The sequence below is a fragment of the Lutra lutra genome, chromosome 9, assembly GCF_902655055.1.
Source record: "Lutra lutra chromosome 9, mLutLut1.2, whole genome shotgun sequence".
Taxonomy (NCBI): Eukaryota; Metazoa; Chordata; class Mammalia; order Carnivora; family Mustelidae; genus Lutra; species Lutra lutra.
In genome coordinates, this window is record NC_062286.1 from 12,258,054 (window position 1) to 12,385,660 (window position 127,607).

The following is a 127,607-nucleotide window of genomic DNA, read 5'->3' on the forward strand; positions in this document are numbered from 1 at the left end:
CTGCTATCTTGGAAAGCAGTGGTGCGACCCAGTCCCTCACTTGCATTGATAGCAGGTGATTTGTCATCGAGCCTGGCTTACTGAAGGACAATGTAACCTTTAAGCCTTTGTACATATTAGCTGTACAGACATTCAATGCATGACCTCTGTTTCCAGCCTCAGTTTATACCCCTGGGTGTATGAAATGGGCCCTGAGGCGATGGCTCTCATAATGTCATCTTCACATTATCTATCTTCTTGTCTATAGAGGGTTAGAACCTCAGAGTTCCTGTGAAGGTCCCAGAACATCTGCACCGGTAGTTTCTAAAATGTGCAGTTCAATATCTTTGGTCTTCCATGTTCGAGGATATTGGGCAGTGAGAAAGTAGGCATCTAGACCTATTCCTCCTACCACTTCAGCCGGCTCTGCTTGTCTGTGTTTCACCTGCTGGCATTCCAGGCAAGCTTTTGCTTAAGCAAAGGGATTTTTGGGGGGGGGGGCAAACATGTTTAAAACTGTTACCTACCAGCAGCTGTTGTTGTGAAGAGTAACCGGAGGAAGCCAGTCTCAGCGGTTAACACATGGCCTACTCGTGTGAAGCGCCCGTGAGACCCCACCTTGCTAAGTGAAACACAGCGATTGAGAACGTGAGTTCTGGAGCTTCTGGTTTAGAGTTCTCTATCTGCAATTGCAGCTCTGAGAGCTTGGAGCATTTACTTAATATCTTTGTGCCTCAGTTTTCTTTTCTGTAAATAGGGAGCTTTAAAATAGTAGGGATCCCCCAGAAAGGTTAAGACGTGTAATTCACCTTCTGGGCTTACCTCCTGGTCAGTGCGATATGTTAGCATCCACACTTATTTGTATCCTCATTACTAATTGCTGGTCTGTCTCCAGTTCCCTCTCTTCAGTCCATAGTTTTCAAGTCTTCCTTCCATAGAGCCATCAAAACAATCTCTGGAAGGCATAAACTCAGCCAGGTCACGTCTCAGTGTAAAATCTTTCCATATCTTCCTATTGCCCTCACATGTTTCTGCCTTCTTGTCCAGCCTCACCTCCCATCGGACTCTCAACATTTATACCCCAGAAGAGAAAAGCTATATGCTCCAGCCACACGAAGTCCCTGATTGCATCATGCTCTCCGGCCATAAGCTGTTACTTCTGTCTGATACAGTCACCCTCGTGTCCTTGTCCCTTTGGAGGTTTCCCTCTAGTCCTCAAAGCTCAGCTAGCTGCCGTCATCAGGATGGCCTCTTTGATGTCCCCCCAAGCTGACTAGGCTACAGGCTACACTAGATTTCCCATGTTCTTCTGATGACATGATTTTGTATTTATTTCTACTATAGTAATAATCAAATAGAATCATGTTGCTTATGCTTCCCCTCATCAGAATGTGAATTATCTGTCTTCCATAATCATATTTTTGGCAATTAGCACATGGTCTTATACTCAGTAGAAGTAATTTGGTAAGTGAGAAATGGACCAAAAAATCCATCATGAGTTCAGAGAAGAGATGAAAAATGTCGTCACCAGAATTTCCTCCCTTTATCCCTGGGTCAGTGATCTTCCCTTATCACCTCAGGAATTCGGAGATGCTAATCTGACAACCTTTTGAAAAAATCGGGTAAGGGAAATTATAATTTTATAGGTACAGTCTAGCTATCTTGAGGCTACAAGATGAGTTAATAACGGGTAGTTTAAGTCAATATGCCATGCATGGCTGCTTCTCAAACAATCCAACTCAGTCTAAGGCTAGAATGGGACATTTATTAAAAACACTGGCAAAGTCTGTCAGAGTGAGACCTTTCATATCTGTAATTCCTACCATCTGTAACATCTTATGTTACATAAGATCCCCAATTACCAGTAGCAGTGTTAATCCATCATCTGTCCTAAATATTTTTAGCTGTTCTTTATATACCCTACTTAGCTCTTCTTTCTGTTTTTGTAAGTATCTGTTCTTTACTTGCCACAATTAATTTTATGCTGACTTTATCATATTATGGGACTAGCCAAAATCCTTTGGGAGTGATTTTTCAGAAGCATTACAGGGTGCAATAACAACTTCTATTGAAACCATAGAAAAAAATCACAAGTCTCTTAGTTAAGGAGAGGCAATCAAGTTTTCCTCTCCTTTAAAATAATATTATAAATATGACTTCTTATGGGTTTGTTATTCTTAACCTAATTAAAAGTCACGCTATAAGGTCTGTGTTACTATTTATAATAATAAGAAAAAAACATATTTTCAGGAAATTACTAACACTAATGATTTTAGAATGTATCTATTCTATCTATTCTTAATGAATACTAGAGTTATTTACTCTTCAAGTTCCAGCTTAACATAAAGAAAATCTTCATCAAATACATGTGAGCAATTATTTACCATTTGTTAAGTGAGAAAATGATACAGAGCTGTATCTCTATTTCTTTTGGGATCTTGATACTCTCATATATCCCTAAATAGTACTGTCTGCCTTGTGAAGTATCGAACGTCTTCTCTATGCAAATTTAGAAGCCAAGACTGGAAATCATACCTCAAAATATACTCCTATTGTTAGCACACTTTACAAGTGGAGACGATTTTGTGAGTAATATACAGTATGGGTCCCCACACCTGACCCTGTAGGTCAACCCCATGATGTCAGAGGCAGCTGACTGTGCTAAGTGGGCAGTTCTCATGCACGTTGCCAGTGGTCTGCTCAGGGTCTGACCTCACTCTCTCCTCGTGTTTTTGTTTCTCACTTTCTCTGAAGTCAAGGAAGCTTGCTCAACTCATGTACAGGCACAGCCCAGGGAAAAACTCAACTAATAGAGTCAGGGAAACTGTGGATGAATGCTCCAGCATCCAGCCCTGCGGTAAGAAACACGTAGGAATTTCCTGTGCAGTTTCTTAGAGGGTTTTGAGAGGACTGGGCCCCGGTTGCCACATAATGCACTTTGTTCAACGAGGTGTCAGCTGTTAAGTGCTCCTCTGTTCCTGTTTCCTTCTTTGTTCCCTTGCTCCTCCTGCCTGGTTCATCTCCTTAGTGACTACCTGTGACTGAGTCCTGGTATCGGGCTGTGTTTTGGTGGGGTGGGGGTTTGAACCAGGATTAGGCTACAGAGACACCGTTGATGAATTCCAAAATGGTAGCAGTAGCAGAGATTACACATTCTGATCATGATACAGTAATACTAATATTAATGATAAAATTAGAGTACTAAATCTTCAACTACTTATATACTCTAGATATACTTATATCTAGAGTATAAAACAGCTTAGTAAAAATGGTAATGAGATGCAACTAAGGTGTTGCCATAGAAAAATCCATTTCCTGAGTTTTTCCATGCACAAACAAAAAAAACCACTAAGTATTTCACATGAGACATTATAAAATAGAAATTAAACATTTCATAAATGAAAAAAACTTTTACCATGAAAACAGAAAATAATGAAGATAAAAATTACTGCAGTAGACATTAATAGTTGTAATTAACAATTAACAATCTGTTACCATATGCAAGGCCTTTGGTTGCTTTTTAATAATTAGCATCATTTTGCAGATGGTAAAACTGAGGTACAAAGTTGCCCAAGATTACACATTTAGTAAGTCATGGGACCTGAATGGAGACCCAGGTTGCTGTTTGAATAAAATGATTCATTCCATTCCATTCGCCTCCCTCTTTTAAGCCATGCACTGCCACTCGATAGCTAGTTCTTATAGCACAGACACATGCATACATGCACACACACACACACGAAACAATAAAGCACGTGTCTGTCTAATCAAGATAAAAAAGGAAGAAACACAGACTCAAAAATACGAGTTCCAAGGAAGTGCATGTAACTACAGATAAAGAGAAAATAGTGAAACAATGAACAATGTATAAAAGTTTTTGTTAAGTAATTTTAAATACTAATAAAATATGTCACTTTCTGTGAAAACATAAACTACTAAAATCAAAAGAAATGTAAATAGTGCACGAACAAGTCTCCCAAATATGGAAGAAACTGGTAATACTGACCGAGAGTGCCTCCTTATAAATATCAGTTGAAATAGTCTCTTAAGTAATTTGTTTCAGGCCTTCAAACAACACGTTAAGTCTTTACATGTTTTTTTTTAATTCTAGAGTTGATAGAAAAAATAAGTAAATCTGATTCTTTAAAGAAGCTAGCATAGATTCTATAATAAGTCTCGTGTATCTGCATACTTACCTATGTACACATGCAAGGCTAACATCACTATGAATATTGAGAAAAAAAACTAAATAAAACTAAACCAAAGAGAATGCATCTATATATGATACTACTATATAAAAAAGTATACAATATGACTATGTAGAATTTACTCCAGGATTTAAGGATGGTACAATATTAAGAAATTTGTCAATATTATTCTTGATAACATTTTATCTCACAGGAAAAATTATAATCTTATTAGATACTTAAATGGGCATTTGGTTAAAAAATTAACTTACTTCACAAGGAAGTTGTCTAGGTCTACTATGGACTATGTATTACTAGGCAATTGTGATAGAATGGTGAGCAAGATGGAGAAGGGTTTTGTCTTATAGCTGGCCAAAAAATAATGGTAAAAAGCAATTATAAGTATAATATATGCTATGAAAGAGGAAATATGGTGGGTTATGGCAACATATACCTAGAAAAGATGAAAAAAATCTAAGGATTGGAGATGGGGCTTCAAAAGAAAGTGATCTTTAAACTAACACAAGAAGATTGGGAAAGAATTAGGTAGGTCGAGGAGTTTAGTGAAGGGTGAATTCTGTCCAAATTCTTCCAAAAATTGAAGAGGAGAAAAGACTTTCTTATTATATTCTATGAGGCCAGAATTATTCTGATACTAAAGACAGGCAAAATCATTACAAGAAAAGTAAATTAAAAGCTAAGAAACCTCATGAACATAGGTGCAAAGATTCTCAACAAATTTTTAAAAAGTCAAATACAAAAATGTGTAAAAAGGACAAAAAATCATAAGTAGAGTTTACCTCAGCAATGCAAATTTGGTTTAACGTTCAAAAACATTCTTAAATATGATTCCATATTAATAGTGTAAGAAGTTAAAAAAGAAGATGTGATTATCTTAATAGATTCGGAGAAAGCATTTGTCAAAATCCAACATGTATTCTTTTTTAACTCCTTAAACATATTAATAATAGATTTTTAAAGTTTTTGTCCGCTGGGCACCTCGGTGGCTCAGTCATGAAGTGTCTGCCTTGGGCTCAGGTCATGATCCCAGGGTCCTGGGATTGAATCCTACATCAGGCTCTTTGCTCCATGGGAAGCCTGCTTCTCACTCCCCCTGCTTGTGTTTCCTCTCTCACGGTATCTCTCTCTGTCAGATAAATAAATACAATCTTTTAAAAAAAAGTTTTTGCTAATTTTATCATCTCTGATATTTATGGATGTGTCTCTGTTGTGCTGATAAATGTTCTCTGATTCTCTGCATATCAACTAAATTTACTATATATTATATATTGTAATATTATATTTTTAGAGTCTAGTGCTTTTATTGTGTGATTTATTAATGATTGATTTAATTTCCAGTATAGTTAACATACAATGTTATATTAGTTTCTGGTGTACAGTATAGTGATTCAACAATTCCACACATCATCTGGGGCTCATCACTACAGGTGCACTCCTTAAGCCCCATCTATTTCACCCATCCCCCTATCAGCCTCCCCTCTTGTAACCACCAGTTTGTTCTCTATAGTTAAGAGTCTGTTTCTTGGTTTATCTCTCTTTGCCTTTGCTTGTTTTGTTTCTTAAATTGCACATAAGTCTGGAATCATATGGTATTTGCCTTTCTTGGACTGACTTGTTTTGTTTAGAATTGCATTTTCTAGCTCCATCTAGGTCACTGAAAATGGCAAGATTTAATCATTTTAATGGCTGAATACTATTCCATTGTATATATACATATATACCACATCTTATTTATCCATTCATCAATTAATGGGCATGAAGTGCTTCCATAATTTGGCTATTGTAAATAATGCTGGTATGAACATAGGGTGCACATATCCTTTTGAATTAGTGTTTTTGTCCAATATGTATTATTTTTTTTAAAAGATTTTATTTATTTGTCAGAGAGAGAGAGAGTGAGCACAGGCAGAGAAAATGGCAGGCAGAGGCAGAGGGAGAAGCAGGCTCCCTGCTGAGCAAGGAGCCTGATGTGGGACTCGCGATCCCAGGACGGCGGGATCATGACTCGAGCCGAAGGCAGCCGCTTAACCAACTGAGCCACCCAGATGCCCCTCCAATATGTATTCTTGATAAAAGTTCTCAGCAAGAAAAAAAGAAATTCTCAATCTGGTAAAGGACATCTACATATAGCCTACTACTAACAACACTCACAATGATGAAAGACTAGATGTTTCCCTTTAAGACCAGGAACTAGGTAGGAATGTTCATTCTTACCACTTTTATTTAACATTGTGCTGGAGATTGGTTGGTCTTATAGGGCAAGGAGAAGAAATAAAAGGGATTCATATTGAGAAAGAAAAAGTAAAGCTACCTTTACTCACAGATAGTTTATGTAAAACATCTTACAAAATCAAAGAGGTCCTAAACAAATGGGGGAGATTCACTATATTTACAGATCAGAAGACTCAATATTTTTAAGATGTCCATTCTTCTCAAATTGATGTGTAGATTCAATGAAATCTTAATAACATTCCAGCAAACTAATGTGTGTGTGTGTGTGTGTGTATAGAAATCCACAAGCTGATTCTCATGCAGAATACGCTCTACCTTCCCATGGAGATTTACAATGAATAAAAAAATCTGGTAGTAAAAAAAAAGTAAGAAAATACTGCATTTGACCTTGTTTCACAAGTACTTGAAAACTGAAAAAAAAAAAAAAGCTTTTTTTTAAAAAAAATAGAACATAAATTAACATCTCTGGGAACACTTTTCAGGAAACTTGCTAAAGGCAATCATATGACACAGGCATGCTCAGATATATGTCACAGGAAGATGAGTGTTGGCTGCATAGAAAATGGGCAGGGGGGAGTGTAAGGACTGGATGATCTTCTAAGGAAAAGATGGTGAAGCATAGAGGAAATAAAGCAAAATGAACTGAGAGAAGTTGATTTTGAGACTTTTTAGAAAAGATATTTGTGGGGCGCCTGGGTGGCTCAGTGGGTTAAGCCGCTGCCTTCGGCTCAGGTCATGATCCCAGGGTCCTGGGATCGAGCCCCGCATTGGGCTGTCTGCACAGCAGGAAGTCTGCTTCCCTTCCTCTCTCTCTGCCTGCCTCTCTGCCTACTTGTGATCTTTCTGTCAAATAAATAAATAAAATCTTAAAAAAAAAAAAGAAAAGATATTTGTTAGGACTTAATGATCAGCTGAAGGAATTAGGGTAAAGAAGAAATAAGAGTCATTCCTATGAGTTTGGCTTGAATCTAAAACTATGAATATGAAAACCCAAGGTGATACTTGTGCCTTTCCAAAACTATTTTCTTTTCTTTTTTTAAATTTAATTTTATTATTTAAGTGTTCCAAGATTCATTGTTAATGCATCACACCCAGTGCTCCATGTAATAAATGCCCTCCTTTAATAGCCACCACAAGGCTCACCCATCTCCCCACTTACACTCTTGGTGGGAATGCAAGTTGGTGCAGCCATTTTGGAAAACATTTGGAGATGCCTTAAGAAATTAAAAATAGAGCTAACCTATGACCCTTCAGTTGCACAACTGGGTATTTATCCCAAAGATACAGTGAAAGAAAGGCCATATGTACCCGAATGTTCATAGCAGCAATGGCCACAGTCACCATACTGTGGAAAGAGCCAAGATGGCCTTTAACAGATGAATGGATAAAGAAGATATGGTTTACATAATATTATGCCTCCGTCAGAAGGATAAATACCCAACTTTTGTATAACATGGACAGGACTGGAAGAGATTATGCCGAGTGAAATAAGTCAAGCAGAGAAAGTCAATTATCATATGATTTCACTTACTTGTGGAGCATAAGGAATAACATGGAAGACATTAGGAGAAGGAAAGGAAAAGTGAATTGGGGGAAATTGGAGGAGATGAAAGACTGTGGACTCGAAGATCCAAAACTATTTTTTGCTCATCTTATGTGATATTCGAAGTCTCAGGACAAGGAAAAATGCGTTCCCAGGAACCTAGCAATTTATTTTTTGTAATGTACATATTATCTTTCATAATCAGAGTTTTAGAGACAAAGTGAAACCAAGTAATAGGACAGATTCCAGGATAAATAGCTAAGGACTGTTAGGACAACACGCCTAGATTGCTATCCAAGGTGCTGAATGGATTTGTCTAGTTATTGGAAACCCTCTGCTTCTGTTGCCCTTTTGTCTTTGCCTAAGCTCAGTCCTCTGATGGAGTAGCAGCCTTGTCCCAGACCAAGCTAGACTTCATCTGATAGCATGCCTGTCCTTGCTAGCACTAACTGACTCTGACTTTTGATTAAGACAACAGACTGATTTCTCAACTGGACTCCTAGCATATCAGCTGCAAGCTGTAAGCTGTGTCCACAGAGGTTAAACATATCCTGGAAGGTAGGTAAATATTTCCTCTAGGAATAAAGTTGACCAGCCACGGGAGCAGAGACTTTGTTACTGTGGATAGTTGTGAGCTATAGAAATTAATTCTCTGGGTTTCATTTCAGCACATTCAGGTGTCAGAACCCTGAAGTTTCCCCTTTACAGGCAACTTTTATTGGCTACTGGCTTACAGTGAGCTTGACCCTGTTGGGATGTATTCTTTTCCCTTAGGAACTTAACATCTAGTATAAGAAATAAACATATAAAGTGCTGTTCAGTGCCCTACATTTAGCATCAAATAAATTAAATGCTTTAGAGACCAAGAACAGAGAGGATTAGCGTGAATTGGGGGTGGTTAGGGAAAGCTTCTGGAAGAGGTAGAGTATGACCTTGATGTCTAGGTAAACTTCAGGTAGGCAAGGAAGAAGAAGGGGTGCATTAATGACGATATCATAGGAGTGGAAACGCCCATGACACATGAAAGTAGTAAATACTCACCTGGATCTGCCTAGAGCTCCCTATTCTTTTAGCCTCCCCACCCACATTCACACATAACACTACCGCCTTTATACACACCCCCACAGGGTTTGCATCATTTCTTTTATACAAAAGGAAGACAGTTTTCCAATGTGGAAGGAGCCTTTGATGCTCAAGCCACTGATGCTCAAGCCACAACACTGTAGGAATGGCTAAGAAAATATAGCTCCTGACTTGAAACAAAGCCTGTCATGGGGCAAACAAGGACAATAAAAAAAATGAGCAGTAAGTGCAGGGAGAGAGAAGAACAATCTAGAAACATACAATTTGTAGGGAAAACTGGAAGATTTCATGGGGAAAAGACTTTCTTAAATGAGTTTCCAAGATGTCTCAGCCTAAATGACTCTACAGAAAATTCTGGGATTTATCTAAAATCCTACTTATCACAATTTCAAATGTATTTTTATAGAGTTTGTAACTCTATAAGGTGACCAGAGCAGAAAAAAGTCCCTTCTTTGTAGTCTGACTTCGAGCTGAAGAGACAGAACAGTCAACACCTCTCTTTATTGCTGTATAAAAGGTGCATGGGGGTGTGGTCAGCAAGGCTTTGTTTGTTTCTTTGCTTTTTGCTTTGTTTTTACTATTAGGGATCAGGATTTTGGCACTGGATGGAATAATGCACTTAATGAATATGAATAGTACAAGTAGATTGTATAAAAAGTATAAGTATATATTATTATTTAATTACTTAAGTTGTGATGAATAAATATAGTACAGACATTTCAAGCAAAAAATGCCTGCCTAGAAATTCTATCTACTCAGTGATACCTCAGAGTATGAAGTCGATGTGAATAGAGATCGCATATATTCACTCTTTACCAGGTTTCATGAATGCGACCAGCTAAACTCCTCATCTCCATCCTTCCAAGAAAACCCTGATTAATAACCAGCTTTTTGGATGGCATGAAGGTATTCCTCACTAGCTGTATTCCTCTTAACAATCACACATACACTCATTTTTTTTCACGTATCTTAACTCTCAACACTTATTTAATTAGTGTCTTTATCTTTCTCTCTTGGCCTCTTTTCTTCTCTCTCCCTCCAGCTTGAGTCCATTTACAATTCATCAGTGTGTCAATTTACAGAAAATTTCCCATTCCTACTCATTTCTCTTTGAGTCCCAAATAGTCCTAATTATTGTACCTTTGTCTTTTGTATAGAGAAGATCTCTTTTGGAGACTGTGACCCATTGATAGCACACACAATTCGGTCTCAGGTGAAAAACTTAAAATGTCCAAGGATGCTCTAAGCGATTTCAATATTCAATTTTTAAAAAAATTGCTTTAGAGCTTAAGTTGCCTGAAAAATATACATATGTAGAATAAGGCAATGGCTATTATTGTTGAATCCATAAAGGGCTCCTACTCTCAAAAGATAGAATGCGTGGGCATTTATCAGTGTTCCTTAGCATCCTTGGGCAATTAGGTCTCATGCTTCTCTAGATATCAATCTACCTTTTTTTATTCTATACCTTTTTATTTATTTATTTATTTATTTATTTATTTTTTTTAAAGATTTTATTTATTTATTTGACAGAGAGAGATCACAAGTAGACGGAGAGGCAGGCAGAGAGAGAGAGAGGGAAGCAGGCTCCCTGCTGAGCAGAGAGCCCGATGCGGGCCTCGATCCCAGGACCCTGAGATCATGACCTGAGCCGAAGGCAGCGGCTTAACCCACTGAGCCACCCAGGCGCCCTATTCTATACCTTTTTAAATAATGAAAGATCTTTGCTGAAATGAATAAAATACAGCTGGTACCAAAAGCAGAACATTTTTCATATTTTATGACGTAGGTAAAGAAAGGTGAAAGGCAGATGGTGTGATTTGCTGGTCCCCAGAGCAGGTGTTTAGCAAATATCTATGATCACGGGCTCATCACGTGGAACATCATGTAAAATAGAGGTATATTTTTAAATATATGTACCAAACTTTAATTTTCATTTCACACTCAAAACTTCTGTACAAAAAGAGGCAAAGCAGGCAAAAAAAATTACAATGACTTTAGCAAACAACATATGACAACTTTAAAACAGCTTTGTGTATGCAACAGACTTTATAGATGTAATGGGGAAGTTAGGTTCCAAAAGGTCTTTAAGATAAAATTCCACTGTTTATTATTAATGCATAGAAAAATCTGTAGCTGGGTGGATACAAGATTGAATGAGAATTCTCTGAATTCTACTTGCACAATTGGATTCCAAGACTGGGTAGGCTTCATTTTTCTTTTGAGGAACCATGATTCTTACTTTTTTAAAACTTAAGTGTGATGATGTATCAAAAACCTCAGTTTACCCTTAATGTCTTGATATAATGATGATGACTAGAAGCAAATGATGAAGTATGAGATTAACTAACAATTAAGAGATTACTATCAAGACTTTTTTTTTCTGGTTGTTAATAAATTCTCCAGCCTTAATGGGCTACCAAAATTCAAAACATTCATCTCTACTTGCTTTCATTAGCAGTTCTTAGTGATGCATGAAAAACTTCTGAGAATAATGTCATGGTGTCAAAATAGCAGTACATCTGAGCAATGTGATTTTCACCTGTTGTCTGCCCCCAAATAAATAGCTGAGTAATGGAAAACACCGTTTATTTGAAAACTATGAAACATCAAATATGAAATATACTTAACATCGACATGGATACTGTGGCTAGCACTTTCCCCTAAACCACCCACGGGTCTTAAACACATGTGCATGCAGCACACACAGGAAAAAAACAAAAACAAAAACAAAAAAAAACATGATTGTTCACAGACTCCTGGTGCCTGGAGGACAGGCTGTTAAGAGAATTTGTCTCCCACAGTAGCTCAGGAGTGGATCCAAGGTCCATTACCTGTTAGTGATCACAGACGTTCAATTAACTTGTCCTCCTGATCACCAGAGGCAACAGTTCTGGCCCTGGGCTTTTGGAAATCCATGTACAGATGAATCCTAGCTTTGAAACAAGGTGGCCTGGCTGTATTGGGGCAGGCCAGCAACCCCTCCTGTATATTTGGTCCCATTTGATAAAATCTTACTAAAAACTATAAATGTGCTCAACTGTCTCCTCTGCAAGTCCTTTCCTCTCTCCAAGACTTAAGCTCCTCACCCGATAAAGGGAACAAAGGGACCCAATGATGATAAACATCGAGAGCCTCCATGATTCTTGTCTTGATGTTGCTGCCCAAAATTACTGCCCAAAGATGACATGCGGCTGCCAAATAGAGCATTTCTTAAGCTAAATAGTCAATGAATTTGACTATTTACCTCACTGTAAGCCTATTTCCCGGCTTCCTCTAAGGTGTTAAGATCCCTAGATTTGAAAAGATCATGAAGGCCATCGAAGCGCATTTCTGTCCTGATGAGAAAACCCTCTATCCAAGGAGCTATATTCACCCAGCTTGAAAAGTTCTAAGGAAAACAGTCTTTTTTTTCTCTCTCTGTTGACTGGCATTTAGATATAAACCAGAGAATCTGTTCTGCCACTTGATTGGAATTCTTTTTGCTGTTGTAGTTAAAAATAAAACAAAACAAAAGTATGTTTCCCCCTTTTTGGAGGATTCGAGAGAATGCCAGCTGGATCCTAAAGTCTGGAGATCAATTGTGTCTGACAGCTCCTTCCCTGGGATATGGTGCATGAAACCCCGATGTACCCAGGCCCAGTTTCTGGGATTATCACTCACTCAGCAACTCTTTCCTTCTGTCAGAAATAGGCAAGTAATAATATAAGCCAGACTGAAGATTGACTTTAAAGTGTCCAATCTCATTCCATAGTATGTACGCATAGGCCACATGGTGAAGAGGGAGAGTCAGGAGTGAGGGATCCTGGACTCTAGTCCTACCTGGGGTCTATCCTATTTGATTTCACCCTTGTCTGGTTTCTCCACTGGAGGTTGGAATAGGAGATTTCCAAGATCCATTATAAGCTCTGATCCACATACAGAATGACTCTAGGCCCCGTCTTATTTTCAATCATCAAGACAAGATGGCGTGATGCTTCCTGGACGCTCTTTCTTAAGGAAGCATGTAAGAGTCTGCCAATCTATTGGCTGGTTGCCTTGCAGGGCTCTTGGAGATCGTCTGTTCTAACTGCCCATTTTATAGATGAAGAAAGTGATACACAAAGACCTTAAGTGAACTTCCAAAGATCACACAGTGGATCAATAAGGTGAGGACTAAATCCAGGTACCCAGACCAAAGTTGCACACATTGCAACAAGCTAGCTATGTGGTCAAGGAGGAGCTACCTTTTAAATACTAGGGGACTGGAAAATGTAGGGTCTCTCCCCTCTGAATTCCCCAGCCTTCTGGAAATCAGTGAAAAACCTGAGACCTCTGTCACCACACGATCAATCCACAAAGGGTAGGGCCCATTTTAGGAGGGGGGCTGGGCTTCCAGCACTCCACAGACACCTGGAGTGCCAGTAAAATTACCCAAAGCCAGAGGCCTGAAGTGGAGAGAGGACTGTCCTGTTGCCTGTGTCTCCTTCCTCCCAGCCTGCCCCCACTTCCATGACAACCATCTTCCCAGCTCATCTATGAGAGCATATCTATCTATCCCCACTTCTTTCTTACAAATGGATTCAAGTGCAGATGATTTTCCTCTTGCAGAATCGAAAGGGAATGTTAGAGGAATATAAATCCAGAGAGAAGGGGAATAGGTTGATAAATAAAATACGTGCAAACAAAAAAGCTGCACATGTGGTTTGCAGTCTGAGGAAAGAGGTGGGGTGGGGGGGCGTGCTGAATTTCAAACACTTGAGTTTGAGTCTTCACATGCATTTTTCTTTTCTTGGATTCCTCTCTCCCTCTGTCAGGATAATGCTTGTGTTTCTTGTAGCCAAGCCGACACAGGAAATCAAATAGTTCGTGTTTCTATAAGTAAACTTCCCAGAGAGATTACACATCTAGAATTAAAACACTACCACAAACTATTGGGAATTTCGGATTGTTATCGGGGTAGTTAAAGGACTGCAGTAGCAAAGATCAACATCGCCAAATTTTGGCTTTGGAGAAGAGGGCTTTGTTTTAGACATCAAAGGTAAGGCTCTCAAGTTAATTTATGCTCTGCTGGGTCGAGTCAGTCAAGATACAAATTAAAGTCCATATATTTCAGTGACAAGAATGAAACGGCTATGTAAATACACAAGTATTAACATCAATCTGTATTAAATTATGTAAACATGTACATCTTCTGAGGTCAGTACATAGATCCTCTTCTCTTCTCTGAGCAGAGCTCTACTGAAGCATTGCTCGAATCTGTTTGGAAGTTGATTCATCATTCAAGTGCTTGGTAGTGAACCTGGATGGAGAGAAAGCAACAGGGGTCAGCATGTGAACGGTGCTCTGCCAAAGCTTCATGATGACTCTCCCCCCATCTTTACCTTGAGAGACAGGATGGCTATTTAAAAATCAAACTTGGGCTCTTTCCTTACACAAAGAACCACATTTTGATGCCCAGTGTATTTTTGGAAGGATTTAATATTTGATTCTTCTTCCCAGAGGAATTTTGGATTGTGGTTATTCAACCATTAGACCTTTTATCTAATCAAATAAATACACGGAGAAGACAGTAGCCATCTCATTTTCTGGGGAGAGAGACTTGGTGTGAAGGCTTGCGGCATCTCAGCCATCTCGGCTCGCCCTGCTGAGTTACAAATTTCAGAATGTGGCTCAGCATCCCAACATTCCCCCAAACCTCAATGCTGATGGTTTTCTACTTTCCTGGGAATGCTTATGCTCGTTGCCACCACAAGGGGGCCTGAATGCAGGTAAACACACCAAAAAAAGGAGCGACGCAGCCTGCAAAGTCACATTTACCTGGCACAGGCTTGGGGTCCGGAAAGGGAGGGGAGGGGAGTTAACATGTCATCAAACCCTGCCAACTCCCAGGCACTTTGTGTACGTTCTCACTTCACCCACACTAACTCTGTGGGAGAGGGTCCTGTCTCCATTTTACAGGTGAGAAAACTAAGAATCAGAGAGGAGAAATCACCCATTTCAGACCACAAATCTGCCCATGTGTGATTTGTGAGCGATCTGTGGCTTCTGATTTGGACGCAAGTCTGTCTGCCTCCAAAGCCGTTCATCACAGACAAGACACCGCAGATGCCTGCACTCGTTTGGGACTCACTGCTCAGTCGGTGCCCTGCTCTTCACGAAGCCTTGCTCGACTGAACAAAGTTGGAAAGTTAAAAAAAAAAAATTCAGACATTAACGTCTTACTGTGTATGGGAAGCCAGTGTGCCATGAAATGGGCACTAATGGAGAAAAGCTTGGTTCATGCACGGAGTCTGGGAGGCTCCATCTGTTCTGAAGGACGATGACCTAGCAACTCCACAAAACAGCACTGAACTCAGTTTTATTCATTAAATGTGTGGCTGTTTCTTCATTTACTAAATGGGGGTGACAGATCACCTCCCCCCTGTGAGTTATGACAAGGAGATGAGACAACGCACTCAGGAGGGGGGGCACAAGACATGAGTGTTGTACACAGAAGACTACTGATCCATTCCACTTGTGCTAACTGAGCCCTTCCTGCACGCACAACGGTGAGTGGGACTCGGGGAAATCAAAGATGAATGAGACAGCGAGGACCTGAAACCTTCCAGATTGCAATCCAGCATTGGAATAATTCACGTGGTAGGATGAGTCAACAAATTCCTGTCCATGTGTCATGGCTAAAAAATAAGAATGCCTTCTCTGGAGTGAATTAAGCACATGTATCCTTGGAAGAGAGGCCGCTGGGGCATCAGCTGTTAGCAGGGAGAAGCCAAGATGAGCCACAGCTGCCAAATACTTGGGCATCAAGACAGGATTGAGCAGGTCCCCCACGGAGCTTTCGAATGAACACAAAGTGGATGCCCGTGTCCCCACCCTCGAGACTCTAATTCATTCGTTCAGGTTGGAGCCTGAGTGTCAGGGTTTCCAAAAGCCACCCACTGTTCCCAGAATACAGCCAGGGTAAGGGGAAAAGAAGACTCGGGAAGTATCTTCTGCTGAGTCTCCACTCACCACAAGATGGCACAACGTGGAGTGAGGCTCCTGGCCTGTGGGGTGACCAAGACCCAGGGTTAGGCTCTAGCTTTGTCATTTGCTGTGTGACTTGGGGGAAGTTATTCGATTCCCTACATCTCAGTGTCTTCTGTCTGAGAAAAATGGTGCTGATTTAAATGGTGCTGATTTCAACTGGTTGTTGGCAAGATTAAACGTGTGAAGACATGCCGGGGGTCAAGCCTGGTGCTCCAGCGCCTGGGCCCTAAGAACATCTGAATTTGAAGGCGCTCCGAAGGGTCGCGGGGCTGAGGCTTACCTGAGGGCATTCAGCAGCCCCTCCACGCTGTCCGGGGCCTGTTCCTTTAAAACCTTTATGCAGCCTTTCATCTGCGAAGAGAAAGCACAACATTTTGTGAATAGCCTAGCAACTTTGTCTGTGGTAGCGTCGGTTCACGCTACCGACGGTCCCTAATCAGATCGCGTTGTGTCTGCCCAGAGAAATCAAAACAGAAACGACCCACAGACCTTCCTACTCCCTCAGGGAGTTGCTCCTGGGGGCAGTTCTCAAAGTTGTGTATCACTTTACTGTCAAACACTTAACATTTCCCTTTCTTTATCCTCCCTTCCTTCTTTCCATCCTTCTTTCCTTCCAATACAGCTAAAGATCATCCAAACCGGATGATGACCTCATTACCTTCAGCAAGTAGAAGTAAACACCGCCTCTTTGTGCTCCTAACAGCACACTGGCATTCATCAGAGGACCTTGGAGATTTTAATGCCTGGGTTATTTGGGCTCCCTCAGCAGGAGGGGACTGGTGAAGGACAGAGGTTAAGAATATGAGGGGCACCTGGGTAGCTCAGTCAGTTGGGCGTCTACTCAGGGTCATGATCCTGGGGGCCTGGGATCGAGCCCCGCATTGGGGTCCCTGCTCAGCAGAGAGCCTGCTCCTTCGTCCCCCTCTGCCTGCTGCTCTTCCTACTTGTGCTCTCTCTCTCTCTGTCAAATAAATAAGTAAAATCTTAAAAAAAAAGAAAATACAAGCCACTTGGGGGTGGACGGCTTGGGTTTCCTCCATTCATGTTTATTTAGTACCTGCATGAACCTGGGCAAGTTTCTTAGTTTTTTGCATCCTTGGAATATAATTTATTCATACTTTGGGGAGTGTATGAAAACTAAGTTTACATGGATCACATTATATTATGCATATCCTAGAATTTTTTTTTTTTTTTTTTGGACAGGGAAGTATCTTCCTGCAAAAAATACAATCACTCATTTTAAACTCAGATGTTCATGTGCTGTATTGAACCTGGGCAGACCAATGGCCTCTTTTATGATGGTCTCCTTCAAATACTTTCTGTGGGACTACTTCTGGTACGTAGGAAGTTTTATCTTATGGCCTGATAGACTCTGGTAGATTGAAGGAGGCAGCCAGAAGCACAGGGTTGAGAATCATTTGGGGGTCACATTATAGGCTCATCAAGAAAGAATGTCATAGTCCCTCAGAGATGTCTGTCACGGGTGCAGGATAGCAGAGACTAAAACATGCCCAGTGTGTGCCATCCTGAGGCTGCTCACTTCCAAAAATGGGCTCCCAGCCAAGGGATATAGAGATTTGGTCCCTTTCCAGGTAGAGTTCATGTTCTAGTGGAAGAAGAGACCCTCAAGGTTCTCTGGTAAGTGTCCATATTCTATCAGGAACACAAAGAGCCTGGCCTTCTGGCACCCAAGAATGGCATCTCTTCTGTCAATGACCCAACCCTTCTGGGCCTCTGTGACTTGGCTCTGATGATTCACTGTTCCAGGAGCCTTCCTCCTCCCCTCTGTCCAATTGGGGAAATCCTAGCCCTTCTCCAAGATCCACATCAAACATCACCCTCTGTCTCTTCTCTAAACAGAATAAGCTTCTCCACCATCTGGGTTTCCAGGATACGTTCTTTGTAAGTGCATGGAATGAATGACACGCATCTCAGGGCTTCACAAATAAATATTTGTGGTTTTTTTCCACAGTTCATGATACTCAAAAGATGTATAAATCCAGTGCGTGTAACTGCTGGCTTAGAAGCAGACTAGTATCTGAAAGAGCCCCTTTATGGTGTCCAAGAGCATGGCCCATCTTGGATATGTGTTGTATTGGGTAAGCCTGAAACTTTCTCAGAGAAACATGCACAGTTCAGTATGAATAAGTTTTTCCTAGTGAGACCAAGGAACAAACAAGATTTCATGAAGACTCTTGGTGGTTAGATGTAACATTATATAATGATTGTGACCTCAACAGAAAGACTCAGTAAATGACCAGCAAGGACAAGCTTTTAAAAGGTTAGCGATACAAGCCATAGTTGTCCCCAGTGTATTTTGAATTGTTGACTCTTAGGTAAGTTGACAAGTGGCTCTGGTCAGTGAGAATGTCCTGTGGGTTCCAAGTGATAAACTCAATCCACATTCAAATGATGTCCATGGAGTTATTAATAGAGTTATTTACATTTGATCCACAGTATGAACATGTTCAAGCCTCACAAAGAATATAGTAAAAATGTTCAATGGTATGAAAAAAATTCTGTAAAATACTGTGATGCAAATTTTAAAATAGTAATTACAGCAGGGGGGTGATCTGTTATGTACACACACACTTGCATATACACAAATATCCACATAGAAGGAAGGGAGGTACATATGCCGCCATGTTGACCATGGTCATTGCCTATGGTAAGGTTACTATAGAAGACATGTTCCATTTTCTGCATTTTGAATTTTTAGGTTTTCCTAATTCTTTTATACTAAATATTCCCCCTGCCCTGGTAAACAGAAAAATAACAAAGTGATATTAAAAAATAAAAAAAATTATAATGAAGACTATGAAGAATAATGACTAGCTGTGCTAGGAAGCCAGACCTGCAAAATAAGTCATCTAAGTTTACTGTAATTGGTAAATTTCCTTATGGTCTTCAGCCTTGTGGTCCCTCAGGGCATGAAGACTTTCTGTCTGCACTGCACTAATGTATCAGAGACGTTGTTCTGTGCAGATGAGTGAGAACAGAGTGTGCCTCCCAAACTGAGCAAGGTCAGAAAGGGTTAATCCCAAAGGGGCCTTCCTATTCTGCCCCAGAAGGCTGTATATTAATGCCTGGGGCACGCTATTGGGGTGATGCTACAGATGGGAGCTAGGAGGAGATGTGCTTTATGCTACCATCAACGGAAGTCACTTGTATACCAAAACCAGGTGTCTTCCGGTTATGTGCATTCATTCAGCAAAAATGCTACGGAGTATCTATTGAGTGTCATGCTCTATGTCAAGTACGATGTTAGGCAGTAGAGCAGACGGTGGGCGTACAGATCATGGTCTTGGCCCTTACAGACACACTTGGAGTCTGTAAGGGAATCAGAAAATCCAAATTGTAAGTGGTCTGGGGGCCAGAGGAGGAGGGAGGTCCTGATCACAGAGGGTACAGGAAATGTGTTCCTAAGTGAGGTGACATTTGTGGATTGGTTTAAATGAATCCACCCATCAGAAAGAAGGGAGGGTTTTCTGGGCAGGGAATGGGGCTCAAGCATATCCCAATGACAAAAAAAGTCATGGCCATCAGAGGGAGCCACCAGTGGGGAGTGGTAGGAGAGGAAGTTGGAACGTTGCTTGAAATTTGACCATGGTGTCTTGTAATCCAGTCTCTCCTAACACTGTTTGCTTTAAGACACATAAAACATATTAATATCTATATATTCGCATGGCACATTGGGTGCAGACGGAAGGGGCAGTTTGCAACTAAGTGATTATTCACATCTGCTCTGCTCCCCTGCCTGCTGTCAGGGTCAGTGTCTCTGAGCTCCTGCCAGAATTGTTGATTGATGTTTTGCTGTAAGAACATGGAAAAGACTGGACATCTTGCTATGAGGATAGCTGCCAATCGGGGGTCCAAGAGTGGACAGATCCCTGTCTCCAAGTGGTGGATGAAGGAGAGAGAGGTTGAGAGAGAGAGAGAGGAGAAAGTTCTGTCTGGCATCATTCGCGAGAGCTCTTATTTGGAAAGCAGAGTTCGTCACTGTTCTTACATCGATCTTGGATGTCTTGCAGAAAGCTCCCACGGGGTGGACGTGGTCGTACAGAATGATAACCCCCACCATGACCCTCATGCAGAACATCAGTGTCTCGTCGCTGGTGAACCTACTTCTATATTCCCTGCAAGACAGAAGACATGGCAGCGGTGTTACTTCCTTGCCAGAACACGTCCATTTCTGGCCACTTTAGGCTCCTCCAATCATCTCTTAGAACAATCCTGGACTGCAAGAGCCAGGTTAATATGCTCTTAAAGAAGCCCATGATGATAATTCTCCTTGAACCTATCCAACCAGCAATTCAGTGGGAAAATAAGGTAAATTAGAGGGCAGTAAATTCTCTTCTCTTCTGCCCTTCAGCGGCCCGGCTCATCATGCACATCACTCCCCCACCCATCAATCTTGAATATTTTATAGCAGGTCCCTCTGGCTGTCCAAGATTATCGAGAATAATGGCTTCATTATGGAGAAAAAGAATCGGGCTCATTTCTACAGAGCGGCTATCGTGCCTCCAGTCGGAGGAACTTCCTTTGTTAAGACACAGGCTGCAGATTGAATTGGATGGGCAGAGATACGTAAAAGAAATTATGTACCATTCACTGGGGCTGGGAGTATTTGTGGAGCTGGAATTTTGTTCACTTACCTTGACAGGGTCCCTGATGATTCAGATAATTCAAGATAATTCTAGAGGCTTTCTTAACAACTATTTCATTATGAATTCGGCCTACAATGAAGATGATTACTATTTCTGTCTTGGAATAAATCTTAACTTGGGTATAAGTGAAATATTTGAAATGAACACCATCTTACATTTGAACAGAGTGTCACATTTCATATGGCACTTTTGAGGTCTCTAGCCCTCCCCAGCCCTCTGCCGCACAGATGACCTTACGGGAACCCCATCAGGAAAGGAAGCCAAGGCCTGGGCAGGCCATCCCAACCTGTCTACAGGCACAGAAGTAGCTAAAGAGATTACAGGGTGTGGAGAGGTGTTCCAGAAACCCTGGCTTGTGGGTGTGGACTTCCTCATTACCACACTGCCTTGTCATTAACCACCTCTGCCACTTCTAAAATCCAGCAACTAGTTTAATTAAGCACAAAGGATCTGCTGAGAGAGGGAGACAGAGTGAGAGGCAGAGAGGGAAGGGAAAGGAAGGGAGAAAAGGAGAAGGAAAGAGGGAGAGAAGTCTGATAATCCATTATCATTCTTGCAACAATACTACCCCTTGTACTCTTTTGTTCTAAATCTTCTGCCAAATCCCTTCTCCAATATACTTATAATAATAATAATAATAATAATAATAATAATAATAATACCCAGTCATTTAAGCCAGCCCTCCATTTGGCCCTTCCCCATCTTCTACAGCACCTTTGGTGTGAGTCTTGGTTCTGCCATCTAATAAGCTATGAGACCTTTGGGAAGTCAGCTAACCAATTTGGACCCCAGTTTCTTCAACTATACAATGGGGCTGATTACATTTATCACCCAGAGTTCTTTATAAAATTCATTCAAATAATATACCTGTAAATGTCAATATGCTGACCCGAGTGTTAACACCACCACCATCATCATCATCATCATCAACATCAAGATCAACATCATCATCATCATCATCACCATCAACATCATCAACATCATCAACATCATGTTAATAAGCTCTCTCCAGGCGACCTCTAGACCTTAACTCCACTCTGATCTCACTTACGGTGTTTCCAGCATGACTTTACAGACACTTGTCATCGTGCTGAGGCAGTCTGTCGTGTTCTCTATTGGCAGGGTTTTGTTCTGAATGGGAGACACAGAAGTGTATTAGCCCTGCAAGCAGCTTCTCCGTGCAGCTAGGGAAAAAGCACCTCAGGGCTCAGCTTCACTTACTTCGGAGACAAAGTGCATGGTGGCATTGCTAAGAGTTTTTAGCATTGGTGTGGCTTCTGCATAGAAGAGGGACATTCGATTGGCCATCTCATTATTGACTTCATTCTCAATGTCTAGCTGATGAAAATAAGAAAAAGCAACTGATAAAGACAGGGTCGACAATCCCCAAACAGTGTCTGCTGGAAGGGGAATCAGAGACAGGGCTGTCTTTTCCTTGGGCCCTGCCTAAGGCAGCAGCCAAAGGATGGTGTGGGGAGTGGGTGCACAGACCAGGAGACCCAGGGGCTCACATGCATGTTGTTGATGCGGTTGCGACTTATCGTCCTTCTGTAGTAGCTGAAGTCATTCTGAATGGCTGGGTTCCTCATCTGAAATTCAGAAGAGAGCAAAGAAGGTCATCTCTCTGTGTCACAGAGAGGACAGGCATTAGGGGCCCAGACACTAGACTTGGGAAATACACCAGGACATCTCTTGATTATACAACAATCAAAGCAACTTCTGCTTAAAAATGAATACCCAGTGCCTCACTGTGTTAATGCAGGCCCTGCTTTTCCTGTCAGCTAGATCTCAAGGAAAGAACACTTGTTCTCGATCAGGACAGATACTTTGAAAAGGTCTCCTCTTCTTGTATTCAGCGGACTTTGAATTTACACACACAAACTGCGATTCTAAGTTCTGTGGACTATAGGAATGCAAATTCTCACCATGTTTGATGTCCCTGTAGGGAGGGAGCTACATCCTACTCATCTATCTCCCGCCCCATGGCATTAGCAGAGTGCTGGCACACAGTAGGTCCTCAGGACAAGTTTGTTAAACTGTCTTAACGTGTGTGGTCTAACCTTCAGCTCATCAAATCGCAGGGTAAAATGAAGAATTTCTGCGAACTCCTTCGCAAGGGCCTGCTCCCGTTCCAGGTGCTGGGTTGGCGTGTAGGGTGGACAGGTCAGAGACTCTAACAAACTCTGAAGAGCTTTCTCTGAAAGTCAAAGTGATAAATATATATCTGAGGTGGCCCACAGAGATCCTTCTAGAAGCACAGTTCTTAGGCTCCCTTGACATTCTCAGAGACAACCTGCTTGGATCTTTTTTTCCCACGTCTTTTCCCATAGCTGTGCATAGTAGGACGTGTGCAGAAAGGAGAAGGGGGCCATCAGGCCTGAGCAGGTGGCCCCCCCACCTGCAGAAGACCCCCACGGCCACACAGTTTCCCCCGTGTCTCTCAGAGCTGAGCTCAACTCTCCATGTTCCATAGTGCTGACTCCTACCACTGTTTGGAACCAGACACGTTTTTGGATCCTGTGCTCGAGAATGTGCAGTGCTTTTCTGCCAACCCATTGCCATATCAATCTCCCTTACTGTCCTTGAAACAGTCTCATTACTCCCTCTTGTCTATCCCTAAACATTCCCTCCTGTTTTCCCTTCACCATATTTCTAATAATACCGACTCATTTAGCCAATCCTCTATAGCAGGGGTTGGCAAACAATGGCGCACAGGCCAAACATGGCCCACAGTCAATTGTTACAAATAAAGTTTTATTAACACATAGCCCCACTTTATTTCCATTCCTTAATGTACTGGCTGTGTCTACTAATGTGCTACATTAGTTGGGAGAGTTGGGTAGCTGCAACCAAGACAGGGTGGCCCATAAGCCTAAAATATTTATTATCTGCTTTTTACAGACAAGTTTGCTGGCTCCTTATCTGCAGTCCTGAATTGTCTTTCATAGCATCTTTACAAGGACATCTCTTGCCTTTTTCATATATGGGGACATACTGCCTTCTGAGGTAGCCCTGACAGGGTGGGTCTTTGTCCTGTTAAAAATCTGGCTCTTTAGAATTTCAGTTCAGTGGATCTAGATATATACTTTGGTCTGCTCTGACAGGTGGGTCTTTGTCCTGTTAAAAATCTGGCTCGTTAGAATTTCAGTTCAGTGGGTCTAGATATGTACTTTGCAGAAACAGAGAGGGAGGAAACAAGAAGACGCTGACCGAGAGTCTCCAGAAACTCTCTTTTCTTGAAAGAATCTTTTAGTTCATTCAACCATTCCCTTTGGGTTTTCATTTCAAGGTCTCTCAACGCCATGACTATTATTTCCCCAAAGTATTTCAATTTCTCTGCTTAACTCTTAAAATGTGACATTCACTTACAGCAAAAGTAAACATAACTATCCCTTTCCTCGATCAAGCTGTATTAACTAATGAAACCACAGACAGCTTAATTCTTGGGGGTGTGGTTAGATCATACAGGTGGTCACATCAAGCCTATTGTTAACCACACCTGACTTAGCTCTTGCTTCTGCAAAGCCATCCTGTACCTGTACATGTTGTTTTTAAAGCTTAAGGGCAGAATATTGTTTGTTTTCCCCATATCTTACTATATTAAATTTATCACAAGACTCCAGCAAATCAAGTTTTTGGGATTAGCAGGTAACTTGTTTGTTTCAACTTCTCTGCCATTTAGGAATGTGATCAGCCTATAACAAAACTGTTAGCTGAGAACAAGACCAGAGGACATCCACCAGTAGAGACACGCTCAATGTGCAGGTAACTGCAGGGGAAGGAACTCTGAGATGAATTTAAGGAAATGAAAATGACAGGTGTTTCTGTCCATGGATGGCCTCTCCTAAGACACTGGGGACGGATGCAGGCCACTCCCCAGCTCACTGAGCTAGCTCTTCCTGCTCCTTAAGCAAACTCCATAACAGAACTTCACACGTGGGATGCAACTTATAAACACATACTCACCTAGCCTTATGGAAAATTCATAAAATCTCTTTAGCCTCACAACCAGAGGACATACTGCATTCCAAGCTTTTTCTTGAAGCTGAATGTCATTGGGATTCTGAATCGCCTACAGAAACATGATAAAATTGTCTGTTTAAAAAGAGGGAATAAGCTCCACATCGAAATGCCTTAAGATTGAGAAGGGATTTTAGTTTAAGAAAATACAATGCCTGACGCACTTCACTACTGTGCTAGTAAACTGACATCAGTTTCACCGACTGTCCTGCAAGATGTTCAATTAGAATGGAGATTTTAGCCCTTAAACATAATGCAAATGACCCTACAATTAGATCCTGTGTCATCTTACTTGTTTCTCTGATTTTAAATGCAAAAAAAAAAAAAAAAATTGCAGATCTAATTGGAAGCCATTCAGCTTTCCTCCATCACATGTTGATTTTACTAAAGTAAAGCCAGTGCTCATTAAGAAGTGCGGATCCTGTAGACATCTTCCTTTCTCTATAATATGCATTACGTGCCTTCCGTTCTGGGATGTTACCTAAATTATCTAAATTAATGGCGACCCCTAAGTAGAAAGACCACCTCTTAAGAGGCTGTCACGTTCTTGGAAATGCTGTTTTGTCTGAGTTTCAGCAGCTCATGGATTATGCCAGTGGGATTTTTTTCCAGAAAGACGGAAGCGGCAGCAGTAGGGTGTGTGTGTATGTGCACGTACGTGCATGTAGGTGTGCAGGTACGTGCGCGCATGCGTGTATGGGTTGATACTGCCACGAAACTGATTTCAAATACAAGGAGTGTGAAGTTTTTTGCCTTTAAGGCATAATGAAGTCTTAAAAGCCACACTGACAACCTTCTTTGTTGTTTGGGTGGTTGCTTTTTCAGGGATTTCTTATTTCAAGCTCAACGTCATTTCAAGATGACAGGCCTGCAGGCTACTTGAAGCGACCTTGCTTACAAGGACCCTGCCCTTTATGACACTGTGGGACCTGCCAAAATTATTACAAATGCTGAGAAATTCGTGCAAATCCAGACCTCATGACTTACAGTTCTTTTTTTTTCTCTTTTCTCATGACTTCTATTTCAACTTTTGTCCAGACACCTTACATGTATGTTTCCCTTACCTGAGGTTGTATGCTGACCAACCAGTGTTTAAACGTCAGTCCTGCGCTATCGCACGTATGGCTGAGAAGAGAATGGCTAATGTTTTACACAGTCTACAGTGCCGTGTGCTCAGATTAATGTACCAGAATAAAAGGGACCATTCATACTTTGTGAAAACCACATTACCGTCCTTGTTCTTCCTAGTACACTAGGAAATACTAGGGCTATTGCTTAATCTTGCTGGGTGTGTGTGCGTGTGTGGGTTTCCCTTCTGGTCCAAGAGGGTTGTCAGCCCAGTGTTATCATTGGCATACATCTCGGATCTCAGGCCCCGCGCCCTTGTAAGCCTGCAGGTCTGCGAGGATGCTCTCCGAATCCTGGAGGACCGCGCTGATCTGGTTCCATATTTCCCTCTCTCCTTCTGTGGGCTGGGCATCTGAGCAGAAGGGAAACCGAAAGACACAGAGAGCTGATATTTACAAACAGCTTGGAATGAAGATCAGCATTCAGTTCTACCTGCTACAGAGTCCTGTTTGATTCCTGCAGGTTTGGTCTTTACGCTTGAAGGTAATAAGCTGCTAGGAAAGGAAACTAACACAACTTCTGCCCACGACTCAGTTCAAGACAGTCATCTGACTCTGTACATGTTACACGGAGCACACTGGAATCACTGAGAGCACTTTATTTATTTGTGTAGAACATACTTTTTGCACCCCAATTATGTGCCAAGTGATTAACTGGGTGATGGAAGGAATCAATGTTGTCTTCTGGGGGTCATGTTTAATAGGAGAAGCTACTGAATAGTTCTGTTATCACTAAAAATCTGTGAATCTGAGTATAGGTGAGAAAAACATTCCCCCCATTACCATAGAAACAAATAAGCTTAAGATATTAGATAATCTTTCAGAGCCATGACAGAGATGTATCTTTCTGGAACACAAAGACAGGGAGAAAGCACTGAGATTTATAATTGAATGTAAACTAAAGAATTACATGAGGTTCATTTGATTTATTTATTTGCTTGTTTATTTCCAGTAAGCTCTACACCCAGTGTGGGGGGCTTGAACTGATAACCCCAAGATGAGGACTTGCATGCTCTATTGACTGTGCCAGCTAGGCACCCCCAACAGGAGGTTCATTTTAAAGATACTTGTACTATTCAACTTTGATCTTGATTATAAATAATTCCCACAGGAATAAGTGACACTTTCAGGTTTACATAAATAAATAACATATTCTAACAGCCATAGAAGCATCCCCTCAGCTCTGAATTCCGAATTTTACTTTGCATTCCTGTAGCCAATATATATTCTTGTCCCCACGAGTATTTTGTGGAAGCTGGTGAGTAGTAAAGATTGGGTTTTATCTCCTAATACTTACAAAATAGGTTACTTGCCTGGGCTAATAAGGGAATTAATCTCCATTTCAAACAAAGGTACTGCTAATGGAGAAGGGGGATAGATGTCACCTCCTAAAAATTCATTTTAAAAAAATCCAAGTCCTAAGGTAGTGAATTCTCTCAGCAGACCCTACTCATGAAAAGGGAGCTAGAGTTATGTCAGGTAAAACATTCATGAGAACATTATGAGGAACATGACAGAGACCCACCAGGTTATGGTACAGAACCTAGCCTGGGAGGATAGATTACTTCTTTATCCTCTTCTATCCTCTCACTGTTTCTAGAATATTCTCAGGTACAGTGTTACGCAGAGTATCAGTCACTTTAGAGCCTATCCTTTCCCCAAAGTGATATGGGTGTCTTAAACAGAAACCTTTAAAACTTAGTAAGTTAGGAAGCCTGTAACTGAGGAGAGCATTTCAGGGAACAGAAATTCAGGGACATTTCTGAGAAAGAAGAAAGTCCGGGAAAAGAACGTGTGACAAAAATGCAACACGAAGTTCCTAGAGAACAAAGAAAAAGGAAAAGCTCATTTCCTCAAATCCTTTCCCCCCCTCTGATGAATGCACTGAAAAATCACAAGCTAAAAAAACCCATTTCCTAGAGAGAAATTTGAAAAGGAGGAAAAGAAAAATAGGCTGTAACCAAGATTCTGGGGGGTAAGCCTCTTTGAATGTAATTATAAAATAGTATGAAAAGAAGAAGACACTTGGGGACCAGGAAAGGGAAACTTCTGATCTTGGCCATTACCAGGGTTCCATCTGAGCGAGACCCCACTTGGTCAAGTTTTAGACAAAACAGAATTAAAGTGAAGTGGCTGGAAGATGAGGGCCAGACAAACACAAAAACCTGTTCTTCTAGTGATTAACACAAAAGGAGAAAACTTTCAGTCAGTTTTTAAAAGCGGAAGCCCTTTCGTAAGTGCTTCAAAAAGAAGACCATCTCCAATAGAGCAGCTTGAACGTGGTATTGGCAAACTTTGCTCTCTATCCCAGGAGAGGTGACACCTTCTGCTATGACTTAGCCCCGACCCTGATGTGACCAAAGGAACTGGATGAGTGACATGGGGTGGTGTCACTTCTCTCAGGGTGGCAGAGTTGGGGCTGTGGGGAAGCCCCTCCACCTTAGGGTGACCCTCTCGCAGCACTGCAATGGTCTCTGAAACAGGACCCCTCAGTCCCAGCCTTCCTCTCTGGGAAAATGCTTCTTTTGGCAAATGTCCTGGTGTCTTATTAAAAACGTTTTTCCTATGGCCCCACTTCACAGGGCTGGGGTGGGATCGGAGAAATCCAATCCATCTTTCCTTCTTCATCCCAACTTAGAAATGTGTTGCTCATTTTCTTCCATAATTTGTTAGTCTTCTTGGATGCCCTATTTTTTTTTTTTTCTTCCCCTCTCATGGAGCTGAAGTCACTTCTTCATCCAGCTAATGAGTAAGCCCTTGGTGCCAGCAGCATGGCCCCTGCCTTCTGAGGACTCGAGTCACAAGTGGGGTCAACTTCTAAAGTGAAGAGTGCTGACTGGGAGAAGCTCTAATCTATTTGCCTTTTTTTTTTTTCCAAATAGAAAAAAGACTGTGTAACCCTAATTTGGCATAGGCTCATGTCCCCCTGGAAGTTCGTGATTCATCCTACTCTGATTCCCCCGAGCCATGTGATCAGACAGGCAAGGCTAATTAATGAGAATCTGACCCATTAGGCTGCAGGACTCTGGCTTTATTTGTTTCATGTGATCTTAAATCTCCAGGGCCTGGCACATAGTATATGCTCAAGAAAGAGTTGCTGAATAAAATACCTGAGTGAATGATTTACTTCTCACACTACGTCTTATGATTTTTCTGCTTGTGTTTGAATTGGAAGGTTTTTGGAGACACAGTCTATATTTTATCCTCATTGCCTCCATATGTCCTACCTATTGGAGACACTCAATAAATATGTCATGACTCAATGAACATATGAGGACATTGACCAGGTGGTAGAGGATGTGGGTGTTTGGAGGCAGTGAAAGAAATAAAGGTCCTTTTACTTCTGGATCCTCTCCTCTGTCTCTTCTCCAAATGGTCTCTATACTGGTAACTCTTTTCACGGTTATTGTTTTTCTATATGTATATTCATCTATGACCAAATTGGCTATTCACCCTTTCATTAACACTTGTGTTTTTAAATCATCCATCATTCGTCTACAACTTCAATATCTCTTCAGTAGGGTCAACACCCTATTAGGATATTTGTTGAGTGAAAAACTACACCTATGTTGACTATCCCAACCCTAAGGCTGCTACCATTTGCTTTCTGGAATATTCCTTTAAGAGGCTTTGGGGTCGGGGTGCCTGGGTGGCTCAGTGGGTTAAAGCCTCTGCCTTCAGCTCAGGTCATGATCCCAGGATTCTGGGATCAAGCCCCGCATCGGGCTCTCTGCTCAGTGGGGAGCCTGCTTCCTCCTCTCTCTCTGCCTGCCTCTCTGCCTACTTGTGATCTGTCTGTCAAATAAATAAATAAATAAAATCTTTAAAAAAAAAAAAGAGGCTTTGGGGTCTTTACGTCTCGTTATCTCTGTATTCAGATTCAGTAGGTATCCATGTTTTAAAAGTGTATTGTGTCTTCAGATGTCAAAGAGAAACATCTTGAAAAATTAGTGATTAAAAAGGTACGCTGATATCTAACCTATCAGCGACCTTCTAAAGCGCCTGCAGAGTGAACAGGAAATCAGATTTATGGGTTTTGTTTTCCTACTTTTAACATAAAGATTGACCCTTACTCAAAGGTGCGCACACATACACATGCCCACCAATAATATTACTGACGGACACCAGTCCTTATTTTCAGTTGTAGCCAGTGAATCCCTCAGTGATGTTTCTTCTATGAATCACATTCCAAAATTCTAATCATTGTCCATTATTCCATCTCCATCAAGAAGAATGGTTATACCAAGCTGGGCTGCTCTTATCTAACAATGAAGCTGTTAAAAAAAAAAAAAACAACTCACCCTGTGATTTACACACGCAATTTCAGAAACCAATCCTCCAAGGAGCCCCGGAACAAGCCTATCCAGGCCATTCCTCAGGCAATAATATAAACCTCTGTTCTGGACTTGCTGTTGTACAAAGTATGAAAATGTATCATGTGCACTGTGACCTTGAATACATTGTTAAGAACTTTCTGAATTCCAAGTGCCTAGAATTTTTAATGGAAAAATAACCCTCTTAGCAATGAAGATAGTGAGGCGGTATTCATCTTGTTTACAGGGGATCTATTTACCCTCCTTTGGCTCAATTTGCTTGTGACTGTGGATATTAACTGTCAGGATTCTGGTGTCACCAGGTCAGTTGGAGGCTTTGCTGTGGAGGTCTGTGATGTTTACTGAAAGCAGAATGCCTCACATTCCACCGGGAGGATGGAGAGGAAGGTGGTCCAGTGTTTTTGTTTGTCAGGAAGGAACATCTTTGATGAACATACCCCAGGGCACGGCAGCAGGGCTCAAACCAGAGCAGGGCTGTCAAATCAAAGGGTTCTTATCTTTATAAATCAGTCAAGGACATCCTCTGTCTTCACAAGCATGGGGGAACATGCATACCTTCTCCTCACAACCTATTCAGAACTGTATTGGAAAATCTGACAGAATCAAACAAATTAACAGAAGATAATGTGAGCAGAGGACACCATTTATGTGGAGATGTCTTTGGCTTTGAAGGAAGCTGTGGCCTTTCATCCATAGGATATGCTGCTCTCCCTGTACCCAGCGGTGTTGTAGAAACCCTGAAGACAGTTTCAGCAAAGGAATTTGCCACAGCTGTAAATTTAGTCCCTCGCTCTTCTCCCCACCACTTCCTTCCCCCTCCGCCCCTCCCCCCTTCAAGATAGACTAAGAAACATAACCAATTATCTATGATTAACATTTGGGGATATAAAGTGGCGATGATTTATAGCAGAATACCAGCTGCTTGAAGAAACCACATAAAATTGCAAAGGTCCATTGGAAAATGTTAAGTGTGACTGGGCTGACATATTTATTTGCGCTGGAACATTAGTCATCCCTTTCCTATGGAAGAGCGAATGAGGGCCTACGAAAAGCAGGGAGGGCTGAGTTTGCTGGAAGGCTCATCTTTTCAACCCCAGGCAGTGGGATCCCTGTGATGTCACAGGAAGAGGAGGGAACTTCAAGGACGCAGAGTTTTGAGACTGGGTCCTACTGCCCCCCTGCCACTCAATGAATATGAGACTTCAAGGTCCCCTCCATTCATCTCTCTGGCTCTCAGATTACTTCACGGCAGAGGGAGGGACACGCACAAGAGCTCTGTCCCCTCCCTGTACAGTCTTGTAGGGACTATGGCCTGGAGGCTCCTAATGGGATGTTGATGTCGATCAAAAGCACTTAAAAAGAGAGTGCTGGAAATTTAACCAATCGCTGGACTGAATCTCTGTATTGGCATAAATTAATTGCCTCACAGGTCTGTTCTGTTGCTTTTTGCTTGTTTGTTTTATTTGTAAAGTGATCAGAAAACAGCTTTTATTTTCCCCCTCTCCTCTCCCAAGATTATCTAGCCGTCTCTGAAGAACCTTAGTGGAAGTGAGGGTACCAGGGAAGGGCGGGATGAAAGAAAAGCTCAGTAGTATCACTAGATTGTGCACCTAAAACTGACATAACACTGTATGCGAACTATACTGGGATTAAAATTAATAACTTAATAAAAAAAAAAAAAGAAAGAAAGACACTCAGCAGTGGCAGGAGGTAGCTTGCTCTACCAGGATCATCCCAGGCAAGGGTTTCATCTGACACTCCTCCTCGTTTCAAGACGTAGGAGGAGACTGTTGTCCTAATAGGTCACAATATCCAGAGCCTTTCTGTGAATATAATGGGTGGCTTGGAGGCTTTAGAATTTCCTTCCAGACTAGCCCCCACCCCTGCCCCCTGACCACTCTTACTGTTCTTGGTATTCCTATCATGCTCATAAAGGTGGATTTGTTTTATAAGAAGATCATTTCTCAGTTCCTATCTGCCAAGAAACATTTCTTGCTCCCAGCCCTAGAAGCTGTACTTTCTCTCCTGGCTAGCCTGCCCCTTGCTCTCCCTTCTCTTGTAGGCTTCTGCACTGTGTGTCCTATTGTCTGTTCAATGTGCTTGTGTCTCTCCCCAATACAGTTCTGTAATCCCTGAAGAAGAGGACATGGTTCTCCTAATGTCCCCCCGTACTGATGTGCTCTATGTCATCTCCATGCCTCTCTGCCCCCATTCCTGTTGTTCCTACTTGATGCTACAATGCAGCGGAAGCCCTGCATGTAATTACTGAATTAGCATCAGTACAAAAAAAAAAAAAATCAAAATTCCTAAGCAGATACTTCATGTCCAGCTCTATGCCATCCAAGGCCTCTCTGCAGGGAAGTTCTTCATGCGAAAGTGAAATGATACCAAAGACATCTAGTTGTGTAAGAAGGAATGGGGAACACCAGAGCCAGCTACTGTGTCCGTAAATAGAAAATATCTATTTAAATTGCACACACACACACATTGAGAGTTTAAAGGAAAGGAAAAGGCCACCACACATTGCACTAGGGAGTTTCTAGCAGATATAAAAGCAAAACAAAAAAGAGCACAAGGTGGAGGGATCTGTGACAAGAGTCTTGAATTCTTCATGAAATGAAAACTACATGTAGAAGATTGACTCTAATATGTCAAAGATGTATCTTGCAACAAGCATGGAGGGGCAGAACTAAAAAGCCAACAGAAAAGATAAAAGAGAATACCAGAATTATTCTACTTAATCAAAAGGCATAAAGATATTAAGAGAGAAAAATACAAGTAGAAATCAATATCAAAATAGGCTCAGATACAAACATTAATTGAATATAAATGGGCTAACGACTCCAATTAAAAGGTAGATATTATCAGCTTGGATGGAAGAGTTGGGGCCAACTACATACGGTTTACAAGAATTATGCTGTAAAGATAAAGACACAGACAGGATGCAGAAACATACATCATACAAACAGCAAGCATAAAAATCTGGTATGGTCAAACCATAAAATTCTTAATGATACACTTAACAAAATATTATGCAAGACTTCTAAAAATTATACAACATTGCTAAGTGAAATCAAAGAATATCTAAACAAATGGAAAGATACAGCATACCGTAAGAAGCATCAATATTGTTAGATGTCAATTCTCCTCAAATTGATCTTCAGATTTTATATCATTATAATCAATATCCCAGCAAGGTGATTTTGTAGCAATTGAAGGCAGATTATAGAACTTACTTAGACAAGTAAAGAAACTGGAGTAGTCAAAACAATCTTGAAAAAGAACAACAGATTTGAAGGACTTACTCTTCTTGACTTTAAGATTTGTTATTTGTTATAGTTTGGTAATCCTTGGTGAAAAGGCTCAATAAATCAATGGGGGAGAATAGAAGGCCCAAACATATCACAGTGAGCTGATTTCTGATAATGGCACTCAAGCAATCTACCTGTGCTCGAACAAGTTGATAATGCATGAAAAAAATAAACCCAACACCTTGCACATAAAATAAACAAAAATCAGTTCAGGATTGGTCACTGGCCTGACGTAATGCTTAAATTTCTAGAACTTCCAGAAGGAAACAGTAGAATGTCTTTAGGACCTAGGAGTGGGCCATGATTTCTTACAGAGGAGATAGCATGCCCTTAGCACAGAAGAAAAGCAATCATAAATCACACTTCATCAAAATTTAAAAGTTCTGTTCATGCAAAAATAAGAAAAAAAGAGGCAAAGCACTGAGTGAGTAAAAACATTTGCAAGCTATTATCTCACAAATGACAGGTATCCAGAATACACTAACTCCTATAACTTAGTAATACGATCAAAAACAACCAAACTCAAAATGGATAAAAGATAAATATATTCTAAAAACGCCAAGTGAATATTCAATAATCACATGCAACAGTGTCCAACAGTCTGAGTTATGATGGAAGTGCAAATTAAGCCACAAGGAGAAATCATCCCACAGTCACTAGAACAGCTGAAAGGAAAAAGATCGACAACGCTAAGTTTTGGAGAAGACGTGTTACACCTGAGCACTCTAGACTACTGGTAGAAATGGAAAATAGTACATCCCATTTGGGAAACAATTTGACAGTTTCTTGAAAAGCTGCATATAACTACTCAACAAGTCTATCTTCCATATGTACAGAGAGAAAAGACGCATGCAGATATTCTACAAGAATGTTCACAGCATGTTACTCCTAGTAGCAAAAAACTGGAAGTTGCCCAAGGTGATCATCAACAGGAGAAGGGATGCAAAACTGTCCATAATAAGAGTATTCAGCAAAAAAGGGAGGAAACTCTGATACATGTAATAACATGGTTGGATCCAAAAACATTTTGTTAAATCAGAAAAAGATACCAAAAAAGCATACACTGTATAACTCCATTTATATGAAGTTCAAGACTTTAAAGATTAGCTAAATTTATCTTAGAGATACAAATCAGATCTGATCAGTAGTAGTTTCTGGGTGTTGGTTAAGGGCAGGGGACTGAGAAGAGGCATGCTGGAACTCTTTGGAGTGAAATATCCTGTCTTGTCAGAGAGCGTGGCATTGGTCAAAATTGACTGTATTTCAGCCTGTCTAATTCAGCACATGTAAATTATGCCTTAATAAAAATAAATTTTAAAAAATGGAAAAGTCAGGAAAAGAAGAAAAATTATCTATTTTGAGTAGATGGAATGGCTTCTTCCCTTCCAGCAGCAAGAAATCGGATTTTCTAAAAGAAGCACTTTTTTTTTCAGTAGCAGCTTTATTGTGATACAGTTCACATGCCACACAATTCACTGATCCCAAGTGTTCAATGATATGTAGTATATTGCCATTGTACAATCATCACCATCACCAATTTTAAAACATTCTTTTATCCCTCAAAAAATTTGTACCCGTTAGCTATTGCTCCCCATTTCTTCCTAGCACCCCTAGACCCAGACCATCACTAATTAACTTTTTTTTTTTAAGATTTTATTTATTTATTTGACAGAGAGAGATCACAAGTAGACGGAGAGGCAGGCAGAGAGAGAGGGAAGCAGGCTCCCTGCTGAGCAGAGAGCCCGATGCGGGACTCGATCCCAGGACCCTGAGATCATGACCTGAGCCGAAGGCAGCGGCTTAACCCACTGAGCCACCCAGGCGCCCCACTAATGAACTTTTTACCTCTGTAGATTTGCCTAATCTAGACGTTCCCCATAAATGGGATTATACAATATGCGCTCTTTTGTGATTGGCTTTTTTTCACTTAGCAGAATGATTTCAAGGTATCCCTCCATCAGTATTTTCCTTTTTATCACTCAGAAATGTTCAAGTGAATGGCTTTTCCATTATGTGTCCATTCATGACTTGATGGGCATTTGGGTGGTTCCCACTTTTTGGCTATTATGAATAATGCTACTGTGAAGATTGATGTCCAAGTTTATGTGTGGACCTATGTCTTCATTTCTCTTGGGATGAACCTGGGAGTGGAATCATTGGGTCATAGGGTGACTTTATGTTTTACATTTGAGGAACTGCCAAACTGTTTCCAAAGCATCTGCACCATTTTACATTCTCACAGACAGTGTAAGAGTTCCAATGTCTTTGCATCCTCACCAACACGTTTTATTATAATTTTTTTTTGTGTGTGAAGTGCTCTCTTGTGGTGGTTTTGCTTTGCATTTCCTTCTTGACTAATGACAGTGAATATTTTTCCTGTGCTAAGAGGATTTTTGTTCATCTTTGGAGACGTATCTACTCAGATCCCAAAGGAATATTTTGATAGACGCAGTTGTTTGGTGAGACAGAGTGTCTTCGAAGGAAGGTAACCTTGCATAGATTGTCACCTACTGGGACTTGTGCCTGTCTCGGAGACCTTCTACTCCAGAGTGGATACTGGGTGAAAGGCTGAGGAAGCGTGTCACTCCATAGAGTTCAAGTTCTAAGTTATGGCTACCTCTATATCACCTGCCTGGCAGGGGAAAAATAGGGAACCAAAACCTAAAAGGAGTCTTCTGTGACCAATTCCGGAGACCTCAGCTCTGGATCTGGGAACTCGAAAGGTTGCCTGGTCAGCTCCGCTGTCCCAGACCCTAGGGTGTGTTAATGCTTGACTTGAATGTGTTAGTTAAATATGGTTCCCAAACTTCCTGATCATCAGAACCACCTGGGAAATGTGGGCAAAAGCAGATTCCTGGAACTAGGCCACTGAATCAAAATTTTGGGAGAGGCTCAGACAACTATGGAAAATCTATATCCAGCAGATGTTTCTAATGATCATTTCAGTCTGAGAATCCCTGGAATTATTTTGCTGGGTGGCTAATACCCACTGCTCACTTTGGGTATCATAATGAGTAGATTCAATTGAACAATCGTCAACAGACCTTCAGGCATGGTCCTGTACATGGTCCCCAAAGCCATCGCTCAGGCAAGATTAGGTTGCATTTTATTCCCCTCTCTGTCTCCCAGCCTTCAAAAAGGAAATGGAAATATGTTAAGGAGGCAGAGACAGAAAAAGAAAAAAAAAAAGTAGTGGGATTAAAAAAAAACCCAACAACAATAAAAGGGATGTTAAATAGTTGTGTAGAAATGTGAGCACAGAGTGTGGAACTCACTGCAAAGGTCAGACAAGAATTTAAATTAAATCTACACAACTGAAAAACCTTAGGACAGATGTGTCTAATTTTGTCTTATATTTTGACCCAGCTTAATTATATCTATTTGACCCAGTTCAATTATATTCCATCACTGACTTCAAAAAGAAGACTCAACACTCAGAGTAGAGGTGCCAAATTCATTTAAGCTGTTGCTACATGCATGCTGTTTGGCCTTCCTTCCTCCCTCCGTTGCTTTCTCTTTAACTCTTTGCAGTCCAGCCCCTACAGGCAAAGGAATATGTCTTGAATCTGTTCTGCCAGTGGCTACAGTAGCTGGGTAGCTCACAGCCTATGCTGCCATTCCCTTTCCAAGCCTTTTTTTTTTTAAGATTTTATTTATTTATTTGACAGAGATCACAAGTAGGCAGAGAGGCAGGCAGAGAGAGAGAGAGGAGGAAGCAGGCTCCCCGCTGAGTGGAGAGCCCAATGCGGGGCTCGATCCCAGGACCCTGAGATCATGACCTGAGCTGAAGGCAGAGGCTTAACCCACTGAGCCACCCAGGCGCCCCATCCCTTTCCAAGCCTTATCTGTCTGGAGTGTTTTGCAGCATGTGAACCGATTTACAATCCCTCCTTCTTTACTGTCTGCCTGCTCTTCTGGCTGCCTCAATCTAGCCTGTTCTATTCCATTCCTTCACATGGCCAGCATCTGTTACTAAAGCTTATTTGGTGATCTGTTCTCCATGTTCAACATGGGGAGAAGATGCTGGGTTGCAAACCTGAGTGGGGCCCAGACTCTGCCATCATGAGTCTTGGTTTAGTAAGATATTCTCTTTCCTCTACAATCTAGTCTCTTTTCCTGATCCTCTGACTCATCAGCCTCCTGATAAGCATGAGCATACGTAAAGTTCCCACCTGCCAATCCCTATCTACTCTCGAGTTTTCCCTCAAGGAGTTCAGCTATTCTTTTTGAAGGAGAACCCCAATTATGGACCACTTAGCCCTGAGCTTCTGCAACTGCTGTGGTCTAACCCGAGCCAGCCCTCCATTTCTGCCCATACTTCCTTTTCGTGAGCATGAGCTGTTCTGTCTAAATTGGGCCTCTTGCCTTTCTTCAAACACGCCTTCCTATTCCTACCCCTACCTACTTCCACTGTTGGAAAACTCCTGTCCCTATACGCTTGTAGAAAAACCACCTATTCTTTAAAGCCCATTCCAAAGGCCACCTTTTGCTAGAAGACTTCTCCAATTCCTTCTGTTGTCTTCCGTTTCCCTAAACTAAACTTTCTTCCTCTTTACTCCCCAGACTACAGAGTGGTCTTAAGCCCCTTATTTTTATCTTGTCTTGAAAAATGTGCCTATATTATGCTGCACACCAGCCTGAGATTCCAGTGATGGTCTTTATTTAGCTCTGTCTCCTTGATGTTGCCTGGCTTACATGGATGTTCGTAACCATATTGCACATACCACTGTTGTGCTGAGTGGATATCTACAGCCTACAGAGAAATCATGGCCACAGCCCACCTTTGCTATACTCTGGTCCATCACCATTCTTTTTTGAAAACCACCTTTAAGAAAGAGGATTTTCAGGATCAAGAAAAACTTATTTTTTCCATGAGATGTTTTAATTCATAGATGATGGAGAAGCTCTCTACTCAGGAACAGGATGATGGCTATTGTACTTCTAAGAGGCTGCTTGTGCTGGGCTCTTGAGGAAGAGAGCCGGAGACCTGTGCTCCATCTCAGGTCCTTACTCATTCCCTACGTGACATCAGCCCAGCTATTTATCTTTTCTTCATCTCAGTGAAATAATGTTAACCTTCTCCTCGGGATTGACAGGGAAATAAAGAGTTCCCATACATTTTTTAGTAAATTTCTAGGTTTTGTTTTGTTTTGTTTTGTTTTCCTTACTACTGCTCTAGTCCTAATGCATGAGCCCCAAGGCATGAGAATCCAGTCCACAAGGAACCTTGTTGAAGATACTATGGCAGATCTACAAGTAGAGTTTTTGGTACCATAAAGAACATCATCAAAATTCAAGATATTTAAATGTCCTTTTTAGCCACAATGACCTTTTTTAAAAAAACAAACAAACAAAAAAATTAAGAAACTATCCAAAATACAAGACCGAGCAGACCAGAGTGCTTGGTCTTAGGAGAGAGGAATAGCAACAGATCCTCTGCAACAGCAGTGTGCCAGGGGCCCCCAAGGGTATAAGCCCAGAAGGCTGGCCCTCTAGAGAACACCCGTTGAAAACCACTGCTTTAAATCCCTATAGACTGTGATTTTCTCACTTGGAAGACTTTTCAGATTAAACTTGACAAAGAACTCAATATTACTCTTTGTAAAAGCAAGAAAACCACGAATGCAAGAACAGCTAAATAGACAAATGGGGGCCGCTGAACGTAGTAGGCATTTGTGCACAGGGTGTACAGGTGCATGTGGCATTTAGAGCTTCAGGAAAAGTGAAGGCATTTAACTCCCCTAGGGGTTTATAAGCCCTCCCCACACATTTTGGGTGAATGGAGTATTTTACCTTCACCGCTGTTTTGGACCTTGTACATCCTGGACGCAACAGTGTAATATGCATGTGACAAGTGGAAGGAATCAACTAAACGTGCAGATAGTAAGATTAGGGGGATGAGATAATAGGTCATTGATCTCGTAAAATTCTTTAAAGTTATTAATAAATCTTCATTAACAACAAGAGCAACAGCAATGAAGATATGTGTTTGCTAAAGTTATACCAGGAAAAAGCAAACAAACAAACAAAACATTCCTTTCAATGTGTTGTATCAATCTGGTATTGATCCCAACTATGGCACTTACCAAACCCAGCCAACCCAACCCAACCCATCCATCCCAATCCAACTCAACCCAACCAAATCCAACCAAATGGCAGCAGCAGAAAATGAGTTAAGTTAGAAGTGAAATATCCTTCATTGAATATAATCTAGAATCTGAAATATTTTTTTAGGACACATGAGCTTTGGGGTCACTTTTCCTTTTCATGCAGCTCTCTTACACTTACCGAAGATTCTGAAAAGACATCTCTAGGGAGCAGTCACCTTTTGCTTAACTGTATCTTTAAAGGGTCTTCTAGCATTTACCTAGAAAATCTCTGTTTGCAAGTTTAATCTACGTGTAAGGAAATTCTAACTTATTTTTTAGTATACATAAATATTTAAAAAAATTAAAGCTTAATGCAGGTTAAAGCTTGCAACAAATGGTGAATACTGACAAAAAGGACATTTAATCTGCTTGCTGTTGTGGAATTGCAATTTAGAAAAAGGGGAACGTAATAGTGAAGGTGGAAAGATAAGCTTAGTTGATAAAACATGAATGTGTCACTCATCTGGAAATATATTCAATCAAGAAAATAAACAAGATAAGGAAAAAAAAAACAATGTTTCTTTAGTCATAATTCACAGCCATTTCACCTTAGAAAAAAAAATTTTTGATAAAAGAAACATAGCCTTCAGACAAAAGGAGTATATCTCAAAAGTTTTATATAGTTTTATATAATCAAATAACATAAACAACAGACAGCAATGACTCAGAAATAAATAATCTATATGCCTATTTTCTAGTTTTGATAATTTTTTCACATCTAGTGATATTTGTTTTATATTAATCTCTGTAGGTTACTGCATGTGCTATTTTTCTTTAGAATATGATATAGTGTTTCATAAGATTTAGTAGGAAAAATACATGATGATGATAGATGCTAGCTGATGAAAGTAACTGGTTCTATAATCAAAGAAAACCATGGATACATTAAAAAGATTTTCTATGAGATTTAAAAAAAATGGGAAAATAAAGAAATGCAATAATCTTTGAAGACCCAGAAAGAAATGCATAGTGACATTTGGATTTAAGTATCACATAAAATCTTTATGTTATAACTTCTCTATCAACAAGCTATAAAGAAAGCAAACAAGTTCTCATCATTATCTTTTAATTTTTGGAACTTACTTTCAAAATCCAGGAAAAAGTGTGGATAATTTTCAATTTCCCTGGTAAGGACTTTGAGCAGGTTTCCCATCCCAGCAAACCTAGGAGAAGCAACACAAAACCAAATACCATTAGCAGGATGAAAAACAGAGTTCTTTTTCTTCTTCTCCTTCTTGTCCTTCTTCTAAGAAAAAAAAAAAACAGACTTTTTAAAGGGTTGGACCTATTTTATTACCTTGCATAAATCACACTGGACCCCCAATAGTTGCATCTGAAGACCAGATTCAAAGCATCTCCGTACCAGGCAATGACTAATAACTTAGCAACTTCTTCCTGAATCAGGGACAGATAAACATCTCTGAGGTTCTGGCTCTCTAAAAATTAGGGTTATCTGGCCTAAGCCATATAAATTATGACAGTGAGAAGAATGTCACAAGCTGTCTCTGGAGAATACACTTGTGTTTTACATATTATTCCCTGTAATGACAATTAACCAAAGAACATGCTGTTCTAAAAATCAGGTATTTTAGTTATAGGAGTCAAAGCTTAGGTATATTCTACATTGTTTACTTCTCCTCTTCACCAGTTCCCTGAGTCTTTACAATTAATACTTTAGCGTTGCTTTGTTTCCTTTTCACCGATGTGGGAACATACCATGTTAATGGACAAGCACAAAGAGGGCATTATAAAATATCTATCCAGGAATGAAAGTTTCTTAAAATTTCTGAGGAAAAGAGTTTAGAAAACACAGATTGAGAGCCCTAGGGACCCCTTATGGTCTGTACAGGAAGCCAGATTTCCCAGAAGTTCAACTTTCTGGCAAGTAAGAAACTCTCATTTTTTGGGACACCTGGGTGGCTCAGTTGGTTGGGTGTCTGCCTTGGGCTCAGGCCATGATCCCAGAGTCCTTGGATCAAGTCTACATTGGGCTTCTTGCTTGGTGGGGAGTCTGATTCTCCACCCTTCCTATTCTTTTCCCCACTCACCTTCCCTCTCTCTCTCTGAAAAATAAATAAAATCTTAAAAAAAAAAGAAACTCATAATTTGACATTTCAGTGGTAACAAGATTGGCTACTTCATGAAGTGCAAACATGAAAAAAGTGTTGCTATTAATCCAAAAACTTATTTTCAATAAAATTACAGTGTAATTGTATAAGTGGATCAAACCAACAGAGAAATACAGATTTGATATATATTGGCAATCCCAACTTAAAAAAAAAAAGAATAGGGAAAACATAGTTATATTTAGGTTATTGGCAAAATTTCTACTGCTCTCAGCTTCAGACATTAAATTATCTTCTTTAGGAGGCCACTGGTCCATTCATTCATTCAGCACATATTCGTGGAGCCGCCATTTGATGCTGGGTGCTGTGCTCTTTGGAAGGCATTTCTCTAACTCCTGACACAGACCCCTCAGTTTGTAAAGGATCAACTTGAAAAATCACTGGACCAGTAAAAGAAAACCGCAGGGCTGCAGTTTTCTTTGCACAGGGCTTCAGACAGTGTTTATGCTGATACAGGAATTCCTAAAAATACACCACTGTAAGAAAGATGGGAGGAGCAGAGAGTGCTTTGTGTGAGACAGTATGTAGCCAGAAGTTCCCTTGGATGCAGAAGGCGATATTCCAGTCCTCATAACCCTCCACTGAGAAAACACTTGCACACATCATCCACGGAATAGGCCACTAATAAGTTAAAAAGGAGCTTGGGAAGCCCGATTTCAATCCTATTTCTGTGTCCTGCTACCTCTGTTAGCCAGGACAAGCCTCTTAATCTCTCTAAATCTCAGTCTTCTCATCTGTAAAATGAATTTTTGAAATGTATCTATTTCATCAAGTCCTGAGAATTAATGAGATCCAATTGTAAGATGCTTTGCACGTCATTTACAGGAAGTACTCAAGAAGGGTGAAGTAGTACTAGTATGGATAATGATGATGACAATTGTCAGCATCATCATTATCGTGATTATAACAGCCTCTGGATACTTAGGGTTAGCCTGTGGAAGATGGGTTAATAGGTTGTATGCAGCTCTAGGGAAGAGAGCCAGGGTCACTGAAGAAATAACTGAAGAAGATCTTCATTCTGTGTCATGAAAAAACAAAACAAAACAAAACATTCCAGTTGTCTGAATAGTGAGGGATTTGCCTTGTAAAATAGTGAGCTTCCTGTAGTAACTCGTGGTGTTTAAGTACTCTAGCAGCCTGTAAAAATATAGACATGAATGATGTGTTGGGCAGATGGTTGGCCAAGATACGTCTTAGACCTCTGCCATCTTGAGGCATCTGGGCATGCGCACCCACGTGTGTGCACACACATACACACCCACCCTTGTGCACTGGGAAGCAAACACCATGCTTCCCTCTTCCAAAAGAATCTTCCCTATTCTTTCTGTCATTTTCCGTGCCTTTATGCACATTTCTATTTAAGATATTTTTTGAGCACAGCTCTGTATGAGGTAGATTTTGCCAAATTAAAGCTCAGAACTGGTGTAGTCCATTCCTGCCACTGGGCAACATTCACAAATCCTCCTGAGTCTCTTGGAAAGAATCTGTATCCAGCTTAATGAACAATTCCAATTCAGACCCAGAGACATTTCTGGTAGGAAGATGATTCTACTGCTTAGTAGTGGTCCCAACTTTCACATAAAATGCCTTAATAGAAGTTAAATATTCTTGATTTTTCCTGGTTTAGCGCTATTAATGTGTCGCAAGAGACCTGAATGGATTTAGCTCCCTCCTAAAATTCTGTCTTGTGCATGATTTTACTGTCAGACTACCTGGGTGGGAAATATGTCAAGCCTTTAAAATTGGTAACAGACTGAAAGGAACACACTCAAATATCAGCCGGCTACAGAATTCTGTCTGTTCAAAAGGTCATTTCAGCTAGCTGGCTGATATGGTCAAACATTTTGCAACATGATTCTAACATCAACTGTGGTCAATTAAGGAACTCCCATTATTCTAGATGTTTCATACTCCCAAAAGGAACTGTCTGGAATGATGACTGTGGGACATTATGTAGCCTTAGGGGTCAAGTCCAGTCCCATGGAACCTGCATTTCCAGACACACTCTTTGAATAAGTACAGAAAGGTTTGATGTTTCTTGTTCCTCTTTAAGGTCAGCAAGAACTCATGGAAGAGTATTCTGGTTTCAGGTCTGCAAAGTGAGTTAACATCACACAGATGGTCACTGAGGTGACCCAGGATCCACTTGGAAGGGACCCTCAACCGTGGGGTTTCCACTACTGCCCCAGCCATATCCTGCTGGCGGTGACTCTGCAATCTTTGCAAATAGCTCTTCAGTGCATAGAAAATACATCTTTATGCAGCACATTCCTAGTGAGATACTTTCACTCATTCATATGAAGATTCTTAAAAATATTTTATCTTGTTCAATACAAGAACATAAACGTTATTATATGCTATTAGAGAATGCAGATCCATAGCAAGAGTGGGGAGAAGAGAAAAATAAAAACAGAGTTGGAAGATGAAGGTAGAGAGGTATGGAGCACGTGAATTATAGGACATCTGGGCCGTAAGGTCTTCACGTTCACTGGAGATGAGTGTTCAATTTCGACCTGTGCTTCTGCTGGCCAAAGTGAAGGAGGAAAAAATGGTCCGTTTCAAGACATGGTGTCCAGAAAGTAAAAACAAATGGGTTATGCTGAAGAAGTAGAGTTTTACTTTTTTTTTTTAAAGATTTTATTTATTTATTTGACAGAGAGAGATCACAAGTAGACGGAGAGGCAGGCAGAGAGAGAGAGAGGGAAGCAGGCTCCCTGCTGAGCAGAGAGCCCGATGCGGGCCTCGATCCCAGGACCCCGAGATCATGACCTGAGCCGAAGGCAGCGGCTTAACCCACTGAGCCACCCAGGTGCCCTTACTTTTTTTTTATTAAAGAGAAAAGAAGGAAAAATTGATCATAGCTAAGAAATAGCTGAGACAAAGAGACATCTCCTGTGCCTAAGAGTACACAGAGAAGTCATTCGTATCTGAGGAGGAGCCAAGGCTCCGAGCTCCCAGGGGCACAGAAGTGGTTTCACAGCTGAATGGGGGGGCAGAGCTGCTTGGCAGGCAGTTTGGGGCTGTGCTTGAGAAAGCGGGAACTCTGGTTTCTACGTTGCATTTGGGTCTGTCCCAAAGAACGCCAGTTACTTGCCATTCTCCCCTGTGGTGCCGGAGCTTCTATCAGAATGAATACAGAAACCCAGCAAGGGCTCTGCTTCTCCTAGGAGGACTTTAACCTGCGTCCCTTAAAATGGGGTTGATGATTCTGATGATGATTCTTGGCAGTTTCTATAAGTAAATTTCCAGGAATAGGAAAGGCCTCCCCAGTAATGCACGAGGGGGAGGAGAACCAATGTGAAGGAGGGAAGTATAGCCAAAAATGTAGACGCTAAAGTACTAAAATACTTTACTAGAAATAGAAGTCACAAAGGAGGATGGTAAGTGGGACTCCAGGCATAAAAGAGATCAAGTAATAATGTATAGAGCATGCTTCTTACTCAAAAGAGTGTGTTGTCTGTATTGTGAGCTATAGGTTTACTTTACACACACACACACACACACACACACACACACAACTCCTTTGGCATCCTCAGAGATCGTTTTAAAGTGAGGCCTTCTTGGGACTTGCTCTAGCTACAGTGTGCATGTCAGGGTTATGAGATCTGAATTTATTTCTGCGGGAAGAGTCTGGTAAGGGTGCAGCAAGGGAAGAGGACAAGGTCTTGGCTATCAGATGAAGAGAAAGGAAAGGTATATCAGTTGGATAAGAACTTAGGAAGGGATGAGCCTTGCAAAGACACTCTCTGACTCTTTGACTTGGAGGTCTCTTGCTTTTGGAGAATAGTGTTGGAACGTAATTCTCTTGCCATCAGTTACCACTCTGGATGGCCCTTTGCTCTTAGAGGCACCAGTCTTCTTCCATGGCTGGATTTTCCAGGACTACCCCTTCTTTACCAAAGCAAAGTTCTACTGGGTTCTTGGCATGTTGACTTTAGCTATTGGCTGGACCTGTTTCCCCACACCATTATAAGCTAGGATCCACCAAAAAAAGATTAAGACATGGTCTTGAGAATTTAAAGCACAGAGTAGGTCAAAATAACAATATGGCCCACTGATATTCTCAAAAGATGGACACCATAAGTAGTAGATGAAGGAGATCACTCAGAAAATTTTGAAAGAGCTACACAAATAGAAAGCACCATCTAATTCTCCCATTATTCTAGAGCAATTCATTTCAGTTGTGAGTCTTGGGTTCCTCATCTTACAAAATAGTCATATAATAACATCTCGCAAGGACTAAAAGAAACAGGTGTGAAATGATTGTGCATACTGTAGAATGCCATTGAAATATTGCTAAAATGATTCAGCATTACAACTCAGTTTAAGATATTCGGGGAATCAAAGAAGTATAATATTCCCTGACTCACAATATAAGTTCCTTTTCTCTAGATCTTTCATGGTTGGTCTCTTAAGGCCCATGTTTCTTTATGCAAATCACTTTCATTATCATCAGGTTAATAAGTATCTAAAGGCATTCATAGTTGACATGGCAAGATATTTTTCTATGGGCCAAACAATATATTTTAGATATATTTTTCTTATTTTATCTTCAAAATATACTTAGGAGAAAGATATATTTTCTAAGGTTTAGAAAACTGAGGATTATGAAAATTAAATATAGAAGCTGATGAAAAAAATATAAATCCTTATTTAAAAAAAACAAATTTTCAGAAGAACAGTATTTATGCGAGTTTGTAATCAGCAGAGGCTGAGGTCTTCAGATAACGTTGTGTACATTATCAGCCATTTCCAACACAAGAATTCCAAGCATATACAAATGCTTTTGAAAACAGGAACAACTAGGTCACTCTTTTAGTAAACGTTAGAATCGTCATTGAAAACTTCAAATTTTAACCAAATGATTGTATGCCATTTCATAAACATAGCATAAAGTCCAAGGAAAACACAAATATTTAATGAAGAAAACCCCACCAAAGTGACTCATGAAACATCTCCACTGAAAAGGATTGAAGTGTCAAAGGACTAACGTACAGATTTGCAGCAATCTAAAGAAGAGGAAGTTATGATTATTGCCCATTCGGTCCCAGGAGACTTGGTTCCCTCCAGTGTTGGCCTTCTTTAGCACTGATTCTCTTGATGACAGTGACCTATCTAAATAAAAGGCAAAAGCAAAAGCAAGCTCCTATCCCAAGACAAGGGAATCTGATAGTAGTTTGGTGGAAAGTTTCTCTCTGCTCCTCCGCCTTTGCTTGTGAAAAAAAAAAAAAAAGAAAGAAAGAAAGACCTGTGATAATTACTGGAGGGAACCAGTCAATTACTAGTTGAACACCACGACTACCCAGGGCACAGGGGTGGGGTATGCAGGCCATGAAGTCATGGCCTCAGCACTCAGGGAGGCATATTCTATTTAGGGAGATGGCAACAGGCTTAAGAATGTGATCTACCCAGGAAACATATAACACATTTCTGATAAATGATAAGTGCTCAGAAATGTTAAATGAATGTGAAAGCCACAGAATATACTTGGCACATACTGAGAACCAATCAGGGGGATTAGAGCCTATTATTATGATACCATACACGAGAGGGACCAGAACGTCACTTTTTATTGAGTGCCTACTGTGTGCCTGGTGCTACACTTGAGCTTCCACACATTTCAGTCCACTCAAAACTCACAGCAACCCTTGAGCTCGCTATAACTATCTTCATGTTTACTGGAGGAAAAAGAGGTTCGTGTGGTTAGAGCATCTTTCTGAGCACTGGAGGAGAATAAAAGATAGAGTCACATTTGACGTTGAGAGACCTTGAGCATAAGTCCACAGGAGGAGATCTGGAGCTCCAGACCCTAGGTGGTCTGGGGACTTTGTGTGTCCATGAGCGGAGAAAATGCACGCAAGCTAGCCTGTTATCACACGCATGCACTCTCTTTTCTTGGAAGAGGAGCTACCGTTTCTGTTCCGTTCCAAAGTGGCCTCTCCACATGAGCACTGCTCAATGCCATAGATAGGGAGGGAGGTGAAAACCACGGCGGGTGGAGTCTTCCAGAAAAGCTGACTTGATAAAAATGAGCTGCCCTGAGAGCGTGAAGCACCCTACACATCTGGACCGGCCAAGGGCAGCCCTTTCAGCTGGGTTTGGCGGGGAGAGGAGGGATTTAGGGACGAGAGGAGAGCAAAGGGCACAAGCTGGTTGACTCGTCAAGTCTTCCAAATACAGAGGGATTATCCCTCAAGGTTCTTTTACTGCTATATAATTTTGAAATGGGTCCTTTTGCATTTTTTTCTCCAAGTAGTCTAGAAGGAGGGCGTTTCTCTAGTCACCGTAGGAGTGTTAACGGTGCCTGTAGAGATAGCCCTGCACGTCACTGCCAAGGGAGGCCCTCATCTCCCAGGGGTGACAATTTGGGATGATCATGTGGTATTTTCTATGACTACTTTCTTGACTCGGGGCATAAGACCACTTCCACGGAGTTAGCTCTAAGCCTGCTCAGTAGAACACAGAGACTCTTAAAAAACAGTTCTCTGCTAACATTTCCAGTTCCAAAAGAGAGGAGAAAATTAAAGGACACACACACACATGCAAATATAAATATCTATATATACACATATAGATATGTATATGTATATTTATATGTATATAAAATTTGGAGCTCTGCACTGTTTGGAAGGAACAATTGAGTAACAGCATTAGCTATATTCCCAGTGTAAAACCAAATAAAATAAATCCAAACTTTGTCTTAAAAAACTTGGTCATACAGAGAGAGTCAATTATCATATGGTTTCACTTATTTGTGGAGCATAACAAATAGCATGGAGGACAAGGGGAGATGGAGAGGAGAAGGGAGTTGAGGGAAATTGGAAGGGGAGGTGAACCATGAGAGACTATGGACTCTGAAAAACGATCTGAGAATTTTGAAGGGGTGGGGGGTGGGAGGTTGGGGGCACCAGGTGGTGGGTATTGTAGAGGGCACAGATTGCATGGAGCACTGGGTGTGGTGCAAAAATAATGAATACTGTTATGCTGAAAAAAATAAAAAAAATTAAAAAACTTGGTCATAGTTTATGAGGAAATTAATCTGTTTACTCTAAGTGAGAATAACAAAGGACCCAGGCCCAGGGTGCAGGCATTACTGGGAATGTTGACCTTTTCCTGCATCCACCAGAATTTCAATGCCAATGTCCTTGATTAGAGAATAGGCACTCAGATTTGTTTAGGAGCTATGGCTATTTGAAAGGAGAATTCCAAAGTCAAGACCACCTTTATCAATAAAGAACAGAACGTGAAGAAAAAAATAGATAAAACAGTAACCCCACAGGGTTTTACCTTCTAATATATTTTCCTTAAGTTTTAAGACAATGAATACCTAATGCCTCTATCAGAAGGGATAGCTTTTGTTAACACATGGAATGAGCCAGTGTCTTCCAGAATCTATAATACTTGGCATCCCTGCTCCTGGTGCAAAGATTTTAAGAAATCAAAGACTTTGGTTCTTTATCTATAACTCAGTATTTTGCAGGATAAGAAGCCCAGTCTGTCCTAACATTTTGCTGCAACATAGCATATAAGCCACAGACCAGTCACGAATACAACAATGACATATATTTATATAATATCACATCTTTGTCAAAGAGGTGTCTGGCCACAATCACCCTCAAAACCCAGCACATGTCAAATGTAAAAAAGGTATTATTGGACCCACTTTACAGACCAGAATTCATGGGTCAGGTATAGTAAGTGTCCTTCCCTAAGTCTCCGGATAGATTCTGGACTTTCTGATCACCCAGATGTCATCACAGTATGTTTTATAATAGAACCAGGATCATCTTTTTCTAGCTCCTATTTTTACAAAAAAGCACTTGCTCAAGGACCCAAAATACATTAGGGCCAAAGAAGTGACCAGAACGGAGATATCCTGCCTCTCCATCTCATGCTCCATCTGCCAACACAGAAAGTAAATGGGACACCTAATCCTTTCTTTAAGATGTAAGAAGTAGGGGGCGCCTGGGTGGCTCAGTGGGTTAAGCCGCTGCCTTCGGCTCAGGTCATGATCTCAGGGTCCTGGGATCGAGTCCCGCATCGGGCTCTCTGCTCAGCAGGGAGCCTGCTTCCCTCTCTCTCTGCCTGCCTCTCCGTCTACTTGTGATCTCTCTCTGTCAAATAAATAAATAAAATCTTAAAAAAAAAAAAAGATGTAAGAAGTACAGTGCGATGTACTGTTGTCAATGGAGGGTTTCTGCGGCAAGTTTGTAAGGTCTCATCAGAACGTGCTAATTGGCGACCTAACAAGGACATCCCCGTGGATGGTTCACACACTTGTGCACACTTCTCTCGGCCCAGACCTTGATTATCCTAATTCTGACACTCAGCAGAACTTGTCTGCATCCAGCAAACAGCCCCCAAACCGATCTTCCTGACTCCTCTTGTTACCCTGCCATTCATCTCCATATGACTGGCAGCGCCCTCTCTCTAAGCACAAATCTGATTATGTTACTTCCTTTTCCACTGCTCCCCAGTGCCTGCAGGATGTAACACAACCAGATACATGCACTGGGCACAGAAGAACCAGGTGTCTGGCCTCTCCTCATCGCCTCTGTTCCCTGTCTTCCTCCCTCTCCAGGGACCCTACATTCCCCCCCCCACACCCTGTGCTTCTCTAAAGGAGCCCTGCTCTTGATAGCCTCAGGGCCCTTGCACATGCTTCTCCTTTTGCTTCCAATTATAATGACAACTAATATTTTTTAATGCTTTGCAGGCCATAGTGATGATGTATTAGCACATCTTGATTTTTACAACAACCATATGAGGTAGGAACAGTTATTCTCTCAATTTCAGAGATAAAGAAAGAATCTTAGAGATTTAGAAACTTGCTCAAGCCCACAGTGGCAGAGCAGGGTCTGGAATCCAATTCCACGTGACCTCTAAGCACTAGTTTTGGCAAGTGCCTCCCTGGAATTCCCTTTGAAGTATGAGTTTGTAAACCAGGGTGTGCAGAAGGAGCCCCCTGACTCCTCCCTACTCTTTGACCCCACTCTGGTAAAACAAAATCCCCTCCCCCGAGTGAGCTCTGCCTCTCTGCTCACCCACCATGCTGCGCTACTATGTCAAAGTGCTTATCAGCCTGGACCCTTACTGCATGCTTTCTCCCTTACCTCTCTTAAGGTCAGGTCTTGGGCAGGGCTGTTTTATACTTTACTGTATCCCCCGCACTTAGCACAGTTCCTGGCCCACAGTTAACACTAAAACGTAGTAAGCCATCCTTTTTTTTTTTTTTAAAGATTTTATTTATTTATTTGATAGAGAGAGATCACGAGTTGGCAAAGAGGCAGGCAGAGAGAGAGAGGAGGAAGCAGGCTCCCTGCTGAGCAGAGAGCCCGATGTGGGACTCGATCCCAGGACCCTGAGATCATGACCTGAGCCGAAGGCAGAGGCTCAACCCCCTGAGCCACCCAGGCGTCCCTGTAGTAAGCCATCCTTAACTGCTCTGCCCAGTGGTTCCAAAGCATCAATTAGTCTAAAGCAAAATAAGAAAAATAAAGGCTATGTCATGAGCCTTGCCGAAAACTAAAGCTATTCAAACATTTTTATGTAGCAGTGTTTTTATTTATTTTGCAAAGCAACGGTGAGAGTTACATCCTAAATCCCCAAAGTTTATTTGGAAATTTTACTGGTTTATGAAATTCAAAAATCTCGGAACTGCTAACCCGGTCAGTTACTTGCCTGGACTCGGGAACAGAGCTCCAGGGGGAGCCTGGTCTCTGCTCTCAGGCCAGTGCCTCTCCCTGGATCCTGCTACCAGCCTTTATCCAAAGTCTGACCTTCTAACTACAACAGTGCTCCAAGATTTGCCCAGCAGAATGGAGAAGAGCAGGCCATCTCTGACTTTATGACTGTTTCTGGGACTATCTGTGAATTTAGGAGGGCTAGTAAGACAATCTACCTTTCAACCTGAAAAAAAATAACTCTCGACTAAAATAAAGATACATTGCTTGAACAAAATAAGTACCTGTTTTGCTGGGGGGAAAGGGGGATATGCACCAATGGAATGAAATAGCTCAGCTTATAAATTCCGGGAGCTGGAATTTGCTAAACCAGGTTAGCGATTTTAGATAAGTGGGCTGGGTTGGACTTCCCTTCTCCATCTGCCACTTGTGTAATGGAGTCGTAAGGTTGTCTGTTGTGTTGCCGAATGGGTTGCCAAGAATCCAACAGATGAGTTCATTCTGAGATGAAGGAGGAAAACTGAAGTAGAGTGAGTCTATTAAAGCACTTTCATCTGACAATAAAAATGAGTTAATGGCTAAAATGTGTTTTCAAAACGTTTTAACACTACAAGTAATGGCACTCAAATGGGAATATGCCTTGAGTATTCTCATCGATCATTAATACCATGGTGTCCCTCAAAAGGGCTTGGCATTCCCCGTGGAATTCAAACTGCTAGAGTCCAGTTGTAAGACAATTCGTGGGAATTCTCAAAAAAAAAAAAAAATATATATATATATATATATAGAGAGAGAGAGAGAGACCATTATGGAACAGAACGATAAAGTGCAGGTTTAAAACAGCCCTTTCAATATCTGAGCTCAGTTTTCTAAAATAAACTATTAACCTCATCATAGCTAATTTCCCCATAAACATCAATATGAAAGCAGCAGAAAGCTTCCAAGAAATGAGGGAAAATCTGATTCTTTTTTAAGGAGTGAAAGTCAAAATGTCCCCCAATTTCAGATGTTTGTGAAGATGGAAACAATCCGACTGGGCTTTACTCTGGACCAGCCCACCGCTGGGAAGTCGTTAGTGAATTTGGTCCCTTCTACTTGTGAAATCAAGAACATGGTTATGAGCAAATGGGTTGGTCAACCTGCCCCTGACAGAGGAGGAGTCTCAGCCCACCCAGGCCAGTTCTGCCTAATTTCAAAGGGAAAGTGACCCCTTGCGGAGCCAGCAGCCTGGGGACCTAACCGCTCATCTTGGAAATGTCTTTGTCTGGTGGTTAATTTATTCAACTTCTTTGGGATGGCCTCAGCTTAGAAACTGAAAGGAAACACCAAGAAGTTACTTAAAATTTGGGCTGTCCAGACCATCAGTGATTTAAACACTGTCCGCCCTCTTGGATTATAAATCTCCTTTTTCCAGAATTTCCTCTTGGGAAAGCAGCTCAACAAGCAACCAGCCCCCCTTCCTCTCAGGGACGAGTTGCTGAGAGGTCCTGCTGGACGCGCTCTGGGTCAAACCCGCCTTCCCGACTCTGCTCCCCGGTCTCTGCTCCTCTCCCCTCCCTCAGTGCTCCTTCTTAAGTTTCCACCTCCTCCATCTAACCTTCAAATGTCTGCCTCCAGCTATCTCTCTTCACACCTTTCCCGCCCTCCCGGACTCCCAATTTTTTCCTGAAAGACTTCCAAAGACTTCTCAAACCCTCGCCCCAAACTCGCCCTTCCTCCTCACCTCCAGGCCTGCAAATCTAAGTGAATTTCCTGAAAGCACAGAGATTTGGGTTTGGGTTTTAATATCTGCCGCAAATATCCCTCCCTTCCCTTATTCAGCGAAAGGCATCGTCATTCAACCAATTGTATGAGCCGGAAACCCGAGTGTCATCTGAGATTTCTGTACCCACTACACTCCCCAGATCCATTCTCTATCCCAGACTGTCCACGTCACTTTCACATCTCCCCGAGATCCGCCCCTCTCCATGCCTCCTGCTTGCCACTATCTCCTTATCGCCTCCAGTCACCATCCCCACCCCCACCCCTGCACCCCCACTAATGCAGCACCAGATACCCCAAGCACCTCAGATCACGGACTCTCGTCTCTGAGCTTGTCACAGGAAATGCCACGTGCAAAATGGATGCTGGTGGGTTAAATCTCTTCCGTGTCTGTTACCTTATAATATAACATTAAAAAAAAAAAAAAAGATTTCCCCTTGTCTCTGCTGGTTTTCATTCCATGGGCAGCTGTGTCCCACAACATTTGTGCTTGAAGTTTCTCTGCCTCCACAGTTCGCTGTCAGCAGGTGAAATATGTCGTAGCAGGTTGACACGGACGGGGGCGCTATTGGAAGAAATTCTTCCGGGAAGTGAAAGCCGCCTGGAGAATCTCACCCACCCCAGGGCTGTGGGTTGACTTCACGTGTAAGTCTAGATTTTCAGATGTCGAGTTTTCTTAAACTGGGGCCCATCTGTATACTGAAGGAGATTTGGAATTGGCATGTCAAAGCATTAGGGGTATTACTTCCCAGATCAAATTTATTTGGGGGTGAGGGCGGCTGGAAAGTAAGAAATAGGTACGTGTCAAAAAGACCAACAAAAGCCATTTGGCATACTAAAAACCTGAAGAATTTGAAGCCAAGGGAGGTTGTCATGCCCCATTCCATCTCAAGCATGAAGGGCAGCGAAGGGCCTGAAAATCTCCCTTGAAACCTCACAGACAGGATTGGTTCTGCTTTGGCTTCCCGTTTCTGAAGCCAGCCATCAGCTTGATTTGAAAGTATTGTCCCTAGCAGACCAAATCAACATTTTTAAATGATTTTTAAAAATTTATTTATTCATCAGAGAAAGAGAGAGGGAGGGAGCACTCACAAGCACAGGGAGCAGCAGGCAGAGAGAGAAGCAGGCTCCCCACTGAGGAAGGAACGCTCTGCGGAGCTCGATCCCAGGACCCGGGATCATGACCTGAGCCGAAGGCAGATGTTCAACGGAGCCACCCAGGTGTCCCTAACCTAACGTTTCCAAATAAATCCCTGGCTTGAAGCACCAAGCAAGTGACGAGGGCCATCAGCCTAGGCAGGGAAGGGAGAGGTGAGTAGGGAGGGTTTGCTGAGCACCGGGAGAGGTGGCATCCAAGCCAGGCGCTTCCTGCGGCAGACTCCATGGCTGCGCGGGATGTGGGGTTAGCTGGGGGGGAAGGACGGTGCGTTTTAGCATCCATGCTTTCCAAGCTGGCTGTCAAATTAAGAGGAGTACAATTTTTTTAAACATGCTACTGAGGGCCATAACATGTGACCCAAAGCTCCCTTTCAAGTTTCAGCTCTTTGAACGCTATGTACTTTGGTGGCACCAGAATAGGGACAGTGCCAACAGCTCTGGACTCCTTCTTGTTGTTTTTTTTCCCCCCCTTTGCTTATGTTATTCCCTTTGCCTGGAATGACCTCCCCCTCTCTTCTGCCTGCAGATGTTCTGTCTGTCTTTCAAGATCCAAATCAAATAGCGTGTCCTCCCAGAAACCTCCTACCTGACTCCCAGGCTGAATAAGCCACCCTCCTTGCTGTGAGTTCTTTCAAGGGCTAGGTCTTCTTCATTCTCAGAATGTCACCCATTTCAATCCATCCTCCCTCCTCCTCCCCACGGGGCACCAAACGCAGGTCCCACACAGCACACAGCCCCCTTCCCTTAGGCCGACTGACACGGATCGGAAGAATGAGACGAGCAGTCACGGCATAGAAACAGCACTGAGATGTCAGCTGGGAATCCACTCAACAGAGAAAATAGTCATGGGTACAAAGAAGAGGTCAGAGAAAAAGAAGCATTTCCCAAAATAGAAATATCTCTGGGTGCCTGCCTCTTTTGTTTTACGATCGCAGATGACTTCAAGAATCTGATGGGAGTCAGCCTTCTTGGGGAAATGCACACATCCACAGACCCACTTTTTTTTTTTTTTTTTTTTTTTCGCATGTAATTCCAGGAGGTACTATAAACACACCAAAGCCTGGGAATGGAAATTCCTCATCTACTTTAAAATCACCGATTTCAGTGTATAGGCACAAGTGTATAGGACAAAGCAGGCATCTTCACATGTGTGGATCGTGGACCACACTGAAAAGGAGAGAGTCATTTGGTGGGAATGCCATGTGTTCTGGACACCTTGGGCAAGTCCTTCTACTCTTCTGAATCGGAGTTTTCCTCATCTGCAAAATGCAAATCACAACACTTCCTCTGCCGGGTTGCTATTGAGGAAATGAAGGTAATGATGCCGATTAGGTGGATTAGGTAGCTGGAGGGGTATCCGGCCCGCAGCCCGGCCCTGACGAGAGATACTCGTTTCCTGCGCCTCCTGTCGTGCAGAGCAGAAACTGCAGCCACAATGCAAACAAGTCATTTCCCTTTTAGCAATAAATACTGCGCTGCTGTTTCTGGGCAAGAAGAAAGCCCACTCAGATCACCGCCTCCATGAGGACGTGAAGCCGGGTGCTGCACGGCTGCTGCGCGCTCACTGCCTGGCTATTAATCACACAAGAGCCCATTTATGACAAATACAGGTCCCTCCCTTTGCATGACAAGGCGTATGGGTCCACAGAGCCCCATTATCCAAAAAAAACAGAGCATTGTGGGCGACGCAGGCGAAGCCGAGTGCACACACACAAGCGGACATTGTAAGGCTGTTTGCACAACCCCGCAGTGCTCCTCGAGGATTTCCTGCCAAGGAGACATTTAGATCTCATAGTCTGCAGCAGACATTCGCTCATTCAACATGGCTTCAGGCAGTGGGCTGGAGAAACCCGGGCGCGTGGCCCCCTCTGCTGGCCATCTCGGGAACTGTATGCCAGGGATGCTTGGCTGATGGTGCTCTCAAGATCCCAGCCTCTTCTCCCCTTTCCCTTCTAAGTCTTGCAGTGCAACAGGCAGGAGCTTGGGGGTCTGGAGAGCCTACTTCAGATCTCTACGGTACCCTGTGTTAGCTTCAGACCTTGGACAAGTCAGATCCTACTCTCCTAGATGGAGTCCACAGCACTCATTTGCCTGTGGCCTGGCCTACCCTAGAGGACAGCAGGGCGGGGTGCCTGCCGATGGCCATTGCACACCTGCCTCCTAGACCCTTCCTCTGGGACTAGGAAAGGAAATCAACAAGCGCCTCCTGGTAATGTCGTTGCTTTAAACTGTAGCCGGCATTTAGAGTGGAAGCGTGACTCTGTCTTGTGTCTCATCTCTGATGCTTTTTTCAAACTGCCCCCCCGCCCCCCCCCCCCCACTTTACATCATGCGCCCTGTCGGCAGAGGCAGCTGTCCTTGAACTCCTTCAGCTGAGCTGTGATCTGCTTCCCGACTGATGCTCTGCATGGCAATGGCAACACAGAGTTGGGTTGAATCCCAGCTCGGCCAGCATATGAGCTGGGTGGTCTTAATCAATGTTGCTTAACAACATTTATAACCTCCCTGAGTCAGAGTTTCGATATGAGTAAAACAGAGATTATTCCAACCTCTTCAAGGGTGGCTGTTGGAAATAATGAGACAACCATAGCTAAGCAGCCAGATGCATGAACGGTAGCTTCCATAACTCACTATCACTCTTGTTCTTTTTATTGTTCCAACCACTGTTCTTAGTTCTGTCCTCCCTAGTTCTGTCCTCCGGGCCATGATGAAGAATTCCACTTTCCGCACAGTTACGGATATCCGTGAGGGTTTTCCATACCATCTTAGAGATGGAGGCTGACGGCTTCCAAATTCGTATCTGTCGCTTTGATCCTCTTGCTTGAACTCCCGACTTGTATCTAATTGATGACTTGACTCTAATAAACAGCTGAAACTGCACACACCCAATATTACACCAGCCCTGCTCCAATCTTCCCCAGCTCAGCCAGGGCCAATGCAGAGGCTCAGTCCAGACGCTCAGTCCGAAAAGGCTGGTGTTATCCTAGACGTCTCTCCTTCTCTCATACCCCATAACCAAGCTAACAAATCCCATCAGCTATACTTTGAAGATGTACCTTGAATCCAGTTGTGTCTCACACCCGTCATCTCCAGTGCACTAGACCAAGCCACAAGCCATCACCTCTTCCCCAGAGTATCAGAGTCGCCCCTTAAACAGATTTCCCAGCTCTGCTCTTGCCCGCTCTCAATCACTTGGCTAATTGCCTGTCTGGCACCTGTAATGATGTTTTAAAGTTGCATCGTGTCACTCTGCTTAAATCCTTTTAGCAGTGTCCTATTTTATTTGGAGTAAGGTTAAAGATCCTTATCATAGTCCACAAGTACCTCTGTGATGGTATCTCAACCTGGTTCATCTCCTGCAACCTCCCCTCTTTCACTCTGCTTCAGCCACCTCTGCCTCCTCACCTTTTCGTTTTTGAACTTACCACATGTCTTTCTGCCACAGGACCTTTGCACTTGCTAGTCCTTCTACCCAGAATGCTTTCCTCTAATACATCTACATGGTTTTTCTCTAGGCCTCTGTTCAGGGTTAATTTTTCAGTGGAGCCCAACCTAACCACGCAGTCCAAAATAGGATTTCACCTCACCTCACCACCAACCTCCCTCCAACCCTAGTCACTGTCTTTATTTTTCCTTTAAATCTCTATTATCATTGACATATGTACCTTCAACTCCTAGACTAGGGCCTGACACATAATAGGAACGCCACACATGGTCATTCATTCATGAATAGAACTCCCATGAGCCCATGGAGCTTCTCTGTCAACAAAAGCTATGTTTTTTCCTCCATATCCCTAGGGAAGAGAGGCTGTCAGGTCATTTGCATAAGAATGAGGGAGAAGTGGTCACTGCAGGGGATGGGGAAATGGCTGGCCAGTGAGCACAGTCCTAATGAGGAACAGTATGAGGCTGTAAAACAGAAAGTATTTTGGAGGGGAGGGGAGGGAGGGAGAGAAGGTCAGAAGACTCAGCTGAGGACTGATGATACAGGAACTTTGCAACCAAAGAGCAGGAGTAAGGACATTCCTGGGCAGACATGCAGCTTGACACCTTGGATAGGTCCGATGGTTATCGTGTCACCCAAGGCCTGAAGGACACAGGACATGCCATTGACCATAATGCCTCTGTAATGCCACCAAGTGCACAGAGAGCCATGGGCTCTGCATCCTGATCTCATTTTAGCCACTCATTTGCTGCAGAACCTCGGGGAAGGTCATTTCCCGGCTCTAAGCCTCATCCTTATCATCTGTTGCCCACAAGGACTGGCCCAGTGAACTGGGAAGTACGCCCTGTCCCAGCGCCCTAGGATTTTATACAGTAAAAATGTGCAACAATTTTCAAATATGCGTCCAGGCAACCTAATGTCAGATCATGAGCTAAGTTAATTAGAACGGGGGATGCACTTTCCATGTCACTCACAGCATTCCGCACTGACAGCACTTTCTGCAAAAGCCGCCCTGGTCTTGCTCCTCGAAGCCATTTGGATTTCACGTTCTTTGGCAAGGACAGTGGCGACAGAACCCCAGCACTTTCGAATGTCCCATGCTGTATGTGAATTGGCCACTGCTGCCATTAGGGAGTGCTAGAGAGTTAGCCTGTGAAAAACAGCAATGATTCCAGAATCTGGCGAAATACTGATATGACTCCACGGTCTGAAGTCCTTGAGCACGTTGGAGGGAGCAAATGTCATGAAACGCGTGGGTGTGCAAACTACAAATGATTTTCTTATCTACAACAAAGTGGCCCCAAAGTAGCTCTATGAAGCCATGCTCAGACAGCCTGGTTTCATCTTTCCTGTGTCTCCAAAGATCTAATAGAACATTCTCTTATTCCGACCCCTTTCCTTTGGAATTTGAGAAGCAACTGAAGATCTGCCACGTCCCAGCCCGAGAAGCCCAGATCAGCTCTCATCGCAACTGTGATAATAGTACAATTGTGACATCAGGGCCCTATGTTGGGGATAATTTGCAAACACCAAAGCTTTGTCTTTTGGCTTTCAAATTAAAAAACAACAACAACAACAACAAAACAACAACAACAACAAAAAAACCCACATGATGACAAAGCAGTGATCTTAACACAGATCCCAAGGCTTTGGAAGTCTAGTTACATTGCCCAAGAAATGGCAGCATTTCGTTGGAATGAGTAATAAGCTTTTTCAAAATTTCTAGAAAGTACTATTTTAACCAAAGATTTTGTTTAGTTGGCAATACTCTACTGGTTCTGTTGGGCTACCTATCAATTTATATTCAATATAATTAAGCTGATGCCCCATCGCCAAAGATTGCCAGCACCTCTGCTCACCCAGGCCACTTGCTCCCGAGTTTAAAGGACCTCTTCCTTCCGAGGACCCTAATATCCTCAAGACCTAGCCGAGTCCTTCAGAGAGTATAGAAAGTTGGTGAATGGTCTAAGGAAGAAGTACATGAACACTTGCTTATTTTAGAGACCCATGCTCGGTAAGACTTGGTTGCTGCAAAGCACATTTCAGTGAGGGTAAGAAGCCATGTTCAAAGCCCACCATAAAGGATGGGATGTTCTAGGGAGGACTGTGGTTTGTGTTCTGGAAAAGGGGAGCAGGAGGAGAGGTGACTTATCTGGGTCGGAATAAACTGTAAAGTTCTCATGTAGAAGGAAGCATTGGAGTCTGGAGGGAGAAGCTCTCAGTGGACATCTGGCTACTGGTGAGACCAAGGAGCTGGATGGAAGCCAAGCCCAGGTCCCTCATTGTTGAGATCACACACTCTTGGCGGGAATGGGCATGAGGGATCTTGGGAGTGACAACTGTCACATGCTCAGCTTTGCGATCCCTGGGCAGACCCCCGTCTTCTGTTCATGATGAAGTAGTAGGACTGGTTTTGCCACAGGCATTTACTCCTGTCCTCAAGGTACTTCTCTGCCAAGTAGACTTCCATCCTCCACTGGTCAGGGGCCTGTCCTGGGTGGGGGCCATGTCCCCTGCCCTCTGCTTCTCATCAGACCCCAGGAGCCCTCGCATGCCACCCCTGCACATTCTAGTCATTCCTGCTTACCTGTCTGCCTCTCTTCCTAGAAGGTGAAAACCTCCAGGACAGGAGCCAAGACTTATGCTTGAATCCACAGCAGGCCGCTCGGGGAATATGTGTTTGCTAATGAATGAAAAAAAAAAAAATGAGTGAAGAAGTGACTGCATGAATACCAAAATCAGTATCCAAGATCTCCTGAGTCCCAGCCATTTACTTAAAAAGAGAAAGAGGGAAGGAAAGAGGATAGGCAGGCAGGAGAGGGAGAAAGAGTGAGAGGGAGGGATGGAAGAAGAAGGGAAAGGAGAAAGGAAGGAAGAAGGGAAGAAAGAAGGGAGGGAAGGAGAGAGGGAGAGAAGAAATGTGTTTCCCCCTTTCCCCTAGTTTAATAAAGATACTAGTTTCTGGCATATGGAGAAGCAGACAGGGATCTCATGCTATGCTTGAAAATTGAAAGAAAGATAATTTGAGTCATCTGAAAGGCAAACTACAGCCTCAGGGATGCACGAGTGAACTGAAGACAGGTGGCAGGCTCTGAGATAGCCTACGACTCTTTCTCACAAAGAGAAGCCTGTGACCGGCCCTGCCCTGGGCCCTGCCAATAGGCTGCCGGGGTCCAGCTGGGAGAAACCAAAGGTCAGGGACAGAAATGACAAAATAATACATCTCAGGGCTGTGATTCCCATTTGTGGATGCCTCTTTGTTTTTTAAAGATTTTATTTATTTATTTATTTTGAGAGAGAGAGAGGGAGAGAGAGACTAAGCTGGGGGAGGGGCAGAGGGAGAGAGAATCTTAAGCAAACTCTGCTCTGCGTGGAGCCCAACGGGGGCTGGACCTCAGGACCCTGAGATCATGACGTGAGCCAAGATCGACAGCCAGACGCTCACTGACTGAGCCACCCAGGCGCCCCCATGGAAGCTTCCTTGACTCAAAATTCTTGCCCAGTGAGAACACACCCCCCGGCAGGTGGGTTGGCAGGAGGAGTCCCGGCTCAGGGGACAAGGGGCCACTTCGGTCACCTTTCCTACCACAGGTCACCGCCCACACAGAGGGCTCTGAAACTGAAATCCTGGGGGCTCCAAAGACCACTTGGGCCATCCCCTGCTTCCCCACATCCTCATGGTCAGATGACCTTGGTCACAGTCAATGATACTCCCACGCTCCATGCTGGTTTTTTTTTTAAACATTTTATTTATTTATTTGAGAGAGAGAGAGACAGTGAGAGAGAGCATGAGCGAGGAGAAGGTCAGAGGGAGAAGCAGACTCCCTGCGGAGCTGGGAGCCTGATACGGGACTCGATCCCGGGACTCCAGGATCATGACCTGAGCTGAAGGCAGTCGCTCAACCAACTGAGCCACCCAGGCACCCGCTCCATGCTGTTTTAAGCTTGCCCACAAATTATCTCATCTGATTCTCATATGCCCTTCAAAAGCAGGTACCTTGTTTAGTTTAAAGAATTGTGAAAGTGATGTCTTCCTGCTCACACGGAGCTTTTCTTGGAGCTTTTCTTCGGGCAAAAGCAAGAGCCTGCAGTTAACAGGCTCTCCACTAAGAGGCATTCTCGGCCCACGTTAGAATTGCCAGACCAGGTCAGGGTAAGGCCTTCGTACAAAGTCAGAAGTTGTAGGAAGGACAACTCAGCAGCATTGAGTTCAAAGTCCTGGATATTTTCTAAACTTTATTCCTGTCCTCTTCGTAGTAACACGTGTTCAGATTCGCAGCTGTACGACCCAATGCTTACTTAATACTATAACTCACTTAATTCCCGTTCAAGGTCATTTCCAAAGCACTGATCTTAACCAGGCTGCCAACAGGGGAGCCATGGCAATTGGGGGAAATAAAATCAATAGATTCCACCTTTTGGGTAAGTAATCAGCCTCCCCATCTGCTCTCGCTAATTTCCCAAGTCACGTTTTCCTTCAAGGGAAACATGGCTTGTGGCTGAATCACCTTGACTCCAGCTGGAATGCAAGAGAAAGAAAAAATGGAGGGGGGTGGAGGGGAAGGCTGTAATTCTATCCCAAGCTCATCAAAATGAGTTTCTCTAGTTTACTTTGGCACACCTAGAAAACCCTCTGGAAGTGTAAATTAGGACAGTGGGAGATCCTCCATTAGTGACGGTCCCATACCCCAGTGCGAGGCTGTTTTTACACCAACTGACAAAGTTGCTCTCAGAGAGAGGATGCTCTGCAGGAAATCCATAATACACACAGACCCCAGCAAAGTCGCCGAGGGACTTCCCTGTTTGGATGGATTCACCAAGACCACAGTTAAACCAAACAAACTCACCGAGTTTATCTCCAGATTTACGTTCAAGGCCAGCCCCACTCTTGATGACTCAACCACGCGCTATCCTGATTTCAACTTGACCCTGCAGCTGGGGTTCCCGGGCTGGTGTCCGTGGCCGCAAATGACGGCGCTTGAGAGCTCTGCTCTCCATCTGCTCTGGGGCTCGCCGCCCCGCAGACGCTTGATAGGGTTTCGGTTGCATCTTAGTCCCACTTGAAGATGACAAATTTTTATGCCAATACGAAGTCTGAGCCTGCCCTGGGATTGGCACCGGCTGAGAAGCCCGCTAAATGAAATGACTCCAGTTCTGTGGTGCCCAGCGGAGTGTGGAAAGCACCTGGGAGAGACTGGAGAGACACTGGTTTACCTCTCCCGACCAGCCTGGCGGCCTCGGCCAAACCCCGGAGAAGCCCCGCCCTAGACTAAGGATTGGAAGTTCCAACGTCAAATCCCCTTTTCACCCTGTAGCGCAAAAACAAGCTGTTGTTGTAGGACGAAGGAAATCAGAAGTTTCTCCTGTGCTGGTTTAACATGTATTTTGTTTCATGAGCGTTTCATTTATTGATCCCACTTGGCACACGTGGAAGTTCACAGCATAATCGGGGACAGCGTTGGCCGAGCCCCGCTGTGGGCCAGGTCTTGGCCTAAGTGCTCTATACACAGGATCCCGATCCTGGAGCCTGGGACTGGATAGTGGGAAGGTTTTATTTTCCCCACTGTGTTCACACTGCCTCCTACTTCACCCAGCCTCAGTCTATTCACCTAAAAAAAAAGATCAGGCAGAAGCAGACCAGCTGATCTTACAGATTCCTCTAAAGAGTAAGCTTTTCTTTTTAATTTTTAAAAAAGTATTTATTTATTTGAGAGAGAGAGAGAGAGTGTGAGCACACAAGCAGGGCTAAGGGCAGAGGGAGAGAGAGAAAATCTCAAGCAGGGTCCCCTCTGAGCACAGAGCCTGATGCAGGGCTCGATCCCACGATCCTGAGATCATTACCTGAGCCAGAATCAAGAGTCGGATGCTTAACTGACTGAGCCACCCAGGAACCCCTAAACAGTAAATTTTTATGAAATTTCGAAGACAAAACTCTATATAAGTGTTCGTTAAAATAGAAAACCTGGGTGTTTAAATGAAACACTTGCTTATTTAAGAAGAAAACAAAAAACAGAAATCAACTCGGTGTATGCAGCGATACTTAATCTGGCCCCCCAATATTTGGTCCATTACTGCCCACGCAGCTGGCACCTCAGAACCACGCCCAGTGACTCCCCCCGGGGGGTTCAGACCGGCCACTCGACAGCTGAGCACTGGCCCTGGCAGGACCCGAGAGGGGCACAGGCTCACGTGGCCAGCGCCACCTCCCTGCCCTCTGCCGGGGAGCGCGTTGGCTTGGCGACGCCTGAGCCATCTTCCCTGGCTCCCTCCCTTCCCTTTCAGGCTATTATCACTGTGTGAGATCTTGCCCCAGAAGAACAGAGAAGTCCTGAGGGTGAGCTCTGATGTCAGGGGAGAACAAGCAAGTCTTTGTCGGCCCTTCAAGGAGAGGAGGCCCGGCCCGGCCCGGGGCTCCTGGCGCACACAGAGGGGCCTGTGCTCTCTTACTGCGGCCCAGCGGGCCCGCTCCAGTCCTGCCTGCGCGGTGGGGCCTCCATGGCACATCCGGAGTCCTCTGCTTCCCCCCACCCTGACATGGAGCTGGACGAAGTGGAGGGAAGCGCACCGGGTGCTCTCAGGCCCGCCCATGCCAACACCCACAAGCGCTCCCAAGCAATCCCTCTCTCCGGAGCTGTTCCCCACCTCCCGTTCCCAACGACTCCCTCATCCCTCCATCACCCCCGTGGTGGAGCTCCTTCTCCTCCTCACCACCCGACATCTGCCTCCGACATCCTGCCTCCATCCCTCCTGACCACCACGCCCACTTGGAACCACCCGCGTGGCCTGAGCAGCCTTGGGGCTCAGGGCTCTCTCCTGCTGCCTCCAGTCTCCTCATATGTTCTGATGGCCACACGGTGCCCCACATCTAAGGCCACACTGCTCAACACTGTTGCTGACTTCGGCTCCGAAATGCCTTCCTTTAGGACCAGATCTGCACTTGGAAGACGCTTAATAAGTAGCTCTTCAGTGCTGGAAACCACAGTGCCTCCCCAAAACTTACTTTTAATACAATATTCAACAAAGCCTTTAGATCAAAATAAAACCAGCTAACATGTGCTTACCATGTGCCCGGCCCCACTCGGAACAGACACCTAGACTAGCTGCTCGAACCAGCACAGCAACCCCGAATGGCAGGTGCCGTTGACTTTCTCACTCTACAGACAAGGAAACTGCTGGAGGGGAGATGTGGTCACTGACCGAACTCAGCAGCTAGCGGGAAGGCCAAGAGGCTTCTGACCCAGACGGCGTGGCTCCAGTCTGAGCGCCGAACCATAAAGCGACTCCACGTTCCTGAGTCAAACCTCGCCTGTGGTCCTCGCCGAATGCACAGTACCACGTCATTCCCCAAAACTCGGGACATGTGCCTTTGCAGATGGCATCATATTTCCAGACTCCAGGAAACCCATGAGATGGCAACGGAAGACAGAATGTTGGGTTTCCCTGTTCCCCTTCTCCCTGGACAGGCCGCACGGTCTGGAGAAGAGCCAGGTGGCATGCTGGGGAGAGAGCTCTGTGGAGGAGACACATCCTGAGCCTGCTTTCCGCGGTAACAAATCTCTCCCAGATCACTACTTCCCACTTGCAGCCTGGGCCTAACACCAGATTGCAGATCAGATGAAGTCCCCATCCTGGACCACCAGGCCGGCCGTTTCCAAGTGCCAGAGAAAGGCAGGCTCACCCTCGGGGCTAAGCCAAGCACCCCACGCTGATTCTCCTACCTTCCAACAGAGGGGAGGAGCACGGGGCTGCAGGGAGCTGGAAAACTGGAAGAAGGAGCAGAACAGGGGTGGCGGCCGCACCAGGGCTCAGGGCATCGGGGTGGGGGTGAGGCGGCAGGCCGAGCCCTTTCAGGCTGAGAACCACTTGGGCTGTTCGGAGATCCCGGAGGATGGAGGCCTGTCAGGTGAGGGGTCCAGTTTCTGACCTTCCAGAGGCGCTTGCTGGTGGGGTGAGGCAGATGCGAACCCCACACCCCACACCGGGGTCCTGCAGGGTTGAGTGCAGACCCAGCATCATTCAAGGTCTCTCTCTGGGGTCAAGTTCAGAAATAAAAACTCTGAACCATCAAGCCCAACTGCCTCGTAGTGACAATGGAAGAGGGAAGGGGTGTCCAAGGTCAAATGGTCAGTTAGGACCACAGCCTGGTCTAGAACCCGAGTTAACCCTGATGCCACAGCCGTCCTTTTTGTCCTTCCTTTTCTCTTTCTTCCCCTTCTTTTCAAACTTCACCTTCTGTCTGTTAAGGGCGTCCAAAGGAAATGCTTATTTGCCCTGAGAAAGCCAGGGTTGTGGAGTGAAGAGGGTGGGAGAAAGCTCACGGTGAGGTATTTCCTTAGAGGGAGAAGAGAAGAAATCCATATGCTCTGTCTTCCACTCAGCCTAACCCATCAGGAAGAACACACAGATGCCCCCAAAAGCAAGAGATGAGGAAGCCCCAGCTGATTCTCCTGGCTTTCCAGGAGGAGAAACAGAGATGGGGTGTGCGTCATGGGGCTGCCCGTGTCTCCCGGAGACTCCAAACTGAGCAAACAGTCACTCCCTAAGCTGATTGCTGTTGAGATGTTTAAGCCTACTAGGAATGAAGGAGTGCCTGCCTGGCTTAGTCAGTATAGTATGCTACTCCTGGTCATGAGTTTGAGCCCCACATTGAGTGCAGACATTGCTTACAAAAAACAACAACAACAACAAAAAACAAACCCGGGAGTAAGCCTACTAGAAATGGGACAAGGTTAGTTTCAGAGATGGCTCTGTAAGGAGGGAAGGGTCCCTAGTGCCCACAATGAGAACCTATTGTTTTATCAAGTAGTGAGCTCCCCGTCCCTGGAAGCAAGTAGACAGACGCCTGCAGGGCAAGCTATAGAGAGTTTGCTGACACCACAGGGATCTGGAGTGGACTCTGTGGTGAGATGCCACTGCTCTGCCCAGTGCTGCCTTTCAGAGCTCTAGGTGGAACCCAGTTCCAAGGGTGATTCTCTGCTGCTCCTCTCTGTGCCGTCAGAGGGGCGGCACAGCATGTGGAGCAGGCGAGGGGACAACTGATAGCCTGACTCCTGACCGCCTAGTAGTTGTGGGCCTTGGACAAGCTGCTCCGTGGTTGAGTCTCAGTGTCCTCTTCTGTCAGTGGACATCCTGGGGTGTGGGTGAACCCCTGGTGCTGGGAAGTGCACAGATCGCAGCACACCCAGAGAGTGTGCAGGTCGACAAGGCCACTTCTACCCCATCCATTCCTCTCCCAGCCGGCACGTGTGGCGGGAGGGCTTCTGTGCTGGGCTGTTAGGCTAGCATAGATTCTAAGCAATACATACCTGAGTGTGTGTGTGTGTACACAGATACCTGTATAGACACAGAGTGTACACATATATACGTGCGTCTGGGTACATACACACACACACATTTACATATATATATATATATATACACACATATATGTATATATATACACATGTATATATGTATATATATATATGCATATATATGTGTATATATATATATAGTTTCCCCCCTAAGAGGAAGCTAGAGAGACTGACACAGTTCTAAACCTCTCTGGCAGTTTTCACAGGGAAGCAACAGACCTAGTTTCCTGGAAAGCTGAATTTTGCTACCAGAGAGCGCGGCGGGAGGTACACCATTACATCAGTGTTCCTGGAAGGCGGGGATGGATTCCTCCTCCTCCTCTTTTCACTTCTTTCCGTGGTCCCTCTCAGCCTAGTCCGCTCACTGACACCTCCATGGGGTCAGAGGAGAGAGAGACTCAAATTAGTGAATCTGATTATTTTTAGTCACTGTTGGGAATAAGGTGGGAGGCCGAGGAGGCAGCTACTAATGGGTTCTCAAAAGCAGACTGGAGGCATTACTGCGTGTTGTTCACTCTGGTGATTTCCTCTCCATCCTGCCACAGACGATCAAACGTTGGCCTGTATTTATACGGTGCCATTCTGTGCTGAGGGTGTCTCTTGCCCAGCTCCCAACTCCTACTCACACTTCAATGCCCAACTCATTGGGCCCCTCCTGGAAGCCTTCCCTGACTTCCCTGGGCAGAGAACATGCCCCCTTTCTTCACTTTAACAAAAACAAAAACAAAAACAAAAAGAAAGCAAAAACAAAAACAAAAACAAATTTATTTATTTATTTATTTATCTGGGGATGGGGGCAGAGGGAGAGAGAGAATCTTAAGCAGACTCCCGGCTGAGCACAGAGCCTGACGTAGGACTTGGTCCTATGACCCCGAGATCATGACCTGAGTCAAAATCAAAGTCAGACAGCCTTAACCAACGGAGCTACCCAGGCACTCCTCCCTCTCTGTACTTTGTTCGGGCATGGGGCTCCTGCCCACGATCTGTGTCTGTGACTGCTGGATCCTTGGTCATTGTCACGAACATGACCTCCTTGGAGGGCTGAGCATGTTTCATTTGTCTTGATGAAGTTTCCAGGCCTAGCATAGCATCTGACCCACGGTAGGGACTCCAGCATTCCCTGGCCAGCGACTGTGTCCTTTCCAAAGAGAACATTCTTTTTGTCCCCTTCAACTAGGAGAGGGTTAAGAGAGGGCTATTACCTATTTGCTTTCCGACTGGAGGAAAATGTATCAAGACCTAAATTCCATCACTCCCGCTAGAACAGCACAGTTTTTTGCCAGGCACTCTCCAGTGAGAAACAAGGCTCACGCTCTAACCACGTCCCAGCAATGTGTACACTCAGGCCGCACATGCACCGGCCAACACTTACCATTCACGAGGGTGACAGAAAAGGCCGCGTATGCATCCGCCCAGACGACTACCTCATTCTCTCCATCCATACGAACCTACTTAACATCCGAGGAAACTCTGATCTTACGATTCTATAAGAAGTGCGTATAAAATAAGCCCTTTAAAAACCAACCGCTTTTGATAGATCAGAATAAATTTAGGGTCAATAAAATTAGACCCTTTGCCTCATATGCTCCAATCTCATCAGGCTATCCGTCTTTTTAAAAAAGACTCTTCACAGGTCTGAGCTGCCCTCATGTGGACTTGGCACCCTTGCTGGGCGTTCGAGGCCCCCAGCCAGCCGGAGCATAAAAGCCCAAGACCCTACAGGTGCGTATGAGGCCCTACGTGATCTGATTGCTTCTCTCTACCTTCACCTCCTTCCCCTGTCCCCTCGCGCCTCTTGCTCCAGTCCTACTGGCTGCTTGCCGTCCCTTAAAGCCCAAGCACATTCCCACCTCAGGCCTTTGTTCCTTCGAGCCTCACTCCCTCACTCGTTTGGGTCCTACTCCAATAATGCCTAAGCAGGGATGCTTTTCCTTAGATCCTGTTCCCACTTTCCCCATTTTCCATCTCTCTGGCTTGGCTTTATTTACTTATATTTTCCTGATTAATTTTTTTCCATAACACTTAACACTGCCTGATATATTGTACATATGTTTACTTGTTGGCCATCCCACGATCCCACGAGAATGCAAGCCCCATGAGAACAGGAACTATGGTTTGTTCTGTGCTATAGCCCTAAGACCAAGAATGTCACCTGCTATGTTCTTCATGCTCCCAACACCCGTGGAATGGATGGCTGGGTGAGTGAGTGCCTAAAACTTCTAGACACACAAGGCACAAGGTTCTAACAGAACCCAATGGGGGACCAAAGCTATATTTAACTAGTTCTAAATAAGATTGGGGAGGATAAGGAGCCAACTTTTTTTTTTTTTTTAGGAAGAAATTATTTCCTTTGATTCTGATCACAAGGGTACAACATAGGGCATATGGTCCCCATCTTACTGGTGGGGAGACAGAACCCCACCAATTTAACGTGATTTCAGCAAAATCACGGAACTAATAAATAGCACAACTGAGGTTTAAAATCAGGTCTGATTCCAAAAGCTCTTCTCTTTCCTCTGACTTATACTGTAGCCTGGTGGCCACCCTTAGAAAAGGATCCACAAGAAGAAGAAAGGAAGGGAGCAACAGATAATCCTATCCCCCTCAAAGAATGAGCATGTGGTATCAGGAACAAGTCTAGGATAAAATGATCCTGGGAACTGGGACTGGAAACCACCCGAGAAATCCAGTCTTACCTTCTCTGCTGAGCTCAGCTGTATGAAATGCTTCTGCTTCTAGTTTTCAAGGGAACTCAAGACATCTAGATGTGAGGAAGACCATTAGGACAGAGGACAGCAGAAGGGAAGGCCAGCAACTGGAGAGAGATGAACAGGTACAAGGCCACCTCAGGGTATTGGCATCTCCTTTGTGATTCCTGATCTTGCCAGGGTGGGTGCCATAGGCCAGCTTAAGGAAATGTGCTAGAACACCAGCACCCAGGGCGCTGAGCCCCTCGGTAGATCTTTAGTCATCTGGGAGGGGTGTCGGCTCATGTCCTGTCCAAGTTCAATGAAGAAGTTCAGGAAGGTGTGGCCCAGCCCTTGCAGATAAGAAATATCCATAGTGAACGGGGAGGGGGTGACAGAGGAGGGAGGGAGGAACAGCAAAGAACCCATGTGTTGGAGGTAAGGCCTGGCGACCTGCTGCTGGAGCAGTGCGGTTGTCTTGGATGCTAACTGCACAAACAGAAAATGCCTCAAAAGATGTTATAGTGAGTGCAATGCAAGCCAGACCTCTTGCCCGAGACCCAAATCCTGTCCTGGGTTTGCTAATGAAAGATATCTCCTGCTCACCTAAATCTTCATGACTGGGATAGACAGAATGGTTCCCAGAGCATTCTTCATCCCCAGTGAATTCTGCATGGGACAGTATCCTAGAACTACAGTTCTAGTCTGCTCTCCGCTGCCTGTGGTTCTAAGCTATTCTAGTTCATGCCTCACATTCTCCAGACCAGGATAAAAACAGCTCCCACTCAGAATGCAGGTGTAGAACCCAGGCACCTTTAAGCACTTCAAAACTATATCTTTGGGTTTTTTTGTTTGTTTGTCTTGTTTTGTTTTTCCTCCTTTTATGTGTATGTGGTGTTAGGAGGCATGACTTCTTTTCTTTCTTTTTTTTTTTTTTTCATTTAAATTCAATCAGCCAACTTACAGTATATTATTAGAGGAGGCACAACTTCTAATCAAAGATGACGAATCTGGTGAAATGACCTCCCCTCATGCTTGCCAGTGTTCTGGAAGCACACCTATCCCACATTCTCTCCACCAGCTGTGCTGCTTATCCCTGTGCTGTCTGCTGGAACCCAAGTCATTTGTTTCTTACCTAGAGCTCTCTCTTGTGATTCAGGTTCACCTGTCCAGGCTGATGGGACAAAGCAGCTAGCTGGCAAGTCTGGGCTCCCAAACCAGGGCTGTGGCCCCCTAGAGTCCTGTCGTTTCTCCGTTTCTCCGTCGTCAAGTGAGTGTTAATCTGTTAAAGGGAATGCAAGTCATGTTACTTTGAGAGGCCATTTCCTGTTCTCTTCTAGAAAGAATACATGTGTTAAGGAGAGCAGAAAGAATACCAGAATTACAGACGACTAGGCCTACAAGAAACTGATGCAATCGCCACTTGTGCAATGCTTTTGTTTTGTAGTTTGGGAAACTGAGGCTTAGAAGCAAAGAGCCTCATTCAAGGACTTGGCCACTTGGAGAATTCAAATTGGAATAGGTCTCTGAGTCTCTGGCCTTCGGAATTTTTTAAAAAGTAGCTCTGTGGTCAGGCTGACTTCTCAAACAAGTGGTCACTGACCCTGGTTGGGAAGTCTTTTTTTTTTTTTTTTTTTAAACAGATTTTCAAAAAGGGAGGTGGGACTTTTTCCAGATTGCTGTTTTTTATAGTTTTGCCCCTGGGAGCTAAATGAGTGAAACAGGCCTGTGGTTGGGATTGCTCTATTTCCCATCAGAAAAACATTATTGTGGAACATTGGGCCCCAGGAGCACAGTAGTGGGTGGGCTTTGTTTTTCAATGATTTGTGCCCAGCCAGTCGCTGTTTCTGTCTCTCTGTCTTTCTCTCTTTCTCCTTGTTTCAGGAAAACACAGTAACAGACAGATATGGACCCTCCTCCCAGGGGTATCATTTATTATGTGATTTTTCTGGCTACTATATAGTTGAACAGTCACTCCTCTGTGCGGAAAACCAAAACCCAGGAGGGGATCTCACATTTATTAAGCAAATAAGATCTGCCAGGCCTACCATATGAATCTGACAGATACATTTTCCTGATCTGTCCTCAAAAGTCCCCATGAGGTACCGGTAACTCCATTTTTCCAAAAGCCTAGGGAACTCAGTTTCAGAGAACCAGAATGATCTATAGAAGCATAAAGAGAAGAGAGTGCAGACCCAGAAATGAACTCCTATCTAACTCCCCCATCACTGTTTTGTCCATCTAAACTAGACTTCAGTTACTTGGCCAAAACACTAGCAGTTGTCTTATTTTTCCAGTGTTTTAGCTTGAATGCAGGAGAAAGTTCTTTGGAAACTATGACTTGTTGCAAGGACGTGAAGGATTACTCTTGTTAGGTTCTCTCTCAGACAGCGGGCTCTAAAGGCCAGGCTTCCTGCTGTGCTCCCAGCAGAGGCTCCAGTGTCCCAGAGAAGCTGGGCCTGTCCCTGGCTCCCAGCAGTGAGAGAGGGCGCATCAGGAAATCATGATTATCTACGCTCTGCGCTTTGTTCCTGTTCTCAGACAACAAGGGACAGGGCTGGAGAGCCAGGCTAGGGGTGGAGAAAGAGGAAGAAAAAACAGGAAGTGAAGGCGGGGAGAGGAAGGAAGGAAATGATATGGAAAACACAGGGACTCTGAAAAGTCCTTGGCCTGATGAGAAAGTGAATCCTGAGGCTGCCTTTGTGAGGCCGGCCCTGCACTTTGGGAAACCAGGTCACAGAGGTAAAGGGGGAGAGAAGTTTGTCTCCTCTGGATTTGGGGTTGTGTTCGTAAAGTCCCAGCACAGAGCACAGCCTGAGGAAAAGGGAGCCCTGACACGGGAGCAGTTTCCTGTGCACGTGGGTGTAGGCAGCGAAGAAGGTGAATTTCTGAACTAGGATCCAGGGGTAAGATGGTGTCTCTCACCTTTTGCCGGGTGTACCACAGAAGGACCTGAAAACAAGAGAGAAGAAGTTGAAGTCATCAGGTATCAGGGTCACTGTCCCGTCCCCACCGCTTCCTCTCTCGAACACTCTCAAAATTATAATCCATTTTCTGTGTATATGATAGGAACTTGATTCTCCCCCTGAGGCCCAGCCAGAATCCCACTTTCTTCCACCACAAAACTAAGAGGGCCAGGCCGGTAAAATGCTAGGTCATTGCCAGACTGTGACTCTCTGGTACTTCCAGAATGTTCTCCTACCCATGGTGTCCTCTCAAAAGTCCCCCAACTCCCACTATACATCATGAAGGACACGGACACCTGGTTAGGCTAACAACCACATGAATAGATAACCCTAATCGTAACCTGATCCTTCCACAGGGCTAATACTGTTAACACTTCCAGCCTCCTGATGGGGACCAGGAAGGGGACAGTAACGAGGAGCCCTCTGACAGGCAAGCCTAGTCCCACCCACGCTAGCAGTTCCCAAACTCGTTGTGCATCTGGAGAAGCTAACAGAAAGTACAATTCCATCCTGAAGTGGTGGTCAAAGCTTCTGGAGAGTTTTGATGTCACCATCTTGGCTCTGGTCCACGGACCAGCATTTGGGTCACTTATGATCTTATCCAGCCCCCAGCACAGCTCACCTCCTTCCATCTGACTGATGTGGTCACAGAGGCCTTCTCAGGGAGGGGCTTTCTCGGAGGATCTGCCCTCAACTTGGTGAATTACTCCCCCACGATCCAAACAGAGAGCAACGCGAAGTAAGCCCATCTCTGAGAGGAGCCCAAGCTTTTGAAGTGACGGCTGATGGCTTCCTGTGTGAGTCACCCTTAGGCCAGATGTCCCTCAGAGAGCGCAGAGGTCAGCAGGGAAGGACCCTTACGACTCCCGTCTCGGGTCCCCACAAGCAGCACAACCTCACACAACCCCAGTGCTGAGTGACTTCTGTCCCCAGCCACGTGGACTGTCGTCGGGGCTGCGGCCACATCGCCTGTGCCACCTGAGACCGTCAGGGGCCCTCGCTTCTGTACCACCCTCATTCTGGGTCATTTTTTAGAGGGGTCATTGCCCCCCATTTTGAAACCGGGGACACTGAAATCCAGAGACACGAAAGGACTAATCCAGGGTCACACCACAGAACCCAGACGATGACAGGCATCTCCTGACCTCCTGTCTACGACGTGTAGCTTTTTCTCCATGTTATATGTCCCTGCCCTATTCAGTGGAGGCGCTGAGAGCTCAGAACCGCTGTGTGTCTTCCACTTTTGAAAGGCTCCAGAAGTGAAAGGGCAGGGCAGGGGCACACCAAAGAGAAGGCAGAGCCCGGTGAGAAGGCCCAGCATGGGTGGCTTGCTCCCGAGAGTCCCCACGACCCAGCAGCAGAGCCTAGACTCGGTCCAGGACACCTCCTTGCAGCCTCAGTCCCACGGCACCAAGAATACCCGGGGACATGAAGAAATAGGAACGGGCAGGATTTTAGGATACAAATAGCCCCCATTCAGCAGGCACCCCCTGGGCATCAGGCATTGTTAGGTTTAGTGACCCCTGATACCTCCCAGCAACCACACAAGAGACATATCCCTCTTGCCCCCTTTCACAGATAAGGACACTGATGTGCTCCTCCGAGGGACTCAGCTTTTGGGTGGTAGGTAGAGCCAAGATTTCAACTCAGGCAGTCCGGGTGGACTTCCTGCTCTCAACCACTAGGGAATCCTCCCTTTCAGAGCAGTCACATTCAAAGAAAAAGAAGAAGAAAGAAAGAAAGAAAGGGCGAGGCATACAGAAAAGCAAATTAATGGAAAGAGCCAGGGAATAAAGCTAGGACCCTGGGAACAGAGGACACCTTCGTTCAAGAGGCACAGGAAGGGAGGAAGCTCCCCAGGTGGAGAACACTGAGAGGTGCCCCACAGGCCCACCCGGGAATCTGGACCCTGCCCCTTCTTGGGTGGCACCCCCCTCCCCCTACAGTAAGTGATGTTCTGGCCTTAGTGTTTATACAGCGTTGTTCACGGGAAGAGGAAGTAGGCTGGGCCGAGGAGGGCCAGCAAGGGGAGAGTCCTCAGGGTGGGTGGAAGGGGCGATGATGTCTTGGGAACCCATCTTCCATGTCACAAAGGGATGGCCCCACTGGGCAGGAGCACGAGGGAGACTCTGTCCAAAGTCCTTGCCTGGGACAGCACGCACAGTCCCAGGGACACTAGGTTCTGGGGATGCTACTTGCTTTTAGTCTCATGAAGACCGGGGGAGCAGGCCAGGACAAGGATCATCCACCACCATGTCACAGATGGAGGGACTAAAGCCACAGTAATAACGGTCATGAAATAATAATAATGACAATAATAACAATAGTGGCAATGCCATACGTTGGTAGCTTATCATGTATCAAGAAATAAGCACTTGCTTGGCATGGGTTATCACATAATGACACCAACCGTCGAGTCTCTATGATTATCCCCAATGGGTAGTTGAGATAAGCTAAGTAATTTCCTCAACATCAAAAAGCCAGCAAGTTTTGAAAAAGGATCTAAACCACTCTCTATTTGACATTTTGGCCCATGATTTCACCTCGAAGGCACGTATGTTACGAGACAGGGACATGCCTCAGTCACAGGGTGCAGCCGTGCTCGCACACAGCCAGCCTCGAAGCCATTGGAGCACACAGATAGATATAGACTTTTCTTCAAATATATCATCCACACTGCATCTCTGTTGAATGCACATATAAGATGACACACAATTAGGGTGACCACGTGATTTATCAGCCAAACCCAGATCCTTCTCAGAGTGAAAAGGGGGTATTAATGATACCTCTGGGACAACAGACAGAGAGCAGGAGTGGCCTGGGCCCACAAGACATCTGGTCAACCCCCACATAATCCACAGGGCCTTGTTTGTGGGGTTGCTTGTTTGTATGCCTAGTTGTGCTGGACTCTCCTGGGTGTCCCCCTGCTTTCCAACCCACATAAATGCCCCTTTGCAGCCACTCACTCTCCTATGCTCAGCAGAATGCCTTCTAAATCTGCTGGGCTCAAAGGCCCTACATATAAAATAGGCTGATGTAATTTGATTATAAAGGAGTCACGCTATGATTCAAGAAGCAAGGCGTGACGAGTTTTGGCAATATATTTTAAAAGGACCATTGGGTTCCTTGGGCCCTCACACCCAGAACCTGAATGTGCAGCTGTTCTGATAACCAGTCAGTCCCCCAAACGGGAGGGCTCTGTGGCTCTCCTTTCTGGGGCAGCCTAGGGCAGTGTGGGAGCAGCCACCCAGCCTCACTGGAGAAACTGAGGCCCACTGCCAGGTGGACCCCACTTCCTCAGGGATAGCATTGCTAGGACAAGCCAGCCTTCCTCCAAGACCAGCAGGTGCTGACCCTGACCTGGGGGGTGCTGAGCTGGAGCCTTTGGCCAGGGATCTGGCCTGGAGACAAAGCCCTACTTAAGGATCAGGCCGTAGCGGGTTGCATTCATTTAATCAAGGAACATCACAGCACTTGTAGTCTAGTGATTTCTGAGGACTCTAGAGAAACTCTTGCGGCTGAGGAAGGTTACTCATGCCTGAAGGGGCTGCTCTCAGAGACACTGGCCGCAGGCCTCATCCTGTAGTAACAGGCAGCAACGCCTGCTCTCTGCTTCCTGAAGCAGCTTCTGCAAGTGATGATATTTGAGGAATAAGTGAGACCCTTCTTTCTAAATTAGGCCATATTCACAGGTTGTGGGGGTTAGGGCATGGACTTTGGGGGGGAGGGGGCGACACCAAAAAAACCACTACATTATCGGTATCGGTATTGGTATCGGTACTATCATTACCACTATTGATATGACTGTTAATGCCATTCACAGGATCCCTGAGTTCTAGAGAAGGGGGAGGGACTTGTCTATTGCCATCCAGCAGGTAGGCGGAGAAGCCAGGACTGGACACAGCTCTCGGGACTGGTTCCAGTTTCTTGCATCTTGGCATGTAGCCTCTTGTGCTGGGGACACAACCTGGGAGCAGGCCAGAGTCCAGATGGTGATAGCCCAGAGTGTCTGGGCTCAGACAATTCTAGACTGTCAGAGGTCAATGAGTGGATGATGGCGAGGGGATCAAAACATGGCACTCATTTGCACTGTGCACTGACTGTGCACCAGGCCGTGTGCTACACATCCTGTGGTCCTCCTGGAAATGGCTGTGGTCATTCAGATAAGGACTTAGAGAGTAACTTTGAGAGGCAGTGTGAGTAGCCAAGGTTGACAGTAAGCTGGGGTGGGGGGTGGGTAACACCTCTGAGCCCAAGTTCAATCCCTAACTCCCTAATACTGCATACTATAGCTCACAGCTGGTGTATCTGGCATAGGGTGAGAGGGCCATCGCCAGTGGCAGGCAATGGCAGAACCAGGACATGAGCCTGGGTCTCGAGCAGAGCTCAGGAGCACTGAGCTCACATCTGTTCCATTTCCCAGGGTCGTGGCTTAACATCTGTCTGTCTTCTCTGTCCCACCTCAACAGCCCTAAGGTAAGTGCCCCCCCCATGTGGAGGGCAGGAGGACAGGAGGACACCAGCTTCATTGACTGGACCTGTCAGGAAACTTGGCCCTAGTTATTTAAGAAGTTCACATCTCATTCTCTGGGCACCAGCGGCATAGTGGCTCCCTCCTCTTTGCGAAGAACATGTTTTACAGTATTGATCATGTCAACCGGAGGTTCTCCTCTGGGGTGGGCAGGGGGAGACATTTCTGAAAAGGAGTGGGGCCAGCATCCTCTCCCTGATGACCCTGAATGTCAGTATAATTAAATCTCAGACAACAGGGGAATTTCCATCTTCCCTCCTCCCTCCCTGGGCAGCAACCACAGGATTACTGCCTTTCTGTAGGGAAAGGGCCAAACCTAATGGGTTTGAGGTATCAACATCGGACAGCCGCCTTGTCTGCACAGGCAGGCGGCAATAAGACAGGGACAGACAGTCCAGCCTGCAGAGGCTGTGCCCAACCATCCCCAGTGACACAAGCCGAGAGGACACCTTGATGTAGCAGGAATGTTTTATAGGCAGTAAGGGAAACCTAAGTCTACTCCCAGTGTGGCCTTGGCTGGGCTGTGCGACCTTTACTTAGTCACTGTTTCCCTCTGATCTGCAGATGGAAAGTCTATTAAATGCAGATCTTTCAGCAATATATACCAGCAGCTTCTCTGGGCCACTTTGAAGATCAAATGAGCTTTGTCTTCTAAAGCATCAAAGCTACTTATGTCCGTATTTTTCTCTTTGCCACTGGACAGGGAGCTGGTTAAGAGGAAAGGGATGTCTTACTTATCTTCAAGGGGGAGTTATAGCTCTTGTAACTAGCCCAGGGTCCCACAAAAATGACAAGGATTGATTGTAAAATTTGGCTTCCTTGAAGGCTCAGCGTGGCTGGGGACGAGGGAAAGAGGTAGCAGAGACAGCAGGAAAAGAGACGGGTGTCAGGCTATGAAGGGTTTTACCCGCACTGGTACTTCCTGGGATGCTGCCCGTGAGTTAGCACATCAAACACTTTTCCAAGTGTTAGTGGGGGGATGAAGCTGTGGCAAGTGCCTGGGGTCTTGAGCCTATCAGCTGTGAACTGTAACTTCTTTGCACCTTGGCCTCTGTCTGTCCATTTCATGTGAACTTTAGAAAATATAACTGCTCCTCACTACTTGGGCAAAGTGGGCCTGGACAATGAGAGTAAAGGATTGCTTTGAAGTTCAAGGCCAGGGCTGCCCAGGAGTAAGAAACTAAGAAATGTTGCCATGGCCAGATTGCACTGAGCGTAATCTGAAAGCCAGTCCAGCTGGAGTCATTTGCCATCCAAGTCCCTGTGGCAGGGATGGGTTCCCGCATACTGTGCCAACATCGGCGGCACTCATGCTCCCAACGCCGCACCTGTGTCCTACGTCTGACGCCATCTGAGCGCCGCAAACCACCTATGAACTCCCCACCAGCCCCTGGCCTGTAGCAACAGAGGGCACTTTCTAGGTGGCTTCTGTTGGGTGTTTGATAGAGAGAGCGCCTCTGCCGTGAGACCGGAGGGAAAGAGAGCACTGTGGATTGAGAAGTTCGTGAACCGGGCTCCCATCTCTGCTTTGATCCCACATCTCTACGACAGCGGGAAGGTCACTCCCTGCCACCTGCGTAATGAAGAAGGCCTTGGAACTCGGGACTCGGGCTGTCTAGAACAGCCCATCGGTGGAGCCCATCTATGGAGTAAGAGCCTAACCTAGGTTACATACGGCCATTTGAGAAAGTGATTTTCTTCCAAGGCAGGTCTCTGCTAAACCAGGCAAATGGTTCCCCTCCTGTCTAATGGCCGGATCTGAATCCAAATCCAACAGGGACACTCTGAGGTCCAGAGGGTGTCTGGAATCTGTCCTCATGCTACTACTGATTCCAGATGGTTCCAGCCGGGGTGAGTCATTTTCCCTTCCCTGTTTACTCACGTGAGCCTCAGAGACTGTGCTACCTAGCTCGTGCTGTTTCCCAGCAAACTCTTGGTTCCTGACCCTCCACGGGAAGCCCCCATCTCTGTTACCTCGGACGCCGTGAGGCTGGCTGTCCTTCGCCTCGTGGACAGGGACAGACACGCTGTCATGAATCTGGCATGCGAGACAATGGGGCCTTTCCATCCTTCTTAGTAAGGGCAAAGGGTCACAGTCAACCCAGGGAGGAGTGATTGAGAACCTACCTGCGACAGCTGGGAGACGGCTTATCGCCGGGGACCACGGTCACCCTGGCCTAGGCAGACAAACCCTGGGGACTGCGCTCACGCACCAGCACAGCTGGTCCCTTCCTGGGCCCCCCACTGCGGGGAGAATCGGGAGTCATCCATCAGCATTCAGCATAGCCTTCACCCTCAAGCTTCAGAGAGACAGTGCCTTCCTCAACAGCACAGGGCTGCAGGGGGTGAGAATGGGCACCCCTTGTCAGGGTCCCAGACACCCCATACCTTGCCAAAGGCAAAAAAGCAAGTGGGAGCTGCAGGCAGGAAAACGCCTCTGATCTGAGCCCCGTGGAAGGATGACAAGAGAATGTGCTTTCCTGTGAGGCCCACGGCCTTCTAACAAGAATGCACTTTCCAAAGCCTCGCATTCTTTCCGTCACCGGGTCCTTTACATCGCCATCCTCTACACAAAGTCTCAGTTTAAGCCCAACGGGCTTTACTGCAGTTTTGTGCTTTCTTGCCTGTTCTGCAGCCTTAGGCTTACACCTCCATACATCTCCATTCTTCCAAGTCAGCAGCCGCCTCACCTCCTCCAGGAAGTCCTCTCTGATACTCTGCTGACCTCTCCCTTCTCTGAACTCCCACAGCATTTTCTGTCTGTGCCACTCTGCATTAGTGCCTGTGGGGGGCTCCCTCACTTTTTGACTGGACTGTTGTATCACTCCCTAACTAGTTTCATCCTGCCTGGACTCTGGCCCTGTGCTCTGTGGAAAGAAATTTCTAAAGCACACTTCTGATGATGTGTCTTCTCTTTCAGCACTTCTCACCGCCTTCAGGAGAAACTCCAAATGCCACATCATGCTCCCACCCTTCCCGCGGGGCCACCCACATTCTAGTCACACTGAACTGCTTCCCAAGGTTGTGGAATGAGGTGGTACCAAAGTTGGGATGAGAATCCAGGTCTTTCAATAACCCAGGTGAAGGTTCTTCCCACAGTCCCAGCTCCCCAAGATCTCAGGCTGGACCAGAGAGAAGGAGCATATGGCACTGAACCACAACCAAGTGGAAAAAGCCAAGACCAGCTGAGTTCTTAAGCCTGATGAGCTGATACTATAATGATAACCAGGCAATCCTTCAAGCAATGGAGTAGGTGAGCACACCCGAGGCTCCCGACATAAGCTAGTTCTCCCTTTACAGGTGTGGAGACTGGGTCTTACAGAAGTTCAAGTTCATATCCAGACTAAAACTCTAGCCTACTCCCTATACCCATCTCCCAAAAGGGTATGTGCAATAGCCCTGTGGCCATCACTACCCCATATCTCCAGGCACCTCACACTCAATATGATGGATGCTGACCAACAGCCCTTACGTAGCTCCTGCGCAGGAGTTGATTCAATCCAGGCGATCCTAAGACCAGAGCTTTCCTGCTTCTGAAGATCCTCAGGTGGGAAGATTATGAAACCAAATGTTAACAGGAGAGGGAGAAAATTCCACTCTAACTGTTCTGTGCTTATCCAAAGGGGCGATCAAAGCCTTCACCAGGCTAATGCTTCCCCATGGCACCTTCCAGTGTCAGTGTATCTGTGGACGGGGAAGTGGGAAGGGGTAGAAGCAGTCCAGGAGAGAGCAAAGCTATCTGAGCAGAAGCACACGTGAGCCCAGTGGCATCCTGGAACCAGCTGGCACCGGCCAACCAGAGCCAATTATGCATGTCTCCTCCCAACTTCCGGTTCAGGGATGTCTTTTTGAGAAGAAACTGGCCATGGTGGGGGTACTTGCACCATGACATTGGCAACCACTCCCAATCAGGTTTGCTTTGCTTTTGTTTTTCCCAGAGCATCAGTGACTAAACATTCACCACCACACCACTGAGTGGATCCACAAGAAGGACACTGGGTTGGGAAGACAGCAACTTAAATTATAACCTTAGCTCTTTCCCTGACTCACTGTTTGATAGGCAATTCTTCCCTTCCTGGCCCTCAATTACTTTAGCTATAAAAGGGGAGCAAAAGAAAATCCTTCCGCCTAACTACATAAACTAGGACAATAGACAGAAGGGAGTTTCGGTAAATGTAAAGTCTGAGGACGTATTTGGCAATGTCTGTGGACATTTTTGGCTGTCCCAGCTGGAGCGTGTGTGTGGTGTTCCTGGCACCCAGGGTAGAAGCCAGGGACGCTGCTGAACATCCTGCAAAGCCCTGAGAGTCTCCCACAATAAAGACTGATTTTGGGGCGCCTGGGTGGCTTAGTGGGTTAAGCCGCTGCCTTCGGCTCAGGTCATGATCCCAGAGTACTGGGATCGAGTCCCGCATTGGGCTCGCTGCTCAGCAGGAAGCCTGCTTCCCTTCCTCTCTCTCTGCCTGCCTCTCTGCCTACTTGTGATCTCTCTCCGTCAAATAAATAAATAAAATCTTTAAAAAAAAAAAAAAAAAAGACTGATTTTGGCCCAAATGTCAGTAGCGCCGAAGTTGCAAAACCTCCATGGAAGATTTTCACACATTCTAACTGTTCTGTACCTACCTGAAGAGGTGATCAAAGCCCTCGCCAGGCTAATGCTTCCCTGTGGCACCACACAGTGGCCCATTCAAGGTCCCTCAATACATCGGCATGTGGGAGAAACATTGAGGGGACTTGGATCAGTTTACAGGAATCCTACCCAGACAGCAGATGGGTACAGAACACTGGGACGCAGGTGACAGAAAGAAAGGACCAGGACAAGATACGGTGCCGGGCACACAGTATATGCTCAGTAATAGATTGTGGGAAAAGTGAACTGGTCTGAAATCCTGATGTGCTCCTTCCTGAAAGCCCGCGCTCCAGTGCGCATGCGCATCCCCTCCCCCCAAGGTGACACCAGGTGGAAGGATGTAACTAACACAATTTCACCTCCTCTGGGAGGGACATGGTGTCCAGTTCCAGCCCTGGAGACTCGGGTTAGACAAATAATCACCAGTCTGGCAATCGCAGCAGCCGTGGTCAGAAGAGCAATTTTATTAAAGTTACTTTCTAATCTGAGTTGAAACATCTTGAAAGGTGAGGTTTTCAACCCTCCCCTAGGGAGGCAATTGTTAAAAACACACAGCAGGCAGCCTTGCTTTCCACACATTCAGAAACCACTTTTTTTTTTTTTTTTAAGACAGTCCTTTTATCCCTTCGACCACATGGGATTGCAAATGCACTTAGCACAAGCCAGCCGAAGCGGAAACAGCGCTGGGTAAGATCCACTCCTGTCGCTGCGGCCACCGTGGGGAGCCACAGCCGAAGCAGCCCTGGCAGGCACAGCCCAGAAACTCTGAGGGAAAAAAAGCCGGGGCGGGCCACACATCAATGGTCCCTGAGCCTCTGGGGCCTCGAGCCCATGCGGCCTCGGGGCCAGGCTGAGCCACAAGCCCTTTCTGGAAGACCCCCACACATCTCCCAGCTCCTTGCCTCTGTGCTGGGAGAAGCGGCCGATTTCTCAAGGAGGAGATGACAGGAGAGAGGACCTCCCTGCGTGTCTCCCTGAAGATCTGAATCTGACCATAAACCATCTGACTCACAAAGCCCTTTAATTAAAAGCCCAAGGGTTCAGAGCTAATTCTAGATGTGACAGGACCCAGTGGCTTCTCAGGCACCAGAGCTGCGAGCAGAGTAATGAGGGTAATTTGGCCCTTCCTGGTCTGTGAATGACAACTCACTCAGCTATAAATTAGACTCCAAGGATGCCAGAGCTAGAAGCCACCTGGGCGACTGTCTGCCCTCCTCCTGCAGCGTGTGGACGAGGAGCTGGAGGCCCAGGGATGGGGGGCAGGCTGCCCCAGGCCCGCTGCTGAGTTTCTTACTGACTCTCTGGCTGATGCAGTATTTTTGAGTGCCCAGAAGAGGCTCTTGTTCAGGTCCTTCTACCAAACTCCAAGGCTACTTGGAGCTCAGGAATAAACTGGTTACAATCCAGGCAGAATTCACAGATGGGAGTAGAACAGCTTCAGGGAAAGAAATTCCAAAACCACTTACTGAGAACCAGCTCTGTCCTTGGCTGCACGTGGCCTTTTCAACCGCTCCTCTCTCACTCATTTCTCATGTCCACACCCTGGCAACACGGGTCTCCTTATGCCCGTCATGGAGATAAGGCAACCCAGGCTAAGAGAAATAAGGAAATGTGTGGAAGGCCAAACAGCTGGAGATTTTTCTTTGTTATTCCGATGCTCCTGCCTTGAACAGATTCTTTTCTTTTCTTTTTTTAATTTAAAGTCATAATGTCTAAAGCAATGCCATGATGGCTTTCTTCATCAGTGACGGTAAAATCCTTTTACTATATTTTTAATAATCTGATTTCTTAGATTGGAAGCTGGATTGTTTTTCATACTACTAACACTCAACAGCTTTGAATCTCCTTTAAGTACCAAGTACTTTACAACATAATCTCTTGTCATTAACAAACAGCTCCCTCATTTTACTGAGACAGACACAAAGGCTCCGAGCATTAAGGTCAATTTCCTGAGATCACACAGATCACCCATTCGTGGCAGAAGTGGGATTCTCACTCAGGTCTGTCGGCCTGAATACCGCGTTCCTTCTATCCTAATGACCTGCTTCTCCCCCAGTGACTTTGTTGACTCAGTGATAGATCAGACACCACGGATCTGGAGATGAACTTTCTCAAATGTATCAGCTGGGCACAGTACCAAAGGCCTGGGTCGGGGCGGTGATAAATGGGGCAGCAGTGGTGACCTCATCTTGGGGCCTAAAAGCAGCCACACACCTGATGGTACACAGGACAGTCACCAAACCTGGCCTGGTGGGCTGACTCCTTGTTTGGGGTATATCCAGAGGAACAGTGACAGGGAGGAAGAATCCCACCATGACCCACCCTGCAGCCGATTGCTATCTTCCTGAATTTCTCTAGGATGAAGATTCTGAGAGCAAAGCTTGGTGACTCCATCATGTTCGCTAGCAGCTCCTGAGCTATGAGAAAAGATAGACATACATGAAATGACAATGAAGATACAATGTGGCAGCTGTTGCAATGGGAATGAATGGGCTGATGTGACCATGCCAGTAATGGATGCCTGAGCCTCATGGTGGGAATCTGGGGGATGAAGGCTTCCTAGGAGGACCTGCACTGAGTCCGGAATCCACGCAGGACATAGCCATGGAAATGAGGAACGTGTGAAGGAGAGTGGGAAGGGGGTGGTGCTCGGGCTCAGGTAACAAGGAGGCAATATGTATGGACAGAAATGATATGGCTCACAAAGTAAGAACTCCATGCGGTGGGGTAAGGCTGGAGTGTGCGAACATGATGGGGTGCGGTGGGAGGGAAGCCTGAATGGAAGCTCGAGACGGGGGCTGAGCTAGAAGACAGAGTACCGGCAAAGCCTCAGAAAGGACCCTCCCTTCCGAATGGGAGCTGGATCGTAGGGTTCCCCTTTTATTGTTCTCCCGTGGTGGGGCGATACCATCAGGCTCGTATTCTAGATCACAGGTATGCCTGTATGGATGTGTATGTGTGTTTCACTGCTCGAGGGACAGGGACCATAGTCCATTGCATTTCCGCTCCAGCTTCCAATTATTTCATCTCTAAAATGCTAAAAACGTGGTGTGCCCACCATATCCCAAAGCATAAGAAGAATAAAAGGAGACAGTTAATAAAAGGATTATTAAAGATTAAAAAAAGATGAGAAGCCTATATAAAGAATCATAACCAGCTTCTCCCAGGCTATCTCAAGGAGAGCTAGGCACTGTGAAATACCCACTCCAGAAGGATGAATTGGGAGGGAGATTATGGGGCCTGGACAGAGAACACCCCCTCCTACAGCCAGAGGCGTTCTTATCTGGACGCCCTACCCAGTACTGTGCCGGGGATGCACGTGCCCTCAGCACTTGTGTTCGGGGCTAATGTTCTGACCCCTTCGAGGGCTCTAAGGAGGCAAAAAAGCAAACAGCAGGCACCTGCCTGTCCTCCTGACCCAGTGGATGGCTCCAATTTCAGATCAAAGAATTAGTTTCAGAAAGCCCTTCTTGACTCTGAGAGAAGTCGGGAAAGCACACTTGATATTCAGAGGCTATCTGTCCTAAGGGGTGGGTGTACGGATGCCTAGTTCATGTGCTGTCCCTCTCAGTCAGCCCTACTCTGTGGGAGTCTGACTCCTGCTAAAATCAGACAAGACAAAGCCGGAGCAGGCCCAGTACCTGGAGCGCAGGGCCAGTGGGTGCGGGACAAAAGCTTCCTTCCAAGAGAACAGAGCAGTTTCCCATCATTGCACAATTACCTTTATTAGCATAACGTCTCGTCTCCTCCTGCATTCTCTAAAACACTTTCCTTTTCCATCTAAGGAAGAAGGCAGAGACTGAAATTGCTACCACCGAGAGGGGGAAAAAGATATCCGTAAAATTTAAACCATGGGGCATTTGTTCAAGACTCTTGGGTAATAATGTCTCTTGATACGTAATTCATGATAGCCTTAAAGCTTGGCCTACTTCTGACACAGAGATCATATACTTGGGGGAAGTCAGGGAGGCAGAGGGAGAAAATCACTTTTAAATGGTCTCACTGTACTTTGTCTTTTGAGTAAAGCCAGACGATATTTTGGACCGTTCTTTTTTACCATAAGGGCTTCCCTTAAAAAGCTTTTTTATTTTTTTTCCCCCTCTTGTAAATTGAAGAGGCAGCATATCATCCAGTTTCAGTTTTATCTTCTGTAACACTAGATAAAAGATGAGTCTGGATCCATCTGTTAGCACATACAGCCTAGAAACTGTGTGAAAGCAATCTCTCTCTCTCTCTCTCTCCCTCTCTCCCTCTCTTTCTCTCCCCGCCCCCTTCTCCCCCACCCACCCCCCCTGCTTTGCAAAAAAGGGGGGAAAATCCACACTTTTAAAAAAATTTATCATCAGCAATCCTACCCAATGCCGACCAGATAGCAGCACTTTTCTCCTTTTATGGGCAGAGTCAGGAGGAAGCCAGCCTTGCCACAAAGGCTCGTCCCCCTACGCTGCCACATGAATTGGGATGCTGGTCCTGGCGGCAGGCCAGCCCCTTCCCCCACAGCCCGGGGTTCCAACCTCAGGAAATCAGTGAGGATCCCCCTGGGTGCCATTACCTGCTTGAGAGTGAGCCCACTCGAGCTGAGGCTGGGAGACTGGCAGAGCAGCGGGAGGGCTTCTGTCCTCTGGTATAAAGGCCGTGCTCCTAGGGTGGATTTGCCTGGGCAAATGAGCAGGCAGGCCCCATCTGGGTCACTTGGCATTTCCTATGGCACTGCCAGGCAGGGTGGCACCATGCATTTCCCCCTTCCCAGGGCTCTGACTACTGCTTCACCCAACAATTCAGGAAATGCTGATGCCGCACTCCGCGGCTGATCAGCCCAGATGCAACAGAAAAATCAGAGCCCGAGGGCGGGAGGTGGCCTGGATGGGCCCTTGCTGGCATTCATCTCTCCCATCTCCAAAATGACCTCCCTAAAGTCCAGGAATGCAGAGCTCCTTTGTTTCTTCAGTGCAGAAACTGTGTTAATCACAGAGTTCCAGAAATAAGCATGCTTTATGTCATTAACGAGGTGAAACTCAAGTGCGCCTGGTTCAGAGGAGGACTGGGGGGGCGGAGGTGACAAGTACCAGTGACCAGGGACTGCCTAGGTCACTGCACTTCAAAAGGCTCCTGTGGTTTTCAGGGAGGGCCCAGAGCCCCAGCTACAGGCCAGGCGCTCGGCACTCCTGAGTGTTAACGTCCTGCGGGTTCTGCCTCCGCTGAGTCTCACGTCACCCCTCCTCCCACCTCTCCTCCCTCCTCCCACTGCCACTGCCCTAATTTAGGTCCTTCTTCTCTTTCTTCTGGACGGTTCTGCACACACAGCCAGATGACTCTTCCCGAAGCAGCACAACTATTCCCAAATCACTCTGTGGCTCCAAAGCCTTTAATGATTTCCCCGTTGACCAAGAAATAAAGCCCAGAATCTAATTTCTAAGACTCTCTTCATCAGGTCCTGGCCAAAATTCCAGGCCCCGTCTCCCACTTGTCTCTCTCCTTCCCACACCCTTCCCTCCAGCTCAGTGCCCCCTTTCCAGCTGTCTCCCTTGCTCTAGTGTTCCCTCTGTCTGAAATAGTTCTCTCTTCTCTGCCTTCTCATTTTCGAATCCTGTCCATCCTTCAAGGCCACATTCAAAGGCCACTTCAGCCATTGACTCAAACTTGACCCCCAGGGGAAGCTTTGCCGGTCTCTGAACTTCCATAATTTTTTCCTACCTCAATCGCTTCCTGGTGCTGTAACAGAGCCCAGACACCCTTGGTTTTCTCTCTTAGATGGTAAGATAACTGAGGGCAGAGGAGTGTGCATTTGACTTAAACACACTCATGCCACCCAGATAGGTCCTGGTACACCAACGTAGCTCACTAACATTACCTCAGTAATTAGTGGGGATGGCTCCAGGCTTGCTGACATAAGCTATTTTGTGTGGGCCTGGCTACTTGAATAGATCACGTCGCTGCCATGTGGAACATCATGAGAGGAGCACACAACATGTGGAGGACACACACTGGGTGGGCGGGGACCCAGTGGGCCACATGCATGACTTCCAGAAGCCTAAATCCAATGATGAGTTCTCAACCTTCATCGTCACTAGACCATCATCAGTGGTGACACAGTTGAGTCTTTGTTCCAAAAAGTCTTAGTTACCTGACCCCTAGATCGTAGTCTCCTATTGCTCCCCCTAGTTAACGTCTGTTCCTTCTTATTCTCTTTGGCTGGTTCCTTGGCTTTCTTCCCAAACTTCACCTTGGCATCTCCTGGGACTCAGGCCTTCAGGCTCTTTCTTCTCTATCAGGACTCACACTTTTGGTGACCTTATCTGGGTTCATGGTTTTAAGTATCATCTCTATTTCGATGAATCTCAAATCCATAATTCCAGCTTTGACCTCTCCCTTATTTACAATAACCACAGCCTCCTCAAAGTCTACACTTGGACGCCTACCTCAAATGTGTCACAGCCCCAGACTGAACTTCCCGTCTCCTCTCTCTGTGCAGCTCCCCAGCCCCCAGTCTTTCTCATCTCAGCTAATGACAATTCCATCCGTCCAGTGTCCCAGGACAAAACGTTGAGTCATCCCAGCCTCCTCTTATTTCACGCCCCACATGCAATCCTTCCGAAAATCCTTCTGGCCTTACCTTTAACATATATCCAGCAGATCAAAACATATTCCCTTTACACTGTGCTCCATTTTTTTCCACTGCTTTTTTGACCTTCTAATATACGAGAAGGCAATAAATATCACTTTATTACCTTCCCCGATTTATTATTATTATTGCTTTATTATCTTACCTTTCCCCCCTCACTGATGTAAGCCTTTCCCCAGAGCCTAGAAGTACACATCCACAAAGCCGGCTTTCAGTAAACAGTTGTCCAATGCTTCAATGGATGACTTGAGTCGACGATCTCTGAACTGTAGCTTAAAAAATACACAGCATCCAGCCACAGAGAAAGGCATCTGTAGGTAGGGAACTATAAGAACCAAGGACCTAGAGATACACCCTTCTCCACTGTCTTAAGACACAGCACTGTCCCAAAAGCCTGCGGGAATTATATAAAACCACGGAAGGAGCAGACCTGAACCGTTGGCTACTTGTCCAGACCAACCAAGGAAAGGTCTGAGGGACTTCAGTGAATAATTATGCTTTTGTTTTATAAAAAATAGATACAGTCAAAATGAAACAGAACAACCCGAAGTCGGTAAATAATTGTATCTAAACATCCCCTCTGTAATTTTATTTACCTTCCACATTTTCCACATTTCCCCTCCCAGGATATTACAAAAGGAGTATCCGGTTGTCTATATTCACCTACAATTCAATATCCTGTGGGTGTTTTCAGGACCAGGCCCATGGCAGTCTTGCTCCCTGTCGTTCCCTCAGTGCCCACCCAGACACAGTGTTTTCAAAGTATTTATCTGATCAAGGAAGGCATGAGTAAATGCCTTCTGGATGTGTCCTGCCAGGACCCGTTCCATGATATAAGAACATATTCTGAGAAACAACTCTCCACCAGACTTTCTTTGAGGCAGAAAATGCATTAGACCTCGCTTGCCCCCAGGGCCCAGCCCCATGGCCAGTGTCCAGCACTGTCGATGCCTAAAATCAAGTTTATCTACCTGCAGGACCGAAGTGATAAAGGATGCCCACATACATCCCGCTTGTTGACTGGAGGCCAGCGTCTCAGCCCTCTCTGCTCTGTTGCTGGGATCTGACCCAAAGCAGAGCACAGGCCTCAGGGGGGTGGGGGGCGGTGGGACACTCCACTTAGCTGTCATGTCCACCTGTCCCAAAGGGAGGTTATGATGGGAACCAGAAAGGCTCTGCTCTAGGACCATCCTTTTTAGTGGACAGGTTGAATCACTGGCCTCAGTGCTTGCATCCAGAAAAAGGACACCCTCATAGGGTATGGTGAGGATTTGCATGGCCCTTCGGAGGCTGATCGCATTGATTTTAGCCTCTGAGGACCATTTCTTCTCTGGACCCTCCCTGCCGTGTCCCCCCAGGGAGCTGGAGTGGATCGCGCTCTTCAAGAGGCATCTGTTGTGCGGGTCCTGGGGCTTAACTACTGGTCTCTATCCAAAGACTCCTCTACGCATGCTTCCTTCGCAGATGTTTGTGAAGAGATCTGCCATTACCAAACTCAGAAGTATGATCAGGGGCTTTGGGCTCTGATTAGAATCAGAAATTAACTGGGCTAAATAATAAAAGACGACTCCAGCCTCGCTGTGCATGCTTTCTTCTACTTTTGGAGGGTCTCTACCATAGAAGGGGTGGATTATTGCTATGGGAGGTGAGAAAGGGAGCAGAAAACTGAAGCAGGATGTTCACTGCGTGCATGTTCACAGGCCATGCCATGCCAGCAAGCACACGCGTGCGCACACACACACGCACACACACGCGCGCGCACACGCACACAGGCGCGCACACACACATGCGCACGTGCGCACACACACACAGGGAGTGGTAGCCACCAGGCCTCCCAGGGACCAGAAGCTGATTGGATTTACTTCCTAAAAAGGCAAGACTTATCAAGGACAATGATGAACATCCAAATGAAAAGGTATGAATTCCCATTTTCATTGTGGTAGAAACGGGGTGGAGGGCGCAAGACATTCCTGCCACTGAAAGTCACATTTCAGTAGAACCTGCGGACAAGTTCCAGGGGACAGAGGGAGATAAGCAGAACGCATCCACAAGTGCAAACATTCTTTTCATGCTTCCCCAGCACGAGGGTACTTCTGTGACCAGTAACAAAAATCACACGTGGCTTACGGCATGTATTTGCCTCTGAGTTAATCGCTCCCTTCTTCTTGGCTTGTATATTGATTCCACCAACAAGGACGCACCCTGGGCTGGTGCAAAGGGCGGGGGACTTGGGGCCAGAAGTTTTGGTCTCAACTAAAACCCTAAAACTGTCTTGGATAGGTACCTTTGCTCTTCAAATCTCAGTTTCCTTGGCCTGTAAGATGAAGCTTACCTGCCCAGCCACCTTGGAGGGCTGCTGAGGTCAACATGAGCCCCTGTCCTGTGATGGCAGACTGCGGGCAGGGTCTGAGGCACAATCGGCCCTTCTCGAAATATGCTGAATCCGAATCGAATGTCTGTTAAGTCAATGCCACTCTGTTTCATAACCCCGTGGAGCTCTCCCTTCAGAGTGGCTGTATCATTGGAAAGGACAATGGAATGCATTCACCTGTGACTCCAGTATAAGGGAGAAAGTCGTAAAAGCACTCAGATGTCATGAAAAGAATGCTCTGGAGGGTCAAAGCAGAGATTATTTACGGCTGGGGATATCAGGGGACGCTTTCTGGCAGAAGGGACGCCTGATGTAGAAGGACACCACAGTTTAGTTTCAAGGTTACGGCTGGATGGTTGTTCATTTATACTTTAACACATAGAAAAGTCCAAGCCATTATGCTTGATGATTTGGAGGAAATAAGAAAAGAACGAGAACATGACAAAGACTCTGTGCCTAGACCACTGATAACCTAAGGGGGAAGAGGTCATGTGAGTACAATGCAAACACACACACACACACACACACACACACACACACACACACAGTATCTGTCTCTGGCAATTTGTGGCAAATGATTAATAAATAATTCAGAAATTTGGAGCCATGCAGGGCAATCAACAGGGTGCTCTGCTCCTGTTCTTCCCTCTCTGGGCCTCAATCTTCCCATCTGTAAAATAGATGGCTTAGACTAAATAGACTTTTTTTCAACCATGCAGCAAAGATCTGCTGCTGTATGCCCAGGCCTGGGGGGAGTCAGTTGGTGCATTCAAGGTGGCCAGAGCCTCCTACCCCCATCCTGGCTACTCGCCTTGGCCACAGGCAGCTTCAGCATGTCCTCTGTGGGCTGCACACATAGCACCATTTCCCATGTGACGATGAGATGGACCATGTTAGAAAATCTTTAGTCCAGGTGATCTGAGAGAGTTCTGACTGTTCCCTTCAAGTGGAATTGGAACGTTGCTCTGAAAACGAAGGGCCTTGAATTGGATAAGAGCAGTCTTAGAATCTAGAGAAGCCGGTCCACACAAGGGGAGATGGTTGGGGCATGGTCCCGGGAAGGAGCTCAGGCCTGCCTCATTGCAACTTTCAATTTTCTTTAAGTATATTTGTATTTATAAAAATGGTCCCTGTGATGGTGAATAACCCAGGTCAACTTGCTGGGACATGACGTTCCCAAATACTGGTTAAACATTATTCTGAGCATGTCTCTGAGGATGTCTCTGCCTGAAATTCACATTTAAAAAAATATTTCATTTTATTTAAATTCAATTAATTAACATACGATGTATTTGAATCAGTAGGTTGAGTCCAACAGATGTCCTGCCAAACGTGGCCGGGCCTTATCCAATCCCTTAAAGGCATTAAGAGGACAGAGGGTAGAGTATGGGAGAACTTGTGCTCTCTTTCTGTCTGTCTTTGAGCTAGCACACAGATCTCCTGCCTTCCTTCTGGAAGAGCCATTGGCTCACCTGGTTCTCGGGCCTTTGGATTTGGATAGAACAACACGAGTAGCTTTGCTAAGTCTCCGGCTTGCCGACTATGGATTCTGGACTTCTTGGATACACATGTGTATCTCCTATTGGTTCTGTTTCTCTGGAAACACACTAACCCTTACCAGGTAGCAGGGGATGTGTTAATTTGCTCAAGCTATGAAACCACATCTGACATGATCTCCCTTCTGAAAAGATGTGTTATGGCCATGATCTGTGTTAATGTGATTCAGGAAGGAGACATTGAGCTTTCCTACATCATCATAGTCGATACGAAGCAGAGAAATGAACAACTATATTCAAATCCTAAATGTGGTTGACCTTTGAATAACACGGGTTTGAACTGCGCAAATCTACTCATACGTGGATTTCTTTTTACAGGACAGTATTGTACGTGTGTGTCCTCTTCCTTATGATTTCCTCAATAACATTTTCTTTTCTCTAGCTTATTGCAAGAATGTAGTATATAAAGCATCAGGTACAAAAATAGTGTCGACTGTTTATGTCATCGGGAAGGCCCCCGGCCAACAGTAAGCTATTCCTAGTTAAGTTTTGGGGGAGTCAAAAGTCATACAGGGATTTGTGACTACTCACAGGTGGAAGCTTCTAACCCCCATGTTGTTCAAAAGTCAATGTTAATGAACAAATGTCTAAATTTGAGGCAGGTCTGGGATATGTTCCGAAATTCAAAAGACCTTGTCCAAATGTTGGTTTTGTCATTTGTGAGCTAACTGATTATAGATAAGCCCCTCAGCTTCTTCACCTGTTCCAGATACTTCGGCAGAATTACTAAAGTAATCTTTTGTAAATCAGATGACGCCCAGTTTAGAGCATTAGTGGGCAATGGCTGCTCAGTCCATGTCAGTTTCCAGTCGCCGTTAGAGACCAGTTCCGCTCAGCCCTTCAGGTCCTCCCCGACTTCCAGCTCTCCCCTCACCACTCTGGCTTCATCTATCCCCCTACACACCCTGCTGACACTTTACTCCTGTCTTTGAACCAGCAAAACGCACTCTCACTTTCTATTCCTTCTGCCTTGTACAGTCCACCTCTCTCTGCAGACAGGGCCAAGACTCATCTCCCACTTCTTTCAGGAGTCTGCTCATCAGACCGCCTCCCCTGAACCACCCGTAGAGACACAAACCTCTTTCACTCTTTCCCGGCAACCCAGTTCCATTTCTTCCCATAGTGCTCTCCATAGCCTAGCACAGTGCATGCGTGTACGTGTGCATATGCACGAAAGATAAAACTTGGGGCTCCATTTTGTTTAGTGCCAAGGGATCGATAAATATTTGTCAACAAACGTAGGGAATACATTAATGAAAGAACCAGCAGATTCACTGCAGTCCTGTTGCCAGTGCACGTGAGGGGAACAGAAAACAGTCAGTCTTAGGTAGAAGCTGATGACAGGATGTGGATGGGAAGAACTCACACCCCAGGGAGCCCAGCCTGATGACGCTGACCTCTCTGCTCTCCCATACCCCTGCATGGTTGTAGAGTGGACCCCCTGTATAGGCAGCTATTTCTCCCAACCACTAAAACCCCCCTCACATACACACTTCAAGCCAAAGTAGAAAGGTTTTCATGAACACAAATCCTAACTCACTTTGGCCCAAGCAGTGAGGGCCAAAGAACCCTCAAAAAGTTCGATGTGAACCTCATGCAACCGACCTCTATCCCAACCCTGTGCGGGGCCAAGAACACATACTCCGGGCTGCATCCGCTTTCGGGTTCAAGTTGTGGCCCCTCCACTGATCAGCTTTCAAAACCTGAGCCAAGTGCTCACATGAACCCCTGAGCTGTAGTTCCCTCTTCGATAAAACGGGCTTAAATAATAAGGTGCCATTTCTAGAGCTTGTGCCCAGTCAGGGAGACAACGGAGATGGGAATCAACCTGGAAAGCAGTGTCCATGGACCCCCAAATGATACATTTCAGAGCAGAACGTCCTGCCCACCTAATGCCAGCGGAAGGGGAAAATGATTAAAATGTAAATAAGGCCTACATTTTCCATTATTACAAAAACACAGCATTCCAAATGAGCTGTTTCCTTTTGCTAATAATACCTGTTAATCCTGGTGACAAGAGAGTTAGAGGTTGCAATGGATTTTGAAATTTCTGGGTGCTCCAGATGGAGTTATTTAAATTCAATGCCATTAGAAGAAAGGTGACTCTCAATGACAGACGAACGAGCAGAATGACACTTCGTGGTTTCCAAGTTCACAATATGGTACACACTTGCCTCTCAGATCCTTGTCTACTCAAGGTCTTTGAAGGAAAGAGCTGGTGAGGGCTTGCAAGGACCCCCTAGAGGATCTTATATGCATGGGAGGTGCCCCCCGCTGTATGGGGCATCTGGGTGGAGAGGCGCAGGCTTGCCCTTCTTCTGGAACGCTCTCACCTCAAACCAGCTCTGAGCATGCTTCCAGAGTCGCACACACGTCACATGCAGAGGCCCCGCACCTTTGACAGACAGGTGGCGACTGCTTGACCCAGACCATCACGTGAGGCCCGAGACAAAGAGGAACAACATCCCTGTGAAGTCCCTTGTGTCTCAGCTGAGCGTTGCTTTGGAAAGCTCTTGCCTGAGTCACCATCACAGAAATATGAGGCCCATAGCCTGACTGACTAGAAGTCCTGCCCAAACAGGAAGTCTCATAGGCCCCCTGCCTGAGAGGCTCAAGGGACAGTGGGGACCAAGGCCCTGCTTCTGAGGAGTTTTCCAGTCTCCGCACCTTGTTATGAGACTGTTCCAGACAGGAGCATGGCCACGTTGGCTGCAGGGTCCTCCTTTCCTTACCTCTCATCTCAGTCCCTCAGTCCATGGGGTCCCATCTCCCAGCCGCAATCCAAGACCTTACTTCTGCTCTGGCTCTCCCTTCAGTGCCGAGGCTGGACGGTATGGATTGTGGGTATCCTGAGCACTACTGATGCTAAACAGGGCTCCAAACCCTTCCCATGTATCACCCCGTCATCTCCTCATGACAGCCTAGGAGGAAGATGCTATTATGATCCCTACTTTGCAGATAGGAACAATGAGACACAGAGAGTTTGAATAACTAGCCCAAGACCATACAGCTGGGGAGCGGAGCAGGGGCCCATGCCCACTGCCCGCCTTTGGCCCTGCCCTCGCATCCTGGCAGCTTGGTTTTCTTTTCTCTAAAGGTAAGAAACTACCAGGGAGGCAGGTTAGGAACAACAACAGAAGTTAGGGAGAATAATATAGCTCTGGAAAGCCCCAGAGAAAGATGCAACAATGGTCAATCACACTGTCATTGTTGCCCCTGATGAGGACAGAGATCATTGACAGGGCTGGGGACCTTGAGTTATGTTTGCACCAGAGTTCTCTGATGTAATGACATGAGTTCTAAAGAAGAAAAAGGCTTCAGAATTTAAGAAATACACTGATAACCCTGTTTATCTAGTATGCAGTTGAAATCCATGCTTTGCCAAGTTTTCTCCTCTTAAATAGACTGTGGAAACCTTAATTATATTTGGCTTTTGAGTTCCCAGAGAATTAGAGCAGCTGTGATCTCATACAGTTATTCAGAACACCTAGTATATTCTGTTATCTACTGTTTTCCAGGCTCGGTGCTAAGTTTTACCCCCAGCATATTGGGGGTAAATGGCACTAGAAGATGCACCGATCTTCTAGTGCAATCAAATGTTGGCTAAGTCAGCATATTTCAGTTAACTAAGATGTCAACATAAACTAGCAGGTCATTATTATTTCACTAAGAACCTAACAAGCCCATCTTGTCCCACAGGTTTATGAGGTATGGGTTAGGCTACATTGTCTTCTCAACCATAAAAAGATTATATTGCCCGTCTGGCTGCCATGTGGCTTGCATGTCCAATCTCTCTGCCCATGGGAGGGGGAACACCATTGATAGAGGACCTGGCCATTTGTCCTGTTTAGCAAGTGGAATGTAAGTATAATAAAGCAGAAGCTTCAGGAAGCATTTCAAGTTTCTGCCACTTTGCTCACTCTCTTCCTTCTGTCATGAGCACAGCACACTCCCAGAAGTCACCTGTCCCTTCAGCCCAGATCCCAGAATAGGAAATGTAGAGTGATATCATAGAAGGCAACCTACAGCCCCCAACATGGGACATAAGAGAGATGCTTGTTGCTATGACCACTGATATGTGGGGCTATTTCTTACCACAGCAAAGCTGATGAATACATCACATTATCACATATAAAATCATCTCATATTCACAGGTAGTAGGTTGAGGACAGCAAAAAAATGAATGTATGTCCATTTTATGGATGAAGTCCTTAAGACCCAAGAGTGGTTAAAAACACTTGGAAGCTAAAGACCACCCTGCTTAAGAACTTTTGGATCAACCAGGAAATCAAGGAAGAACTTAAACAATTCATGGAAACCAATGAGAATGAGGACATTTCAGTCCAAAACTTATGGGATATGGCAAAGGTGGTCCCCTAAGGGGGAAGTAATAGCCATCCAAGCCTCCCTCAAACAAAACTGAAAAATCCAGAATTCACCAGCTCTCTTTGTACCTTAAAGAACTGGAGAATCAACAACAAATTAAGCCAACCCCACACAAGAAGGGAAATAAGCAACATTAGAGCAGTTAGATAGAAATTGGAGATACAGTAGAACACATCAACGAAACTAGAAGCTGGTTTTTTGAAAGAATCAATAAGATCAATAAACCATTGGCCAAACTAACCCAAAAGAAAAAAGAAAGGACCCAAATTAATAAAATTATGAATGAAAAGGGAGAGATCATGACTAACACCAAGGAAATAGAAACAATAATCAGAAATTATTATCAACAGTTATATGCCAATAAGTTAAGTAACCTAGATGAAATGGATGCATTCCTGGAAACTTATAAACTTCCAAAAACTGAATCAGGAAGAAATTGACAACCTGAGTAGACCAATATCTAGTAAGGTGATTGAAGCAGTGATCAAAAACCTCCCAAGAAACAAGAGCCCAGGACGTGATGGATTCCTTGGAGAATTCTACCAAACATTCAAAGAAGAAATAACACCCATTCTCCTCAAGGTGTTTGAAAAAATAGAAATGGAAGGAAAACTTTCAAACTCTTTTTATGAAGCCAGCATTACCTTGATTCCCAAACCAGACAAAGACCCCACCAACAAGGAGAATTTCAGACCAATATCCCTCATGAATATGGATGCCAAGATTCTCAACAAGATCCTAGCTAATAGGATCCAACAGTACATTAAAAAGATTATCCACCATTATCAGGTGGGATTTATCCATGGGTTACAATTATGGTTCAATATTCACAAATCAATCAATGTGATAGAACAAATCAATAAGAGAAGAGAGAAGAAACACATGGTCCTCTCAATTGAAGCAGAAAAAGCATTTGGCAAGATATAGCATCCATTCCTGATTAAAATGATTCAAAGTATAGGGATAGAGGGAACATTCCTCAACTTCATAAAATCTATCTATGAAAAACCCACAGTGAATATCATCTTCAATTGGGAAAAGCTGACAGCCTTCCCTTTGAGATCAGGAACACAACAAGGATGCCCACTCTCACCACTGTTGTTCAACATAGTACTTGAAGTCCTAGCAACAGCAATCAGACAACAAAAAGAAATAAAAGGTATCCAAATTGGCAATGAGGTCAAACTCTCTCTCTTCGCAGATGACATGATACTTTATATGGAAAACCCAAAATACTCCACCCCCAAACTTCTAGAACTCATACAGCAATTCAGGAATGTGGCAGGATACAAAATCAATGTACAGAAATCAGTTGCTTTCTTATACACTAATAATGAAAATATAGAAATGGAAATTAGAGATTTGATTCCATTTGATTCCATTTACTATATCACCAAGAACCATAAGATACCGGGGAATAAACCTAACCAAAGAGGTAAAGGATCTGTACTCGAGGAACCACTGAACACTCAGGAAAGAAACTGAAGAAGACACAAAAAGATGGAGGACAATTCCATGCTCGTAGATCGGAAGAATAAACATTGTTAAAATGTCTATACTGCCTAGAGCAATCTATACTTTCAATGGAATCCCAATCAAAATTCCACGGACATTTTGCAAAGAGCTGGAACAAACAATCTTAAAATTTGTATGGAACCAGAAGAGACCCCGAATTGCTAAGGAAATGTTGAAAGAAAAAAACAAAACTGGGGGCATCACTTTGCCTGATTTCAACCTTTTCTACACAGCTGTGATCACCAAGACAGCATGGTACTGGCACAAAAACAGACACATAGACCAGTGCAACAGAGTAGAGAGCCCAGATATGGACCCGCAACTCTATGGTCAAATAATCTTCGACAAAACAGGAAAAAAAATAAACAGTGGAATAAAGACAGTCTCTTCAATAAATGGTGCTGGAAAAATTGGACAGCTACATGTAGAAGAATGAAACTCGACCATTCTCTTACACACAAAGATAAAGTTGAAATGCATGAAAGACCTCAACATGAGGCAGGGATCTATCAAAATCCTTCAGGAGAACATAGGCAATAACCTCTTCGACATCGGCCACAGCAACTTCTTTCAAGATATGTCTCCAAAGGTAAAGGAAACAAAAGTACAAATGAACTTTTGGGACTTCATCAAGATCAAAAGCTTCTGCACAGCAAAGGAAACAGTCAACAAAACAAAGAGGCAACCCACGGAATGGGAAAAGATACTCGCAAATGACACTACAGAGAAAGGGCTGATATCCAATATCTATAAAGAACTCTTCAAACTCAACACACAAAACAGCTAATCATGTCAAAAATGGACAGAAGACATGAACAGACACTTCTCCAAAGAAGACATACAAATGGCTAACAAACACATGAAAAAGTGTTCATCATAGGGGCGCCTGGGTCGCTCAGTGGGTTAAAGCCTCTGCCTTCAGCTCAGGTCGTGATCTCAGGGTCCTGGGATCGAACCCCATATCAGGCTCTCTGCTCAGCAGGGAGCCTGCTTCCTTCTCTCTCTCTGCCTGCCTCTCTGCCTACTTGTGATCTCTGTCTGTCAAATAAATAAATAAAATCTTTTAAAAAAAAAAGTGTGCATCATCATGAGCCATCAGGGAGATTCAAATCAAAACCACATTGAGATACCACCTTACACCAGTTAGAATGGCCAAAATTAACAAGACAGTAAACAACGTGTGTTGGAGAGGATGTGGAGAAAGGGGAACCCTCTTACCCTGTTGGTGGGAATGCAAGTTGGTGCAGCCACTTTGGAGAACAGTGTGGAGATTCCTTAAGAAATTAAAAATAAAGCTACCCTATGACCCTGCAATTGCACGACTGGGTTTTTACCCCAAAAATACAGATGTAGTGAAAAGAAGGGCCATCTGTACCCCAATGTTCATAGTAGCCATGGCCACAAGTCACCAAACTGTGGAAAGAACCAAGATGCCCTTCAACAGATGAATGGATAAGGAAGATGTGGTCCATATACACTATGGAGTATTATGCCTCCATCAAAAAAGATGAATACCCAACTTTTGTATCAACATGGACGGGACTGGAGGAGATTATGCTGAGTGAAGTAAGTCAAGCAGAGAGAGAGTCAGTTATTATATGGTTTCACTTAACTCGTGGAGCATAAGGAATAATACGGAGGACATTGGGAGATGGAGAGGAGGAGTGAGTTGAGGGAAATCAGAGGGAGAGACAAAGCATGAGAGACTGTGTACTCTGAGAAACAAACTGAGGGTTTTGGAGGGGAGAGCAGTGGGAGGTTGGGTGAGCCTGGTGGTGGATATTATGGAGGGCACATATTCTGTGGAACACTGGGTGTGGTGCATAAACAATGAATTTTGGAACACTGAAAAAAAATTAAATTAAATTAAAAGAAAACAAAACAAACAAACAAACAAAAAAGTGATGGCCCAGAATCAAACAGCAAAGAGATGAAGATACTAGAAACAAAATCATGATCATAGCCCAGTGTGATTAAAAACAGGAATGACACATCTTCAGTGTAAAAATTTCCTTGCAAACTGCAGACTGATCAAAACAGTAGCAAACCACACAGGTTTCCCTGGTCTCTGGGCCACTTCCTGAGATCAGGGATGACACAGTCAAAGAACAAGAGACCTACAGTAAGACAAACACAGAACCAGAGGGTTGAACCTCCATCTGCATTGCACTGAGCGGGCAGGGGGTCGGGGGACTGGCCTCAGCTCTCCTGCCCCATGGCTAGAGGGGCTCCACGTGGTCTCACTGAAACATCTCAGGGACAATGGCTGTTCTCTGGCCACAGCAAGGTTTCCCGAGTTTGCAGAGTCGCCCCGCAGCAGCTCCGAAACAGCTCCGTGTCACGTATCCCCAGGATACCCAGGACATGCCTGAAGCCAGCGCTGGAAACAGTGTGTCACATTACCAGGAAATAAGACCATAAAGAAGCCCTGACCTTAAAACCTTGTCAGGGAGGTTGTGATTCAGGACAGAGGCTCACCGGATCTGTTTGGAGTGACTAATTCCAATTTTCTTATTCCTATTGTTTTACATCCAAACCGATTGTTCTCGGTCTCTTTTTTATTCTCTTCTTTCTCTCGTATTTTCACTTTAAAAAAAAAAAAAAAAAGCTCCTTCCTCCAGGAGTGGGTGAGTGACCTTCATTACTGATTTAGACAGATTTCAGGCAGGCTTTACACTCTCTGTCCCAGCTTACTGACATATATGGAAGGCATTCGGCAACAGCGGATCTTTTCACCAGAAAGCTCCGTTTTCAAAAGCTATATTTGGGGGTCTGAGAGAGTTGGCACCCTGCGATGCTGCTTTTCATTCACACTATGGGTTTTCTACCCTGACCCAAGCGAGGCTGACTTCTGACACCCCGCTCCCCGCTCTCTACCCACAGATGCTATTTTCATAAGGCAGCCCAGGCTTTTCAGATCCTGAGCGACCATCCTGGCCTTCTTCTTTCTTTAGTGTAATAGCCACCAAAAATACAATCAGCCCCATAGGGCTCAGGTACACATATACACGTGAATGTTTTTAAAATTTTGCACCAAACTGCAGAAACTGGGCACTAACACGAAGTCAGGAAAAGCCATTATGAAAGCTGGAGGAAAGCCCATACAGGCGGTCCGAGACACCAGAGAAGCAAGGTTTCTAATGACTGGGTTGCAAACAAATGTTAGGTTTCGTCCAAACCTCTCACAGGTGCTACATTGTTAACGGAGGTCCCTCTCAGGCAGGTGAATAACACCTCTAGAACTGTAGAGAGCTTTTGACTTGTTTTCAAAGTTTGTTATGTTCATCAGATCCCCGAGAGGGAGGGCTGCGGGAGAGAAGGCCAAGTCCACCGATGGGAGGAGAGGAGGGCCAGGCAAGGCAGTGACTTGTTTTAAAAAGGTCATTGGCGCGTAGACAACTCGCTCTCTGTTCTTCACGTGTCAGGTACCGTGAATGTGTATCCCCCACTTTTAAAGATTTGCAACATGCATTTGAAGCAAGAGCAATTCAAGTGATCTTATCTCAAGTGCCCTGGAGAACAGTGCTTCTAGAAACCCCTGCAGAACGGAGACTCCGTGAAGGCATGGGGGTCTAGACAGATAATCCCCTAGCGAGGTGCCTGCACATGGTTCCTTCTAAAAACAAACAAACAACCAAACAAACAAAAACCTGTTGAGTAATAACCAAGACAAACTTTTCATTTTCCTACTTTATTCCTTTTAAACAAACCCACCACCTGACACGCCAGCTATGAAGGAATTACTCTCCTCCCCAACTCTCACCGTGAACACTCCACAGTTCTGTAAGAATGTCATACACGCTTTGACACACAAGTCCCTCTGGCTGAAAGTCCCGTGTCACCACTGCCTTGTTGAGATGCCTTAACAGCTTCCCACAGACTTCAGGACGTCTGGCTTCAGTCCCCAGTCCCCCAGACCCCCCGGCTTCGACCCTACTGAGCTACTTGCATCAAGGTCTCTGAGTTGGGCCATTGCACTATGTCCCCTTTATCCTGAGGGTGCACGATTCTGACTGGAAGCAGAAAAGAAGGTGGGAGCTGATAGCCACGGGCGGTCTCCCATGTGACAAGTCACCGAAGGCCACGTGCTTCTGCCCGGCCCTCTTGTCTTAGCCCATCTGCATTTCACATGTTCCTGCCCCACCTCAGAAGCAGCCCAAGCTTCTCAGAGACCAGAGTTCCACTCTGTGAGGGGAAAGTCCCAAGCAGGGAAAGTGCTCTTTTCTTTCCAGAAAGGTCTCCAGAGACAAGGCTTTCCAGGTCCCTAGGGGTCCCTCCTCCCCAGCTATCCTCTGAGAAGCAGTGAGTGGAAAGTCCTGGCTGGTCTCCTGACAGGCTTTGAGGGTTTCTCGAGAGCCTCCTCATTCCAGCCTGTGGTCACTTTCTGTAAACACCAGTCCCCAGCAGGGAACCGGGTCGTCCTGCTCCGTCCCTGGGGATTTCGGGTGAGGCCCTCTTCCTTGGACTCCAGGGAACACCCTCCTCTCTGCAACTTTGGCTTCCAGCTTTTTCCTGGCACCTTGTTCTCTCCCCAGGGAGTCCATCCCTTTGATGGCTGTCCAAGAAGGAAGTGGCTAATTGGAGTTTAGAAGTGGCATTCCTTCAAAATAACCATTTTTTATCAAAAGAATCACAAATAGTCTTTAATGAGAACACTTGGCCTTCCAAAAAGAAGCCGAAGAGGAGGAGTAGACTTATAAACGCTGCACTCTTCCTCTCCCCAGGCCTGAGCCGGGGACTAGGGATGTGGAAACCAAGGATGTAAGAGGCCTTCCCTCCAGGCTGCACAGACCAGTATGGGCGCAGAGCAGTGGAAAAGGGGACCCTAAAAATACAGTGAAGGCTTTCAGTAGGAGGGAACAGCGGGGGTGACTGAAATCACAGGCCACGGCGCCTGGGTAGCTCAGTTGTTAAGCGTCTGCCTTCTGCTCAGGTCATGATCCAGGGTCCTGGGATCAAGCCCCGCACAGGGCTCCCTGCACAGCGGGAAGCTGGCTTCTCCCTCCCCCACTCCCTCCTGCTTGTGTTCCCTCTCTCACTGTGTCTCTGTCAAGTAAATAAATAGAATCTTAGGGAAAAAAAAGGAAAGAAAATCACAGCCAGCCGTAGACTGTCATCCCAACATCTCTGTTTACCCCTGCCCACCTGTCTACTTAGCGACAAGTCCTGGTCTCCCGGTTGGTCCTTCAACCGGCTGGGTACACCTACCCTGCCTACCCTCTTTCTGGACCATGCCTTCCCTAGACAGGTGCACGGCTCATTCTCTCACTTCCCGCAGACCTCCCTTCATCCTCACCTTTCGCGGGGACGTCTGTGACCACCCAACGTCTAGTAGCAACCCTCCCCCCACTCACCCTCACTCTGCCCACCTTCTCTGCTTCAGTCTTCTGCATGGAACACAGGACATCTAACATAACACACATTTTACTTGTTCGCTTGTTTATGGGGCATCTTTCCCCAGTGGAATCGAGTTTCATGGGGGCAAGGAGCTTTTTTTGCCTGATTCACTGCTGAATCTCCAGAAGTTGACACCGAGGAGAAATGCTCAGCTCACTGTGAATGCCCGATAAATATTTGTTGAGTAAGTGGATGGATGGATGGATGGGCGGATAGATGGATGGATGGATTTGGCAGGAGTTGGGGGATATATCCAGGAGAGGGTAACACCAGAACCAAAACTCAACGGATCCTTTTTGTTTGTTTGTTAAGATTTTATTTATTTATTTGAGAGAGAAAGAGTGAGTGCGAGAGAGCACAAGCAGGGGAGGGGCAAAGGGAGAGGGAGGAGCAGGCTCCCTGCTGAGCAGGGAGTCCTATATGGGATTCAATCCCAGAACCCTGGGATCACGACCTGAGCTGAAGACAGATGCTTAACCGACAGAGCCATCCAGGTGCCCTCAAAGGATCTTTTGGGTAAATAAAATGCATCTCAGATGAGATCGAGGCCGCTCAAGGTGTAAGAAACAGCACAGAGGATCACAGGGTGAGGGAGAGAAAACTGAATGGGAAGAAATCACAGAGGGAGACAAACCATGAGAGTCTCTTAACTCTGGGAAACAAACTGAAGGTTGCTGGAGAGGGGGTGGGTGGGGCGGATGGGGTAGCTGGGTGATGGGCCTTAAGGAAGGCATGTGATGTGATGGGCACTGGGGTCATCTGCAATTGATAAATTATCAAACATCTGAGACTAATGATGTACTGTATGTCAGCTAATTGAGTTTAAATTAAAAAATTTTAAAAATCATTTTGGAAAAAGAATGCCGAGCCCACATGTGATCTTGAGTAAATCATGTTACCGCTTTCTCCTCTGTAATATGACACTAATGCTTAATGTTGGCAAGTCCATGATGAGCAATGAAACTGAAATAGGAGTTCAGACTAACTGAAGTGAGCTAGGGACGGTGCAGGCTAACGCAAGATGGGGAAAGACAAGAGGAACCCTGCCTCTCTCCACAACCACCAAACTAGGTTCCAACCACAGCCGACGGAGACTGAGGAAGCCAGGCACCAGGCACAATGCGAGGGTGAGCAGGGTGGGTCAGCTGAACTTGATCTTGCAGTTTCACAAGGGATGCCTTGGTCCCAGGCCAAAAGCAAAATCTCAAGCACGCTCTAGAACTACATTCTAAATTGTTCATTCACAAAGTGAACCATCCCCTTTTCGTATGCTATTTGCCTTTGTGTACCTCATTGCATCTGAGTCTGAATTTCACCCTCTCTACAATAAAGTCCACATCTTTTCCTACTAAATGACACAGAAAAGCTTCTAGAGGAGTGTCTGCTACTTTGGAAGTGCATAGTAAAAGTTTGTTATATGGAAATACAGTGACTGCATGAAGTTTACATTACAGCAGGGAGAGCCATGGGACTCCATTCTGGAAAAAGGCAGCGCACTCCAACTCAGATTGTATTTTCTGAGGCTTAAGGAGAGTCATGGCTGGGGAAAAAAAAAGATCGTATTTTCCTAAAAAATAAGATTGTGGCCTGGAAGCAGTGAACTATGTGGTATGGGTAAGTGTGGGATTTTGAGAGCCGGGCAGTTTGGAGTCAAAATCCTTGGGCCCCATTTTCAGTCCTATGTCTCAAAGCAAGTTTATAAAATTCTCTTGACATCCTTGCCTTTATCTTCAAAAGAGAAATCAACAGATCTGCCTTGCAAGGTTGTCTATAGGGTGAGAAATGCACATAAGCAGCCTAGTAAAATAGAATTAATAGGTGCTCCATGTGCATGGAAGAGCATAACTCATTGGTACTAATATAACTGAACATTTGAGTCGGCTTTGAAAAACGAGGGGCCCTGCTGGTCCTGGGTCATAAAAATAATTCTTGCGCATATACCATAAAATATCAAAAACACCATCGCTATTTCTGTTTCTATGAGCTACTCAGAGTATTTCCTGAACTTGAGGTTGAGCAGATAAATTTGTACAATCCACAACCTCGATAGCAGGTTAGCGAGTGAATGATATAAAAAAGGGAGGAGACAGCATCTTGACACAGTGCTTGAAGAGGAGGACAAAATAGGAAACGTGCACATAACACTTCATTCACTCAAGCACGCGCTTACAGGCTTGCTCCCAGGCACGAGGGAGGAAAGCCCGCATGTGGATGGACCCTCTGGGGAGGGAGGCCACCACTGCAGACCAGAGCCAGGCTTTCCTTCTCCATTTCCCGGAGAGCCTTGGGCCCAGAGTCAGGGGCCAGGATTCCCTCTTCGACCCCAGGAATTGCTTTGCTCTTCATCTAGTGAAACTCACTTATTAGTCAGTGACCGGGATCTAGAGAGGGAAGATGAGTGCAGAAAGTTAGTGAGTCAGTGGCAGACCTCAGTTCCCCGGGGACTCCCCAGGCCCCGCTTCCTCCATATCCTGCTAGGTCTTCTGGCTCCTTGGAAGCTTAGGAAGCTAAACCGAGCCAGGATCCCTAGCTCCCTACTTCGGTTCCATCTGCCCTCTCCCTCCAGGCTCCCGACTCCACTTAGCTTGCACGAGAGGACCTGAGTACCCACGGTTCCTGGGATAGAGGCAGCTGCCACAGTTTTCCTTCTGGGTTTCTCTTTTTCCTTCTCTTGCCTTTCTCCTTCATCATCTTTTCCTATGTCCCCCAACTGGCTGTTAAACAAAACTGAGTAGTTTCCTCGTCCTTTACTTTTGAAACATTATATTTGGGTTTTCTTTCATTTATTTTATTTTTAAAGTAATAAGCTCAAAGGATTTGAGTATTTTCAAGTATGTCTAGAATAAGAATTGACAGAGTTCTGTGTTTCCCGAGCAAAAGGATGAGCTATTTCCCCCTAAGAAACGTAAAGTAGTGGCTTCCTGCCAGGGAAGCCCAGAATTGCCGATCTCAGGGGTCACTTGTCCTTGAAACACAAAAGGTTTCTTAGCTCTGGGGAAGCACTTCAGTGGTCAGTCCCCCAGTGAGCTACAGAGAAACCAGGGCTCAGGTGAAGGTGGGCCTTGTTCAGAGTACACCTAGCAGGGCTCAGGTCCTGCCAGAATCTGAAATGACTCCCTAACACATGCATTGGAAGTGCATGCATGCACGCACACACACACACACACACACACACACACGAGTCCAGGCCTCTCTAACTTATAAGCACCAGCCATTCCCAGAAATACCCCCACCTCAGCGTGCCCTGGTGTCTAAGCTCTTTCCTGCTCCCCAGTGGCTCCCACAGTCTCTGCGAAGAGAAAGGCTACAGGATCTAAAATTGGAGGTCGCTTCTCCACTGTGGAAAACCCCTGTCCGCAGTCAGGCCCCTGGTCCCTAACATGAGTTACCGGGAGGTGAGATGACCAGGGTGGGTGCTCAGGAAGAGGCAGATCTACTGCCTTCTTCCACAGTTAGATCTGGGAGGACAGGTGAAATGTTCACCCTGGAAAAAGCCAGAATTATGACACCTGAAGTGTAAACTTAAAAGGCAAAGAAATAAAGAAGGAGAGAGAGAGAGAGAGAATGAGATTCATCCCCAAAGCCCTTCCCCTACAGCTTCTATAACCCATGCTTAGCTCGTGAAGGTACACTCTTCCATTTCCCTGGGCAGAGCTTCCTGGTCCCAAGGTCTACAAGAGGGATCTTTCATGCTCCTTCCTGACTTCTCAGCAACGCTGACTGAGCCTTGGCCTCAACAACTACCCCAGGCAAGAGAGCAGCCGTGGGGAAGGCCACCTCCAGCAGAGACCCGGTCACCTGCAACGTTTGCGGGAGCATCACTGAGCCCTTGCTGGGCAATGGTGCAGGGCCTAGAGCCCCAGTGGATCCCACACAAACCAGTCCTGAGGAATCAGAAGGTCAGTGCTGTGAGAAGGAACAGCCTGAGGAAACCGATGCAGAGTGCGGGGAAGCCTCTTGGCTTCCCTCTCTGGTTCGCATGGAGGCTGGAGGGAAGCTACCAGAACATGGCCAGCAAGCCGGCCGCTGAGCTCTTTTCACTCTCTTGGGGGCCCCCACCTCCACTCCCAACCTCTCAGAGAGGGAGAAAGACTTAATTGACTTAGAAACCAAGTTCCCAGGGCCCGGAGAAGGGAAGCAACAGCCCAAGCTGAACGGCCAAGTCAAGAGCAGACCCGAGATAAGAAACAAGACCTTCTCACGCTCGGCTGGCCACTTTCACTTCCCCTGGCTCACTCTTCAGGACCTGGTTCCTCCTCACGTGGCTAAAACGATGAGTAAGATTTAAAAATTCCCTTCTACCTTCCTCCGCAGGCCAATGATGACATTGGACTATAAGCCAAACCAGACCAAAAAATCCCAGCTTATTTTTAGTTCTATGGAGTTTTCTAAAAAATCACTGTCTCCATGAAACTTTGGAACTGATGCTTTAAAAGGTTTTGTTGTTGTTGTTGCTGTTGTTGTTTTGGGTCTGTGCCAAGGATGGTCGTTTAATATTTTTTCCCTATTACAGCGGATCCTTGAATAGCACAAGTTGGAACCATGCGGGTGCCTTATACTTGGATTTTTTTTTTTTTAACAATTGCAGTACAGAACTACAAATATATTTCCTCTTCCTTATGATTTTCTCAACATTTTCTTTTCTCTAGCTTCCTTTATTGTACGCATATAGCATGTAATACCTATCATGTACACAATATGCATTAAGGCTTCTGATGAGGAATGAATGAACCAAGTCCCCATACCAGCTGGTACCAAAAGTAGGATGCTCAAGGGCCCACTCATATCTTCCCAAGCCCCCAACCCAAGGGATTCTGTGGGTTCTTTTGGGCTTTTGAAGAAGCAGCCCATGAACCCTTCTTTGAAATCTCTTCCCTATATGTACTTCCAAATTCAGAATCTTTCAGATTTTAAAACAATAATATAGAGCATGTATTATGTATACCCTGGGTAGGGTGGGCGGCACTCATCCACCTGATGAAAGCTTGCCCACCTAGAGCGGTATAAATAAAAACTATCCATAGTCTCAGGTACGATCAGGCCAGCTTTTGCTTCCAAATGAGCTAGGAGAGATAAAACTTTAACTTTTCAGATGATTTTGGATTTTGGACTTGCAAAAAGGGGAATGTCAGAAAACAGCTTATAAACTCATTTTTCTGTCTAAGGCACTCAAGGGCCCAGATTTGAAACCTCAACACTCCAGAAAGGAAGCACACACACACGCATGCACAGTAAGAAAAAGACTTAGGATGACTTACAGAGTAAGTACAACCCTTATACTACACTCCAGCAAACACTACAGCCAGCTTCAATTCAAGTATAAAATGAAGGCTCCCAGCTAGAAGCATCAACCCAGAGGAGTGGATTCGGGGGATTTGTCGGGGGCAATTCAGGAATGTATTTCTAAAGGCAAAGAGAAGCCCCAGGTCATTTTCTACCCCAAACAACAAATAAAGAGGAGCCTAAAGAAAGTAGCAAAAAATTCTCAAAAATTTTCTTCGACGAGCAGGCGCAAAAGGGAGACTGACATAGGCTTAATTAATTTGTCCTTTACAATATTTCTGAGATACAAGTATCATTAACTTCAGCTCATAAATTACAAACCTTAGCAAGCCTGAGGAATTTGCCAAGGGGAAGAGGCAGGATTTCAACCCAGGTTTGCTTGCTCTCTCTGTAGCCCTGGGATATTCTCCCAGAACTTCTAGATGCACGTCTCACCTCCAGAACTCTCAAAGAGCTGTAGCCCCGTTGCAGTTTCCGCGAAGCTGAATTCTTGTGCTAGCCTTGGAAAAGCCTTTGATACTGGCTCCCCAATCCATCTGTCTCTTTCTCTTAACTTCGGTTTTTGTACAATAGTGGAAGTAGACCAAAGGTGTCGTTCCAGTTTTGAGGACAGGCAAGTCCGTCATTCTGCAACTGAGCCCACAGTTCTCTCGTGTTCCCGTGACCTCCAGCTGTCGCAGGGAGAGGTCTGACAAATAAGTTCTGCACAGCCTGCCTCAACTGGGTGGGTTCCACAGCTCAGCAAGGCCATATGCCGCACACACCAGAGGCTCAGCTCATTCCTGCTGGATGGCGTTCTCTGATGAAGTGGGCTGAGCAAAGGACACCGTCCAAGGACATCAGTCTGATGCAGAGATACGGTCCCAGGGAAGCCTGAAAATACAGTTCTATTTTCTTCTTCTTCTCCTCCTCCTCCTCCCCCTTCCCCCCTCCTTCTTCTTCTTCTTTTCAATTTCAAGGTAAGGAAGCACATCTAGCTCTTTGAGATGAGGATTTTAGCCAAGACCCAGGCTTATTAATTGCACCCTCCTCACACATGCATGGCTCTCATCTCTCGTGTGGGTGACAGAGAGAGACCAGGCTTTGCAGGCACATAGATGTGGCTTCGGGCATCAGCCCACAACCTTCCTTAATGAGGTTACTTTATGCAAAGCTCCTTCTTAACACCCCTGCATTTCTGTTTCCCCATCCAGAATGGGGATATCCGTTTCAAAAGGTCTTCAGAAGACGGCTAAAAGTGATCCGAAATGCTCATAATAGCTGCGGACAATAATTTCTATGCCTCGGAAGGTGCGAGGGCCCATGTTGGACCGAGAGGACCACAAGCCTCAGACAGATGAGAAGTTGCTCACCTCCCAGCCCCAGCACGCTGCCACCCTAGTCTAGGCAACTGGGACCCAGTCCCGTGGTTGCTTCTGGAAGGGCCTGTGTTTGGTTGTCAGTGGGAAAGATGGGACTTGATGCAGTGCTGAGAGAGTTGTGTGCTCGTCATTGTTCCTCACAATCCTAAAATGATTGTGCATTTTCATTTATTCTAAAGCCCAGGGATTACCAAACCAAATTATTTTTTTTAAAGGACATTAACTTAAAGCAATTGCGGTAGCCAAGACATCTGTGAAGCCAAGCCCCCCATCTTCATGTCAGCAGAGACCCTGGGAAGTGGGAGTAAGCTGGTGACTCCTCCCTGCCTCTGCTGAGCTAGAGCTCCTGCATTCCTTTTGTCTCTCCCTGTTGTCATTGGCCTTGACTTCCACTCATTTATCTGATGCTCAATCAGAATGGCGGTTCCCTTTCTGGGAAGGAGAGCAAGGTTTCTCTGCTCTTTGAGAAAATTATTTGAAAATGCCCTTGGCTCTCCCCATCCCCAGCTTGGCCTTGGCGGCCCCCCTGACTAAGGCTGCCAGGTTTGCCCCTTCCCCTGTCACTCAGGAAAAGGGGGTCCCGGGCTTAAAAGCGTCCTTCTGCATTAGGCTTGATGCAGAAGGACGCTTTTAAGCCCTCAAATCCAACCTTCCCATTTCACCGACAGAGAAACTGACCCTGGGCAGCGAGGAGCAGGGCTGAGAGCCATGCCCAGGTCATCAGCTGCCCCAGCCACGTGTTTTCGCCCTCTCCCTGCAACGTGTCAGGTGTAATTCAGGGGCTCCACAAATAACACAATAATAACTCTCACTGTGTTGCAGCAAGAGTCGAAATGATTACATTTCCCTCTTTTTCTGGCACACAGCACTCTGTAGGACAAATGACAAGGGTCCACCTAGGTACGCGGCTTCTCCTCTGCCTCGCCTGAAATGACAGCCAGCTGCGGGCAGGGACGATGCCCTCTTGATCACTGTACCCTACCTAGCACAGCTCAGGGTAAGAGCCTACCCCATACATATTTGTTAAATGAATGAATGATCTCATTTTAATGCTTGATCCACCATAAAACTGCAATTCTTTGGGGGCAGACCCTTTCCCCAGTTTCATTTTAAAGATCTAATTATCCACACCATACAGAATTTTTATTAGAAAGTGAAGTCATTAAATAAGCAGACACCAGACTCGGGCCCTGAGATAATTGCAAATAGAAGCACATCTGTCTGCAGCACTAAACTGGACCCTGGAAGCCCGTTGCTGGGCAAACAGGGCACCCATTCTCAGCACTTGGATTCACTGGGACAACGGCTTCCTAACCGGGGAAATCAGGCTTCTAAATTACCTGAGAAAGGCCAGGAGTGAGCAATTTTCCAATTGCTTTTCAGTACCTCCATCTTCCTAGACATGGGTTATGATGCCAACCTGCATCCAAACCACCCTCCCTTTTAAAAGCCATCCACCCACATTTCCTTGTTGCTTTGGTCCGTAAATACTCCCGGGACGTACCTGTCATGCTTTCCGTTTGTATGTTCAGTTATAAAATCAGTTCAATTTATTTCAATGACAAACCAGCAATCCATTCTTGAGCAAAAGACGCTACTTCTAGCATCATCGAACATTTTCTCTTAACTCAGACATATCAGACTCCTCCTCCATTCATCACTTCTAGGAATGAGGCCTTAGCCAACCACACAAAGCTTCATTAATGCTACGCTGAGAGCAAAATCCTTATTAAAGGTCTCTAAATATTTACTACGAGTCTAAGTTACTGACCAGTTCCACTCCCGTTGAAATCTGCTCTCCTTCTCCAAACACAATTATTTTAGGTCACTGACACACCAGCCAAGGAAATGACAAGACTGTATACTATGGTGGAAAGTGCAAGCCGGCCCCAGTTTTAAATTCTGGCCCTGTCCCTTACTAGCTGATAGACTTTGCCAGTTACCTTGCCTTTCCCGCTTCCCCTAACTATAGAAAAGGGGACAAGAATACTAAGGTCACAGAGTTCTGGTGATGATTTGAGAAAAATGTAACATGGTTCACCTTACAATGTAACATGGTAACTTCTGAAGAAAAGAAGCTAAACACGCCCAGTATAAAACATATGAAACATTCATTTTCAAGTGTTCTCTGACAAAGGAGCCAAGAGTACACAATGGGGAAAGGACAGTCTCTTCAACAAATAGTGTTGGGAAAACTGGACAGCCACATGCAAAAGAATGAAACCAGACCATGACCTTGCACCGTACATGAAAATGAACATGAAATAGATTAAAACCTTGCAAGTAAGATCTGAAACCATAAATGGCCTAGAACATACAGGCGATAAGTTCCCTGACACTGTTCTGGACAATGAATTTTTGGATTTGACAATAAAATCAAAGGCAAAGAAGCAAATTACAGTATTCTCACAGATAGTAACATATTCTTGAACTCAGAGTGTTTTTTTGGCTATTTCAAATTCATTCCTCTTTGAGAAAATAAAGTTGGTGATTTGCGTAAACTCACCATGTTTGGAGCATAGTTTATCTGTTGAGAGATATCTCGCAGACTAACCAGCAGTTGAGGAACTGGAACATGGGCAATTTTTAACCTTTCCAGATAATGAATAGATCTCCGAAGGCCAGAATTAGTCCAAAAAGCTCCCCGCTTCCGTTCTAAGAGGACCCAGAGGCCCAGTAACTGAGAACTCTTTTCTAATCAAAGAAAGTAAATAAGGGCAAGTCTACTGTGAGGTAGGCACCATGCCAGATGCCATAAAGACATGAGATTATTTCCTTCCTAGAAGGCAAGTACCAGTACTACCATTTTACAGGTACGACGAAAACTGAGGCTCGGAGGGGTTAGACAGTCCTGCAGGATCCCACAGCTGGGATACAGCAGCAGCAGAGTCTGGATTCATAGCTGACTCCAAAAACTACTTCTTTCTCATCACCGTTCTGCACTGTCAGGTAAATCATGAAGCCTCTGAGAAAGGATTATAAGCAGGATGAAGTAGGAACCAGGGGATACCATGGGTCGATGAGTCGAAACTCAGCAAGAAAGGCAGGACTGGCTCCTGGCCATGGGCCTCTGCTGTTCCTGCTCACCAGCCAAGGGAGGGGCTCTGGAACAATCACCCCATCGCCGTGCGACGTGGACTCGGACTCCCCAAGTGGGCAGTGGTAAGACAACTAAATTGTAGCCACCAAGCACAAGATGCCTGATTCAACATTAATGGGTGACCTAGTCAAGTTGTCTGGGGCCCCACCTCTCCCTGACTTGTCCTTCATCGCACCACCCCTCTGACATATCATAAGGATCTCTTTCTATGTCTGACTTCATTCTTTGAGAAGAGGAATAATGGACAGGGTTTTATTTTTTTTATTTTTTTTTAAAGATTTTATTTGTTTATTTGACAGAGAGAGATCACAAGTAGACAGAGAGGCAGGCAGAGAGAGAGAGAGAGGGAAGCAGGCTCCCTGCTGAGCAGAGAGCCCGATGCGGGACTCGATCCCAGGACCCTGAGATCATGACCTGAGCTGAAGGCAGCGGCTTAACCCACTGAGCCACCCAGGCGCCCCTGGACAGGGTTTTAAATGTGCAGTTCCCGAAACTGTAGATGCTCATTGAAGATCAGAGTTCAGAGTAGATGCTCATTGAAGGTCAAGTGGATGAAAGAAGTGAAATCAACATCAAGGCTGGACAAGATGACTTCAGACGATGCCTCCCAACCCTGAGATATCACAGCTTAATGATTCCTAGACCAGCTTTCCATCTCCAGGCAATAGTTCAGGGTCTCTTCAACACTGAGATTTCCCAACGGGATGAGAGCATTATAGGTGCTTCAGGCTTCAACCCTTCAAAACACCCCCTACAGGCTACTCCTTGCCATCCTTCAGGAATGAGCGGACACGGCTATTGGAACAGATGCTGTCAAACCCATTTTAAATACTGTAAACTGAGGCCCATAGGAGTGAATCGACTTCTCCAGGGCCAACATTTGACAATGAGGCTACTGATTCCCTAGTCTTTTCATGTTACCAAGCCTGGAGCATACATAGGCAAAGCTGGGGTGGAGGTGGGGAGCAGGGCAGTGGGAAAGAAGAAAGTATGCAGAAAAGCGAAAAGGAAAGGGAAGAGAGGGGGCAGCTTCTCTGGAGAGTGTCACTGACAGCTGATAGTCGGTGACCTATAGCCCTGGCCAACTCTGAACTCTTCACTCCGGGCTGGCTGGGATGGGGTGGGGGTGGGGGTTAACTTGGCTCTCAGTGCCCCTGACTTACCCAGTTGCATCTAGGCCCTGAGAGCAAAAGCAAACTGAACGCTTCTTGGTGCTGAGTAAAAAAACAGGAAGTGACAAGTGGCTTCACTCTCCTCTCAACTTGGGTCTCCAACAGTCGGGGTCACGGGTGCACCAAAGACCTGACAGGCAGTGCCCTGGCAGCTTGCCACTGTGGGAGTCCGTGGCACCCCAGAACATGGGGCTTAGGGGGCTCTGGTGTCCCTGGGAGGAGCAAGACCAGGAAGCCTACAGAATGGGAGGTCAGGGACATGGACCTTTGGGGCCAGCTCCATCACTGTTCCATTCGTTGAACAAAAACTGAACTCTGACTACATGCTAAATCCAGTGTGACCTGAGGGAAATGGCTCACTCGGAGCTTGGTTTTGTCATCTGCAAAGTGGGGACAGCCCCGAGCCCACAGGGCTGTCATGAACATCAGTGAGCTCCTTCACTACACATGGAGTCTATTATTGGCACGGAGGCAGGATGGGAGGCATGGTGTGCCTGAGACGGAGGCGCTGCCCGCTTCCCAGAGCTGGAGGCAGGAGGCAGTGTGGGCAGGTCTGTCCCCACCTCTCTCCCCTCACAGGAGCCCGGGGCCAGAAGGAGGTGAAGTTCTGCCAGCCCCCAGCCTGGGCCCAGTGCCCATGTTTATGACTGTTTATTTCAGAGCAAGTAGAAAGGAGAAATTAGAGTCATAAAAGACAGGACAACAGACCAATAAAAACCAGCTCCCAGAAGAGTCAGAAGGAGGAAGAGAGGCAAAACTGTCACCATAGCAACACAAGACAGTCAGAAGCACGCAGGAAAAACAGCCCCTGCTCTGCCTCCTCTCATCACAGCAAAGCGAGCCTGGGACCCCACTCGGGGCTCAGTGAAAGCGCAGACCCACCCCAAAGCCCTAGTCCCCAGGCCCAGATGCTCAGCCTGACCTGGCTAGCAGCCACCCCTCCTCCTGTTGGCCCTTCATTGCAGCACAGGTCCCAGCCTTTCCCGGTCCCAGCCCAGCTTGCTGTGCCCTGGGGACTCAATGCAATGCAGATGGCCCAGGCCTTATCTAGAGGGACGGTGATAGTGAAAGACGGGAAAAGTTTCCAACAGAGTAAGGCAGGAGGGCCACAGAGCTGTGGGGGCGACCGAGGTCCCAAACACCTGCCCCTGGAGTCCCTGGGGCACAGGCAGGGAAACAAGGACATGGGTGAGGAGACCAGGCCCGGAAGGGTGGCCTGTCACTGCACGACTCTATACACCCAACACAGCGGCTGGGGGAATTCCTAGGATCTGGGGGTGGACTCAGCAAATACCCCCAGAGGTCTTAAATGACAAAGGTTTTCTTCTGGTCCCTGGGAACACTGGCCAGCAAGTCAGGACAGCTTGAAGAAGGATCCGGGAACCCACTGGCCCATTCTGACAGAGGCTGCTTAGTCTTTTGGCTGGCAGGCAAGACAGGTGTCTCCACCAAATAGCACGGCTGGCCTGGGACCAGCCTTTTGGGAAGTGGGTCAAATTGTTCCCAAAGCTCAAGATCTGTAAAGTCCCTCTTGCCAGACTGGTATTCTCAGGAGGAGGAAGGTGATAGGGCCAGGAGGCCCGGGTCCTAGACACAGCAGTGCGCTGACTGGCTAAGAACATCTAGGGCAGGTGGCCGCAGAAGGGTCCAGGTGTGCAGGCACTGGGGGTGAGGGGGTGGGGGACATCCTTGCCTCTGGCGCTATAGAGAGAGGCGGGGAGCCTGGGCCTCTGGTGGTGGGAATGGGGAAGCAGAAGGTTGGGGTGTCCTGGAAGAATGGCTTTGGAGCTGAAGATACCTGGCTGGGGGCGGGGAAACCTGGGGGGCCGGGGGACCGAGTGGCTGAGGGGTGACGGGGGTGACCTGTAACAATTGGGAAGCAGTCCTGGGGAGCGGGGCAACGGGCGCACAGACGGACATCTGGACGGCGATCACAGGAGAAGGACTGTAGGACTGGGTCCTCCGCTCTCCGTCCCTCCCTCCCTCCCTCCCCTGAAGGCTGCAGGGGCTTCGGGAGCTGCGGAAGGATGGCAGGGTTCTCCCCGGCGCCTCCCGAGCCCCGGTCCCTGCCGATCCCCACCCGCGCTCCCCGCCGCGCCCCCGCCGCGTCCGCGCTGCGCTCACCCGGGGTCGCCGCCGCCCTCCTCGGCCGCGCGTCCGCCGCTGCCCCAGCTGCCGCCGCTGTGGACGCCTCTCCCGCGGCCGCCGCAGCCTGCGAGACGGCCCCGGAGCCCCGCCCCGGCCCGCCCCGCCCCGGCCCGCCCCCAGCCCGGCCCGCTGCGGCCGCCCCGCCCCGGCCCGCCCCGGCCCCCGGGGCTCCCCACCCGCGCCGGCAGCCGCCTAGCCCCACAGGCGCGCGGCGACCCCTTCCGCGCCCCTCGGGAGTGGTGCTGGCCGCCTCCGCCCACGGTAGCCCCGGCCTTCTTTCGGCCTTGGCCACTTGGCATTGGCGTCCGCGAGCAAGCCGGGACCAGCCCTTGCTGCTTCTACACACGGAATTCCTTCGTACCCATTGTGCCCTCCAAGGAAAGCGGAGAAGGGCCTTGCAAGCAACCCGAAGACGCGCACGCCCACCCTCAATGTAGTGCCCGTGCCCCCAGCCCCCAGCCAGGCCGCCCTAACATCTTCCCACCCTCTCACGTTACTTTGGGTTCTGAAGCCGCCTTCCTCCCTGTCCTTCCGTGTTCATACTTTGAACAGATTCCTAGCTTTGGGGGCTGCAGGGATCTGATGGGTCCACCAAAAAAGTCTTTCAAATGCTCGAATCCAAATAACGTAACTACTCTAAAGAGTAAGCCTGCAAAAACACTTTAAAAAATTCTGTGATGCCAGGGGAGTGTAGGAGATTAGGGAGTGTCACTGTCATGATCATTGTTTTAAAGCATCTGCCATGAAGGCTTTCTGCATTAAAGAGAGAGAGATTCAGGAAACCCGAGAGGTGCAGGGTGCCAAACAGGTTGTGAGTCAGAGCTCTTCTTGGGGGGCTGGGGGGCCGCCTTCTCCTGCTTCCTTTCCCAGTCAGCCAGAGCATCATGAAACATTTCTGAAAGCCCATACAATGGGCCTAGCCCTGTGAGGGGGTGTGTGGGCTGGGAGCATAAGGTGCCCAGGACCCAGAGTGTAGACAGCTTCAGGAGACTTCGGTCAATGCCATCTCCTTTCTGAGTTCCCCATGCTTAAGGTGATGTCATCCTTGCCTCCTTCAGACTCTGAAAAGCTTCTGTGAGCTGCCTAGCATGGCTCCAGCGCTGGGTTCTGGTAAGAATTCAGGGAAGGCCCAGGAGGGCACAGTCTAGTTAGAATGAAGTAGTCTCCTGGTTGGAAGTGTCCTTAGAATGAACGCTTTCCCCTTCTTCATTTGGGAGTCAAGACCCCTCATGTCCGGCCCAGGCCCAGTTGTCAATCTCTGCAAAGAAAATCCATTTTAACTTGGGGTGTCTCTATTAGAAGACCCTTCTTAGTGCATGCCCATACATACACACACCAAAACTTCTGGCTTATTCTCTCCACCTTGGACCTGGCCAGGCTCTGGAAAGGACAAGGATGAGCCAGCCACAGATGCCATTCCCCCCATAAAACACTATCATTTCAGACCACAGGAAGACTCCTTACTTTACGTGGTCTGTCTCTAATAATAATATAGCTTAGGTTGGTGATAAGGGACTATTTGATGTATGAGACTTCACTTCCACACACTTAAAAGATGGCTTCTGTTTCTGTAATTGACGGATACCTGTAGAGCATTGCCTAGCCCATTATGAAATAACAGGGTTTCTAATTATCAGTGTGGAATTTAATAATTAAGTGTTTCCTAAGACACAATAATCAGACGAAATGGTCTTTCAACTTCATTAGTAATACTAATAACAGGTCTAGAGGTTACTATAATAAAGATTATAGTGAAATTAAACTGTCATTGAAGGGGCAGGGAGGTCGAGATTAAATTTTCATTCACAGTATAAGTTTGCTAAAATGAACCTTAATGTCTTAATTAAATTAACTTTAAATTGAACTGCTCTAGTTTCAAGGGCATCTTCTTGGTGTATTTATTTTTTAAAAGAGATTTCTCGAGCTTTGACGCAGGGCCAGGAACTGTGCTAAATGATGGCATAAAGACACAGGTCCCTGGTCCTGAGGAGGATTCAGACAGATTGCCAATCCTGGCTTATGACAAAGCAGAAAAGAAAGCAGGAGAAAATAGGGGCATTTGCTGTATGGGCCCAGGCCAAGAAGGAATTCATCAAGATTGGGGGAAATGGAAAGCAGATTCTTTTAAGCTGAACCCTGAGGGATGAGTTAGTCTTTAATAGGCAAGAAATGGGGTCAAGGACACTCCAGGTAGAGGGACAAAAGAGAGGTCCCGGTGGGAAGGGGGTCCGTATGGCTACAGGGCCCAGGGGACAGTGCGAAGTGGCTGAGAATGAAGAACCAGGGTACCAGCCCAAGAAGGCTGCCCTTGACCGTGGCAGCTTCAGGCAACTGGGTAGTCTCGATCAGAGTGTCAACTACAGAGTCTGACAGGTCAAGTGTGCCTGGGGATTGGGTGGAGAAAGAAAGGGCAGCAATGAGGATGGTCAGGTGAAAAATACCATCACCGGGGGGTGGGGGCTGTGGGTTGCCCCCCAGGGACCAGGTTCTACTCTGTCACATTTGAAAACACATTCTCTAAAGCATCCCTAGTGCAGAGAACAATACTTAGCACAAACTCGGTGCCCACTAATATTTACCGAGTGGAACGGCAGGGTCATGGAAGATGAGCATCTTCTAGTCACAAGGACTGATCTCACTGAGATCCATTCCAGGCCTGGGGGAATATTCCCTCTAAATTCCGGACAAATTAGTTTTGTTTTTTTTTTTTTTTTTTCCTTTTCTCAGAGCAACCCCCTTCCTCCAAAGGATCATTTCTGCTTCTGAAGCTTTGCTTCCTTGTACACCTAGGATGATTCCTTCTCCCATCTCCAGCTATCAAGGCCCACTAGTTCTGAGGCTCATGATGTCTGTGGCCAGTGGTGGCATCTGGGCTCATGCTTCTTTACTCTGAAATCTCATGAAATTAACTGTCTGAGCCACTTACCCCTCTGAGTCACCACGTATACAAGTTTCCTGAGGACAAGGACCTTCTCTGAGACAAGGCTGAAACTTCCACTCGATTTGAAATCAAAGCCGAGCATAAATCCTGGTTGTGCCACTCATGGACTATGTGCACTTAAGTAACCTCAGAGTTTGGGTTTTCTCTTCTATAAAACGGAGGTCATAAAACCTACCTCAGGAGGTTGATGTGAAGGCAAACATAACTGCTTTGCAGCTGTGGTGGGAAGAGAAATTGTGTGTGCATGTGTGCGTGTGTGCGTGTGTGTGTGTGTTCGTTGCCTCCTGGTGTCTTGATTAATGCTGGCCATACAGTCAGAGTCAATTGCAGCTGAGCTGGTTAGTGGGCTGATTCATGGGTGAGGAGGTGAAGTGATGGTACAATGATCCCATGTCAGGAAACCCTCCAGGGCTCTCTGCTTGCCATTCTACAGGAAGGAATCTTTATTTTATTTTATTTTATTTTACTGTATTTTACTTTATTTTATAGCTTTCATTTATTTAGTTATTCAGTAATTTATTTAGCTATTTGTTTGTTTGGTTAGAGAGCCTGAACAGGGGGAGAGGTAGAGGGAGAGAGGGAATCCCAAGCAGACTTCCCACTGAGCGTAGAGCCCCATGCTCTATCCCACGACCCTGAGACCATGACCTGAGCTGCCATCAAGAGTCAGATGCTCATCTGACTGTACCACCCAGGCGCCCCAGGAATCCTGATCTTTGTCCTCCCGGTTTACTTTCCTCCAGCAGGAATTACACAGGGCTTGCTTTCCCTCCCGTTTACTATAATGGCTTCCAAAGGTGGTGGATGATCTTGCCAATTACAGGCCAGGGTTCCTTTATGTAACGAGGGGTTTCTACGGAAACATGGCCCTGGCTTCAGAGGGAGCATAAGAGATTTGATTACGAGTATTGAGCCAATGTTCACAGCTGACATACCGCACACTTCCTCGTTGCAAAAAATCGCAGTCCAAACTGTGTAGAGAAACTTGGTTATGCCTGCAAATTCTGCATGTGGATGATTTGGAGCCCGTGGCTTGAAATATCTGATTTTAATCACTTTTTCAATCACGGAGCATGTCAGGCTCTTTCGGATTTCCCTTGCTTTGCATGTGGCTCCAATCTGCCTTGAATAACCTTGCATCCTGGTTCGTTCATTGAAGTTTCTACTTATTTTATATATTTTTTTAAATCCCAACTCATAAGCAACCCCTCTATAACTCCTCCTTCATCTCTCCTGGGTGGAGCCCATTCTTCTTTCTGGTGTGCCTCCATAGATTTGCATTCATACCTTTACCATCGCACTCACCAGGCTGTGTCTTGTGTGTGTTTCTGTTGAAAACATCTTACTTAATGTGCACCTTGTATGGCTTGATTCATTAACATTGAACTCACAGCCAACAACACTGTAACTCGTGTTTGAATGAAGCTTGTCTAACGTGCATTTTCTCTGTAAGACACACCACCCCTTTGCACACTTTGGGGCACCGTGCATGGGGGCAATTTTAAACGTGCAATCACCAACAGAAAGCACACAAATAGGAAAAGCCCGGCCCTGAGCAGACCATGGAAAGGGCACGTGGTCACAGTATGACAGCTGAAATGAGAAGACAATTTCGCCTCAGTCGACCTCCGCTAAGAACATATGTGTTGGTGACTTGAGTTTCCCACTGCTTGGTGCACAGTGGAAAATGACACATTGGAAAATCACCCAGAGTATTGATTTTGAGGTTACAAATACATTTCAGTGAGTGGGCCAAGTCACAAACATGAAATCTGCAAATAATGAACATCGATTATAGGTGCCTCCTGCCTAGACGATGAACTCTTTGAAACCAGCATGTGTGTTTATTGTTCTTTATATCTTTCCAGTGCTTTGAAGAAGACCCAGTACATGAAAACCCAGCCCTCAGTGAATGCCAGTTGAATGAGCGAGACATTCAATCCCGTCTTGTATTTCTTTTGTGATTTCCCCAGCAATTTATAAACATATTAATAAAGCGGCAAATGTCTCTGGTTCTTCTCCCATACGAATGTCATGGGTCTAATTTGATTCTTTGCAGTTATTTGAGAAAAGCCCTGCCTTTGAAAGTAAGGAGCATTATATACGGAATAGATTCTCATATGTGACAAATCTGGATAATACAGATACAGGCTTCCAAGATGGGTAAAAAATGATACATAACAGAATCTACCCATCTCCTCCCAAAGAGAAGAGGGAGCGACACATTTCTAGGATCTGGAAAAATAGTGTCAAATGATGACCAACAATGGAGAAAGATGACATAGCCCAGGATCTGAAAGGGGAATGCTGGTGATGAAGTACACAGTGGTGAGAGGGAAGGAAAGTGGATGACGGGAGGTAGGAGAGTCACGGGAATCATGAAGAAACTTTGCAGTGAGGTCAAGATTTCAATCTAGACTCCTCTCTCTCACTTACAGAGCAGTATGATTTGGGGCAGGTTTCTTGACTTCCTGCTTCCTTGCTCATCACATACATAAAACAGGGATAATAGGATGTACCGTAGAAGGTTATTTATGGGACTGATATTTATTGATGCCACTATGTGCCAGATAGAAACATGAAAGAGATAACATATAGGCAGATAATTAATTAGTATATAGCACAGTTCTTATTTTTTTAAATTTTATTTATGTATTTGCCAGAGAAAGAGAGAGCACAAGCAGGCAGAGAGGCAGGCAGAGGCAGAGGCAGAGGGAGAAGCAGACTCCCCACTGAGCAAAGAGCCTGATTTTGTGGGACTGGATCCCAAGACCCTGGGATCATGACCTGAGCCGAAGGCAGCGGCTTAACCAACTGAGCCACCCAGGCGTCCCTATAGCACAGTTCTTAATGTTAACTTAGCTACTAAGTTAAAAAAATGATCTTCACTATTTCCACCCTTAAGTTATTTCTTTCTTTCTTTTTTTTTTTTTTATTTGACAGAGAGAGGGATCACAAGTAGGCAGAGAGGAAGGCAGAGAGAGGGAAACAGGCTCCCTGCTGAGCGGAGAGCCCGATGTGGGACTCGATCCCAGGACCCTGAGATCATGACCTGAGCTGAAGGCAGCAGCTTAACCCACTGAGCCACCCAGGCACCCCCACCCTTAAGTTATTTCTGCTTTCATTCTTCTTCTCTCTCCTTCTGTCTCTAATTTTCAAGGCTTTGAGGTAATACTTCTTCCAGTCTCTTCCAAGTCCAAACCCTCTGATACGTTTTCATGGTCAGTTGATCTCAATATTTAGGGGGCCAGGTAAATCCAGAAATTGCTGATTGCATCAGTTTTTGGCAGCTTAGACAAAATGAGTCAGTCCCTCTAGGGGACTCTGTCTCACCACCCACAAAGACCACATCAACTCCAAAATCACCATCAACAAAGTAATGACACATATATGGGGACCTTTGAGCAAAGGCTGGGAGCATTTTACAGGCACTGCCTAGTCATTTATGCTGCAGCATAAACAGGTAAGTGGGGCTCACTTCTGACTATACCCATTTTATAGCCAGGGAAATGAAGGCTTGATGTAATGCGTACAAGTCATCAGTTGAGTTCTAGCCACAGCCAAGAAAATAAAACATAGGTGTCATGAATCACAGATGAGAACCAAGCATTGAATTCCTTGGACAACATGATCTTCCTTTTCTTTAAAATGTTTTTATTTTTGCTTTTCAGGAAGTCCATCAGTGAGCAAGCTGACAAGTTAATTTGGACGCAATCTAGGATTCTCTCTCTTGCTACCAGACTTTGAGTCCAGTGTGGGGAGCTGGAAACACAGCTCGGTGCTAAGGTGATGTAAAAATTCTCACCAAACACAATGATTACTGTACTGAACTTCTTTACAAGACCTGCTAGTAATGCATGAAGGTCTCGTGTCTATAGGCACAGAAATACTGTATATGACATACAAAAAGATGGCCATGTTAATGGTTTTCAGCCTGTTGTGTTTGCTTTTGACTCTTCAATCACTTGAAAGATACTTTATAATAGTGATGCTTGATATATTTCAACTTCCTACTGCTTTGTTTTTGTTTTTAAATTTTTTTTCATTCTCCCTTTAGCCACTACCCAGATCAATCCCTTATCAGCTCTCACTTGAGTCACCTGGACAGCTTTCTGATGGGTTCTCGGCCTTCACATTCAATCCACTGCACTACTGTCTACTGGAAGCCCCAGCACCCCCTCTGAGAGAACTATGTGATGGGAGCAGCCCCTGGACACAGTCTCACGTCTCTGTAGATCTCACGTGGCTGTTTATAGTCTGCCCTTGCTTGTTCTTCCTCCTGCACCTTTCTACTCCTTGACTCAAAATATTCTATCACTCCTCTCTCTCTGCCTGCTGTTTCCTCTCCCGGGAATGCCCACTCTCTGTTATGAAATGGACACACTCCAAGTTATCCTTCCAGATTGGAGAACATCATCTTGTAACAAAATCTTTTCTGAATCCTGATCTTCAGCCTGCCTGGGCCCACTGACTCACACGCACTTTATCTCAGTGTTTTAGTTCTGTGCCACACTTCTTGAGCCCCAGAAATTTAGAAATTGTGTGCATATATATGTGTGTGTGTGTGTGTGTGTGTGTGTACACATGTATGTATGTATATGTATATCTCATATGTATGCATACATATACATATTTTATACATTTATACATACATATATATAAACATATAAGTACAAATATACCTGATAAGTATATACATATTTTACACACACACACACACACACACACACAAAACATCTGTACTTTCAGTTCTTGACATCTAAGATCCACCTGATAAATATCCACTGAGTTTCTCTGAGTTAAACTGAATCCCTGCAAATCCAGAGTTTTTCTAGACTTGAAAGCACAAGTTAGTTCTGGAAAAATAAAGTATAACCAAGCTTGAAAGAACCAATACAGGATCTTTTTCACAGAAGAATCCTTTTTTAGAGTGCTTTTTTTTTTCCTGATTAAAAAGAACAAAAAACCTTCTACAATGTGCTTTGCTGTGTGATCTTATAATAAAATCCATGTTAGTGATTATTAAGCAAATCCAACAAATGGTTCTCCACTTCTGATGTTGAAATGATCCCTTTCCTTACATGCCAACACCTCTACATTTTCTTTGTTTTAATTACACTAAGCGTCTTTTTGTTCTTCTTGGGACACTTGCCTGGGAGGCTGGGGCAGGCTATAAATAATAATCGTCATCATTATAAGAAATAGTATTTATAGAGTCTATTCTTGGAGCTGAAGACTAATTCATGAGCGTGCCCAACAGGGGCCTGGTAGAGATGCCGTGATTTCTTGGGGAGAGTCCTGGGCACTTAAATATTTCACCTGTCTCATTAGCGTCACTCATGTGGCGTGACTGTTCAGATGGCGGCTGCTTCATCCAATAAACTTCCTCAAACTGCTTCCCATCTGTTAATGGGGAGGAAACGGGAGGTTTTAGAAAATATGATGATTTTTATGTTCTTGTACATAAATGCAATTGGTTTCCTGATTTCTACATTTCCTCTATACCCAAGACTTCCATGAATCTATTAAATATGGTTTTTTTTAGAAATAAAAAGAACACTATCTTTTATTACACACATTTAGACACTTGAAGGTCTTAAAAGAATCTCAGCGCAGAAGTGGTCCTGGAAATAACCTAATTTGGTTTGTTCATTTGACAGATAGAAAAACTGAGGCCCAGAAAGGGAAGGTGATATCCCAAGGTCGAATGGTAAGTAAATGGCAGAAGCTGGGATTTTTGGCGGGGGGGGGGGGGTAGATTTAAAACACGATGTGCTGGTTCCATGTTAATTTTTAAAAGATTTTATTTATTTATTTGTCAGAGAGAGAGAGAGAGAGAGTACAAGCAGGGTTGTACAAGCAGGCAGAGGGAAAAGCTGACTCTCCGATGAGCAGGGAGCTCGATGCTGAGCTCAATCCCAGGATCCTGGGATCATGACCTGAACCCAAGGCAGATGTTTAATGACCTGAGCCACCCAGGGGTCCTAAAACCACAAAGGGAGCACCCAGATAGACCACTGTTTTTTTTTTTCTCTCTCCTTGATGCTGAACAAATCTTCACACACCCCCTTTCTGATCTGAGCCCTAAAATTTTCAGCCTGTTACATATTTAGGGCACTCATCTTTTGCACATGAATTACCCAGTTACCTCCATAGTTTCTTGTAAATCCTGAAACTATTTTATTGGACTGCACTGGGTGTTGTCCTGAAGATGGGCGAGCCTATGGAGGAAGAGACCCAGGCGAGGGCTGGAGACAAAACTGGAACTGCCAACTCAACAGGCCTCGGGACCTGGTGGGAAGAGCTTGTTGTCCTTAATCCCGGGTTCTAGGAACAGATCTGCTGGATTTGTTCTATGATTTGGGGCAGGTCAGTGAACTCACCTTGCTTCAGTGTTTTCATTTGTTCACCATAGATAATAATAACTTGCCCTTCCTTCCCTAGAGAAATGTGGAGGGAATCAAATAAAATGACAGATGTGAAAAGACTGTGAAAAGATAAACACCAACAACAAAAATCATTATTTCTAGCAGCAGAAACAGAGCAGACTCTTTTGCCTCTGTTTATTGCCTAAGTGTCATGTACGGTAATTTCATGCTAATTTCCCGCAGGTGGTCAGGTTTTCCTTGACCCATATCTGTCTCCTACCAAGTATCACTGAAGTTCAGGACACATTTTATATTCTCACATATTTAAGAATTTACTTAGCATTTACTACATGCCAGCTACTCCGACAGGTGCTAGGGATACCAGGAAGGACGCTCTTGTGAATTCACCGCCCAGGTGCGAAACAGACATAAAAATATATGAGAAGCATTTAAAGAATTTAGGGACAGGTGTTCAACCCAGGCTGTGAGAAGAGCTGCCAGGAAAAGTTGTGAAAGACCGAGGACTGATTCAGGGAAAGAAAAAGGAGAAGTTAGAAATAACCACAAGTGCACTGCGATGCTTATGTACCTGGGACATTATGAATGCTTTGGTTGGACAGACATGACCGTGGATGAGAGACGGAGGTAGCGGTCATTGCAGAGACACATTGGATACTCTGAAAAGCTGATACTAGTTGTTGAAAGTGTATGGGAAAGTTTGATTTCAGCATGTACCCATCTCCTTTCTCCTATCTTTAGTCCTGATCCAAGCACACTTAAATTCATAGTACCGAGTGATGATTGAGACGTGCTTGTCCCTTTCTGGGGAGTATGTGTACAAAGGATAGTATAACAAATACCCATGATCCCATCACCTAGAATAACATCTTGTTATTTGTGCTTCATTTTTTCTATTAAATGATAGGATATTAATGATTTATACTAGCACATTAATGATTAACAATAGGATATCAAAGATTAATGATTAAATGTTCCCATGGGTAGTAGAAACTTCTAATGCTAAGAAAATTCTGGTTCTTCTCCCCTTCTGGATGTTGGGGGGACCATACTTCCCTGATTTCTTGTCACCCATTCTGTCCAATGCTTTGTGGGCTGATACAAGTCCCTTCTGGATTGGAACACTCAACTGACAAGGTGAGACTCCAAAAACTTTCATCCTTTCTGTTCCAAAATGCAATGTTCATCATCATAGGTCCTGGAGAAAGGGTAACATTGAGAAGCCCACCCACCTGTACCACCCATGGCTGATGGACATATGGGTGAGACATAGATACACCCTGTTGTTTAAGCTGCTGAGACTGAGAATCTGGAGTTTGTTTTGATAGCATTGTCTTATCTAACCAACTGACACGTCTTCTAGCC

At 45.3% G+C, this 127,607-nt stretch overlaps 1 protein-coding gene across 4 annotated transcripts; it reads right to left on the reverse strand.

Moving 5' to 3' along the window:
- Positions 1–13,402: 13,402 nt before the first annotated feature.
- On the reverse strand, positions 13,403–116,989 carry CYRIA (CYFIP related Rac1 interactor A). 4 transcript variants are annotated; one of them, XM_047745751.1, is made up of 15 exons: positions 116,892–116,989; positions 72,803–72,829; positions 71,013–71,159; positions 60,425–60,520; positions 46,786–46,905; positions 40,748–40,827; positions 26,102–26,223; positions 24,690–24,795; positions 22,784–22,920; positions 22,235–22,312; positions 21,945–22,061; positions 21,775–21,854; positions 20,066–20,192; positions 16,337–16,407; positions 13,403–14,326 (listed from the first exon to the last, which is right to left on the reverse strand). In XM_047745751.1, exons 6-15 carry the CDS (start codon positions 40,815–40,817, stop codon positions 14,263–14,265), a joined length of 972 nt encoding a protein of 323 aa, XP_047601707.1. In that variant the 5' UTR covers positions 40,818–40,827; positions 46,786–46,905; positions 60,425–60,520; positions 71,013–71,159; positions 72,803–72,829; positions 116,892–116,989; the 3' UTR covers positions 13,403–14,262. The 4 variants fall into 4 exon arrangements, with proteins under 4 accessions (XP_047601707.1, XP_047601709.1, XP_047601706.1 ...); XM_047745753.1 differs by lacking the exon at positions 60,425–60,520; XM_047745750.1 differs by lacking the exon at positions 46,786–46,905.
- Between the last annotated feature and the right edge of the window lie 10,618 nt (positions 116,990–127,607).

Bases quoted from the DNA above. Each gene is read 5' to 3' on its own strand.
- CYRIA (XM_047745752.1), bottom strand. From the start codon at position 40,817: ATGGGAAACCTGCTCAAAGTCCTTACCAGGGAAATTGAAAATTATCCA. The intron at 24,796-26,101 runs GTATGCCAATGA...ATGTTTCTGTAG, and splicing joins CGGGGCCTGAGATCCGAGAT to GCGATTCAGAATCCCAATGA. The intron at 14,327-16,336 runs GTAAGCCTCAGC...CTCTCCATCCAG, and splicing joins GGGCTGCTGAATGCCCTCAG to GTTCACTACCAAGCACTTGA.